This window comes from Salvelinus fontinalis, chromosome 18, assembly GCF_029448725.1.
Source record: "Salvelinus fontinalis isolate EN_2023a chromosome 18, ASM2944872v1, whole genome shotgun sequence".
NCBI lineage: Eukaryota > Metazoa > Chordata > Actinopteri > Salmoniformes > Salmonidae > Salvelinus > Salvelinus fontinalis.
In genome coordinates, this window is record NC_074682.1 from 49,161,168 (window position 1) to 49,305,346 (window position 144,179).

The following is a 144,179-nucleotide window of genomic DNA, read 5'->3' on the forward strand; positions in this document are numbered from 1 at the left end:
GGGCTCCATGTAGAACCCTTTCCCCAGAAGGTTCTACATAGAAACCAAAATAGTTATACCTGGAACTATGGAATGGGAGACTAAGGGTTGAATCCTTACTGCCACTTAGGTCAAAATTTAAGTTAGCCATGTATTGTTCTCAATGGGAGATTAAAACCTTGTTTCAACTGTAGGCCTTAATGCTCAAATCAGTTTTGTTTTTCAAATCCGTTTTGTAATACTGACAGTACAAACAGCAAGTTACAAGTGACCAAATCGGGTGTGTGTGTTTAGACAGCAGTCATTTGCTGACATGGCTATGCTAGTTGTCATAGTAACGACAGGTATGGTGCACAGGGGTGTAGGCTGATTGGTGGTAGTGCTCTTGCTTCTTATCACTCAGAAGTTATGTAGCATGCTAAGGTGACAACAACGCCTGTCAGGGATGTTTCCCAGTTGCTTTGAATGTTCAAAATTATAGTGTAAGAACACTTTTAAAGCCTCAAAGGATAAGATGATCCAACTTTCAAAACAAGTCATTTTTGGCTAGCCAAGGCAGGCAACTAGCTAGCTAGGTAGCTGTTCAGCTTTCTAGCACATTCACTCATTTGTTTGTTAACAATTAACAAGCTAGTCATGTTCCTGTAAAACTGTCAGCAGAGTAGCTAGCAAGCAACAAGATACTGTATGTCAAATATCAGTCTAAAAACAACTTGAGGGCAAATAAATCAGATTTGACTGTTCAGACACAAGTCACACGGCAAGGAATCAGATTTGTATGACCTAAAACCAGCTATGAAGATGGTTTGAAATATGGCTTGAAATGTTCGATTTCATGTGCTTTTTGGCTGTTCAGACCACAGGAAAAAGAACAGATTCGAATCAGATATGCAAAATTTTGGGGATTTGAGTCACATCCAACTGACAATATGAACAAGGCAAATCCTTAAAATGGAATTAGGATTCTCCCCTACGTTTGCACCGGTCACTGTTTTCCCATACAGTAAATGTACATTCCTAATCTTCTGTAAGTTATCTTTCTTTGAATCTGTATTCCATCTGTTCTATATGTGTTTTATTCAACATGGCCTTATTTAGTCCTTCCTTTCTAACCCTTCAATATGTATTGTTCTTCTTATCTGCTCAAGTTTACAACTGTTATTAAAAAGTGTGTCTTTATTCATACTGTTATGTTTGGTGTGTATTATATTCATACTGTTAAGTTAGGTGTGTATTTTATTCATACTGTTATGTTAGGTGTGTATTATATTCATACTGTTATGTTAAGAAGTGTGTATTTTATTCATACTGTTAAGTTAGGTGTGTATTTTATTCATACTGTTATGTTAGGTGTGTATTATATTCATACTGTTATGTTAAGAAGTGTGTATTTTATTCATACTGTTATGTTAGGTGTGTATTTTATTCATACTGTTATGTTAGGTGTGTATTATATTCATACTGTTATGTTAAGAAGTGTGTATTTTATTCATACTGTTAAGTTAGGTGTGTATTTTATTCATACTGTTATGTTAGGTGTGTATTATATTCATACTGTTATGTTAGGTGTGTATTTTATTCATACTGTTATGTTAGGTGTGTATTATATTCATACTGTTATGTTAAGAAGTGTGTATTTTATTCATACTGTTATGTTAGGTGTGTATTATATTCATACTGTTATGTTAAGAAGTGTGTATTTTATTCATACTGTTATGTTAGGTGTGTATTATATTCATACTGTTATGTTAAGAAGTGTGTCTTTATTCATACTGTTATGTTAGGCGTGTCTTTATTCATACTGTTATGTTAAGAAGTGTGTATTTTATTCATACTGTTATGTTAAGAAGTGTGTATTTTATTCATACTGTTATGTTAGGAAGTGTGTATTATATTCATACTGTTATGTTAAGAAGTGTGTATTTTATTCATACTGTTATGTTAAGAAGTGTGTATTATATTCATACTGTTATGTTAAGAAGTGTGTATTTTATTCATACTGTTATGTTAGGCGTGTCTTTATTCATACTGTTATGTTAAGAAGTGTGTATTTTATTCATACTGTTATGTTAGGTGTGTATTTTATTCATACTGTTATGTTAAGAAGTGTGTATTTTATTCATACTGTTATGTTAGGTGTGTATTTTATTCATACTGTTATGTTAGGTGTGTATTTTATTCATACTTGTTATGTTAAGAAGTGTGTATTTTATTCATACTGTTATGTTAAGAAGTGTGTATTTTATACATACTGTTATGTTAAGAAGTGTGTCTTTATTCATACTGTTATGTTAGGTGTGTATTTTATTCATACTGTTATGTTAAGAAGTGTGTATTTTTATTCATACTGTTATGTTAAGAAGTGTGTATTTTATTCATACTGTTATGTTAAGAAGTGTGTATTTTATTCATACTGTTATGTTAAGAAGTGTGTATTTTATTCATACTGTTATGTTAAGAAGTGTGTATTTTATTCATACTGTTATGTTAAGAAGTGTGTATTTTATTCATACTGTACTTTATTTTTTTACCGGTTGTTCTTCCCTTTATTCATGTTTTATTTCTGAAGATGTATTATAAACTGTGCAGCACTGCCCATTCTATGGAAAATGTTCAAATCTGGATTTAAATGTATAGACCGATTTAAAGGGTGGCTGAACCGATTTAGCCTTGGTTTTAATCCTCCTCACGAGGAAATGTGACTGAGAACCAGATGAGGTGCAACCATATGCTTCACTTGAGTCTTGTCCTTGAGCAAGGCACTTAACCAGAACTGCTTCTGTAAGTTGCTCTGGATAAGAGCTTCTGCTAAATGACTCAAATGTAAACAAAAATGGAGTAGGTTCATTTCAAAACCCAATTTTAGTCACGAGACAACTGCTTTAATCACGACTCAACTCTATTAATCACGAGGCAACTCTTTTAATCATCAGACAACTGTTTTCGGTACCTCTGTGGATGTGCCATTATGTTGCCAGGTATGAAACCGAATACATGTAGTCATAGAAACGAGAATAGTCAGAGAACAAAGACACATTTGATTTTATTCATCTTGTTGAGTTGTATGAATAAATGTATTGTTGTGAAAAATGCTGCTCCTAACAGGTGATCCCGACCGTTGGCTAGGACTCAAAACACACAACCCAAGCTGGCAGATCCAACTGATGTAGTACAAATGATTGACATTGTAAGTGTAGAATTTAAAGTACAGAAATGCTAGTTATGATTGTGGAGGATTAACCTGTTATGTAGAGGAAATGTAAGGGCCTTGATTAACTACACTCTACAGGTTATTGTGGAGTAATTGTGGAGCAACATCACAATATCTAAGGGCAACCTGCATTCTGAATGCCCAATACTGCCCTAAAGAAGGCAAAATACACTAACAAAAAGACTTCAGTCTTTTTCTGTCTAGACAGATAGCAATTTCTGATACTCCATGATATGTGCTGATCAACTGGTTTGTTCTTGTGTCACGAAACTTAATACCACATTAATCAGATAATATACCTGGTCATTACAACAGGTCAAAGATTTTTCACCAAATTCGTTGTTACTATGTTTTGCCTTTGTAGTGCAGCATAGGTTTCTAACATTATGATCTTACTTCACATGCATACAGTACACACACACACACACACACACACGATCCAAGCAAAGGTATGCACACAATGAGCCTAATCCTAAAAAGATTAAAAAACATTTTCAAAAGAGTTTGCTTTTTAATCCAGGACTAGGCTTAATCTGTGTCTGGAAAACCCGTCCATCGTAGTATCGTATCTCTACGGGACGGATGGAGTAAAAAGCACCTCGTAGTATCGTATCTCTACAAGACAGATGGAGTAAAAAGCACCTCGTAGTATCGTATCTCTATGGGACGGATGGAGTAAAAAGCACCTCGTAGTATCGTATCTCTATGGGACGGATGGAGTAAAAAGCACCTCGTAGTATCGTATCTCTACAAGACAGATGGAGTAAAAAGCACCTCGTAGTATCGTATCTCTACTGGACGGATGGAGTAAAAAGCACCTCGTAGTATCGTATCTCTACAAGACAGATGGAGTAAAAAGCACCTCGTAGTATCGTATCTCTACTGGACGGATGGAGTAAAAAGCACCTCGTAGTATCGTATCTCTACTGGACGGATGGAGTAAAAAGCACCTCGTAGTATCGTATCTCTACGGGACGGATGGAGTAAAAAGCACCTCGTAGTATCGTATCTCTACTGGACGGATGGAGTAAAAAGCACCTCGTAGTATCGTATCTCTACTGGACGGATGGAGTAAAAAGCACCTCGTAGTATCGTATCTCTACGGGACGGATGGAGTAAAAAGCACCTCGTAGTATCGTATCTCTACGGGACGGATGGAGTAAAAAGCACCTCGTAGTATCGTATCTCTACTGGACGGATGGAGTAAAAAGCACCTCGTAGTATCGTATCTCTACTGGACGGATGGAGTAAAAAGCACCTCGTAGTATCGTATCTCTATGGGACAGATGGAGTAAAAAGCACCTCGTAGTATCGTATCTCTACTGGACGGATGGAGTAAAAAGCACCTCGTAGTATCGTATCTCTACTGGACGGATGGAGTAAAAAGCACCTCGTAGTATCGTATCTCTATGGGACGGATGGAGTAAAAAGCACCTCGTAGTATCGTATCTCTACTGGACGGATGGAGTAAAAAGCACCTCGTAGTATCGTATCTCTACTGGACGGATGGAGTAAAAAGCACCTCGTAGTATCGTATCTCTATGGGACGGATGGAGTAAAAAGCACCTCGTAGTATCGTATCTCTACGGGACGGATGGAGTAAAAAGCACCTCGTAGTATCGTATCTCTACTGGACGGATGGAGTAAAAAGCACCTCGTAGTATCGTATCTCTACAAGACAGATGGAGTAAAAAGCACCTCGTAGTATCGTATCTCTACGGGACGGATGGAGTAAAAAGCACCTCGTAGTATCGTATCTCTACGGGACGGATGGAGTAAAAAGCACCTCGTAGTATCGTATCTCTACTGGACGGATGGAGTAAAAAGCACCTCGTAGTATCGTATCTCTACTGGACGGATGGAGTAAAAAGCACCTCGTAGTATCGTATCTCTACGGGACGGATGGAGTAAAAAGCACCTCGTAGTATCGTATCTCTACTGGACGGATGGAGTAAAAAGCACCTCGTAGTATCGTATCTCTACTGGACGGATGGAGTAAAAAGCACCTCGTAGTATCGTATCTCTACGGGACGGATGGAGTAAAAAGCACCTCGTAGTATCGTATCTCTACTGGACGGATGGAGTAAAAAGCACCTCGTAGTATCGTATCTCTACGGGACGGATGGAGTAAAAAGCACCTCGTAGTATCGTATCTCTACTGGACGGACGGAGTAAAAAGCACCTCGTAGTATCGTATCTCTACGGGACGGATGGAGTAAAAAGCACCTCGTAGTATCGTATCTCTACTGGACGGATGGAGTAAAAAGCACCTCGTAGTATCGTATCTCTACTGGACGGATGGAGTAAAAAGCACCTCGTAGTATCGTATCTCTACTGGACGGATGGAGTAAAAAGCACCTCGTAGTATCGTATCTCTACGGGACGGATGGAGTAAAAAGCACCTCGTAGTATCGTATCTCTACGGGACGGATGGAGTAAAAAGCACCTCGTAGTATCGTATCTCTACAAGACAGATGGAGTAAAAAGCACCTCGTAGTATCGTATCTCTACGGGACGGATGGAGTAAAAAGCACCTCGTAGTATCGTATCTCTACTGGACGGATGGAGTAAAAAGCACCTCGTAGTATCGTATCTCTACGGGACGGATGGAGTAAAAAGCACCTCGTAGTATCGTATCTCTATGGGACGGATGGAGTAAAAAGCACCTCGTAGTATCGTATCTCTACTGGACGGATGGAGTAAAAAGCACCTCGTAGTATCGTATCTCTATGGGACGGATGGAGTAAAAAGCACCTCGTAGTATCGTATCTCTACTGGACGGATGGAGTAAAAAGCACCTCGTAGTATCGTATCTCTACAAGACAGATGGAGTAAAAAGCACCTCGTAGTATCGTATCTCTATGGGACGGATGGAGTAAAAAGCACCTCGTAGTATCGTATCTCTACAAGACAGATGGAGTAAAAAGCACCTCGTAGTATCGTATCTCTACTGGACGGATGGAGTAAAAAGCACCTCGTAGTATCGTATCTCTACTGGACGGATGGAGTAAAAAGCACCTCGTAGTATCGTATCTCTATGGGACGGATGGAGTAAAAAGCACCTCGTAGTATCGTATCTCTATGGGACGGATGGAGTAAAAAGCACCTCGTAGTATCGTATCTCTACGGGACGGATGGAGTAAAAAGCACCTCGTAGTATCGTATCTCTACTGGACGGATGGAGTAAAAAGCACCTCGTAGTATCGTATCTCTATGGGACGGATGGAGTAAAAAGCACCTCGTAGTATCGTATCTCTACGGGACGGATGGAGTAAAAAGCACCTCGTAGTATCGTATCTCTACTGGACGGATGGAGTAAAAAGCACCTCGTAGTATCGTATCTCTACGGGACGGATGGAGTAAAAAGCACCTCGTAGTATCGTATCTCTACTGGACGGATGGAGTAAAAAGCACCTCGTAGTATCGTATCTCTACGGGACGGATGGAGTAAAAAGCACCTCGTAGTATCGTATCTCTACGGGACGGATGGAGTAAAAAGCACCTCGTAGTATCGTATCTCTACTGGACGGATGGAGTAAAAAGCACCTCGTAGTATCGTATCTCTACGGGACGGATGGAGTAAAAAGCACCTCGTAGTATCGTATCTCTACGGGACGGATGGAGTAAAAAGCACCTCGTAGTATCGTATCTCTACTGGACGGATGGAGTAAAAAGCACCTCGTAGTATCGTATCTCTACGGGACGGATGGAGTAAAAAGCACCTCGTAGTATCGTATCTCTACGGGACGGATGGAGTAAAAAGCACCTCGTAGTATCGTATCTCTACTGGACGGATGGAGTGAAAAGCACCTCGTAGTATCGTATCTCTACGGGACGGATGGAGTGAAAAGCATGTATAATGGAGAATCTCTATTGAACATGCTTCATCTTCTTAATCTGTGTCCGGGAAACCGGTCCTACAGGTTTGCGCTCAATCGATCTCCTCAAGCCTCTCTCCATATACCATATATTGGACTCAATAACCACACCGCCTCTCAGCATCAAGCACTTGACGATGATTGCAACAGAGAGACACTTACACTAATTTCACTGTCAAGTAGAGACAGGGGGTTTTGTCGAGCTCTTTCCCAACCATCTTCATTTCTATGCAAAGGGAGTTGCTTCTTTCTCTGTCTTGTCACCCGTGTCTGAGAAACCATTATTCATGAGGCTAAGATGAATCGTTTTTTTAGTCGAGAAGTCGACAAAATAGGAAGAAAGTGCTTTGCTCGACGCAAGCCAAAACCTCATGAAATTAAGTTGCTAAATGTGTTATCTTTTGCAGATATAGTGGACTTTAAAATACTTTATAGTGAATAGGTTTGAAGTAATACACTTAGAGAAAAAGCGTTTTATGCCCATGGGAGAACCCTTTTGTGTTCTTACCTGTACACCTAGAAATTCAAAACAGAGTCGAGTAAACTGACTGGCCATTAACTTTTATTAAAGTGAATATGTTGAATTTCTACATGGAAAAGATACTTCATTAACAACAAAAGCACAATGACAACACAATGACAACACATCCATCTGCACATGACTGATTATCTTATTATTCTCTTAAATAAAGTAAACTATGGAAAAATAGGGGGAAAAGTACAGTCCTATGATAACTATGTCTTGAGAAGGTGACACACAAAGAAATCTCATTGCAAAGTATCCTCCTTTATAGGCTTAATAGATACATACTTTCTTTAAACAGGTTAATTATCTGGGACAAACTCCTTTAATTAAAGACAGGCAACGTAACTCAAACCACTAGTAAACCTAACAATAGAAAGATTCCATTGCAAGGGGTCCCTTATGTAACAATAAGACAGCAGCAGGGTGCAACTACCCCCCCCCCCCCCCCCCCCCCCGACTAGAGTAGGAACCATTCAGCATTTGAAACACATCACATATTGGTTCCTATCTAAGGAAATAAATGATCTGTAGGTTACGCATTGAGAATGCAAAGCAACTCATTTCTGAGGCTCGGTCAAACGTTGGTCTGCATGCATTTTAAACGGCGAGCTCCAGTCGTTCTCTTCAAATTCTACTTAAGTGTAAGCAAGTTATAGCAAGTAGTCATTAAAAAGCATGTAGTGTATCACATTGCAGTAACTGTATGATGTCTCCATCGCTGTCAGGAAGGAAAATGCACTGACTAAACCAGACCCGTCTGATTCAAGCCACGTGATCGATTCTAACATGGTATCGGAGTGAGAGCTTCAACAGCGTCGCCATTGGCTTTTACAATGCAAAGAATCGCTTTCATGTCAATACATTTGGCTGCTTTTCCTCACCCCCTTTCTTTTAGAGAAACAGCGCATTATGGCAATGACCAGTATTAGTTAACGGTACATAAGAAATATGTTGCAGAACGATGCGGTAGTAACGCAGTGTTCTGTGTCCGCATAGAAACACTTGGATGCCTTTTGAATCTCTTGTCTTGGGGTTGTGTGTGTGTGGGGGGGGCGAGCGGGGGATATGGTGTTCTGTGGTCTGTTGCTAGTTGTTAGTCAGGATCCACCAGGATGCTAGGGGGAAAAGAGAGGAGTTCTATTTGAGTTGGGGATAAATGGGTAAATAACATGTCATTTCTAGCAAATCTGGGTTCAAATACTTTTGCTCGGCTTGATTGAGCTTGCCTGGCACAATGTAACCAATAGAATATTTGCAAATCCCTGGCTCTCCAGGCAGGCTAAAGCAAATTCTAAAAGTATTTGAAGGATTTTAAATAGTGTTTGAACCCAGGTCTGCTTTCTGGTACGTATCCATAGAAGGTAAGTTGTGTTCCCTTTAAGATGGCTTAAACTGCTATCTCAAAATCATAATTTTGTATTTTCATAAGCCACTGTAAATCGCTCAAAGACCAGTGTGAAATGATGTACTTGCCTCAATGCAACATTTTACATGTGTATGTATTTTTTTTTGGGGGGGGTGAGCTATAATGTGCAAAGCATACATTTTCAAGAAAACACAACTGACACTGTACTAACATTGAGTGGCTGCTGCCAACATACTGACTCAACTCTAGCCACTTTAATAATGGAAAAAATTATGTAATAAATGTATCACGAGCCACTTTAAACAATGCCACTTTATATAATGTTTACATACCCTACATTACTCATCTCATATGTATATACTGTACGCTATACCATCTACTGCATCTTGCCATCTTGATGTAATTAAATGTATCACGAGCCACTTTAAACAATGCCACTTTATATAATGTTTACATACCCTACATTACTCATCTCATATGTATATACTGTACTCTATACCATCTACTGCATCTTGCCTATGCTGTTCGGCCATCACGCATTCATATAATTTTATGTACATATTCGTATTAATTCCTTTACACTGGTGTGTATAAGGCAGATGTTGCGAAATTGTTAGGTTAGATTACTTGTTAGATATTACTGCATGGTCGGAACTAGAAGCACAAGCATTACGCTACACTCGCATTAACATCTGCTAACCATGTGTATGTGACAAATACAATTTGATTTGATTTGATTATAGGTAGGAATAGATTGTAACACACACCTGGGAGCAGCATGGTAGACACAAGCTTGGGATCCTCCAGCATATCAATGACACAGCGCTGGAAATTCTTACTGGCATCGGACTGCAGGTAGCTAGGGAGGACAGGAACACAGCAACAATCAATAGACCTGTGACATGACAGTAAGACATAATCACCATTATTATCAATGTCCAATAGCAGAAAGGCTTCGTTAGTAAACCACATTACACAATACAACTATATGTTTGGATTGATATTCCTAGTCTCTTTGCACTAAATATATGCACATGCATTTATGAGAATTAGAATGTAATAATACTGAATGTTAAGATATTGAACAAAAATGACTGTGTCACAGTCTGATCTACCCTGTACATATTGGTGTTTAAATCAACCCTGAGAAACAGGCTGGTGTGTTTAAATCAACCCTGAGAAACAGGTCGGTGTGTTTAAATCAACCCTGAGAAACAGGTCGGTGTGTTTAAATCAACCCTGAGAAACAGGTCGGTGTGTTTAAATCAACCCTGAGAAACAGGTCGGTGTGTATAAATCAACCCTGAGAAACAGGTCGGTGTGTATAAATCAACCCTGAGAAACAGGTCGGTGTGTTTAAATCAACCCTGAGAAACAGGTCGGTGTGTATAAATCAACCCTGAGAAACAGGTCGGTGTGTTTAAATCAACCCTGAGAAACAGGCCGGTGTGTTTAAATCAACCCTGAGAAACAGGCCGGTGTATTTAAATCAACCCTGAGAAACAGGCTGGTGTGTTTAAATCAACCCTGAGAAATAGGTTGCGTGTGTATCATGATATTAGAGATGGGCCATCTGCTCATCAGCGGAGGAAAGAAATGAGCCGCTTTCCAGCGTCACACACACACACATACACACACACACACACACACACACACACTACAGACCCACCTCATCCAGGAGATACGATCCTGCCAAAACTCATATATTATGAAGCACGACTTCCCTGGGAGCTTCTGGATAGACACACTGACAGAGAGAGAGAGCGAGAGAGAGGAGAGAGAGACAGAAAGAGACCGAGAGAGTTGAAATTAGCATCTGGTAGAGTTAGTCAATCAGGCCAAAGCAATAAGATCTAATTTGCATTAAATGAGCACAAATCCATCATGATGCATAACTGTGTCTATTTTTTTTTTATTATAAATGAACAGGAAAATCGATCAATTAATATTTCCTTTGAAAAAGTACATATAACTAATTCTTAGGAATCCCATAGTTGGGAAGCAAATAGAACAATCTCATTGATGACACATTTTCTATCATCTAGGAATAGGCTTTTCCTGCCAATGTGATTGGACCAGGAAGAACCAGGAAGAACTGGACTCCCGAATGGCACAGCAGTCTAAGGCACTGCATCTCAGTGCAAAAGGCGTCACTACAGTCCCTGGTTCGATTCCGGGCTGTATCACATCCGGCCGTGATTGGGAGTCCCATAGGGCGGCACACAATCGGCCCAGCATCGCCGGGGTAGGCCGTCATTGTGTGTAAGAATTTGTTCTTAACTGACTTGCCTAGTTAAATAAAGGATACATTTAATAAACTCTGGTCCTTAGTTTCATTTTTACAGGCCAGGTCAGGTGAATCACTCAGCGGCGAGTCGTGTGCCCTGCACTGCCCTGTGCCAAGCCACTGTGCTTTGGGATCTAAGCCAGGTAACTCTCTAGGACTTTGATTTCACTTACTGCAAGTTGTCGCTGTGGTTGGATGTGGCGTCTGCGTAACTCTTGAGTACCCTTTGGAACTCCTCAAGATCTTCCTCCGTTGCCAACATCTGCCTCTGCACCAGCAGGATGTTCTGTTGGCACGGACGCCACAAGGAAACACATCATTTACATACATTTGGTAGACACTCTTATTAAATCAAATTCAAATCAAATGTTATTTGTCACATGCGCCAAATACAAACAGGTTTAGACCTTACCGTGAAATGCTTACTTACAAGCCCTTAACCAACAAGACAGTTCAAGAAATAGAGTTATTGACAAAATAAACTAAAGTAATTTTTTAAATAAAAAGTAACACAATAAAATAACAATAATGAGGCTATATACAGGGGGGTACTGGTACCGAGTCAATGTGGGGGTACAGGTTAGTCGAGGTAATTTGTAGGGATAAAGTGACTATGTATAGATAATAAACAGCGAGTAGCAGCAGTGTAAAACCAACGGGGCGGGGGGGGGGGGGGGGTTTGGGACGACGACAATGTAAATAGTCCGGGTGGCCATTTGATTAATTGTTCAGCAGAATTATGGCTTGGGGGTATAAACTGTTAAGGAGCCTTTTGGACCTAGACTTGGCGCTCCAGGGCCTCTTGCCATGCGGTTTTCAGAGAGAACTGTCTATGACTAGGGTTGCTGGAATCTTTGACAATTTTTGGGCCTTCCTCTGACACTGCCTAGTATATAGGACCTGGATGGCAGGAAGCTTGGCCCAAGTGATGTACTGGGCTGTACGCACTACCCTCTGTGTAGCGCCTTACGGTCAGATGCCGAGCAGTTGCCATACCAGGCAGTGATGCAACCAGTCAGGATGCTTTCAATGGTGCAGCTGTAGAACGTTTTGAGGATCTGGGGGCACAGGCCAAATCTTTTCAGTCTCCTGAGGGGAAAAAGGCATTGTCGTGCTCTCTTCACGACTGTCTTGGTGTGTTTGGACCATGTTAGTTTGTTGGTGATGTGGACACCAAGGAACTTTAAACTCTCGATCAACTCCATTACAGCCCCGTCGATGTTAATGGGGGCCTGTTCGGCCCTCCTTTTCCTGTAGTCCACGATCATCAGCTTTTAGTTAGAAATAGCTTTAGAAACTACCTTAAATATCCTTCAAACTGCACGCAGAGACATAAAAATGGTACCCATGAGTTCATCTGACTCTGGGTATGTAGTAAAAAGGGCTAGGTTAGTTGACTCTGGGTATGTAGTAAAAAGGGCTAGGTTAGTTGACTCTGGGTATGTAGTAAAAAGGGCTAGGTTAGTTGACTCTGGGTATGTAGTAAAAAGGGCTAGGTTAGTTGACTCTGGGTATGTAGTAAAAAGGGCTAGGTTAGTTGACTCTGGGTATGTAGTAAAAAGGGCTAGGTTAGTTGACTCTGGGTATGTAGTAAAAAGGGCTAGGTTAGTTGACTCTGGGTATGTAGTAAAAAGGGCTAGGTTAGTTGACTCTGGGTATGTAGTAAAAAGGGCTAGGTTAGTTGACTCTGGGTATGTAGTAAAAAGGGCTAGGTTAGTTGACTCTGGGTATGTAGTAAAAAGGACTAGGTTAGTTGACTCTGGGTATGTAGTAAAAAGTGCTAGGTTAGTTGACTCTGGGTATATAGTAAATAGGGCTAGGATAATTGACTTTGTCAGTAGAAAGGGCTAAAATTGCCAAAATGTCGCACTATCCATGTAAGCCTTTTTTATACCCTACAGAGTACACAATGCAATAACTTCAATTAGTTATGTAAAATGGCAATGGTGCATATTTGCTTAGCAAACATAGGTGGATGTGTGCAGCCCTGCAATTTATTCATCGAAGCAAGTATGCAAGATTGCCATTTTGAGTAGCTAATTGCCTTCTTGCGTTGCGTACATATATAAGGTATACATTAGGCTTCAACATACAGTAGTACGTAAGAAAAACATATCAGTCATATCTTTCACAAAGCAGCTATCGGCTAAATCAGTGCTAGTAAGAAAAGATGACTGCAAGAAAGACAAGAACAGTAAGGTTTTTGAGGGACGACATCAAACACTCCTGAGCTCCTACAGCTGAGCTGTAGGCAACAGCTGGGCTCCTACAAAGACAGACGCAGGTTTGAGGAGCAGATGGGGGAGTGTTTTTTTGTGCCTGTGAGGGGAAGCTCAATGTGTGAATGATGAAATTGAAAGTCTGGAGGTTTTCTGAGCACAGTCACCCAGGGCGGATGCTATGTGAATTCATTTGGTTGCGCGTTGTGCGTTCCGTTGTGCGTTCTGCTTTGAAAATCAAAAACAAGATGGATCATGGAACAGTGAAACTGTAGCACTCATTGTAAAAAACGTGTCAACGTAAAATCCTGAGTTACCCTGACTTAAAAAAAACGTTTAACTTTTAAAGTGTACTTTCATTGGATAACTGTGCTGTTAAACTCCAATGACACCCTGTGGCCCAAGGTGCCCCTAAGGGTATTAATAAAGTTGTATTGAACTGAATCGAATTTAGAGTAACAACAATCATCACTCACAGATTTATATGTACTGGCCAGCATATCTTCTTTCAGGGGTTCCAATTTTGGACTCTGAAAAAAAACGTTAAAAACCTACTTAATAATGGGAAAAGCTCAAACTCATATTGACCGGGACTTGAATCAGACCCGAGTTCAAGAAGTGGGTGTTTTCTTTTCCTTTGTTGTGTATTTTACTCCTTTTTTTCTCCCCAATTTTGATCTTGTCCCATTGCTGCAACTCCCCAACATGCTCGGGAAGCGAAGGTTGAGTCATGCGTCCGACAAAACATGCACTTCTTAACACCTGCCTGTTTAACCCAGAAGCCGGTTCACCACTAGGAGTCGTAGGGCACGATGAGACAAGTAAAGCCCCTCCCACCAAACCCTTCCCTAACCTGGACAACGCTGGGCCAATTGTGCGCAGTTGCACGGCCGGTTGTGACACAGCCTGGAATCGAACCCAGGTCTGTAGTGACGCCTTAGACCGCTGCGCCACTTGGGAGGCCCGTGTGTTTTATTTTAAATACTTTAGCTCTGCTTGACTGAGCTTTCCTGATGGAATGGAACCAATGGAAAAGTCGCAAAAGTGTAAACCACACCCATGTGGCTCAATCAAACGCTCAAACTATCTGAAAGAAAACAAATACTACTTGAACCTAGGTCTGACTAGAATATAATTATCTCATGCACGGTATATAATATAATTATCCAAAACATTGTATCATTGACAAACATTCTGACTAGAGTTTATTTCAACCCCTGCCCGTACATTTAGAACCCTCTATTTCCATTCAATCATGAGAAAGCTTATATTGCTCTATCATATTAAATTAGAGTATGAAGTTGAACCTAAAGGCGATATAGCTCACTGCAAAGGGAATGAGAGGCTGTGAGGTGACGATTGATATTGCACTACAGTTCGTGCTGCAGGTTATGAATTGCTCTGATATTGCAGTACAGGTTCCTCTTGATTGACAAACGAGACAGTCATACAGATAGGCAGGCAGGCGAAAAAAAGGGCTTAGGGAGTAAAAGAATGACAGACAGACATAGAACAGGAGACACAGAGAGCATAGGGATTTAAAGTTGTGAGGGAGAGAGAAAGAGAGAACATATGTCATGAACCGATTGTAAGAATGAGCAGCACAGAGCATTAGAGCAAGAGGTATTCAGGTTGTCAGGATGAGATATCCCCAGGACAGTCCAGTACCTGCCACTCCAGCTTGTCCAATAGCAACTGGAGCCTGTTGATCTGGGAGCACCAGTGGTCATCAGTCTCCATGGTCACTCCTAAGAAACACACACACGTTTTCGTTACTTGACAGGATTTTCTGGGGAGTAAAAATATGTTCCCATTCAAAATCCTATTTTCCCAAACCCCTAACCATAACTCCTAACCCCAAACCTAAAATAGCATTTTTACTTTTCAATAACCACAACAATGTAATATAGCAGACATGTTTGTTTATATCAACTTACAATAGTAAGTGCAATTTGTTTTTGTATTGTTGACACTGGCGGGAATCAAACTCACAACCCTGGCGTTGCTACTTTTTCACTCCACGAGGAGTTGAGATGTAGCGGGGTGTTGCGTTCCCTCCTCCAAGAGGCGTACGTAACAGCCACACTCTTACCAACTGAGCCACACAGGATTGTGTGGATTAAGCATTGGTATTACCTGTAGTGAGAATGCCCGAGTAGGGGTCGGTGGGGGAAAGGCACATGTTCTTCTGAACCTTGCGGCCACATCGCCTGCTGTTCCTCTGCGCCAAGGGATGCTCCACCACCTTCACCTCTCTCCTGAAAACAGACAGAACCAGAAAAGGAAGAGGAATAAACATCAAAACGAATGGTGTAACTGTCAGAGAGGTGAGAAAGGGAGGGATGGCACTGGTCACAGGAGACGAAGAGAATGAGGAATAACATTCAGAGAAGAAGAGAATAGTGAAGAATGATGATGGTAGAAGGTAGGCAGTAGTCTGTAGACGGTAGCCAGTAGACGGTAGCAGTAGGTGTCAGGCAGTAGAGGTTCATCAGGTCAGTGGAGGAGAGGCAGCAGTAGATGGTAGCAGCAGCAGACGGTAGGCGGTAGCAGCAGTAGGCGATAGCAGCAGCAGTAGACGGTAGCAGCAATAGGCGATAGCAGCAGCAGTAGACGGAAGCAGCAGTAGGCGGTAGCAGCAGTAGGCGGTAGCAGCAGTAGGCGGTAGCAGCAGTAGACGGTAGCAGCAGTAGACGGTAACAGCAGTAGACGGTAGCAGCAGTAGACGGTTGCAGCAGAAGACGGTTGCAGCAGAAGACGGTTGCTGCAGTAGGCGGTAGTAGCAATAGACATAGCAGCAGTAGACGGTAGTAGCAGTAGGCGGTAGCAGCAGTAGACGGTAGCAGCAGTAGACGGTAGCAGCAGTAGGCGGTAGCAGCAGTAGACGGTAGCAGCAGTAGACGGTAGCAGCAGTAGACGGTAGCAGCAGTAGACGGTAGCAGCAGTAGACGGTAGCAGCAGTAGACGGTAGCAGCAGTAGACGGTAGCAGCAGTAGACGGTAGCAGCAGTAGACGGTAGCAGCAGTAGACGGTAGCAGCAGTAGACGGTAGCAGCAGTAGACGGTAGCAGCAGTAGACGGTAGCAGCAGTAGACGGTAGTAGCAATAGACATAGCAGCAGTAGGCGGTTGCAGCAGAAGACGGTAACAGCAGTAGACGGTAGCAGCAGAAGACGGTTGCTGCAGAAGACGGTTGCTGCAGTAGGCGGTAGCAGCAGTAGGCGGTAGCAGCAGTAGGCGGTAGCAGCAGTAGGCGGTAGCAGCAGTAGACGGTAGCAGCAGTAGACGGTAGCAGCAGAAGACGGTAGCAGCAGAAGACGGTAGCAGCAGAAGACGGTTGCAGCAGAAGACGGTAGCAGCAGTAGACGGTAGCAGCAGTAGACGGTAGCAGCAGTAGACGGTAGCAGCAGTAGGCGGTAGCAGCAGTAGACGGTAGCAGCAGTAGGCGGTAGCAGCAGTAGGCGGTAGCAGCAGTAGGCGGTAGCAGCAGTAGGCGGTAGCAGCAGTAGGCGGTAGCAGCAATAGACATAGCAGCAGTAGGCGGTAGCAGCAGTAGACGGTAGCAGCAGTAGACGGTAGCAGCAGTAGACGGTAGCAGCAGTAGACGGTAGCAGCAGTAGGCGGTAGCAGCAGCAGTAGACGGTAGCAGCAGTAGGCGGTAGCAGCAGTAGGCGGTAGCAGCAGTAGGCGGTAGCGGCAGTAGGTGGTAGTGGCAGTAGGTGGTAGTGGCAGTAGACAGTAGATGGTAGCAGCAGTAGGCGGTAGCAGCAGTAGGCGGTAGTGGCAGTAGACAGTAGATGGTAGCAGCAGTAGACAGTAGATGGTAGCAGCAGTAGACAGTAGAAGCAGTAGGCGGTAGCAGCAGTAGACAGTAGGCGGTAGCAGCAGTAGACAGTAGATGGTAGCAGCAGTAGGCGGTAGCAGCAGTAGACAGTAGATGGTAGCAGCAGTAGGCGATAGCAGCAGCAATAGGCGGTAGCAGCAGTAGACAGTAGATGGTAGCAGCAGTAGGCGGTAGCAGGAGTAGACAGTAGATGGTAGCAGCAGTAGGCAGTAGCAGCAGTAGACCGTAGATGGTAGCAGCAGTAGGCAGTAGCAGCAGTAGACAGTAGATGGTAGCAGCAGTAGGCAGTAGCAGCAGTAGCAGTAGACTGTAGCAGCAGTAGACAGTAGATGGTAGCAGCAGTAGACCGTAGCAGCAGTAGATGGTAGCAGCAGTAGACAGTAGATGGTAGCAGCAGTAGACAGTAGATGGTAGCAGCAGTAGGCAGTAGTAGCAGTAGGTGGTAGCAGCAGTAGGCAGTAGCAGCAGTAGGCGGTAGCAGCAGTAGGCGGTAGCAGCAGAAGACGGTTGCAGCAGAAGACGGTAGCAGCAGTAGGCGGTAGCAGCAGTAGGCGGTAGCAGCAGTAGGCGGTAGCAGTAGGCGGTAGCAGCAGCAGTAGGCGGTAGCAGCAGCAGTAGGCGGTAGCAGCAGTAGCCGGTTGCAGCAGTAGGCGGTAGCAGCAGCAGTAGGTGGTAGCAGCAGTAGGCAGTAGCAGCAGTAGACAGTAGATGGTAGCAGCAGTAGGCGGTAGCAGCAGTAGACAGTAGATGGTAGCAGCAGTAGGTGGTAGCAGCAGTAGGCGGTAGCAGCAGTAGACAGTAGATGGTAGCAGCAGTAGGCGGTAGCAGCAGTAGATGGTAGCAGCAGTAGGCGGTAGCAGCAGTAGATGGTAGCAGCAGTAGGTGCTAGCAGCAGTAGATGGTAGCAGCAGTAGGCGGTAGCAGCAGTAGGTGGTAGCAGCAGTAGACGGTAGCAGCAGTAGACAGTAGATGGTAGCAGCAGTAGATGGTAGCAGCAGTAGATGGTAGCAGCAGTAGGCGGTAGCAGCAGTAGATGGTAGCAGCAGTAGGCGGTAGCAGCAGTAGATGGTAGCAGCAGTAGGCGGTAGCAGCAGTAGGCGGTAGCAGCAGTAGACAGTAGATGGTAGCAGCAGTAGGCGGCAGCAGCAGTAGACAGTAGATGGTAGCAGCAGTAGGTGGTAGCAGCAGTAGACAGTAGATGGTAGCAGCAGTAGGCGATAGCAGCAGTAGGCGGTAGCAGCAGTAGACAGTAGATGGTAGCAGCAGTAGGCAGTAGCAGCAGAAGGCAGTAGATGATAGCAGCAGTAGGCAGTAGCAGCAGTAGACAGTAGATGGTAGCAGCAGTAGGCGATAGCAGCAGCAATAGGCGATAGCAGCAGTAGACAGTAGATGGTAGCAGCAGTAGGCGATAGCAGCAGTAGGCGGTAGCAGCAGTAGGCGGTAGCAGCAGTAGGCGGTAGCAGCAGTAGACAGTAGATGGTAGCAGCAGTAGGCAGTAGCAGCAGTAGGCAGTAGATGGTAGCAGCAGTAGGCAGTAGCAGCAGTAGACAGTAGATGGTAGCAGCAGTAGGCGGTAGCAGCAGCAATAGGCGATAGCAGCAGTAGACAGTAGATGGTAGCAGCAGTAGGCGGTAGCAGCAGTAGGCGATAGCAGCAGTAGACAGTAGATAGTAGCAGCAGTAGGCGGTAGCAGCAGTAGACCGTAGCAGCAGTAGGCGGAAGCAGCAGTAGACAGTAGATGGTAGCAGCAGTAGACGATAGCAGCAGTAGGCGGTAGCAGCAGTAGACCGTAGCAGCAGTTGGCGGTAGCAGCAGTAGACAGTAGATGGTAGCAGCAGTAGACGATAGCAGCAGTAGGCGGTAGCAGGAGTAGACAGTAGATGGTAGCAGCAGTAGGCGATAGCAGCAGCAGTAGGCGATAGCAGCAGTAGACAGTAGATGGTAGCAGCAGTAGGTGGTAGCAGTAGTAGACAGTAGATGGTAGCAGCAGTAGGCAGTAGCAGCAGTAGGCGGTAGCAGCAGTAGGCAGTAGCAGCAGTAGGTGGTAGCAGTAGATGGTAGCAGCAGTAGACAGTAGATGGTAGCAGCAGCAGGCGGAAGCAGCAGTAGACAGTAGAAGGTAGCATCAGTAGGCAGTAGTAGCAGTAGACGTAGCAGCAGTAGACGGTAGGCAGCAGCAGTACATTGGTCCAACCAAAACACAACAAAGAAGGGTGAAAGCGATTTTGGGGATAGTTCCAATTCCAAATGACAAGCCCAACATTGTAATTATCCCCCTGGGAAGTGTAGGACAGGGTGCTGACTGCTCAGGGCTGACCCTAACCATTCATAGATGAAGTGTGTGTGTTAATGTATGTGTGTAACAGAGTAAATTGTGTGTGCATGTGCATCTGAGTCTGTGGGTGTCTCTGTGTGTGCATTTGTGTGACAGAGTAGATGGATGGAGAAACATTGTTTTCTCCAGCAGGTTAAGACTCTGTGTGCCTGCCTGTCCTGCTGACAGAGCAGAGGGAGTGTATGACTAGGACACTTCTACTGCTGGGCCAGTTAGCAGCCCCAAAGGGCACTGCAGCACATAGAGTACTACCACAGACGAACAGAAAGGAGGACAAAAAGATGGTGCCATAGTATTTAGTAATGAGGTGGTGCCATATTATTTGGTAATGAGGTGGTGCCATAGTATTTAGTAATGAGGTGGTGCCATAGTATTTAGTAATGAGGTGGTGCCATAGTATTTAGTAATGAGGTGGTGCCATAGTATTTAGTAATGAGGTGGTGCCATAGTATTTAGTAATGAGGTGGCGCCATAGTATTTAGTAATGAGGTGGCGCCATAGTATTTAGTAATGAGGTGGCGCCATAGTATTTGGTAATGAGGTGGCGCCATAGTATTTGGTAATGAGGTGGTGCCATAGTATTTAGTAATGAGGTGGCGCCATAGTATTTAGTAATGAGGTGGCGCCATAGTATTTAGTAATGAGGTGGCGCCATAGTATTTGGTAATGAGGTGGCGCCATAGTATTTGGTAATGAGGTGGTGCCATAGTATTTAGTAATGAGGTGGCGCCATAGTATTTAGTAATGAGGTGGCGCCATAGTATTTAGTAATGAGGTGGCGCCATAGTATTTATTAATGAGGTGGCGCCATAGTATTTAGTAATGAGGTGGCGCCATAGTATTTATTAATGAGGTGGTGCCATAGGACTTAGTAATGAGGTGGCGCCATAGCATTTAGTAGTGAGGTGGCACCATAGTATTTAGTAATGAGGTGGTGCCATAGTGTTTAGTAATGAGGTAGTGCCATAGTATTTAGTAATGAGGTGGTGCCATAGTACTTAGTAATGAGGTGGCGCCATAGTATTTAGTAATGAGGTGGCGCCATAGTATTTAGTAATGAGGTGGTGCCATAGTATTTAGTAATGAGGTGGTGCCATAGTATTTAGTAATGAGGTGGTGCCATAGTATTTAGTAATGAGGTGGTGCCATAGTATTTAGTAATGAGGTGGTGCCATAGTATTTAGTAATGAGGTGGTGAGCCTTCACCATGCGCTGCCCCTCGCTAACAATACTGCTACAGAATTATTTAGTAGTGAGTTTGTGGCTGGAATGGTGTTGAGAGGTGAGGTAATTCCATTGTTTTTTAAATAGTGAGGTGCAGCTGGTGTGATGTTGATTCCTGAGGTGCTGTTGTGTATTTGAGACTGGGTATTCAGTAGTATGGTGCTGCCATAGTCTTTAGGTGTGTTGAGCACTAGTGACTCACGGAGCAGGGCTGCTTTGCTCCTCCACAGCCTCCATGGCACACTGCAGGGACATTTGAAGAGAGAGCAGCTGGCTGGAGGTCTCCCTCAGCATGAAGCGGGTCACAAACTGTCCCAGCACAGAGGAGCCCTGGTACTCCTAACGAGGGAGAGATGGGGGAGAGGAGATGGGGATAGAGGAGAGTAGGTGGGGTGGGAGAGAGGGGGTAGAAGAGTGGTATGGGAGTGGGCAGAGGATAGGGAGGGAAAGGTGGGGGAGAGAGGAGCAGGGGAGGGGAGACACAGGAGGTGAGTAAGAGAGAAAGGGAGCGAGAGGGAACAGGTTGGCAACCTTTATTCGGAAAACCCTAATTAATTCTAAGAGCTGTTATGCTCACGACAGCTACAGCATCAGGAGATAAGGGCGAAAGCTCATAACAGATGTTTTACTCCAATTCAATCGCTATGTTTCACAGCATGCATGATTCTTAGCCATTTTAAATATTGAACATGGAACGGTTTTCATAAAAAAAAAAAAAACATCTATTCCATCTTTAACTAGCGGGAGACTCGTCGTAACAAGACTGTAATTTAAGCCAACCTAGAGGAATGGTGCAGGATGGTTAATGGAGTAATTGTAGTGGAGCACCACAGTAGAATGTACAATGACAACCTGGTAGCGTCCTAAAAGGCACGTTATTCCCTACATAGTGCACTACTTTTGACCAGAGCCCTATGAGCCTTGGTCAAAAGTAGTGCCCTATATGGTGAATAGGGTGCAATTTAGGAGGCCTCCCTTGCTACTGTAGATTAATACCATGGGGGAATTCTAGTCTAGGGCCTTGGTGATGACATATATGACAGACTACAGCTGCTAACAATCGCTAGCGAAAACCTCTATGGGTTTCCTTCTGACAGTGAATAAGAAAGTGCATGAATGAATGGGGCTTTAATTGTGACAGGGTGCATAATTATGCAGTAAAAACCCTCTTTTTCTAACAGGGATAGCTGGATTTTCTCCTTCCTTCACTGATGTGCTTCACTGATCCCTGGGCTGGCTAATATACGTTTCCGTCACAGATAAGGAAATTAATAAAAAAGGTATCTTCTTGAGGTAGATTCGATAACACTTTCTTTTAATGTCTGATTATTAAAGTCTTATCTTTATTATTGTACAGTTGGTTAATCATTGAAATCTCACTCATAAAATTGTTTGTAGCCTAAATAAAACAGTTACTTACTAATGTAAAAAAAAATACATTGACAAATGACAATAATTTACAACAGCTTACAAATGGTGACCAAATTAATGAATTGTGGTTTGTAAGAAATGTATAGTCACACCTTGAAATAAAGTGTTACAATAGATTCAACCAAATGACTATGATCTTTAGATCCCAGACTCCAAGGCTCAGCCAACATGTTGATTTTTGTCATCGTCTTCACATTTTTATTTTTGGATAATATTAACCATTACGGATAATAAATAGGCAACTGAAAGAAAAGGCACCTTGTAGCGCATTGGAGTTTTTAATATGTCCTTTAAGAACCAAGGTAGGTCTACTTTGTTTCTCACCTATTCCTTTCTGTATAAAACATGTATGCAATAATTAACAATATAAAGCCAAAAACATATAGCTGGCATTCATATGAAGACATCACTGAAATGTAAGGCCAGTTACAGTGCCTTCAGAAAGTATTCACACCCCTTGATTTTTTCCCACATTTTGTTGTGTTACAGCCTGAATTTAAAATGGATTACATTTCGATTTGTTTGTAACTGGTCTACACACAATACCCCATAATGTCAAAGTGGAATTATGCTTTTTGATGTTTTTACATATTAGTTAAAAGTTAAAAACTGAAATGTCGAGTCAATAAGTATTCAACCCCTTTGTTATAACAAGCCTGTACACGTTCAGGAGTAATGTGCTTAACAGGTCACATAATAAGTTGCATGGACTCATGATTTTTGAATGACTACCTCATCTCTGTACCCCACACATCCAATTATCTGTAAGGTCCCTCAGTCGAGCAGTGATCCCTATAGCCGGTCTCATCATCGTCGGTTATCACCACCGTCGTGCGTCTGCAAACTTAGTGATGTTGTTGGAGTCGTGCGCGCCCACGTAGTCTTGGGTGAATAGGGAGTACAGGAAGGGACTAAGCGCGCACCCCTGAGGGGCCCCCGTGTTGAGGGTCAGTGTGGCATATGTGTTGTTGCCTACCCTCAAGCATTGTGGTGGCTTCATCATGTTATGGGTATGCTTGTTATCATTAAGGATCGGGGTCGTGTCGATGAGACAGTTGTAAATCATGCAGCGCGTTAAGTCAAGATCGCAGATTGTAGAGAAACAAAAAATGTCGGTACATATAAGTGTCTTAAATCGGCTGAAAGCTTAAATTCTTGTTAATATAACTCCAGTGTCCAATTTACACTAGCTATTACTGCGAAAAAATGCCATGCTATTGTTTGAGGAGAGCTCCTAACAAAACACTTTTTTTACCGCGATAGGTTTGATAAATTCACCTCTGAAGGTGAAATGTGTACTTACATTCTGAAATCTTGCTCTGATTTATCATCCAAAGGGTCCCAGAGATAACATGAAGTGTTGTTTTGTTTGATAAACAAATTTTTCATATCCTAAAAAGGTCCATATAGCATGCACAATTGATTTTGTATTTCCACTCGTTCAATTTGCAAAGAAAGGAATCTGTGAAAATCTCACCCTAAACGCTGCTTCAACGAGTCAAATCACATTCGTATGTATTCCTCAGAGATCCTAGAACATAACAAGACTTCGCTATATCATTAGGGGTGTAGTATATCCTATAGGACACCATATTTGGTCAGAGAGCGACGCCTTCATGGCACGCCGATGGCTTGAACGACTGTATCTTTGTCAAATAAGCACCAACCGGGGTCAAACAAAGCTAGCTAGATAGCCAATGAGCTGGGCTTTACGGAAGTATCCGAAACCATGTATATATCCTAAAATGTAGCTACTGACCTTGTACGACAGCATGCCTTTTCATTTTGGACAAAAATTACAAGGATATTCAGAGTTATGAAAACTGGTTGTTTTGCAAATGTTCAACTTATAATATGGCTACTAATACTTGGAAAGCTAAATCAAAGTCCAAGTATATAGATTTGACGATATTCTTGCAGAAAAATGTAATATGAATGCGAATGTCTCCTTCACGATTCGCTTCCCACTAAAAATCTTGTAGTTCACTCATACTTCAAGTTATCCATCTGAAACGTTGCACATACACTGCTACCTTGTGGACACTATCAGAATTACAACCAGAGTGATGGCTAGAACTGTGACCTTTCTCTTGCATTTCAAAGATGGTGGTAGAATTTTTTGTTTGTTTATTTCTTTGCGTTTTCTTCTACCATATCTATTGTGTTATATTCTCTAACATTCAATTCACATTTCCTCAAACTTCAAAGTGTTTCCTTTCAAATGGTACCAAGAATATGCATATATTTTTTTCAGGATGAAACAAGAAATGGAATTGAGCTAAGCACAGGCAAAATCCTAGATCAGTCTGCTTTCCACCAGACACTGTCACGTGTAGAGAGGAGTAGGCAGGAGCCAGTCGCAGGTTTAGAACTACTGATATTTATTAAAGCACTATACATTAAAGCGGGACGAAACCCAAAGTGCAAAATAATAAAGTCCTCAGGAAATACTAGGAGAGTGAAGGGCGTTTACCAGCAGCAGGTTCGGCAGAAGCTAGAAGGCAGGCGACACTGAACGCCTGAGCTGGACAGAAGGGGGAGCCAAAGCGAAGGCTACACTGGGAGATTAATTCACCTTTTAGCAGGAAAATAACCTAAAACACAAGGCCAAATCTACACTGGAGTTGCTTACCAAGAAGACAGAGAATGTTCCGGAGTAGCAGAGTTACAGTTTTGACTTAAATCGTCTTAAAAATCTATGGCAAGACCTGAAAATGGTTTCCTAGCAATGATCAACAACCAATTTGACAGAGCTTGAATAATTTAGGAAAGAATAATGAGCCAATGTTGCACAGTCCAGCTGTGGCAAGCTCTTAGAGACTTACTCTGAAAGACTCACAGCTGTAATTGCTGCCAAAGGTGATTCTAACATGTATTGGGGGTTGAATGCTTACAGTATCTAATCAAGATACTGTATTTTAGTGTTTTATTTACACTACCGTTCAAAGGTTTGGGTTCACTTAGAAATGTCCTTGTTTTTGAAAGAAAAGCACATTTGAGAAACAGACGCCTCACAAGTCCTCAACTGGCAGCTTCATTAAATAATACCCGCAGGACGTAGACGGCGGACGTAAAGGTAATGGCGGACTGAACGAAGTTATGTAGAGCACCTCAAGATAAAACATAATATTCGAAATATCTGCTAAATTAGACTAAAATATTAGCACTAAATAATCTGGTGGGTGATAACCTTCAATCTGGATAATAACACAAAACAAATCCTAAAACTAGAAACATTTATCGACAAATATTACGAAAACAAGCAACACCCAAACATGACGGAGAATAAAACAGGGGAACCGAATCAAAAACGAAAACGTGACTCCTCAACCAACACGGATGATCTAATATTCTCAACACCGGCAATGGTAAAGGTCGAAACCGATCTGTTAAAATCAATAAATGACAAACTGGGTATACTTGAATTAGTTAGTAAAGATATAAAAGACTTGAAGGCAAGCCTAGAGATGAGTGATGAAAAAGCTGCGACATTGGAGAAGGAAACACACGCGCTAAAAGGGACGGTCAATAAGATTGAAACCGAAATGAATGAATTTAAAAAGGAGAACAACGTTCTGAAAGAATGCTTACTGGACATACAAACTAGATCCATGAGAGAGAATTTGGTACTTACAGGTATCCAAGAGAAAGAAGGAGAGGTTCCTGAATCTGTAGTTAGAGAGTTCCTTTTTGCAGCGCTTCAGATTCCACGCGAAGTTATCGATAAGATCCAACTTGAACGTGTACACCGCCTCGGACAGAGAGGGCAGAGGTACGAACGCCCAATCGTTGCCAAATTTGCTTCATTTAAAGATAAAATAATGGTTAAAAGCCTGGGTAAAAGACTTGCTGGGACCAAAATTGGCATGAATGATCAGTTTCCGAAAGAAATTGCAGAACGGCGCAAAGTTCTGTATCCAATTTTCAAAGAAAATAGATTAAAAGCGAAACGTGTAGCTCTCGTCGTGGATAAACTATATATTGATAACCAGTTGTTCAGAGACACAAAGATTACTCCATGGTTATTTTAAAAATTACAAAGTTCTCATAGATGAGGAAAATAAACACAATTCAAGCCCGGTTACTGATTGTAACAATACAATACAAAATATAGCTTTTCTATAAATCTTCACATATAACTAATTGAACACAAGCACTATTTCTACATAGTGAAGATAAAAACTAAGTAAACAGAAGGCACAGTATGTGTGGATGGTGTGGTGTGTGTTTATTTTTATTTGTTATGTTTGGAAAGTTGAGTGAGTGAGTAATGAAATAGTTGCATATCCCAGAGCCAGTGTATTGCTGTGGGCCGGGTATGAGAGGGCTTTCAATGTTGTTCAAATGATGGATATACTTTTATAATGAATTATACGTCTTATTTATTTATTGTCCTATCATGGGGTACTACATTTTTTAAATAAATTATATCTAATTATTTATTATCCTATTTTAATGGTACGGTCCATGGCCCTATACCCTAGACACCCACATGAATGGCCCAGATACTAAGGAGAAGTCCCTAACTGTTTTATGTGCATGCTGTAAACGGTCTGTATGCAGCCAAAATGAGGACAGGGACCATGAGCAGCACTGCCCCCTCAAGATTCTGAGCCTGCTTGGCAGGGTTGGTCCTGCAAAGCCAAAGCCCCCTAAAGGGAGAGCATAATAAACAAGGAAATTCTCAAAGCTGCTAATGAGAACCTTGACGACCTTGTACCTAGCCGGTGGGGATTCCGGTGGGGTGCCCCCACCCAGGCAGTGGCAGTGCTGGCAACACTAGCTGCAGTAACCCATGGGGAGGGGGTCACACTCGGACATTCAGAGAGGGGGTATATTATTGTGGCCCTGGTGGCACGAAACCAATCAGACTGCATGGAGATGCTTGGGAACATGGTCAAAATGGATGACCGTATTGTGGGTGTTTCAGGAAGAAGGTGTACATTTGACCTCCATCATCTAGGATGTGACAGTGGTAAATAAATCTCTACATTTATGCTCATTTTTTGCGCGGTCTTGCAGGCCTTCTCATGCAGCTGCAACTGCAAGTACATTTGTAAATCATGACCCATCTTGAGTTGGGCTCTGGGATGGTGCAATTGTTGAGAGGGTGAGCTTATGGTTGTGTGGGGGTAAGGGCTGAATGTGTGTGGGTGTATGTGTGTATCCCACAACTGTTGCGAAGGAAGAAGTAAAAGATGTTAGGGACTATAGAGGATGATTCACAGCAATATGTAATAAAAATCGAGGTGAGGGCGATGGAAATGCATTTGGCAATGGATCTGCTTCGGTTTGGTGGATGGTGCTGTGTGCACTTTTCGAAGGATGGATCCCAGTCGGTCCGGGGCTGTGCGATGCGGGGGGTCGGGGGTGGTCTGCCGGGCATTGGGATGACAACCCAACTCGAGATGGGGGCTTTTGGCGGGTGGAATAGTGGGGACCAATTGGAGGTTTGCTTAGTGGAGATGCAAATGTCATGGTACAACTATATAGACACTCAATCATTATGTTACTTTTTAATAGGACGTTTACAAACATATATTTTGATAAAAATAATTGAAAGGTGTGTCTCATTATGGTAAGTGGTGAAATAAGTATAGCCAGTTACAATTGTAATGGCTTAGCAGATAATAAGAAAAGACGATCAGTATTTACCTGGCTAAAAGAGAAGGATTATAATATCTACTGTTTACAGGAAACCCATTCGACAGTTTTAGATGAAGTTTTGTGGAAAAAGAACTGGGGGGGGCAAAATATATTTCTCCCATGGGCAAAGAAATTCAAAAGGGGTGATGGTTTTAATTAATAATAACTTTGATCCAAATGTGCAACTTGTCCAAACAGATCCTCAAGGTAGATGGATTATTTTAAATATGTTATTGGACAATAAACATATATGGCTTATTAACCTATACGGTCCGAATAATGATGATCCAAGCTTCTTTGACAATATATATAAGAATGTATCAACTCTACAAGCAACACTAGACTCTATTATTATAGTGGGAGATTTTAATACGCTCTTAAATACCTCTATGGACCGGAAAGGAAATCACACTACAAACTATCACCCTCAGGCACTTAAGGAAATCAGGAATGTCATGGATATATTGGAATTAGTGGATATATGGAGACTTAAATACCCTGACCTAGTGAGATATACATGGCGGAGGCTTAATCAAGCTAGTCGCCTTGACTACTTTCTTATATCATTCTCTCTGGCACCAAAAGTTAAAAAGTGTTTGATAGGGGACAGAATGCGGTCGGACCATCACATAATTGGCATATATATTACTCTTACAGAATTTCCACGTGGGCGAGGATATTGGAAATTTAATCAAAGCCTACTAGATGATAAATTGTTTAGAACTAGGACAGAAGAATTTATACCTGACTTTTTTAGACATAACATAGGTACAGCAGATCCCCATATTGTATGGGACACTTTTAAGTGTGCCTTTAGAGGCCATGCAATTCAGTACTCATCTATAAAACAAAAGCAATTTCGATCAAAAGAGTCCATATTAACAAAGGAAATTGAAGGACTAACAGTACAGTTAGATAACAATAAAAACGGTACCATAGAGGCACAGAATAAGTTAGAGGAAAAACAAAAAGAAATGGAGGAACTTATTCAAGAAAGATCCAGTGTAATATATTACAAAAATAAAGCGAACTGGATGGAATATGGGGAAAAATGCACCAAATTCTTTTTCAATCTTCAATATAGAAATGCTACCAAAAAAAAACGTATTAAAACTTGTTACAAATGATGGAGTCACGCATGATTCACCAAATGATATTTTGAAAGAGGAAGTAAAGTACTTTAAGAATATATTTTCATTTCAGGCTCCTCCATCTTCACTAACTGAAACTAATTGTATGGATTTTTTCCCTAATAATAATGTAAAATTAAGATCTGTACAGAAAGACTCATGTGAAGGCCTAATTACAGAGGAGGAACTACTTGATGCAATTGGGGCCTTTAAGGATGGGAAAACTCCAGGACTGGATGGCATACCAGTGGAAGTATACAAACATTTTTTTGATATACTCAAAGGACCATTATTAGCTTGTTTTAACCACTCCTATATAAATGATAGATTATCAGACACGCAACAAGAAGGTGTGATATCATTATTACTGAAACAGGACCCAAGTGGTATATATAAAGATCCAGTCCATTTAAAAAATTGGAGACCTCTTACACTTCAGTGTTGTGATGCAAAAATCCTAGCAAAATGCTTGGCGCATAGAATAAAAAAGGTTTTGTCAGATATTATTCATCCTAATCAGACAGGTTTTTTACATGGACGATACATTGGAGATAATATAAGGCAAGTACTGGAAACAATGGAACACTATGAAATATCGGGGACACCAGGCCTGGTTTTCATAGCTGATTTTGAAAAGGCTTTTGATAAAGTACGACTGGAGTTTATATATAAATGCCTAGAATATTTCAATTTTGGGGAATCTCTTATAAAATGGGTAAAAATTATGTATAGTAACCCTAGGTGTAAAATAGTAAATAATGGCTACATCTCAGAAAGTTTTAAACTATCTAGAGGAGTAAAACAAGGTTGTCCACTATCGGCATATCTATTTATTATTGCCATCGAAATGTTAGCTGTTAAAACTAGATCAAACATTAATATTAAGGGATTAGAAATCCAGGGCCTAAAAACTAAGGTGTCATTGTACGCTGATGATTCATGTTTTCTTTTAAAACCACAACTAGAAACTCTCCACGGCCTCTTAGAGGATCTAGATACATTTGCTATCCTCTCTGGATTAAAACCAAATTATGATAAATGTACCATATTACGTATTGGATCACTAAAAAAAATACACATTTTACATTGCCATGTAGTTTACCAATTAAATGGTCTGACGGTGATGTGGACATACTCGGTATACAAATCCCAAAAGAAAGAAATGATCTCACTCCAATACATTTTTATAGAAAGTTAGCAAAAATAGATAAGATCTTGCTACCATGGAAAGGAAAATACCTGTCTATTTGTGGGAAAATCACCCTGATTAACTCTTTAATCATATCACAGTTTACCTATTTGCTTATGGTTTTGCCTACACCTAGTGACCTGCTTTTTAAATTATATGAACAAAAAATATTCAATTTTATTTGGAACGGCAAGCCAGATAAAATTAAAAGGGCCTATTTATATAACGAATTTGAATTCGGAGGGCAGAAATTATTAAATATTAAAGCATTAGACCTCTCACTAAAGGCATCAGTCATACAAAAGTTATACTTAAATCCAAACTGGTTCTCTAGTAGATTGGTACGAATGTCTCATCCTATGTTCAAGAAGGGCCTTTTTCCCTTTATTCAGATTACACCTGCTCACTTTCGGTTGCTTGAAAAGGAAATAATTTCCAAAATATCTTTATTTTTTAAACAAGCCTTAGAAAGTTGGTTGCAATTTCAGTTTAATCCACCTGAAAGGACGGAACAAATAGTACAACAAATCTTGTGGTTAAATTCAAATATAGTAATTGATAAAAAACTGTATTTATCGAAGAAATGTTTAAAAAAGGTATAATTTTTGTGAATGATATCATAAATAGGACTGGTGGTGTAATGTCACACATGCAGCTAACACAGACATATGGAAATGTCTGCTCTACCCAAAATTACAACCAATTAATTGCGGCATTACCACAAAAATGGAAGAGGCAGGTGGAAGGGGATAAAAGTAAGGAACTTGTATGTCGGCCTTATATTAAAGAACATAAATGGTTAAAGAAAAGTGTGATAAATAAAAACATATACCAATTTCATTTAAGGACCAAAAAACTTACAGCTGTGCCATATAAATTGCAAAATAGTTGGGAAGAGATTTTCGATGTACCCATTCCATGGCACATGGTTTATGAATTGATACGCAAAACAACGCCGGATTCAAAACTTCGAATTTTTCAATTTAAATTATTGTACAAAATTCTTGCAACTAATAGAATGTTATATATATGGGGGATACAATCTTCCCAGCTCTGTAGATTCTGCTGTGAGGAGGCAGAGTCATTAGACCATTTATTTTGGTATTGTCCGCATGTAGCTCGTTTTTGGTCACAGGTCCAGGAATGGTTGAAGAATTGCAACATTTGCGTAGAACTAACGCTACAGATAGCAATACTGGGGGATTTGAAAAGCCATAGTCAATCAATCAATAATATAATAATTATTTTAGCAAAAATGTTTATTTTTAATTTACAATCCGTGGAAGCTATGAGAATAGGAAGATTCAAATCTTTTGTGAAGCATCACAGCACAGTTGAAAAATATATGGCAAATAAAAATCCGAAATGGATGATGTTGGAAGATAGATGGGAAAGGTTGAGTGGAGCTGAAGGGTGGGACTAATAACAAGATAAACAATGTAGGGCATACGGGATCTGTGAAATGTGTATAGGTGCGGAGCTATTGTGAAATAGCACAGTTACAAGTGGAAATCAAACTGGATGGACAACAGAAATAGAGGAAGGACTAAGAACAAACAAGAGAGAACTATTATAAAGTAGACTGTGTCTGTAAAATGTGTATAAGATGTATAAATTGAAGATAAAAACAGAAATGTTTATCAGTTTACTCCAATTGGGGGATCGGTGGTAGGGTTTGCGGGGAATAATAATAAAGGTATACTCTTTAAAAAAAGTATGTATGTCTATGTAGGTATGTGTATGTATATATGTGTATATGTATGCATACGTGAATGGATATATATATTTACCCCAAAAAATATGGGGGATTGGAAATGATGCAGACAATTACATTGGAAGCAACATTCTTTCCGCAATATTAAGCTGATCCACCCCCCCAAAAAAAAAAAAATAATAATAATAATAATAATAAAAAATAAAAATAAAAATAATAATAATAATAATAATAATAATAATAATAATACCCGCAAAACACCAGTCTCAACGTCAACAGTGAAGAGGCGTCTCCGGGATGCTGACCTTCTAGGCAGAGTTCTTCTGTCCAGTGTCTGTGGTCTTTTACCTATCTTAATCTTTTATTTTTATTGTCCAGTCTGAGATATGGCTTTTTCTTCCCGGAGACGCCTCTTCACTGTTTTGCGGGTACTTTTTAATGAAGCTGCCATTGAGGACTTGTGAGGCGTCTGTTTCTCAAACTAGACACTCTAATGTACTTGTCCTCTTGCTCAGTTGTGCACTGGGGCCTCCCACTCCTCTTTATATTCTGGTTAGAGCCAGTTTGCGCTGTTCTGTGAAGGGAGTAGTACACAGCATTGTACGAGGTCTTCAGTTTCTTGGCAGTTTCTCACATGGAATAGACTTCATTTCTCAGAGCAAGAATAGACTGACGAGTTTTAGAAGAAAGTTCTTTGTTCCATTTTGAGCCTGTAATCGAACCCACAAATGCTGATGCTCCAGATACTCAAGTTTTATTGATTCTTTAATCAGAACAGCTTTCAGCTGTGCTAACATAATTGCAAAATGGTTTTCTGATGATCAATTAGCCTTTTAAAATTATTAACTTGGATTAGCTAACACAACGTGCCATTGGAACATAGGAGTGATGGTTGCTGATAATGGGCCTCCTCTGTATGCCTATGTAGATATTCCATAAAAAAATCTTCAGTTTCCAGCTACAATAGTAATTTACAACATTAACAATGTCTACACTGTATTTCTGATCAACTTGATGTTATTTTAACCTGTCTCGCCCAGGCGTTCCGCTAGCGGAACTCCTCCCACATTCCACTGAAAAGGCAGAGCGCGTTATTCCAAAAATATTTTTTGGAAATATTTAACTTTCACACATTAACAAGTCCAATACAGCAAATGAAAGATAAACATCTTGTGAATCCAGTCAACATGTCCGATTTTTTAAATGTTTTACAGCGAAAACAGCACGTATATTTGTTAGCTCACCACCAAATACAAAGAAGGACATACATTTTTCACAGCACAGGTAGCATGCACAAAGCCAACCTAACTAACCAAGAACCAACCAAACTAACCAGAAACAACTTCATCAGATGACAGTCTTATAACATGTTACACAATAAATCTATGTTTTGTTCGAAAAATGTGCATATTTGAGGTATAAATCAGTTTTACATTGCAGCTACAGTCACAAATAGCACCGAAGCAGCCAGAGTAAATATAGAGACCAACGTGGAATACCTAAATACTCATCATAAAACATTTCTGAAAAATGCATCGTGTACAGAAATGAAAGACAAGCATCTTGTGAATCCAGCCAATATTTCAGATTTTTTAAGTGTTTTACAGCGAAAACACAATATAGCATTATATTAGTTTACTACAATAGCCTACACACAACCGCATTCATTCAAGGCACGTTAGCGATAGCAATAGGCACGTTAGCGTTAGCGAATAAACCAGCAAAAGATAACAATTTTCACTAACCTTCATAAACCTTCCTCAGATGACAGTCCTATAACATCAGGTTATACATACACTTATGTTTTGTTCGAAAATGTGCATATTTAGAGCTGAAATCAGTGGTTATCCATTATGCTAACGTAGCTTCTATTTCCCAGAATGTGCGGATATTTCTATTAGACTCACCTATTCTGACCAAATAGCAATTCATAAACATTACAAAAAAATACATGTTGTATAGGAAATGATAGTAACACTAGTTCTTAATGCAATCGCAGTGTCAGAATTCTAAAAATATCTTCATTACGACATAAGGCTTATGTTATAGCAAGAGAGTGGCCAAAACCGGGGCGCAAAACTACTAGTATACAGTTCGACAGATATATGAAATAGCATCATAAAATGTTTCTTACTTTTGCTGATCTTCCATCAGAATGTTGGACAAGGGGTCCTTTGTCCAGAACAGTCGTTGTTTGGATTTAGAACATCGTTTTTCCCTCTTCAATTAGCCAGCACACTGGCCAAGTGGCTCGAAGCTCTCCTTTCTGAACAAAGGCACAGAACGCAACACGCCTAACGTCCCGAATAAATTTCAAAAATCTAATAAAACTATATTGAAAAAACATACTTTACGATGATATGGTCACATGTATCAAATAAAATCAAAGCCGGAGATAGTAATCGGCTATAACGACAGCTATTCCGATGGCAAATCCAGAACCAACTTCGCGCCTTCCTGAAAACATAAAATGGGGGACACGTCATTCCAAGAGGACGTATTCCATCTCAGACCAAGATAATCACTCCATTTCTTCTCTCACTGCATCTTGACACCCTGGGGAAGGTGTATGACGTGCATGTATACTCATACGTGTCATGCCCATTTATAGGCAGGCTCTTGAACAGAGCATAATTTTCAGACTTTCCACTTCCTGGTCAGAAAGTGTGCTGCCAAATGAGTTCTGTTGTACTCACAGACAAAATTCAAACGGTTTTAGAAACTAGAAAGGGTTTTCTATCCAATAGTAATAATAATATGCATATTGTACGAGCAAGAATAGAGTACGAGGCCGTTTAAATTGGGCAGGTTTTTTCCCCAAAGTGTAAATAGCGCCCTCTATCCTCATCAGGTTTTAATGGACAAAACAATTGCTTTTCTTTCAGAAACAAGGGCATTTCTAAGTGACCCCAAACTTTTGAACGGTAGTGTATATTTCAACAACCGTTAGACTTTTTCTTCCAGTTCGACATTTTGTGTAGATCGTTGACAAAAAAAACATTTTAATCCCACTTTGTAACATAACAAAATGTGAAAAAAGTCAAGGGGTGTGTCACGTTCCTGACCTTATTTCCTTTGTTCTGTATTGTTTAGTTGGTCAGGACGTGAGCTGGGTGGGCATTCTATGTTATGTGTTTCTATGTTGGGTTCATTGTCAACTAGCCTGATATGGTTCTCAATCAGGGGCAGGTGTTTTACGTTTCCTCTGATTGAGAACCATATTAAGGTAGGCTGTTCTCACTGTTTGTTTGTGGGTGATTGTTGCTGTGTATGTGTTTGTGTTTGTTCGCCACACGGTACTGTTTCGTTTCGTTCGTTTGTTCCTTCCTGTTCGTGCGTTCATTTTTATATGTTCTCAAGTTCAGGTCTGTTCACGTCGTTTATTGTTTTTCCGTCTTCGTTTACATAATAAATAAGTATGTATTCAAACCACGCTGCACATTGGTCCGATCCTTGCTCCTCCTCAGACGAGGAGGAAGACGAGCGTTACAGGGTGTGAATACTTTCTGAAGGCACTGTATAACCTCTGGTGTATCATGAAGGAAACCTGACCGAAACACTGACAATGTGCAGTGGTAAAATTGTGTGTGGGGGAGATATACCCTGAACAAAAATATAAACGCGCGCCACCCGGGAGGCCCGCGTTTATATTTTTGTTCAGGGTATATCTCCCCCACACACGATTTTACCACTGCACATTGTCAGTGTTTCGGTCAGGTTTCCTTCATGATACACCAGAGGTTATACAGTGCCTTCATAAAGTTGTGCCAGCTGTGCCACCAGACACTCTGGGTTCGCGCCCAGGCTCTGTCGCAGCCGGCCGCGACCGGGAGGTCCGTGGGGCGACGCACAATTGGCCTAGCGTCGTCCGGGTTAGGGAGGGTTTGGCCGGTAGGGATATCCTTGTCTCATCGTGCACTAGCGACTCCTGTGGCTGGCCGGGCGCAGCGCGCTAACCAGGTCGCCAGGTGCACGGTGTTTCCTCCGACACATTGGTGCGGCTGGCTTCCGGGTTGGATGCGAGCTGTGTTAAGAAGCAGTGCGGTTGTGTTGTGTTTGGGAGGACGCATGGCTTTCGACCTTCGTCTCTCCCGAGCCCGTACGGGAGTTGTAGCGATGAGACAAGATAGTAACTACTAACAATTGGATACCACGAAATTGGGGAGAAAAAAGGGATTAAAATTTTTACAAATATATATATATATTTGTAAAAATTTTAATCCCTTTTTTCTCCCCAATTTCGTGGTATCCAATTGTTAGTAGTTACTATCTTGTCTCATCGCTACAACTCCCGTACGGGCTCGGGAGAGACGAAGGTCGAAAGCCATGCGTCCTCCCAAACACAACACAACCGCACTGCTTCTTAACACAGCTCGCATCCAACCCGGAAGCCATATATATACATTGTTGGTCCCATGTTTCATGAGCTGAAAAAAAAAGATCCAACAAATGTTCCATATCCACAAAAAGCTTATTTCTCTCAAATTTTGTGCACAAATTTGTTTCCATCCCTGTTAGTGAGCATTTCTCCTTTGCCAAGAAAATCTATCTACCTGACAGGTGTGGCATATCAAGAAGCTAATTAAACAGCATGATCATTACACAGGTGCACTTTGTGCTGGGGTCAATAAACAGCCACTCCAAAATGTGCAGTTTTTTTCACATCACAATGCCACAGATGTCTCAAGTTGAGGGAGAGTGCAATTGGCATGCTGACTGCAGGAATGTCTACCAGAGCTGTTGCCAAAGAATTGAACGTTCATTTCTCTACCATAAGCCACCCCCAACATCGTTTTAGAGAATTTGGCAGTATGTCCAACCGGCCTCACAAACGCAGACCACGTGTAACCATACCAGCCCAGGACCTCCACATCCACCGTATTCACCTGCGGGATTGTCTCAGACCAGCCACCTGGACAGCTGATGAAACTGTGGGTTTGCACAACTGAAAAATGCCTGCAAAAACTGTCAGAAACCGTCTCAGGGAAGCTCCTCTACGTGCTCGGCGTAATCACCAGGGTCTTGACCTGAATGCAGTTCGGCGTCGTAACCGACTTCAGTGGGCAAATGCTCACCTTAGAGGGCCACTGGCATGCTGGAGAAGTGTGCTCTTCATGGATGAATCCCAGTTTCAACTGTACCGGGCAGATGGCAGACAGCCCGTATGGCGTCATGAACAGAGTGCCCCATGGTTACAGTAGGGTTATGGTATAGGCAGGCATAAGCTACGGACACAATTGCATTTTATCGATTTGAATGCACAGAGATACCGTGACAAGATCCCGAGACCCATTGTCGTGCCATTCATCCACCGCTATCACCTCATGTTTCAGCATCATAATGCACGGCCCCATGTCTCAAGGATCTGTACACAATTCCTGAAAGCTGAAAATGTACCAGTTCTTCTATGGCCTGCATACTCACCAGACATGTCACCCATTGAGCCTGTTTGTGACGATCTGGATCGACGTGTACGACAGCGTGTTCCAGTTCCCGCCAATATCCAGCAACTCCGCATAGCCATTGAAGAGGAGCGGGACAACATTCCACAGGCCACAATCAACAGCCAGATCAACTCTATGCAAAGGAGGGCTGTCATGCTGCATGAGGCAAATGGTGGTCATACCAGATACTGACTGATTTTCTGATCCACACCCCTACCTTTTTTAAAAGATACCTGTGACCAACAGATGTATATATATATATATCTGTTTTCCCAGTCACGTGAAATCCATAGATTAGTGTCTAATGAATTTAGTTCAATTGACTGATTTCCTTATGAACTGTAACTTAGTAAAATCTTGGAAATTGTTGCATGTTGCGTTTATATTTGTATTCAGTGTAAATACATTTGCTACAATGGGTGACTTAGGAATCCCATCAAGCACTTGGCCATACAATTCCTTTTACATCTTCCCTCTTTAGCCACAATGGGAAGGGCTGACTGTGCACTGCAAAACTCTACAGTTAGCTAGCCAGCTTCCCAATGTTCCTGTATGGGCTCCGGGAAGCTCGATAAAACATCTCAGCTATAAAAAAGCATAATATAGACCATAATATGATGCTAATGAATGCAGATATGCTTGGCTGGACTATTCCTACACCAATATTGTTGCTTGACTCATCGTTTTTATGAGGCACACTAGATTGCCTCCATCTGTGCAGAGGAGTCGTTTCGTCTCAAAGTCATGAATCAGCTGAATGGAGGGAAACTAGCCCCTCGTCCATGGACTGTGGAGTATTTACTGTTAATACAAAACATAGGTAGGGTATATTTTGTAGCCTAAATCGTAAGGTACAGTATATAGACAGGTGTGTGCCTTTCCAAATCTTGTCCAATCAATTGAATTTACCACAGGTGGACTCCAACCAAATTGTAGGAACATCTCAAGGATGATCAATGTAAACAGGATGCACCTGAGCTCAATTTCGAGTCCCATAACAAAGGGTCTGAATACTTATATAAATAAGGTATTTCAGTTTTTTTTAAATGAATTTGCAAAGATGTACGAGGAAAATGTTTTATTTAATACATTGTAGAATAAGGCTGTAACGTAACAAAATGCGGAAGAAGGGAAGGGGTCTGAATACTTTCCGAATGCACTGTACATTCTACATAAGGTATATTCTGTAGCCTATATCGTAAGGTATATTCTACATAAGGTATATTCAGCAGGCTTTATCTATACCCTATAGAATATATTCTATAGCTCCCAATCCATGGACTGTGTAGCATTTACAGTTCATAATACAAAACATACAGTGCCTAGTGAAAGTCTACACACCCTTTGCACAGTTTTCATATTTTGCTGCCTTAAAATTAAATTAAAAAAATTGATTAAATAAATGTTTTTCCTTATTGATCTACACAAGCTACTCCACACTTCCAAAGTAAAAGCCAAATTATAGAACATCTATGATAAATAAAAAACAAAGATATCTTAATTGCGTATGTCTTCACACCCAAGAGTTAATACTTGGTGGTGGTACCTTCGGAAGCCATTACAGTTGTCAATCATTTTGAATAAGATTCTACCAAATTTGCACAAATTTTAGGGCAACATATATCCATTGTTTTTGTCAAAATTGCTCAAGATCAGTACATTTGGTTGGGAATCATTGATGGACAGCAATATTCAAACCTTGTCACTGATTTTCACGCAGATTTAAGTCGGGTCTGAGACTATTCAGGAACACTCAACACCTCTTGGTAAGCCATTCTGATGTGTCTTTGGCATTACAATGTGTGTATTGTCCCTCTGAAAAATAAAAAACTATCCCAGCGTCAGGTATTCAGAAGACTGAGGTAGGATTCTCTCTCACTTTTATCTGGGCTCTGCTCCTTTCATATTTATTTTGAACCTGACAAAGTCCCCAGTCCCTGCCGGTGACAAGCATACCGATAACGTGATGCTGCCACCACAGTACTTGAAAAGATACGGTGTAGACTTTCACTAAGCACTGTAGGTATAGAGTATATTCTGTGGCACACAGTCACCAAGCTGTGAACTCTTGCTTTCACCTATGTAATCCTGTTACATCAGTGACTACTTCAAGGTGCAGAGGAAAGAAGGGTATATTTTCAAAGTATTATTGAATTCACTTATCTATTTGACAGTAACCCTTGAGCATGGATGGGTATGATGCCTCAAAATAGTTCACACAAAGGCTTACCTCTTTAGTTTTGTCCATGGCCTTCAAGATGGCGACGTTTAGGGTTTCCAGAGCAGAGAGGACATGCATATACTCCCCCAAGTGTTGAGCAAAGTAATCTGAAATAAGCAAACATTTGTTTATTTAACATAGACTCACCAGTTTCTTATACTGTACAGTAAGGTATAAACATAAAATTCAGTTGGATATCTAATGTGCATGATATCGCAAGAGCTTTCCCTGATAATGACATCTTTGCTCTTTCTCTGAAAAATGTATTGACTGATCAAAGAACCAAATAGAATGGTACATTCTGAAACACAAGAGCAGACATTGATTGGATAAACTGTTATAACCTCTTATAAAGTCGGAAAGTAAATAATCAAACGAGCAAAAGGACAATATAGGAATAAAGTGGTGTCATATTACACAGTCTCCGACGCCTGCCTCAAGTGGCAGGGGCTACAGTCCATTACGGATTACAAAAGAATGACCTAACTTTGATCTGCCCAACGATGCCGCTCTACCACACAAACTCAATGCATTTTATGCATGCATTGACAACAACAGCATGCTGGGTGTGAGTGCCGTCACCGACCCAGATGATTTGGTGATCTCGCCCTTCGAGGCCGAGATGAAAAAGATCTTTAAATCAGGCAAGGCCGCAGGGCCGTTCTCAGAGGACATATAGAACAAATGCGCAGGCGTATTCACAGTCATTTTCAACCTCTCCTTGTCTCAGTCTGTAATCCCTACATGTTTTAAGATGACCACCATCATTCCTGTTCAAGAACTCTTAAGGCTTCATGCCACAATGACTATCGCCCTGTAGCCCTCACATGTTATCATGAAGTGCTTTGAGAGGCTGGTTATGGCACACATCAACTCCATCATCCCAGACACCCTAGACCCACTTCAATTTGCATACCTCCCCAACAGATCCATAGATGACGCAATCTCAATTGCGCTCCACACTGCCCTCACCTACCTAGATAAGAGGAATACCTATGTGAGAATGCTGTTCATGGACTACAGCTTAGCGTTCAAGACCATTGTCCCTTCCAAGCTCGTCACCAAGCATAGGACTCTGGGTCTGAACACCTCCCTCTGCAACTGGATCCTGGACTTCCTGACGGGCCGATCCCAGGTGGTGAGTGTAGATAAAATCATCTCCGGCACGCCGACCCTTAATTAACACAGGGGCTCCTCAGGGGTGTGTGCTTCAACCTCTCCCTCAACGTCAGCAAGATCAAAGAGCTGATTGTGCACTATAGGAAACGAAGGAGCAAGCACGCCCCAATCCACATCGACGGGGCTGCAGTGGAGCAGGTAGACAGCTTCAAGTTTTTCGGTGTCCAAATCACTAAAGACTTAAAATTGTCTAAATACGCACACACAGTCATGAAGAAGACCTCTTCCCCCTCAGGAGGTTGAAAAAGTTTGGCATGGGCCCTCAAATCTTTAAAAGGTTCTACAGCTGCACCTTTGAGAGCATATTGACTGGCTGCATCACTGCCTGGTACGGCGATAGCACAGTCTTTGATCGCATGGCGCTAGAGTGTGGTGGGGACAGCCCAGTACATTACTGGGGCCGAGGTCCCTGCCATCCAGGACATCTATATCAGGTGGTGTGGTAGGAAGGCCCGGAAAACCGTTAAAGACTCCAACCACCCATGTCAGACTATTCCCTCTGCTTCCGCACGGCAAGTGGTACCGGTGCATCAAGTCTGGCACCAACAGGCTCTTGAACAGCTTCTATCCCCAAGCAATAACACTGATAAAGAGCTAACAAAATAGCTACACGGACTACCTGAATCAATCTTGTATCCTCATTGACCTTTTTATTTTTGTCTCTATGCACACTCACAGGTCCCTACACACTCACACTCCATCATTTACTCAATCACACATAACATGCACATACATTTATACTGACTCTACAAACACCCACTCACATACAAGCTTAGTGTATGTGTTTATCTTATATCCTGATGCCTAGTCCCCTTATTCAATACATATCTACCTCCATCACTCCAGTATCCCTGTTACCTTACCCCTATACATATCTACCTCCATCACTCCAGTATCCCTGTTACCTTACCCCTATACATATCTACCTCCATCACTCCAGTATCCCTGTTACCTTACCCATATACATATCTACCTCCATCACTCCAGTATCCCTGTTACCTTACCCCTATACATATCTACCTCCATCACTCCAGTATCCCTGCACATTGTAAATATAGTATTGGAACTGTCCCTGTATATAGTATGCTTACTTACTTATTGTGTCCTTCATACCTCTTCTCATTTCTCGTGTTTTTTTTCTAGTAATACATTGTTATTGATTATTGCATTGTTGGGATTTGAATTTGCAATGTATATGTGTGTATGTGACATCCGGCCGTTATTGGGAGTACCATAGGGCGGTGCACAAATGGCCCAGTGTCGTCTGGGTTTGGCCGGAGGAGGCCATCATTGTAAATAAGAATTTGTTCTTAACTGACTTGCCTAGTGAAATACAAATATGTGTTGACATCCTTTCACATGGTTTGTTTTTGGACAGAAGCTGTAGAGATTGGTAAGAAATGGCACTTCTGTAGCCAAATATCTTATTCGTACAATTCGTTTTTAAGCATTAAATGACCTGGTATTATGGTGCACTGATCAGTCATGCAGTTTATTTTTTGCATTTTTGCCCAAAGTCGACCTTTAAGCCAAAACGCTTAATGAAGTGTGTCAGTGTGCCAACTGTAGTCACACTTGACCATGGTAATGTCAACTGTAGTCATACTTGACCATGGTAATGTCAACTGTAGTCACACTTGACCATGGTAATGTCAACTGTAGTCACACTTGACCATGGTAATGTCAACTGTAGTCACACTTGACCATGGTAATGTCAACTGTAGTCACACTTGACCATGGTAATGTCAACTGTAGTCATACTTTACCATGGTAATGTCAACTGTAGTCATACTTTACCATGGTAATGCAACTGTAGTTATACGTGACCATGGTAATGTCAACTGTACTCATACTTGACCATGGTAATGCCAACTGTAGTCATACTTGACCATGGTAATGTCAAATGAATCAGGGCATTTTAACTTTCACCAATCAAAGAGTGCCCTGGATTTCCTTCACCTATGAAGCAGACATTGACCGATGTCCACTGGACTCACTCCAAGATGACGCAGCGAAGGCACTTACAGTGATGAGAGATAGTTAACTTCCCCCTGACGTCAAGCTGCTGCACTGACTGACGCTTTTGCCATTCAATAAATTATGCAGCAGATTTATTCTCGGAAGTGAGTGTTTACATGTCTTTGTACTATTCATTGACTTTCCAGACCATCTGCCACTCACCTCCAAAAGCTGGAGACCTAGATGGCTGTCATGTTACAGTTTATACCCAGACTGATAATAACAGATGATGATCGGCGATGATGAATATGGGAATGGTGATGTGATGACGATAACGAGGAAGATTATGCTAATGTTTTGACAGCCTATCACAACAATAAGATACTGACATAGCATGGTTGAGCACAAAAGCTCCACAGGTGAGACCAATGCTTAACTGGAAGCACGTTGGGGAGATTGCAGGGTTAATGTGAAGAAAGGATAGGCCACATTAACACAGACAGTAGCCCCAACACTCACCTGAAAGCTTGTCGGTGTCTAGGTTGCTACAATGTAGCAGAAAAGAAAAAGAGGGGAAAGAAAAGAGAGTTAATTGAATCATTTAAGTCATGGAAGCACGTCGGGTGCCATAAACCCCATGTACTGTAAAACTTTCAGGAATTAATAAGCTCAATAAAAGTTAGATCAAATGTGCCAATTACAATGCTTTCTTCCTAATCATCTTGGAAAAACAGAATCCTTGTTCATCATAGGAATACAATTAATTCACCTCACACTTTTTCACTCATAGTGTCTGATTGAAGCCTACAGGCTTTGATTAAAGGAATGTGAACCCCTCTCTGGAAATGCAATTTCCATGTTAATTGCAGCCAACATCGTTGAACAATATTTGAACTATTCAAGACAGAATTCTCTAGGCTGAAATGGATGGCTGGGCAGAAACGACCGCCTAAAAGACAACCACTTAACATGCTGTCATTAAGTATTAGCTTAATATATGCACCTATAAAAGCATCTTCCCTGCTGGCATTTGCTAGCCTTTTATTGGCTCGGCTTGGACGGCCAAATGAAGAGCAAAAGTAAACCTGGTTAATGACTTGTGTAATTGGAATGTGCAACCTGCATTGCACCTATTTCCTTCCGCTGTAATTTATCATGGTTGATGCTAAAATCTGCCCTTTTGAAAGCTGCAATGCCCTTTGTCACTTCAAGGGGAATTAGCTTGTAGCTGCTAATGTGTTTTCACTAGAAGAGTAACACTGATCTTCACTGTGGCGGGAAGATGTCCTTGGTATTCCAGCTGTGTGTTCATTAACATAAGCATTAACATAATCCCAAAATTGAACAGAATGTTCAGAAGTGTTCATTACTTTGAGAGAAGTCTGGGAGAATCCTGGCCTGCGGCGTTTGCGGGGAGTGCTCTGTGTGTGTTTCTCTATTTGTTCATCTAAGCTGCAGGGACTTTGACGGACAAGCTAATCTCCATAAAAAGGGCTTGCTTGGACTTTAAATGTTATAAAGGGAAATTGTTCACGTTGGGGGAGCAAGTTGTTAAGTGCTCAATGAATCTACATTTCCATTCTGCCAAAGGCAATCAAGTCAACAGGCTTAAACAATGGAACGTTAAACTTTTGCCACTTCAGGAGAGAAAGGCTTTAAAAGGGGCAGTTCAGGATTTATAACTTGATATTAGATGGTTCCTCACCCTAAAACTACTCTGTAGGCCAGGAGAAACTGTAATTGATGGTTCAGTTGTCTTTAAAAAACTTCCGCTAACTTTAGCCACCACAAGTTAACAATCAATAGAAGTGAATGGAATAACGTTTCTACTGGCCCATAGACTTCTTTCAGGGTGAGGGGACATTTAACATCAAGTTGTAAAATCCTGTACTTCCCCTTAACTAGCTTTAGCTACTTATGTATCGATTATTGTAACACATTTGAATTTGTATACTACAACATATAGCAACAACAACTGTCTCTGTTGTTGTAGCGGTATGACGCTGATGCTCAACAGTCTTTAATATGTTGTCATTACCAAGTGAGGGATTTCTTTGAATGCAAAAAAAGGATTGTAAGTGCCGTGTGAAGTAGAACACAGCATAAAAAAATCTGATGTGGTCTATGCATGGTAAATGACACAATATCATATTGGTTCTGATTATCCACCATCAACTCTGTTGTTGCTTAGTTCTGCAAAACACTTGGTCGAGCATACAAGGAGTCTGCATGTTCAGGAATTGTAAATGTACCTGTGCTATGTGTTCCTTTAATCTAATCAATGTTACAAACCATGTTACAAACCATGTTACAAACCATGTTACAAACCATGCATGTTGCAGAGAGGGAACATACTTATTCTGCCTTCCATCTATGGAGTAGAAGAGCTCCTGCAGCTCCTCAGTGGTGAGAATCCCGTCGGCAAAATAAGCATTGAACTCATCAAACGACAGTTTTCCGTCATCTGAAAAGACAAACAAGACCACAGTTTACTGTGCATCCTTGACTGAGACACATGGCCAAAGGAAATCAAACCAGGGTTCAAATAGTATTTGCTGTCTTTCAAATACTTTGACTGATTAAATGGGCCTGCCTTGAGAGCCAGATGGTTTGGGTTCCCATTGGTTCCATACATGCAAGCTCAATCAAGAGCAGCTTAATAAAGTATTTGATATAAAACAAATACTATTTCAACCCAGGTCTGGAAGAAATACAACTGGCCTACATCATAGCTTCAATTGCTTTGTCCCAAATGGCACCCAGTCATATGGGCACTGGTAAAAAGTAGTGCACTATAGAGAGAATAGGGTGCCATTTGGGACGCATCCAATGACTTTGCTGAATACAACCACAAGTGGCAGTTGTTGATGTTTGTTACGTTTCGTACTAAGCAGTAGCAGGAGGCACAGGAAGAGCTTAGTGCCCTTAGCTGCCTTAGTGCCCTTAGCTGCCTTAGTGCCCTTAGCTGCCTTAGTGCCCTTAGCTGCCTTAGTGCCCTTAGCTGCCTTAGTGCCCTTAGCTGCCTTAGTGCCCTTAGCTGCCTTAGTGCCCTTAGCTGCCTTAGTGCCCTTAGCTGCCTTAGTGCCCTTAGCTGCCTTAGTGCCCTTAGCTGCCTTAGTGCCCTTAGCTGCCTTAGTGCCCTTAGCTGCCTTAGTGCCCTTAGCTGCCTTAGTGCCCTTAGCTGCCTTAGTGCCCTTAGCTGCCTTAGTGCCCTTAGCTGCCTTAGTGCCCTTAGCTGCCTTAGTGCCCTTAGCTGCCTTAGTGCCCTTAGCTGCCTTAGTGCCCTTAGCTGCCTTAGTGCCCTTAGCTGCCTTAGTGCCCTTAGCTGCCTTAGTGCCCTTAGCTGCCTTAGTGCCCTTAGCTGCCTTAGTGCCCTTAGCTGCCTTAGTGCCCTTAGCTGCCTTAGTGCCCTTAGCTGCCTTAGTGCCCTTAGCTGCCTTAGTGCCCTTAGCTGCCTTAGTGCCCTTAGCTGCCTTAGTGCCCTTAGCTGCATTAGTGCCCTTAGCTGTCTTAGTGCCCTTAGCTGCATTAGTGCCCTTAGCTGCCTTAGTGCCCTTAGCTGCCTTAGTGCCCTTAGCTGCCTTAGTGCCCTTAGCTGCCTTAGTGCCCTTAGCTGTCTGATTTGTGACAAACATGTTCCTGGTGTCAATCTGTCGCTTGGCAGGAGAACTAGACAGACAAATGTTGGAGCCATCAGCCGGTTAGCCAGACCTGGCGTGCTAAAGGACAGAAGGAAGTCATCAGCAGATTTATAACACTTTGGTAATGTACCAAATGGCACCCGGTTCCCTATATAGTCCACTACGTTTGACCAGGGCCTATAATGCTCTGGTCAAAAGTAGTGCACTATATAGGAAATAGGGTGCCATTTGTGACTCAAAATTTGAAAGGGCAAACCATACCCAAACCATAGAAGTCAGAATCATTCTATGTCTATGATCCAAACAATCAAAAAGAACTCAGTCAGAGCTGCTTTCCAGCAAACTGCCCAAATAATTAGGCCAATCTGGCCAAATTGCACACGACAAGGTAACAATGAATATAATTCAATATGCCAGAAGTTCCAGCCAGTTCATTCGCCTCATTTCAAGGGCAAATTTGAGGACCATCTGTTTGGCCGGGCTCCGTCTCAGACCTCATCATGGCTGTTCTGAATTTGTAATGCGCTGGCTGGGAGGACGATGCAAGGCCTTTACTGCGACCTCCTTTCACCTGAAATAGCTAACTACGACCCAACCAAATGGCTAATATACTTATACAAGCTGCATCAAACAGATCCAAAGTCATCGCTTACAACTTCGTTGTGGTAATAGAAAGAGGGACATTTTTACATAATGAAAAGGTTCTTTGTTCAACGCGGTCCTATCTGATGCAGTCAGTGGCTTTGTGCAGATCAGCAGTAAGAAGAACAGGCAAAGGGTTATAATACGAAGTAGATACGCAGGAAATATGGTACAACATTGTGATGCTTGATCTAGAAAACAATGGGAGGCTGTCTGCACTCTTTAATAGTTATTTTTCTTCTCAAAATGTCAATCACAGGTGGCTAGGTTTCAAAAACAGGATCAAATAAGAGGAAACACACTTAATCTAGCACATGTTGTTCCAGTACATGTTGTTCCACTATATATTGTTCCAGTTCCAGTACATGTTGTTCCGGTTCCAGCACATGTTGTTCCAGTACATGTTGTTCCACTATATATTGTTCCAGTTCCAGCACATGTTGTTCCACTATATGTTGTTCCAGTTCCAGTACATGTTGTTCCGGTTCCAGTACATGTTGTTCCGGTTCCAGTACATGTTGTTCCACTATATGTTGTTCCACTATATGTTGTTCCAGTTCCAGTACATGTTGTTCCAGTACATGTTGTTCCAGTACATGTTGTTCTATGAGATGTTATTCTAGGAGATGTTATTCTAGGAGATGTTGTTCTAGTACATGTTGTTCTAGGAGATGTTGTTCTAGTACATGTTGTTCTAGGAGATGTTGTTCTAGGAGATGTTGTTCTAGTACATGTTGTTCTAGTACATGTTGTTCTAGGAGATGTTGTTCTAGGAGATGTTGTTCTAGGAGATGTTGTTCTAGGAGATGTTGTTCTAGGAGATGTTGTTCTAGGAGATGTTGTTCCAGTACATGTTGTTCTATGAGATGTTGTTCTATGAGATGTTGTTCTAGTACATGTTATTCTAGGAGATGTTGTTCTAGTACATGTTGTTCTATGAGATGTTGTTCTAGTACATGTTGTTCTAGTACATGTTGTTCTAGGAGATGTTGTTCTAGTACATGTTGTTCTAGTACATGTTGTTCTAGGAGATGTTGTTCTAGTACATGTTGTTCTAGTACATGTTGTTCTAGGAGATGTTGTTCTAGTACATGTTGTTCTAGTACATGTTGTTCTAGGAGACGTTGTTCTAGTACATGTTGTTCCAGTACATGTTATTCTAGGAGATGTTATTCTAGGAGATGTTATTCTCGTACATGTTGTTCCAGTTCCAGTACGTTGTTCCAGTACATGTTGTTCTAGGAGATGTTGTTCTAGGAGATGTTGTTCTAGGAGATGTTGTTCTAGGAGATGTTGTTCTAGGAGATGTTATTCTAGGAGATGTTATTCTAGGAGATGTTGTTCCAGTACATGTTATTCTAGGAGATGTTGTTCTAGTACATGTTGTTCTATTACATGTTATTCTAGGATATGTTATTCTAGGACATGTTGTTCTAGAAGATGTTGTTCTAGTACATGTTGTTCTAGGAGATGTTGTTCTAGGAGATGTTGTTCTAGGAGATGTTATTCTAGGAGATGTTATTCTAGGAGATGTTATTCTAGGAGATGTTATTCTAGTACATGTTATTCTAGGAGATGTTGTTCTAGGAGATGTTGTTCTAGTACATGTTAGTCTAGGATATGTTATTCTAGGAGATGATGTTCTAGGAGATGTTATTCTAGTACATGTTGTTCTTGTACAAGTTGTTCTAGGAGATGTTATTCTAGTACATGTTGTTCTTGTACATGTTATTCTAGGAGATGTTGTTCTAGGAGATGTTGTTCTAGTACATGTTAGTCTAGGATATGTTATTCTAGGAGATGATGTTCTAGTACATGTTGTTCTATTACATGTTATTCTAGGAGATGTTATTCTAGTACATGTTGTTCTATTACATGTTATTCTAGGAGATGTTATTCTAGTACATGTTGTTCTTGTACAAGTTATTCTAGGAGATGTTATTCTAGTACATGTTGTTCTTGTACAAGTTGTTCTAGGAGAGCTTGTTCTAGTACATGTTGTTCTAGGAGAGCTTGTTCTCGTACATGTTGTTGTAGATAATATAGATGTGCCTTCATCATCTGACTCTGACCTTCTTTCACTTCGATGAGGGGATTGGAGACCTCCCAGGTTTCGCTGTCAAGCCACCAGATTTGATGCCTTGCTTTTTGGCAGCCTAATGGTGACTACTGGGAGCTTGTTCACTTCTCTGACAGTTCTGAGTTAAAATGGCTTACTAAAATGTGTTGCTCTTCTAGGTCGTTCCAGGACGACCTAGAGGAGCATATTATTGCCATGACTACGGCTTATTTCATCCATTATTACTGATGTATCAGAATGAAGGAAAAGCGATTGAGTCGCCTGTTGTGGGATGAAAGTCCTCAATAGGAATGTACCTTACTTGACAGAAGACAGCAATCCCTTGTGACTGGATCTGTAGATCATTGCCTTAGCTTTCACTGTATTCTATGCAGTTCATACTCTCTTACTCTGACTTGGCACCATTTAAACTTTCATTATATTTAATTACATCAGTGATACAGGAACAAACACAAGGCCTTTGGAACATTGTGTAACACTCATTGTAAGATGATAATATTACACCTGTCATGGCTTGATTGTGCTTAAATTAACAGTGCCCTGCTTGTCAATTTATGAAACCTACAGTATACATGATGACCTGACCACGGTTAGGAAAACCTCCTGGCCCTAAATATGGTTAGGAAAGAATCCTGGTCCTACATGAGCTATGATTTAACTGTCCTGTCATTTTAGCCTCCAGCTAATCAGGGAGTGACTCAAGCTCCATCTTAGTCAGAACGATGCCTATCAAGCCTGGCCACTCTCCTCCTCTCGCTACTTTCCAACGGCCATACATTCACCCTCCCTCCAATCTGCCCTGTCAGATTACATCAACAGATGCCCACAAAGCGTGCCCAACAACAGTACCAGTAAGCCTCGCTGAAAGTCTGTCAACTGAGGAAAGAGACGAAGAAAGAGGGGGATAAGAGAGAGAGGGAGCGAAAGGGAGAGAAAAGGTGAATGGAGAGAGAGAGAGAAAGTAGGAAGGGGAGAGAGCGAGAGAGAGAAGGGGAGAGAGACAGAGACAGAGATCGAGTTGAGGTTAGCATCTGGTGGACTGGTAAATCTGGCCAAAGAAATAAGATGTCATTTTGCAGAGCAGGCACATGTGGCATAGCAGAGAATTAGCTTTCGAATAATATTGTCCTGACTCATTCCTCCCACCATTCAATTTACTCGTCAATTTACTCATGTCTCATTATATTACATAATTGCTATGTTCGGAGATGTGAGGGAAAGTCTTCATAAGGACTTCCAGAGTGACATGTTGTTGTAATTTTATTGATGAAAAGACAACCAATTGAATAGGCGGATGACCGCTATTAGTTGACACAGCTGATTGTGTTATGTAATAAAACCTATGGGAGACATACAGTCAACGCTTCGGGTGTGAAGTTTCCCCTACGTACTGATCTAGGAGCAGCTTCCCCACCCCAATCCTAAAATGTTAAAACTGACACCTGATCAGCATCTAGGTGTAACTTCAGCATACTCCTACAGACAACAGTCTTCAAGGCCAAGCAGGGAGTGCCACTGTTGCAGAGTCCATAAGACATTCATCCTCTGACAGTGAGAAATAATGATACATTTCGACGACACTCACTTGAACAGACAAATCTCCACCCTGCACAGCCAGAAGAGAACTTGCCACTCCTCGAGCCTGGTTCCTTTCTAGGTTTCTTCCTAGGTTCCTGCCTTCTAGGGAGTATTTCCTAGCCACTATGCTTCTGCATCTGCATTGCTTTCTCTTTCGGGTTTTAGGCTGGGTTTCTGTATAGCACTTTGTGACAACTGCTGATGTGAAAAGGACGTTATAAAATAAATGTCATTAATTGATTGAATATTCGGCATTCTGAGTGAAATGTAAGTGTTACGAGCAAATTATTGAAGCAGTGGTCTAAATGTGCACTCAAACATACTAACAAATCAAAATATATTTTATATTTGAGATTCTTCAAAGTAGCCACCCTTTGCCTTGATGACAGCTTTGCACTCTTAGCATTCTCTCAACCAGCTTCATGAGGTAGTCACCTGGAATGCATTTCAATTAACAGGTGTACCTTGTTAAAAGTTAAATAGTGGAATTTATTTCCTTCTTAATGCATTTGAGCCAATCCGTTGTGTTGTGACAAAGTAGTGTCACGCCCTGACCATAGAGAGCCTTTTTATTCTCTATTTTGGTTAGGTCGGGGTGTGACTAAAGTGGGTAATCTAGGTTGTTTTATTTCTATGTTGGCCTGGTATGGTTCCCAATCAGAGGCAGCTGTTTAGTGTTGTCTCTGATTGGGGATCATATTTAGGCAGCCATTTCCCCACTGGTTTTTGTGGGATCTTGTTTATGTGTAGATGCCTGTGAGCACTCCATAGCTTCATGTATCGTTTGCTTTTTTTATTGTTTTGTGCGGTTCACGAATAAAAAGATGTGGAACCCATGTCACGCTGCGCCTTGGTCCGAATGTTATTTCGACGATCGTGACAGGTAGGGGTGGTATACAGAAGATAGCCCTATTTGGTAAAAGACCAAGTCCATATTATGGCAAGAACAGCTCAAATAAGCAAAGGGAAGCGACAGTCCATTATTACTTTAAGACATGAAGGCCAGTCAATATGGAAAATTTCAAGAACTTGTGCAGTTGCAAAAACTATCAAGCACTATAATGAAACTGGCTCTCATGAGGACCGCCACAGGAAAGGAAGACCCAGAGTTACCTCTGCTGCAGAGGATAAGTTCAATAGAGTTCCCAGCCTCAGAAATTGCAGCCCAAATAAATGCTCACATAGTTCAAGTAACAGACACATCTCAACATCAACTGTTCAGAGAAGACTGCGTAAGTTAGGCCTTCATGGTCAAATTGCTGCAAAGAAACCAGTACAAAAGGGCACCAATAAGAAGAAGAGATGTGCAAGGGCCAAGAAACACGAGCAATGGACATTAGACTGGTGGAAATCGGTCTTTTGGTCTGATGAGTCCAAATGTGAGATTTTTGGTTCCAACCGCAGTGTATTTGTGAGACACAGAGTAGGTGAGCTGATGATCTCCACATGTGTGGTTTCCACCATGAAACATGGAAGAGGAGGTGTGATGGTGTTGGGGTGCTTTGCTGGAGATACTGTCAGTGATTTATTTAGAATTCAAGGCACACTTAACCAGCATGGCTACCACAGCATTCTGCAGTGATACGCCATCCCATCTGGTTTGCACTTAGTCCCTCTATCATTTGTTTTTCAACCTCCAGGCTGTGTAAGGGCTATTTGACCAATAAGGAGAGTGATGGAGTGCTGCATCACATGGCCTGGCCTCCACAATCACCCGAACTCAACCCAATTGAGATGGTTTGGGATGAGTTGGACCACAGAGTGAAGGACATGTATCCAACAAGTGCTCAGCATATGTGGGAACTCCTTCAAGACAGTTGGAAAAGCTGGTTGAGAGAATGACAAAAGTGTGCAACGCTGTCATCAAGGTAAAGGGTGGCTACTTTGAAGAATCTCAAATATAAAATATATTTTGATTTGTTTAACACTTTTTTGGTTACTACATGATTCCATGTGTTATTTCATAGTTTTGATGTTTTCACTAGTATTCTATAATGCAGAAAATAGTCAAAATAAAGCAAGACTCTTGAATGAGTATGTGTGTCCAAACTTTTGACTGGTACTGTATGTACCAATCCCAGATTGCCCCTTTAACCAATATTCATTGCCCATTTACTACAGTTAATACGGCAGCATCAATATATTCAATAGCATCCCAGACCAAACTATCAAGTTTCAAAACATATTGAAGAAGAAGGTTCGACGGGAGGGACCTTGAACCTTCTTTTCCAATATGTATGAACTTTCCAATTTGTAAATCGCTGTGGATAAGAGCGTCTGCTAAATGACTTAAATGTATGTAATGTTAAATGGCTGAGAAGGAGGTTAGGAGATAGGATGGGAGGAATCGTGGATAGACAAATTGAGATAGAGCCCAGAAGTTTTTTCCCTGATCATGTGACCTGGCCAGGAAACACTCCTGTGTTATGAATGGACTATCTATGATTGGACTAGCTTTGATTGGATTACCAGTAATTGTTCACCAATCAGTATTTCATGGAGAGAAGTTGGCTCTACATATGAAATCAAAACCTTTATTCAAATGACATCATGAGAATAGACTTCCATTCCAATTGATTGGTTTCTGTACAGACTCAACTGAACGTCTGACAGTAAGCTACTGTAGCCTACATTGTTTCCAAGAAACATTTTCTGCAGTCAAAGCAATATTCCTCCTCCTTGCCAAGGTTTTAATGGGGCAAAGAAAGTGGGACGCACTGAAGTGTGAAGAGAGAAAAGCCTCACTTGACTCGCATGAAGGAAACAAGTGAGCCTCATTTGGCTCTTTGATTGAACAAAACATAATAACAACTGCATATTCCCCCATAAATGGTATCCTGTGTGAGGACGATATTTTAGAAATGGAATAGGGTGAAAGAAAACGCCACATTCACATGAGACAAAATGAATCATCGCTTGACAAGTAGAGTTGTTGTATACTCACCATTCTTGTCAGCACGGCGGAAAATCTGAAATAAAAAGGGAAACATTTTAGGTAGAGCTTTTAACAAAGCGTCACAATAGGCTTTCTCTAAAAGCTATTTCAAATCAGGGTAATTCATCAAAAGACAGTTCCCAGGAGCTGTGGTCATCTTTTATGCCCATAGAGCATTTAGGCACACTATTAGGCACACTATTCCAATCCTTTTTGAATGAGGTACTATAACAAGGAAACAAGCATACAGAGAAATGTGTACATCCACTTGTCTAGGCATTTAGTCATACTCATAGGATTACCCTGTGAACAAATCAAAACTAACTCAATCCATTACATTTGGCAAGCAATTGCTCATCCTTAAAATCAGATTTCTCCATCACTTGGGATAAGTGAAGACTAATGGCCTTAGACATCAGGGGCTGTGTCCACAAAGCGCCTCAGAGTAGACAATTGATCATAAGTGCTGAGAGTAGAGACATTCTACTCCTATGGGTAGAAATAAAAGCTATGCATGACATAGCTTTTATAGTCACACCTTGTCGACAGGCATAATAGTCACACCTTGTCGACAGAGCTCTCGTGAGCTGTCCTAACCAGTTAAGAGTTAACAGCAAGTGACTTGATCATTTTTTTTAAAGTCAGTGGTTCCTGCGCCACTGTTGCAGGAGAGGTTTCCTGAAATGCAGGACATTTAAAATGTGTAGTGTATTTGAGGTTTAAAAAGGCTTCTGAAGTTTGTAATTTCCGACTTGTGTCAAATGTGTCAACCCCTACAAAAATGTCCATGAACTATAATCCACATAATAATTCACATTTCCTGTTGCTTCAGGATTAAAATCCTGCTGTAGCAAACTGGCTCAAATTAAGATCCGACATCTGTACATGCAACGGTTTCTCTTGCGCTTTTGACAATGATTTCACATGAGGCCTGATTTCACATGATATGCCCAAATAGCCATGCTTATAACCACTGGGCTACTAAATAATCACATATTTTTCTTTTAATTACTTAATTAACCCATATCATGCTACTTCAAGTTATTTCTTTGGAGCCAAATATGACTTTGTAAAAAAAAAGCCTAAATTGGGTATGCCTATAAAAATTTGTCAATTGAAGGCTTTTAGATGTTCATGTTAACTTTAATTGTTTTCGATGAAAATGATAGACCTTTCAAACATTTAATGCAACATTATCAGCAAGTGACTTGATGCTTGCTGTGCCAAAGCGATTTAGAGTTCTTAAACGGGAGTGTGTTGATATAATGATAATATTATCAAAGAATATCCACTTTTTACAACCATCAGAATTGGTTAAAAAATATATAGATATATTCATGCCAACATATTAGGCATAATAATATAAATTTGGCAAAGTGATCATGTCAGGTGAAAATTAGGCAATAATTAATAGTAGGCAAAGTGATCATATCAGGTGAAAATTTGATCAAACATTTTACCATTGTGTTACACTCGTTGCTGGAATGAGTGGACCAAGGTGCAGCGTGGTAGGCGTACATCTTACTTTATTAAATGAACACCGAAAAAACAACAAATACAAACGAGTATGATCCCCAATCAGAGACAACGATAGACAGCTGCCTCTGATTGGGAACCATACCCGGCCAACAAAGAAATAGAAAACATAGATTGCCCACCCTAGTCACACCCTGACCTAGCCAAATATAGAATTAAAAGGATCTCTAAGGTCAGGGCGTGACAGTACCCCCCCCCCCCCCCTCAAAGGTGCGGACTCTGGCCGCAAACCTGAACCTATAGGGGAGGGTCCGGGTGGGCATCTACCCTCGGTGGCAGCTCCGGTGCGTGACGCAGACCCCGCTCCGCCAACTTTGGTGGCACCTCTGGTGCGGGAATCTTCGCTGGAAGCTCCGGACCGTGGATCGTTGCCGGGGACTCCGGACCGTAGATCGACGCAGAGGGCTCCGGACTGGGAACCGTCGCTGGAGGCTCCGGACTGGGAACCGTCGCTGGAGGCTCCGGACTGGGAACCGTCGCTGGAGGCTCCGGACTGGGAACCTCCAGCGACACAGTGCGTATCACCGCAAAACATGGTGCCTGCCCGGTCACACGCTCCCCGCGGTGAGTACGGGGAGTTGCCTCTGGTTCAAACCATGGCTCCGCCAACCACCCCATGTGCTCCCCGCCCCCCAAAAAATAGGGGGCTGCCTCTCGGGCTTCCGTCGTGGTCGCGAGTGTGTAACCCGCATCTACCATCCGTTCTATTAGCCAACATGCAATCACTGAAAAATAAACTGGATGAGATCCGTTCGAGACTATCCTACCAACGGGACATTAAAAACTGTAATATCTTATGTTTCACAGTGTCGTGGCAGTTGGCAGGGTTTTCCGTGCATCGGCAGGACAGAACAGCTACGTGCGGTAAGATGAGGGGTGGTGGTGTTTGTCAATAACAGCTGGTGCGCGATCTCTAATATTAAACAAGTCTCAAGGTAATGCTCGCCTGAGGTAGAGTACCTCATGATAAGCTGTAGACCACACTATCTACCAAGAGGGTTTTCATCTATATTTTTCATAGCCGTCTATTTACCACCACAAACCGATGCTGGCACTAAGACTGCACTCAATGAGCTGTATAAGGCCATAAGCAAACAAGAAAATGCTCATTCAGAAGCGGCACTGTAATGCAGGCAAACTTAAATCAGTTTTACCTAATTTACACCAGCATCTCACATGTGCAACCAGAGGAAAACACTTTAGACCACCTTTACTCCACACACAGAGACGCATACAAAGCTCTCCCTCACACTCCCTTGGGCAAATCTGACCATAATTCTAGTTACAAGCAAAAACAAAAAACAGGAAGTACCAGTGACTCGCTCAATACGGAAGTGGTCAGATGACGTGGGTGCTAAACTACAGGACTGTTTTGCTAGCACAGCCGGGAACATGTTCTTGGATTCATCCAATGGCCTAGAGGAGTATACCACCTCAGTCAACGGCTTCATCAATAAGTACATCGACGATGTCGTTCCCTCAGTGACCATACGTACATATCCAATCCAGAAGCCATGGATTACAGGAAACATTCTCACCGAGCTAAAGACTAGAGCTGCCCCCCCCCCCCCCCCCCCCCCCCCCCCCCTTTGTTTTTACACTGTTACTACTCGCTGTTAATTATCTTATCACTTTACCCCTACCTACATGTACAAATTACCTCGACTAACCTGTACCCCCACACATTGACTCGGTACCGGTACTCCCTGTATATTGCCTCGTTATTGTGTTACTTTTTAATTTAATTTTTTACTTTTAGTTTATTTAGAAAATATTTTCTTAACTCTATTTTCTTAAACCTGCATTGTTGGTTAAAACCTCTTAAGGATCAGACGCCTTTTTTTCAATTTTCACCTAAAATGCATATTCTTGATACCATTTGAAAGGAAACACTTTGAAGTTTGTGGAAATGTGAAATTAAATGTAGGAAAACACATTAGATCTGGTAAAAGATAATACAAAGAAAAAAATATGTTTTTTTGTATTTTTTTGTTCCATCATCTTTGAAATGCAAGAGAAAGGCCATTATCTGACTTAGGACTAGGTGTAATTTATATTATGGCCACTAGATGGCAGCAGTGTACGTTAAAAATGTTAGACTGATCCAATGAACATTTCTGTTCAAAATGTTGTATCAAGTAATGCTGCCCAAATATGACTAATTGGTCTATATATACATTTTCAAGTACATAACTGTGCACTCTCCTCAAACAATAGCATGGTATGTTTTCACTGTAGTAGCTACTGTAAATTGGACAGTGCAGTTAGATTAACAAGAATTTAAGCTTTCTGCCCACAGAAGATTTGTCTATGTCCTGGGAAAATGTTCTTGTTACTTACAACTATAAACTATCAAAATAAAGAAGTCGCACACTCCATGTATAAACTCCCAGCATTTTAATGGGTATTTACCAACGTTTCGGCATCACTGTTCATTCCTTAGTTAAAACATCATGCTAATCAGATTAGCGCACATTTGCTCAACGATCCCGAGGGTGGGACACCGATCTGTGGAGATCTTTATTATTAAGGGCTTGTAAGTAAGCATTTCCTGTTAAGGTCTACACCGGTTGTATTCGGCGCATCTGAAAAATGAAATTTGGTTTGATCAGATTTGACTGGCCGATAAGTCATGCTCTTGTGTTTACTATGATCGAAATACATTCCCATGATCCTTTTTGCTTGTCTGAATGAAAGATGACACAAGGAATTGGGATCTGAAGACATATTTTTTACACTTCAATGAAAACTTGATAGTGAAAGGAACACGTGTATATTGCCGTCAGCTGAAATGCTCTTTCCTGTCTACTACCTCAGGATTGAAAGAAAATGTATGAAAGAAGCCTATTAAATATAACTGGCCCCACACATTCTACTATCTGTCTAAACATGATCTACTTGGCATTTGCTCCTAGACAGCTCTGAGATTGTCTAAGTTGCACGGCCCCGTATTTTACTCCAGTGTTCTGAGAGGATAATGCATCATTTACAATGTGCAGATAAAGGTCATCCTTGCTTCCCGGAGCGTCTCTGTTTCAGATGGCACGTCAGCAGGTGTTAACCAATAAGAACCGTGTCCTTTTGACACGGTTTTCTATAAGGAGAAGGATTGGGAGAAGGACACTGGCCTCAGGTTAGGAGAAGGAGACTGGCCTCAGGTTAGGAGGAGGAGACTGGCATCAGGTCAGACCTCAGGTTGTAAGAGTCTATATAGTTGCCCAAGTAACTGAGGATAATCACCTTCACTGTCTCATATTGTTTTTCAGTGGAAGGAAACACACACCTCCCATATTCTATGCACAGTCAATGAAGAAGAGAGCAACCTTCAGATGAGAAATCTTTTGAAGCGTAATCCTTCTCCATCTACTTCTGCTTAATTTAAGCAGTTGAGATCTGAGGGCGTATCCTACTGTGTTCTGATTGGAGTTTAGACCGTGATTATGTCTGGCCTGCAGCATTGTGTTCAGATTGGAGGTTAGACCGTGATTATCTCTGGCCTACAGCGTTGTGTTCTGATTGGAGGTTAGACCGTGATTATCTCTGGCCTGCAGCGTTGTGTTCTGATTGGAGTTTAGACCGTGATTATGTCTGGCCTGCAGCGTTGTGTTCTGATTGGAGTTTAGACCGTGATTATCTCTGGCCTGCAGCATTGTGTTCAGATAACAAACAAGAATTTCATTATGCACAGTTTCGCACTCCCATGAATTCAAATTGCTATCATAGACTGTGACTTTTGTATGTTGCCAAGGGAAAAATACAGTATATGCCAGCATATCTTGAAACTATTTAGCTTGTTACTGTAATACTTCATATTGTAGCTCGCTCACCCACTTATAAACCTTGGCTTCGTTACAGGCTAACATTTTCTAATGCCATATAAGATGACACATTTCCAAGGGCAAAATATCTCAGAACGATTTAGACTTGTAATATATTCATATCAGCTCACCCACGTATCAACCTAATTAATTAGCCAAACATTCTCTCACCCTGTTTGGGTTGTTAATCTCTCGAGGGTGATAGAAAATCTATTTCCCATTCATTAAGTTCATCAGTATGTATTGTCAGGTAGGACTCAGGAGTGCATGCATCTCGATAAATCTATCTTCTGAGCTGCAATTTAAACAAGGAGATGATGGCAAAGGTAATAGATTTTTATCTATCTGCATGCATTATTCTCCCTGAGGTTAGTGCATTGCCGCTGTCACATAAATAAGATATGATCCACGATGAACCGATCCCAAGTCACTGTGATGAAACAAACAAAGAAACTAACAAGGAATCCAATAAAAACTAGACGTTAGAAACCTCAGAACGTCAGTGTGTTACAGTATATCAATGAGATATCCACAAATGAACAGATGCTGACTCACTGTAATGATCCTGAAACAAACAAACAAATAAAACCAACCAACCAACAATGCAGTACAACCGACACAATAGAAAACACGAGCTTCAGTGTGTTAGTACTCAAGGTTACTCTACAAGCCGATGTAAACAGAAGTCTTTCAAGGGTGCTTTTCCATAATTGCTTCAAATCTCTGATTGTGTCAAGCTCTGCCTGAAACAGCTTTTCATGCATGCCTACAGTAGGTACAAAGGGATTGTCATAGGTGTTGACACTCAATGGAAGCAGTGATCCTTCAACAAACAACATATATTCGGAAAGTATTCAGACCCCTTCCCTTTTTCCACATTTCGTTACGTTACAGCCTTATTCTAAAATTGATTAAATAAAAATGTCCGTCATCAATCTACTCACAATAGCCCATAATGGCAAAGCGAAAAACTGTTTTTTATAAATTTCTACGAATTTATAATTAAAAAAAAACTGAAATACAGTTGAAGTGGGAAGTTTACATACACTAAGGTTGGAGTCACTAAAACTCGTTTTTCAACCACCCCACAAATTTCTTGTTAACAAACTATAGTTTTGGCAAGTAATTTTTCCAACAAATTGTTTACAGACAGATTATTTCACTGTATCACAATTCCAGTAGGTCAGAAGTTTACAAACACTAAGTTGACTGTGTCTTTAAACAGCTTGGAAAATTCCAGAAAAGTATGTCATGGCTTTAGAAGCTTCCGACAGGCTAATTTACATAATTTGAGTTAATTGGAGGTGTACCTGTGGATGTATTACAATGCCTACCTTCAAACTCAGACTCTTGCTTGACATCATGGGAAAATCAAAGGAAATCAGCCAAGACCTCAGAATTTGTTTTAGACCTCCACAAGTCTGGTTCATCCTTGGGAGCAATTTCGAAACGCCTAAAGGTACCACGTTCATCTGTACAAACGATAGTACGCAAGTATAAACACCATGGGACCACGCTGCCGTCATACCGCTCAGGAAGGAGACGCGTTCTGTCTCATAGAGATGAATGTAATTTGGTGCGAAAAGTGCAAATCAATCCCAGAACAACAGCAAAGGACCTTGTGAAGATTCTGGAGGAAACAGGTACAAAAGTATCTATATCCACAGTAAAATGAGTCCTATATCGACATAACCTGAAAGGCCGCTCAGCAAGGAAGAAGTCACTGCTCCAAAACCGCCATAAAAAAGCCAGACTACGGTTTGCAACTGCACATGGGGACAAAGATCGTACTTTTTGGACAAATGTCCTCTAGTCTGATGAAACAAACAAAGAACTGTTTGGCCATATTGACCATTGTTATGTTTGGAGGAAAAAGGGCGAGGCTTGCAAGTCGAAGAACACCATCCCAACCGTGAAGCACGGGGGGTGGCAGCATCATGTTGTGGGGGTGCTTTGCTACAGGAGCTACAGCTATCATGAGGCAGGAAAATGATGTGGATATATTGAAGCAACAACTCAAGACATCAGTCAGGAAGTTAAAGCTTGGTCGCAAATGGGTCTTCCAAATGGACAATGACCCCAAGCATACTTCCAAAGTTGTGGCAAAATGGCTTAAGGACAACAAAGTCAAATTATTGGAGTGGCCATCACAAAGCCCTGACCTTAATCCCATAGAACTGAAAAAGCGTGTGCGAGCAAAGAGGCCTACAAACTTGACTCAGTTACACCTGCTCTGTCAGGAGGAATGGGCCAAAATTCACCCAACTTATTGTGGGAAGCTTGTGGAAGGCTACCTGAAACGTTTGACCGAAGTTAAACAATTTAAAGGAATGCTACCAAATACTGATTGTATGTAAACTTCTGACCCACTGGGAATGTGATGAAAGAAATAAAAGCTGAAATAAATCATTCTCGCAACTATTATTCTGACATTTCACATTCTTAAAATAAAATGGTGATCCTAACTGACCCAAAGCACAGAATTTTTCCTGGGATTAAATGTCAGGAATTGTGAAAAACTGAGTTAAAATGTATTTGGCTAAGGTGTATGTAAACTTCCAACTTTAACTGTACTTTATTTACATACGTATTCAGACCCTTTGCTGTGAGACTCGAAATTGAGCTCAGATGCATTCTGTTTCCATTGATCATCCTTGAGATGTTTCTACAACTTGATCAGAGTCTACCTGTGGTAAATTCAATTGATTGGGCATGATTTGGAAAGAACACAGTGGCCTCCATAAGTCTTAAATGGAATAAGTTTGGAACCACCAAGACTCTTCCTAGAGCTGGCCGCCCAGCCAAACTGAGCAATCGGGGAATGGCCTTGGCCAGGGAGGTGACCAAGAACCTGATGGTCACTCTGACAGAGCTCCTGAGTTCCTCTGTGGAGATGTGAGAACCTTCCAGAAGGACAACCATCTGTGCAGCACTCCACCAATCAGGCCTTTATTGTAGAGTGGCTAGATGGAAGCAACTCCTCAGTAAAAGGCACATGACAGCCTGCTTGGAGTTTTACAAAAGGCACCTAAAGGACTCTCAGAGCATGAGAAACAATATTCTCTGGTCTGATGAAACCAAGATTGAACTCTTTGGCCAGAATGCCAAGCATCACATCTGGAAGAAACCTGGCACCATCCCTACGGTGAAGCATGGTGGTTGCAGCATCATGCTGTGGGGATGTTTTTCAGCAGCATGGGCTGGGAGACTAGTCAGGATCGAGGGAAAGATGAAAGGAGCAAAATGCAGAGATCCTTGATGAAAACCTCCTCCAGAGTGCTCAGGACCTCAGACTGGGGTGAAGGTTCACCTTCCAACAGGACAACGATCCTAAGCACACAACCAAGACAACGCAGGAGTGGCTTCGTGACAAGTCTCTGAATGTCCTTGAGTGGCCCAGCGAGAGCCCGGACTTGAACCCGATCGAACATCTCTGGAGAGACCTGAACCTTTCTGTGCAGCGACGCTCCCCATCCAACCTGACAGAGCTTGATAGGATCTGCAGAGAAGAATGGAAGAAACTCCCCAAATACAGGTGTACCAAGCTTGTAGCCTCATTCCCAAGAAGATTTGAGGCTGTAATCGCTGCCAAATGTGCTTCAACAAAGTACTGAGTAAAAGGGTCTGAATACTTAAGTAAATGTGATATTTCAGTTTTTATTTTTAATACATTTGCAAAAATTTATAAAATCATGTTTTTGCTTTGTCATTATGAGGTATTGTCTGTAGATTGGTGGGGGAAAAAACGATTTAATCAATTTTAGGATAAATCTGTAACATTACAAAATGTGGAAAAAGTCAAGGGGTCTGAATACTTTCCGAATGTTGTGTGTAAAACCTAAAAGATACTACACACACTGAGAATTTATTGTGATTCAATGTTACAATCATATCGCTCACTATGTCTGCTGTAGAGTCAAGAGAGAGCCATGAGAAAACAAGTTTTAATCAGTCATGGGAATAAGAGCTAAAAACATGTTGGCTCACCATTTAAAAAGCAGATGGAGAACAAGCTATAGATGGACAAATACTGGAGTTTTGGTGCAGGTACAGCCGACTAGTACAAAAATAATATTGCAATATTGTCAAAAATAATATCCTGATATGTACCTGTCGATTTTTTCCCCCTCATCACTAATGACAACCAACCTGGGTGTGATGGGTAGGGACTAGAGAAATGGGTTAGCTTGCAGGTCTCTGTAGCAACGCACTGTACACATTGGTAGTGATGGGTGGGTTGACTCATAACCCTCATTCCCCGCGGTTATATCCGCAGGGCGGGTGGGTTTAGGGTTATGAAATATTATGTGGATGAAGGGTGGGTGGGTGGAGGGTGGGTTGATTGATTGATCCATGGAGGCAAAAAGGACAATGTCAGAGATTAATTCAATAAGAGAAAAGCTGCAAAATGGAGAGTTAAAGTGTAGGTAGGGACAGAAAAGTAGCCTAAGGTTTGGGAAGGTTTTGGTGAAGTGGTAAAAGAGGATGATAGCTTTGTTGTGTTACGATTGTGAGGTGATATACAAATTCGACAGTCACAAGAAGAGGAGTTCAAATAGGCCTATGGCACGTCAGGGAACTGTAGCCTACTGTTCAGATGGGTTAAATGGAAACTGAAATCTGGACACCGAATGTAGTCCTATAACTTCTCATATAGCCTTAATATGAACTCCTGCAGAATTAAGCAGTTACTGCAGTGATATGATACACCAAATGTAGGCAACATTTTGACACAGGAACAGGAGTGGAGAAATATGATTTATTTATTCCAGCATCTTGAGAGAATGTGAATGTGCAGTTAGATACCGTCTGTAGAGATGATTTTATCAGCAACATAAAAGCTGATAGTATTTTAACCACATAAAATATACATCCAAGCCAAACTGAAATCTTAGAAACATGTTGGGTCGTTTTCACAGCTTTCTATTTCCTTACCACCGGGTCAAACTGATGTCATTTGGACATTTTCACAGTTTGTTGTTTTAATTAGTGCATTTTATCCCCGGTTCCTAAAGAAGCATATTTGATTGAAGCATTCGTTCTATCAATTGATGCCATTATTCTGTTGAACAAGGGTTTATTTAGTCTTCTGGGTCAGGACCGAGTTTGGGAAATGCTGTTCTAGGGCAACATATATTGACAGAAGAGAAGCTGCAAGTATATAATTATAGACAAGTTGACTAACAAATAGCTTACCAAAATGTTGGAAATTACAGTATAAGCAGAAACACATCTAAATCAGGCAACAACAAAAAATCCTGCACCCCCTGTCGAAAAATTGTCTGACTGTGGCCTTCAGCTTATTTTCTATATTAGCGGGTTGGGGTCGGGTGCGGGCCTCATATTTTCCCTTTATCACATATAGTCGGGGTTGCGGGTGGGTTATTAGCAAATGCAGGCGGATGCGGGTGAACAAACAGCTGACCCGCGCACCACTAGTATCTCTGCAGCAAAGTACTGTACTGTACACACTGGCCTCAAGTCTTTTCTGTCCTACCACAGTGTGTGTGTGTGTGTGTGTGTGTGTGTGTGTGTGTGTGTGTGTGTGTGTGTGTGTGTGTGTGTGTGTGTGTGTGTGTGTGTGTGTGTGTGTGTTGGGAGGGGGGGGGGGGGGGGTCCCCACAGCAGTCTCAAAATCACTCCAGCTGAGAAGGCTTAATTTATCATGCAGAGGCAGCAGCTGTACCTCTCCCTATATCCCTCAAACACACACACAGTCTCTCTCTCTCTCACACACACACGCACGCACACATACACAGTTCAATTATTCCCAATAGTTGTTATGCATGCTTACAATATTGCTCTGTATTGTGTATGTGAAATGGGCAACTATAAATATTTAGCTACCTTCTTTCTAAATATAGATGCTTGTAGCCTAAATGAATATACACCATTCATAGCTAAATAAATAATTTCAATTTCTTGATAGGTCCGCGCACTGCTATCAGAAACAATCAGCGCGAAGACGTGATTACTTAAGACTTGATTACTTACATCTTTGAAAATTGGAAGTCCATTAACGTGGCTACGCAGTGGCTGCTGCTGAGCGCGAAGATGCTTCTGTTTTGCCGACTGAAGGCACATGGTGATCATCTCCGTGCACGCCAACATCTCTGAATATTTTGGAAGATGTTGTACAGCTGACTTGTACACACCTGCTTCTTTTAATAGCTCTGAAAATGTCGTTTTTTTGAGGGGTGTTCAAAAGTGTCGCCCTGTGCTGTCAAACCGAAGCAACCGTGCTCCAACAGTGATGTCGCTCTGCAACTTTCTGCTGTAGGTAACCCACCTTCTCGAGAGCTGATTGGTCAGTGTCTTCGTTGAGCATCCCTCCGAGGCAAGAGAAGGAATAAATACCAAGTGGCGCATTAACATTATTTTACAAGATAAATCTTATAAAATAGTAGAATCAGGCGATATCAAACAAAAGTAGAGAATACAATTGATAAACCTACAATGCAGATGTTGGATGGGAATACAATTAGGACTACTTCTACATATAGGTTACATTTATTGAAATATGAATTGCATATTTCACCTCAAAACACAGATTCTCTTGAAAATAAAGAAAATGCATGTACATTTATTTCACTTATTTCACTTCGCCTTATAAAGGTGTATCAGCAATGTACTGTGCCTGACATTGCCATCTGCTGGTGATGATAGACTACGCCCACAGAACAATGAGCCAGATATTTCACCGGACGTAAAAATGTAAGCATCCGGTTGACATTTATACTCACTACCAAATTTGGTGATGAGAGGAAGCACGATGGCCGACAGTATGAGAAGATGGAGCGAAAAGGATTTTGGTCAACATTATGCAAATTTTCTCATTGATTAATTATTTGTGTTACCTTTATTTAACTAGGCAAATCAGTTATGAAAAAATTCTTATATACAATGACAGCCTACTGGGGAACAGTGGGTTAACTGCCTTGTTCAGGGGCAGAAGGACAGATTCTTACCTTGTTAGCTCAAGGATTTGATCCAGCAGCCTTTCGGTTCCTGGCCCAACACTCTAACCACTAGGCCCTGCCAACTAAACGTTTGATCTCAATACAGTTTTCTGTTACCCCAAAACTAAAATCTGTTACAAAGTGGAGAAAGTTTTGGAGATGTTACACTTTGCCAAAGTAAAAAAAAAAAATTGCATTGTTTAGGAGTGCAAGGGCGAACTTAGTTATTCCACACGCGCACTTCACAGAGTAGGCGTTCCCTAACGGGAAATATGCAAATATATGCTAGAACGCGCCAATAGGATCTAATTTGTTCCCATTGGAAACGACAGGCTATCTTTGGTTAGTTATAAAACATCTTTGCTATACCCTTAAAAAAATATTTCAGTTTTGAAACAGCAGTAAAGGTGCAGTAACTGGTCTTTTGGATGCAGTTATTGCAGAATAACTGCAGTGCACTGCAGTTGAAGTGCAGTCATACTGCACTGTAACTGCAGTTATACTGCAAAATTACGGCAGTAAAAAAACATTATTTTGGACGCAGTAATTGCAGGACCCTGACTGCAATCTTTTTTGTGAGGGTAGCTAATAATACTGCAGCAAATTTGGGGGTAGCCCCGGTATTATTCAAACCCAGGTCCGGCAACTCTCAAGCTAACACCTTAACCTTTTAAACCAAAAGGTCCTGACCTCATGATGAGGTCCATATGTTTTGGGTTAAGGTTGCTACATTACTCGGGCTCCTGAGTGGAGCAGCGGTCTAAGGCACTGCATCTCAGTGTATCGCATCCGGCCGTGATTGGGAGTCCTATAGGGCGGCACACAATTGGCCCAGCGTCGCCTAGGTTTGGCCGGGGTAGGCCGTCATTGTAAATAAGAATTTGTTCTTAACTGACTTGCTTAGTTAAATAAAGGTTACATTAAAAACATTACCGCCTTCCTTTGGCAGAACATGTCCCCACTCTTCTCTATACCAAATCCTTCTCGTGAACAAGCCTCTCTAATGATGTCAGAGGCACCATCCTGCTTCTGACACTAATGTAGTGAATTCAGGGGGTAGCACCAACCGGGACTCAAACCCAGGTCAAGTAACTGTCAAGCCAACACCTTAACTGCTACACCAAGAGGTCTGAACCTCTTGACAAGGTCACTAGGTGTTAGGTTAAAGGTCGCTACAAAACAATGGGGAGATAAAAGAGAGAAAAAATGGTTTAATATAGATAGCAATCAAACTTTAATAAACTAACACTGATGATCAAGCTCAACACGGCCTACATTTTTAGTACAATTGATCACCAAACAATTATCTTCAAGACAGCCCTTAAAATGATTGCTCTCACACAAATACACTTGCACAGCAAACACCTCACATACTCTGCACTGGACTTTTGGTGACAAAAGCTCTTTTATACATGTTCACCACCAGTCCCAGGGGAAACACTGACTGAAACTATGGTCTGTGCCCTCACACTCACACACTTTTGAAAATCTCCCACATGTTGTTTCAATGTATCAAAATATTTTGGGGTATTTATATTTTGGGAGGGAATCTCAAATTTCTTGAAATGATTGGTGCCCGAGAGCATCAACCTTGATGTATTATGGGTAAATTGTGACTGACTGATCGACAAAAATATTGAATAGTTATTTAGGGTGTAGATCATTCAGTCCCAACTCTCCTTTAAAGTCTGCTGCAATGTCGAACGCGCCCCTTACATAAGATGCAATAGAGCAGGCCAGCTTGTACTCCTAAAACCCTGAAATAAATTACCATAGGGTTTTGGAATTAACGGCGAAAATAATGTCTGAGGTGAACACAGGCTTAGGAGATCTTAAACGTTTTGTTCTATGAGATAATAGCAGTTAACATTACCTTTATGAATTATGAAGGCTTTATCGTTTGTTTTTATTATTACAAAAACATCTTACAAATTCTGAAAGTGTAGTTAGCTGATGAAGATAATCTCATAGAACAAAACGTATAAAATCTCATAAACCTGTGTTTACCACATACGTTATTTTCGGCGTTTATCTAAAAACTACAAAAACGCCATTAATTTTACTAATAGGCATTGTCCAAAGAACCATGGCGGAGTAAGTGCCTACAAAAAGACGCCATTACTATTTCTGTCTATATACTTGGCCGACTACTTCAAAGATATTTATGACTAACCCAAGACAGTTAACCTGTGTCGTTTACAGTGGAAGCAAATGAAGCATAGTGGGGAAAACAGGCAAGAGCCAAGCACAAGCTAGCGAGATTCCATTGGCGCGTTGAATTAGGTATTTGCATATTTCAGAAGGGGAACGCCTTATCTGTGAAGTGCGCATGTGCAGAAACTCAATTCGACGTTGCACTTCTAACAACGCAATTGTTTCAAACTTTGGCAAAGTGTCATGTCTATAAAACGTAGTGCACTGTGCATTGAGATCAGATGTTTCATGGATGATAAAATTAGCAGAATATCGGCCCAGTTTCACCTAGTTCCATCTTCAGTTTACCAGTACTCGCGACTGGACTTCCTTTCAGTACCATATTTGGTGATGAGAAAATGTTCTAAACGGAACTCTCCGTTTTATAGCCACCGTGACGTCTATGGGTTACCCCTTCTGTCTGTGATATGTTTCTAGACGCCGCCTAACGTTAGTCACATGACACGGTCAGGAAGAAGTTCAGACGGAGTAATACTTGTCGTACAGCTTTTTAGTTTTTCTGAGACCTTGTTTACCATCCATATTCCTTGGTGGGCGTAAGAAGGACATTTACAGAAACATTTGCTGCCCTCTGATATGGGTAGGATGTAATCCAATCGTTTTATATGGATGAATTGTCCATTTTCAAACATATCCGTAGATAGTTAGATAGGGTAGCTAACGTTAGCTAGCTCACCTTCGTAAAATCGATTTTCAAAGCGAGCAAACCTGTGCAAACCTTCACAACACACCCTACTGACCAAGTAGTTAATTATTAAGATAGTTATGCACACCAAGAGTGTAGTTAACTACTGATTGTTTTATGTTGTGAAGCTAACAGCTAGATAGCTACCAGAGTTGTTATAGCTAGCTGCTATGTGGATTTAGCTAGGTTGCTAGCTTGTTTGGCCTGCTTTCAGCGTCCTGGGATTGTTATTGAAATGTTATCTGTCAATTTTCTCTTGCAATTTCCCATTTATGTCGCTCCCTTTCCATGTAGAAGTAATTTATAAATTGTGTTAGCTACCTTTATGATTTTTGAAAGTATTGAAAGAATAGCTAACTACGTACAGGGCAGCTAGGTAGCTAAAATAGCTATCTACGTTAAGTAGTAAAGTAACATTAGCTAGCTAGCAAACTACAACCATATTAGACCTTGCACAAAAACTTGGATTTGCTAGCAAGCTAAATTAGCTACCTATTCCCTAAAACAAACAATAACTCGCAAATTTACTAGTCAGTATTTGAGTTTATAAAAGCCATAGCTAGCTAGTTTATGTAATGTCAGATGTACTGTTTGCAGTTATGGAATTTGTGGTAGTTTCTGAGTTTGACTTAATTGACTGTGGTTGTGGGGAAGTTAAGAAATCAAGGGAAGAGTCATTGCCTTGAATCAAGCAATTAAGCAGGTTAATAGCTAGTAAATAAATGAGGTGAGGCGACAATGCAGTAATAACCAACAAGTAATCTAACCTAAAAATTCCGTTATTGCAATATCCGATATATTTGTCCTTGTTTTCCTACATTATTTTCAATTCGCGATCACTGCATTGATGATTAGCAGATATAGGATTTTTTTTAGACTGCTCCAACCTGCTTTAGGGCAATTCCATTGTAACAGATGCAGACTCAGATTTTTTACTTTAAAATGTATGCCAAACAAAAACGAATGATTGCAAAGTTAAACAAACCATACAACTCTATGCACCAGTATAATTATGTTATACTGTACCTGTACACAGCCAATGTGTAAATGGCACACTCAACTACCTCATCCCCATATTGTTACTTATCCTCTTGCTCTGTTGCACCCCAGTATCTCTACTTGCACATCATCTGCACGTCTATCACTCCAGTGTTAAAGGCAAAATAATTACAATTTAGCATTATGGCCTATTTATTGCCTTACCTCCCTACTCTTCTACATTTGCCCACACTGTACATAGATTTTTCTATTGTGTTATTGACTGTACATTTGTTTGTTACTCTGTGTTTTGTCGCACTGCTTTGCTTTATCTTGGCCAAGTCGCAGTTGTAAATGAGAACTTGTTCTCAACTGGCCTGCCTGGTTGAATAAAGGCAAAATAAAATAAAAACATGTTTTTTTTACTTTGCAATGATTGTTTTTTGTTTCAGTGTTGTGGACAGTACCCATGCTATATTATTAGACATTAATTAACTTGTTGACACAGTTAGCAGATTGCAAGTTTACACTGGTTTTACATGGTTACGCTGTGCAGAGGACCAAATTGGCCAACCCTCGATGACAAGGCTACTTTAGGCTAAATCTGACAATTGCCTTGGAAAGTCGCATGCATTTTCATTTCTTATTATGTAAAAGACAGGTTTCCTGAACCTAAATTAAATCTACTTGCTTGAATTATCTTGGCTCTGCTTTGGACACAACCCTGCTTAGTGAGTAGACAGAGGAGATGTTAGTAATCTAGCTAAAATACTTGAATAGCTTTTAGACTGCTCAACAACATTAGGCTACCTACATATGCCCATGCTTACATAATCTAGGCTATAATGTCATCTATAATCCCAAATTGCATAGTTTTTTTTTTTTTACAGGGACCCATAGTCTGTAACTCAGTCACCTATGTGCCCCTAGACCTAACCGCTAACCATTGACACCAACCAGGGTCTAAAACTATCGCTGACTCGTGATGTATCAGTTTACGTAATCTGGTAATCCAGGAGGGATTACATTTTTCCTGTCCTGATTTAGCGGTTACCTCCACATGGCTTCTCAACCAGTTTCCCAGCTCTATTGTAGAACAACAAGGCAGTTCAATAGCCATATTTGTATGCCAAGGCTACTCTCTGTACAGCAAAATGCTCAATGTCATTTTACTGCCTTGTTTTGCTTAAGTCTCCATGGGTTTGTTATAGTGTTGTAGGCATAAGTGCAGGAGTATATTTAAACATTCCATTGGGTACAGTAGGGTGTAAACCAGGAAACTTGTACCATAGATAAACCCTTATGTAAACCAGGACACCTGTACTATTGCCATGTTTCTTGTCTCTTAATGTTTACATGTGATATCTCGTTTGCTTTCTTTGCAGTTCATGTCGTAGCCAAAGCATACTGCAGTGTTAATGGCTGAACTATGAAGGCACAACTTCAAGTCACCGGTAAGTTTTGACCTTTTGTTACAGCTAAACCCCAGTAGCTAGCATTCCATCATTTTTTTGTAGTTGTACGTTGGCTAAAAGTAACATTTTATGTTTTTTCTTAATTATGTAAATACTGTTTGTAAATAGAATGGAAGTAATACAACTTTTTTCCTCTGTAATATATTTGTCATTATGTGGCGGAGCTCAGGAAGAAGCTGTCATCATGGCTTCAGATAATCGGGATTCTACTAATAATCCTAAATTAAATAATAAGCCACTGACACCCGAAGCTGTAGAATGAGCTTTTTAATGGGATTGGCAGGTGCTTGTTCTCTATAGGCCTAGCTGATGGTACAGACTGTGAATTTATCAAGTATTTATAGAGTATAAAATGGAATAGAATAACTTTATTTTCCCATTTTTTCAGTGGTTGAAATATATATCAATAACAAACATAGTAGGAAAAACAGTAAACCAACTAGGCTAAAGAATCGTTCTAAACAGAGATAGTGCTTAGGCTACAGTGGTGGGTCAATTAGCCATTGTGAACATGGATCTCACATTTCCGTTCTGTGGTTTATTTCTATGGCTAACTTCTGTGACTGATAACAGTGTTTACTAGAATCTCTTACCATGACATGATTTGTGTATTTTATGTCCTTTATGGCATGCAGTTCTGTCGGCCAAACTGAAGGAGAACAAAAAGAACTGGTTTGGCCCCAGTCCGTACGTGGAGGTGGCTGTGGACAACCAGTCGAAGAAGACGGAGAAGTGCAACAACACCCACACCCCCAAATGGAAGCAGTCACTCACAGTGTAAGTAGCTACGGTAATACCTATTTTCATTTCAAATCAAATGTTATTTGTCACTTGCGCCTAATACAACAGGTGTAGACTTGACCGTGAAATGCTTAATTATGAGCCCTTTCCCAACAATGTAGTAAAAAAAGATTAGCTAACACAATCGAAGTAGTAACATAATAAAATAACAATAATGAGGCTATATACAAGGAGTACCAGTACCGAGTCACTGTGCAGGGGTACGAGGTAGTTGAGGTGATTGAGGTAATATGTACATGTAGGTAGGGATAAAGTGACAAGGCAATGGGATAGATAATAAACAGTCGAAGCAGCGTATGTGAAAAGTTGTGTGTGGCGTCAATATGCATGCATGTCTTTGTGTGTGTGTTGGAGTGTCAGTGCGTGGGTAGGGTCCAGTGAGTGAGTGTGTGTGTGTATAGAACCAGTGCAAGAATGTCAATGCAAAATAATATATACATATAACACAATTTCAGAGGTCAATGCACATAGTCCGGGTAGCCATTTTGATGAACTGTTCAGCAGTTTTAAAGCTTGGGGATAGAAGCTGTTCAGGAGCTTTTTGGTCCCAACTTGGCGCTCCGGGACTGCTTGCCGTGCAGTAGCAGAGAGAACATACTATGACTTGGCTGGAGTTTTTGACCATTTTTAAGGCCTTCCTCTGACACCGCCGTCCTCTGACAAATTTATATTTGCATGTATATTTATTTTGCATATAGGCCTATAGTGCATTTCTCACTCATAGTCTTGGACTAAAACGCATGCTCAGAGATTCTCCATGGAAAGTGCTTCTTAGTCCGTAGGTGTAATCCGTATCTGGGAAACTGGCCCACGGTGATCTTGTTATTGTTCATGTGGTTAACTCATTCCTTTATAATAGTGTAATTGTTTAGGCCTGTCACAAAGAATTGCATGTCGTCTCCTTGTCTGTTGTATAGCCTACTAAGTACAGTAGTGAAACCGTAAACTGATGTTTTCCACCCTCTACACAGAATTGTCACACCTTTCAGTAAGCTCATTTTCCGGGTATGGAGTCATCAGACGCTGAAGGCCGACTTCCTATTGGGCGTGGCCACATTGGACATCAGTGAAACCCTCAAGTCCAATGATATGAAACGTGAGTTCATTCTCTTCTCCTGATGAGGCACGGAGCAGGTAGTATTAAATGTGATTATATGAAATCTAACTTTTGACTTTTTAATACCGGAGAAATTGTATAACAAGATATACAAGAACTTTGCAGTAAGTGGTTGTCATATTTACAAATAGTCCTCTGAAATATAACTGATGCGTGCCACTGCACTGTAGGGAGATGAGGAGCAAGCGATGGCTCTCATTCACGCCACTTCTTGCTATACACTACATGACCAAAAGTATGTGGACACTTGCATCCTATGACGGTGCCACTTTGAAAGTCACTGAGGTCTACAGTGAGGCCATTCTACTGCCAATGTTTGTCTATGCAGATTGCATGACTGTGTGCTCGATTGTATTCACCTGTCAGCAATGGGTGTGGCTGAAATAGCTGAATCCACTAATTTGATGGGATGTCCACATACTTTTGTGTATATATATAGTGTATGTTGTACTGTAACTCTAATCTTAAAGGGATAGTGCAATTTTGTTATTTCAATTTGAAGGAAGTTGTAGAAAAATAGCAGTGGCGATTTAGCAGTGTCTGCTAAATGAAATAAAAAATTACGTATTTACCTGGTTTGTTTGATATTAATAGAAAGACATTTCTGTTGTGTTTAATCTGTGTTTCTGTAAAGAGATGCTTTCTAATCTATCTTCCTGCAGTTAGTCTGCTAGAGATGGTGATTAAAACCTAAACGCTGGCATTCCATATACAAGATGTGGTGTGTGTGTGTGGGACTTGCGATAGAGAGTCTGGAAGAGTTTAGAACAATGCCTCATTGTCTCTTCTTCCTGGCATCTGGGAAATTACGCCGGGTTGGGGGTGAAACACCATTCTGTGTAGATAACCAAGGTGGCTTATGGGAGATTGAACTAGTCTGACTAAGCATTTTTAGGTCCTATATAATGTCCGTTTTTTTTTCATTTTCAGTTAGGTTGCTTAGCTTTTGGGCTGACTGGTTTCATTATTGCAATAATTAATCGATATTGTTTAAAGATGATTGTTTGAAGAAATGACAGTCTCTCTCACTTGAATAGAATATTCCACCACAAGTGTCCCGCACACAGAATTTTCTCCCAATTATCACCTTTAAGATAAGATACAGGTAGATAAGATATACTTTATTAATCCATACTAGATAGAAATGTGTCTTCTGATTTTTTGCCAATCCCTCCGATATAAATATATATAAACTGGGTGGTTTGAACCATGATGCTGATTGACTGACAGCTATGGTATACCCAGGGTATGACAAAACCATTTTTGTTTTTCCTGCTCTAATTATGTTGGTAACCAGTTTATAATAGCAATAAGGCACCTCAGGGGTTTGTGGTATATGACCAATATGCCACGGCTAAGGGCTGTGTATAGGCACTCTGCTTTGCGTCGTGCTTAAGAACAGCCCTTAGCCATGGTATGTTGGCCATATTCCACACCCCCTCGGGTCTTATTGCTTAATATATATATATAACACACACTAGGTTGTAGAGGCTGGAGCAGAGGGTAGCCGCAGTACAGCGCCCAGTGAGCAGTTTATTGACAACGTCTCGATCTTCACCAGGTCCTCAACCTGTTTTTTTTTTTGCAGTACTTCCTTAGCCCAGCACCTACGTTTCTTTAAGGATGTGCGTGTGATCAAACTTTTCTATAGTTAAGAACTCCTCTCACCTAGGTCTTAATTGGACACACATTCAAAATAACTAACAACAACCAGTACACTCTGCCCTCCATGGAAGAGTTTAACACTCCTGCTCTAATCCACTACTTCATGTCTGGTATTCTTTGTGAGACAGCTCTTGCCTCAGCTGGTATTAGAGGCGGCTCTCGCCTCAGCTGGTATTAGAGGTGGCTCTCGCCTCAGCTGGTATTAAAGGCGGCTCTCACCACAGCTGGTATTAGAGGCGGCTCTCGCCTCAGCTGGTATTAGAGGCGGCTCTCGCCTCAGCTGGTATTAAAGGCGGCTCTCGTCACAGCTGGTATTAAAGGCGGCTCTCGCCACAGCTGGTATTAGAGGCGGCTCTCGCCACAGCTGGTATTAGAGGCGGCTCTCGCCACAGCTGGTATTAGAGGCGGCTCTCGCCACAGCTGGTATTAGAGGCGGCTCTCGCCGCAGCTGGTATTAGAGGCGGCTCTCGCCACAGCTGGTATTAGGGGCGTCTCTCGCCACAGCTGGTATTAGGGGCGTCTCTCGCCACAGCTGGTATTAGGGGCGTCTCTCGCCACAGCTGGTATTAGGGGCGGCTCTCGCCACAGCTGATATTAGGGGCGGCTCTCGCCACAGCTGATATTAGAGGCGGCTCTCGCCACAGCTGGTATTAGAGGCGGCTCTTGATTTTTAACTCAAGCATGTGAATGGGCTTTCTTTGCCAATAGAAGGAGTACTTTCAGTCATGGTCGACGTGCTGCCCATGTGACCCTCAAAGATATATTCATGAATTCCTGCACTACAATCGGGTCAAAGACACACCGAAGTGCACCTCCTATTTAGGTGACCAATTATGCTAATGATTAAATAATAATATACACTGAGTGTACAAAACATTAGGAACACCTGCTATTTCGATTAACGACTGACCAGGTGAAAGCTATGATCCCTTATTGGTGTCACTTGTTAAATCCACTTCAATCAGTGAGGTTAAAGAAGGATTTTTAAGCCTTGAGACTATTGAGAAATGGATTGTGTGCCATTCAGAGGGTGAATGGGCAAGACAAAAGATTGAAGTGCCTTTGAACGGGGTAAGGTAATAGGTGCCAGGCGCACCAGTTTGTCACACTCAACCATTTCCCGTGTTTATCAAGAATGGCCCACCACCCAAAGGGCATGCAGCTAACTGGGAAGCATTGGAGTCAACATGGGCCAGCATCCCTGTAGAACGCTTTTGACACCTTGTAGAGTCCATGCCTCGACGAATTGAGGCTGTTCTGAGGGCAAAAGGGGGTGCAACTCAATATTAGGAAGGTGTTGCTAATGTTCGCTATACTCGGTGTATATGGTCAATACATGCATATCATGCACACGTTCTATTTCTGATATTAGATGGGATACATCAAGGCTAGAATTCAAGCTGATCCATCCATGTTTACACTCTTTGTTTATAAACTAGCATCTACGCGTGTGTCTGTCTTTCTGTGTGTCTGTGCGCCTGTCTGTTGACATGTCTGTCAGTCTCTGAGGTGGTGCAGATCCTACAGCTGTGTTCAGACCAGGACAACACAGACGTGGTGGGGGACCTGTCCATCTGTCTGGACGGCGTGCAGGTGGACCCAGAGACCTTTGCCTCTGCAGAGAGAGACCATGGTGAGGATTAGGGATGGGCAGTTGAAAGTGTCGGTGTTTGAGGCAAAAATGTGTGTTGTATACTATTGGTTGTTCCAATTACAGTTTTTTTCTGATGCAACTGAAAAGGACATTGTACATCATTTTAATACTGCACTTGACGTACTCCACAAGCAATAAGCACATTTTTTTGTTGTACATTTGCTTATAAATATAACCTGCTAAATAGTTGCATTTGAACATTTTGAGTACAAACCTTTGAGTACTCAAGTAGTCGCGCCGATCCCAATTGAGGATGATGTGATTAATACGTTTCACTGGATGAATTGTATTCTGTTTGGGTTTGAATGCTTGATGTTGGTTTACTGTTTCAGCAGCTACTGCTCCCAACAGGGACGTGAGACAGAACGAAGATGGAGGCAACAGGTATCATGTTTTAATAAGACTATATTGTATGTCTTCTGTAAGTTCTCTGAGTGAATACTTGTGACTTTTTTTGGGGGGGGGGGGTGTACTGATTAGGGTGAGTCAGCAAAATACTTTTCTAATATTACTCAGTCACGCTAGCATATCTTCTGTCCATTGTGAATACTAGAGATGGGCACCGATATGTCAAGTCTAAATCGATGTTAGTTGTATTTTTCCCTATATTGATATGTCGTTTTACAAAAAACACTGCAACTGTCTTGGCACGGGGGTGGACATTTTTTATTTTTCATGATAACTCTTGACAGTATGTAAATACTTATATTGTGTTATTTATATTTATTTTTTTATCCCCTTTTTCTCCCCAATTTCGTGGTATCCAATTGTTAGTAGTTACTGTCTTGTCTCATCGCTACAACTCCCGTACGGGCTCGGGAAAGACGAAGGTCGAAAGTGTCACGAACCGGCTCAAAGCCCGTAACAAAAGGGAGACAACGTAGAGAAAAGGAGTAACAAAATATATATTTATTAACTAAAGTAACTAAGTATAATATACAATGGTGTGTGTAATCAGTAGTGTAAGTGAGTGTGTTGCATGCATGAATGTGATAATGCAGGGTGTTGAAAGATGCTAAAACAAACAACCAAAAAACCACCAAGAAACACAAACAAATCTATCAAGGTGTCTGCCTGGAGAGAGTCTCCTCCATGAATGGGGAAATGGTCCATTTATCCTATGACAGTGGGCCCAGGTGTTTCCCATGTAGCTGACGACCCTCCCAACTCCTCCCACCGACATCCTAATAAGGAAACAAGAACAAAGAGAGAATACGGCAGACAGAGTGGGAGGGTCGTCACAAAAGCCATGCGTCCTCCGAAACACAACCCAACCAAGCCGCTCTGCTTCTTAACACAGCGCGCATCCAACCCGGAAGCCAGCCGCACCAATGTGTCGGAGGAAACACTGTACACCTAGTGACCTGGTCAGCGCGCACTGCGCCCGGCCCGCCACAGGAGTCACTAGTGCGCGATGAGACAAGGATATCCCTCCCGGCCAAACCCTCCCTAACCCGGACGACGCTAGGCCAATTGTGTGTCGCCAAATGGACCTCCCGGTCGCGGCCGGCTGCGACAGAGCCTGGGCTCGAACCCAGAGTCACCCGGGAGGCCTTGTTCATAAATGTTTTTTGATTAGATGTAATAGTAATGATGATGGTAGCAGTAGTAGTAGCAGTAGTATATAAAACGTTTTGACCACCAAAAAGTAGGAGGCACTACCTACAGCCAAAACGGCAAAGAAAAAGTCTTTGACTGTGTGCTGCATGCAATTTCTTTTGACTTTTGGTGATGTCATACCCGCCAGGTCCAGCAGAGACACGTCCCCTTCCAGTGACTCTACAGAGGACTGGGTGATCATCCCCAACGGCCACGCGATAGACTGCACGGGGTCTCCCGCCCCATCCCCAGGGGGCTCGAAGTCCACACGCCCCCCCAGACCTGCTCGTCCTCCTCCACCCACCCCTCGCAGACCAGCCGCCTCCCCAGGTGGGTACCACGCTAAGAAATGCCATAGAAAGGCCCTAGACACACTCTAGCAATTCCATAATAATACAATACAAAATACCACAACAATACCATAGAAATACTATAGAAATAGTAATACAATAGATAACCATAGAGGTCTCTGACAGAACTATTGAAAGAAATTCCTTTCATTAGTTGATGTGCTAATGCCAGGTCCATCTATTGCCTTCTCATGTAAGGAAACGTTCATGTTTTCATTCCACTCACTATTCAAGCCATTTTGTGGAATTTAATGAAGTGCAGTCCAGATATGCTATTCAACACATATATGCAGTCTAAAGCATTAGCCTTATTTAGCGGCTTCTCATTAGCATCTCCTACTAGCGACCACAGCTAACCTCTCCTTCGTCTATACCGTCTCCTACTAGCAACCGCAGCTAACTATTCTCCTCTGTCTCGTCGAACCTCCTCCAGCAGCTCCACCCCAAGACCATAGCTAACCTTTTCTCCTCCAGCGTCCTCCAGCAGCTCCACCCCAAGACCATAGCTAACCTTTTCTCCTCCAGCGTCCTCCAGCAGCTCCACCCCAAGACCATAGCTAACCATTTCTCCTCCAGCAGCTCCACCCCAAGACCATAGCTAACCTTTTCTCCTCCAGCGTCCTCTAGCAGCTCCACTCCCAGCGACGTGAGCGAGCCCCCGGCTTCAGACGGCTCCTCCTCAGACCCCCCTCAGGAGAACGGCGCAGATCCCCCACCCCCACAGGCAGCCAGCACCAGCGGACCGGAAGCCATTGGGGCACCCGCAGCCGGCGGGCACCCCCAACTCGGCCCTGTCAGCAACGGCCCACTGTCACCGGGGTGAGGGGATTTGCGTAGGCTCCTAACCAGATGTGTATCATGAGCAAGTAAAAAAGAACGCTCCCAATCAATCCGACAGCCCTGACCAGCCTGTCCATCGAAAATGTGCGCATGTGCTCGTCTTCATATCCAATTGTATTTGTGACATGCGCCGAATACAACAAGTGTAGACTTTACTGTGAAATGCTTACTTACGAGCCCTTTCCCAACAATGCAGTTAAGAAGTAAAAAAATTAACAATTAGATCAAAATAAACTAGTAACACAATAAAATAACAATAATGAAGCTTTATACAGGCTACATACAAGGAGTACTGAGTCAGTGTACTGGGGTGTGAGGTAGTTGGGGTGATTGAAGGGGGGGGAGAAGGCAAACTCCACCGAACTAGTTTCAATGTATGGAATCACTTGTATTTTTATTTTATGTACAGGATGGTAAAACAGGATGTAAACAAACTTAAACAACTAAAACCTGATATAAAATATGTAGAAAATATACTGACGCATTATATTTTTAAGTAAGATCTATGAGAATTAACAATCACCAAAATAAAAACTAGACAGTCAGGGATAATCTGAAATTCAAACAATGTAATGGGTATGTTCTTTTAATGTTTTAATCACTCAGATAGCATTAGACATGGCAAAATGTGTAGAATTGCAGGAGATTAGCTTTGAAACTGCAACTTTTCTCTCAGCCCCATGACAAATGCTTAGAAAATGAGGGAATTAGCTTTAAAACTGTAACATTTTGTCTCTGTGGCCAAGAGGGCCTCTACAACCGCGCCATTGGCCACGCCCACCACTATGCCCATTACCACGCTCCATCCCCGCTACCTTTGCCACCGCTGCTGAATAAAATCCTAGGGTAAACACTGAGGTTGACAGGAGTTCGATGCTACACCTCTTTGTAGAGTTAAGTTTAACTCTGTTGGTTATGAATAGCTGTTGACACTTCAATTTGATATTTCAAACCACCTCTCGACCGCTAATAGATGAGACTTGACAATTTATCACTCATTTTGCAGTGAGTAGAAAAAATGTTCTTAGTCTAGGCACTGTTAGTTTAGTTGGCATTGTTTTTAGTCCTTACTCTATTTCTGATGTCCATCCAGTTTGATTTCTATTTGTAACTGTGCTATTTCACAAAAGTTCTGAACCTATATACATTTTACAGACCCCGTGTGTTTTACATTGGTTATCTTGTTATTAGTCCCACCCTTCAGCTCCATTCAACCCCTCCCATCTATCTCTCAACATCATCCATTTTGGATTTCTATTTGCCATATATTTTTCAACTGTACAGTGATGCTTCATAAACATTAATTTAGCTGTTAAGACTACAGTTGTGCAAACCTGGTGCCCTTAAAATGTAGTTTCTGACTGTTCTGTGTTCTGTCTGAAGCTGGGAGCAGAGGGTGGACCAGAATGGCCGCATGTATTACGTGGATCACATTGAAAAGAGGACGTCGTGGAACCGACCCGATTCTCTCCCCTCTGGGTAACAAAAAATTTACAAACAAATCATTTATTAATCAAATCCGTAGTTCGTAATTCATATACTATATGTTTGGCTTTCATATGGCAGTAGTGTATCTCTAATTCTACTCTTTAAAAATGTACCAATGTATTTTGGAATATGTTAACTAATACGTATGTTACGCTGTATTATAGTTTCACATGGTACAATGTACAATTATTTGTGTTAAATTGGTTTCAATAAGAGCACCTGCACAAAGTTGACGTCACTATAGTTTGATATCACAAGAAACCCTGCACGGTGCCTGTTCTCTCGGACCGAGTGATAAGTGACATCAAACTTTATCCGTGCCATTTTTGTGTACATCCTACTGAAGACCGAAGGCCCTGGATTTCTTTACACTACACGCTGCCTCCGCCAGAGGAATATCGGCCCTGTTGAAATAGTGCAGAAATGCCTCCTGCTGTTTCCTCGAAAGAAGTGTAGATATATATGTGATTGGATAGGTGTAAGCAAAGTTACCCCCCTATTACTTTCACCAATCTCACCAGTTCAGATAATTTTTTTGTGTTGTGAGAAATTATTCCTTTTTAAAGTATTCACGCAGGGCCGTCATCAATCATCATGGGGAATTAGAACCTTCCCTCTTCTGTCCCATGTAGGTGGGAGCGACGAGTGGACCCAATGGGCAGGGTGTACTTTGTGGACCACATCAGCCGGACCACCACGTGGCAGCGCCCTACGCAGGAGTCGGTGCGTAACTTTGAGGAGTGGCAGCACCAGCGCAGCCAGCTGCAGGGGGCCATGCAGCAGTTCAACCAAAGGTTCATATTTGGGGTAAGACATGGGCTACATCTCAATTCTCTCCCCTTCCTCCCAAAGTGCACTAGTCTAATCCCTAATTGACCCCTAGACTCTATGCACTTGTGGAGATGTGAGATGATTTGACAGGTATAAGCAACATGGTGAAACCACCTGGCCTTAGAAACCCCTGGCCTTAGAAACCCCTGGCCTTAGAAACCCCTGGCCTTAGAAACCCCTGGCCTTAGAACCACCTGGCCTTAGAACCCCCTGGCCTTAGAACCACCTGGCCTTAGAACCACCTGGCCTTAGAAACCCCTGGCCTTAGAAACCCCTGGCCTTAGAAACCCCTGGCCTTAGAACCACCTGGCCTTAGAACCCCCTGGCCTTAGAACCACCTGGCCTTAGAACCACCAGGCCTAACAGAGTGGCAAATTGGAACTATTACCAAATTGCTTACACTTGTTCCATCATCTCAGATCTCCACAAGTGCATAGGAGGGAGTATGGTCTAGGGGTGGAGGGCGTAGGGTCTAGGGGTGCAGGGCGTAGGATCTAGGGATGGAGTGCGTAGGGTCTAGATTTTTGGGAGTGTGCCACTGATTTGAAAAGTAATGACTGGTATAAGAAATATTGTGCATACTCCCTCTAGCCCATGCCTCCTTGGGCTCTGTTGGAATACTTAAAATAAGTAGTCCAATGGAAATGAATCCTCCCTTGAAGGAATCACAGTTCTGAACTGGTTGGGTTGGTGGAAGTTCTAGCATGGTGACCTTGCTTTCAGCTATCTAATCACTTATTAATCAGTGATTAGCTACCTTATAAGACCACTGTATATCATTGTAAAGAAGCATTATTCAACACACGTAAGCGCTGGTCATTTGACCTCCTTGTTTCTACATTGTAGCTCCAGGATCAGCAAATAGCCGCAGCAAACAAAGAGTTTGACCCGCTTGGGCCGCTGCCACACGGCTGGGGTAAGTAGCACGATCCACCACGAAGCGTTTTCCACTGTCAATACGCTCCGAAAGTGGAGACGTCACAATGTAAACATTTGTAGAAACGTCTTGCCAGTTTGAGACAGTCATGTTTGCTAACACAGGGCAGTGTGATTAGCTAACTAATGTCGTGTCTTTGGCATCATTAAAGTGAAGACTGTTATTTTATCAAATCAATTCTCTGTAATTATTATTACGTGATTAAACTAATCATGTAAATGTAATTAACTAGGAAGACGGGGCACCAAGGAAAATATTCAGATTACAAAGTTATAATTTTCCTAATAACTCTTCAGATATTTTAATATCTAATCAATTAGTCTTCTAATTAATGAATTATTCTTTACCTCACATTAGTCTCATTCCAAACGTCGTAAATGGTTGGTTATCTGCACGAACCCAGCCTTCACTATGAATCATCCATACACCAATTTTCTTAATCATTTATTTACTAACTACATAATCACAGAAATGCATAAACACACAAACAGTAGATATGGTTATAAGGAAATGATAGGGGAGGTTCCCTAGTGGGCTAAGCCAATATGACAGCTTGGTGGACAAAGGGAAGTGGGTGTGGACTGAGAAGGGCGGGAAAGACAAAAAGGAGTCACTACACAGTTGATAATTATATTAATTGAAATGCTAATCCTTTGCACATGAACGCTCACTCATTCGGGAATAATTTAAATCGATATATATTTACGCTCAGTGTGTCGTCGTGATCTCTGTTCGAATGGTCCGTCTTTCTGTTGGAAAGTTCATCCGAGCGTCTCTGCTTCCCTGAAGTCTTTCGTGGTTAGAATGGATACTTCAGAGTACCATTCAGAAATGTTCTTATAGGATAGATGTTTCGGCGGATGTCGGTCTTCGCATCCCAGGTTGACATTTCTAGCTGCAGACTAGTAATTAGTATCTAAGATTTGCTCTTATTCTGTCGGGATCGATAGTCTCAGAGTTGAACCATTTCCCACCGTGTATCCAATGCTCCACGTGGTTTGGTTAGGAATTCAACAACCATTACAACCTTGGCTTAAACTGAGGTTTTTGTGGTCTGAACTCATCCTGTGCCCCCTCGGTGTCTATCGAGGTGCACGTGGTCTGAAGAGGATTTTTTCTTGAGGGGTTTTTATTCGTAACAGTAGAAAAGGGCTGTCCCATGAGCCAGATCATGTCTGTGCTCATGGAGGCGGGCCAATGACTTAGTTCATTTTTAAGGGAATACAATTCTCTCACATTAACGGTTTAACATCACATTACACCATTTCACAAATAGTTTCATCTTTACTCATTCGTTTTATGCAATAATTAGACACAAACCTCATAACGGAGGCACCTGTATAAACAGAGTTATGGTAATGTGGCGGTATTGTCTTTCATGAGATCACAACACGAAACAAAACGGACCGGGTCGTAGCTGGCTTCTCCACCAACCGTTTACACATTCTCCAAAACAAGGATATTGTTCAGTTCTTAAGTTCTGTGAGGTAGAAGAAGTTCCTTTGTTCTACTGTGAAACTCCCTCCCTCTATACTGCAAGGCCAGGAGGAGAGAGTCTCCTCCAGGAATTTGCAACCTGAGATAACAGAACCTGGGTGTAGGGGAGAGAGAGAGGGGGATTACACAATCTATACCCAGAAAGGGCCACGTCATGACACAGCTACTGTATATGTCATTTATTTTCCCCCACAGTTAGCCAGGTTAGTTAGCTTCTAGCTACAATGACTTCCAGTTAGTTAGCAACTGCTCCTACACTTTTTGGCTTTACTGTAACACTGGTGTCACATGTACAAAAATGCTGAGGTGTCTCCAGAGGTGGATTTACTAGAAAACCAACCTAACGTAGCAGGCGTAAAATCAACTCCTGAAACTAGATCTCCTACATACTGGTCTGTGCCTTTGACCGCTGCGCCACTCAGGAGGCTCTTAATCCACTTTGTAAATGTATAACTGTAATGGAATCTTTGTGTGGTACGATGCAGGATTCTAAGTCTCGTTCTTGCTGTTCGTTTTGATGTCTACTGCAGAGAAGCGAACAGACACCAACGGCAGGGTATATTTTGTTCACCACACATCGCGGATGACCCAGTGGGAGGACCCACGGACGCAAGGGTCAGTTTCACTTCCAAACAAACAACCCAAATACTGACTGTAAAGAACGGCTCTTGTATGACTGTCGGTGCCCTGTAAATAAGTTTGTGTGTGTTGGTATAGGCTGCTTAATGACAAGCCTCTACCTGAAGGCTGGGAGATGAGGTTCACTGTGGACGGCATCCCCTACTTTGTAGACCACAACAGGAGAGCCACCACCTACATCGACCCTCGCACGGGCAAATCCTCCCTGTGAGTCGTGTGCACTCACTCACTGACTCCCAGTGACCCTTTGGTTGCTGGCCCTCCAGCCCACTACTCACTCACTATCTCACTTACACGCTAACTCACTCTTGCACGTACGCTTACAGTCCAAAGGATCTTTTTTTTTTTAAGATCCCAGGTACACAGTTACACACACAATTGTGCCATCCACTCACCCACCTAATTGTATCACTCAAAAGATGTTGAATTATATTTACTCCAGTGAGACCCATCGGATAAGCACATAAACAAATGTCAGTGTCAACAAGCTCATGTATTTCATGTTTGCTTCACAGTGAGAACGGGCCTCAGATCACCTACGTCAGGGACTTCAAAGCCAAAGTGCAGTACTTCAGGTTCTGGTGTCAGGTACGTACCCTACACACCCTGTACCCTCGCTTTGTAGTGTACACTATGTCCTGAGAACCACCTCTGCCTTTTGAAAATGGAGTCTTATATGTCCTAATTCCCCTGAAGTATACACTTCCAAGTGCATTCTTTCCGCATTTAAAAGGAGGATTGAGGTATGCAGTGGCGATTTTAGCGTGTACATTTTGGTCGGGCAAACGCAAAAAAAGAAAATTGTTTTGATGCATGCCAGCAAAGCTACTACACAACACTAAACAATACGTTAATTGCACTATAACAGTGACAAACAGTGCCCACAAACTGTTCGGGCCTACATAAAGCTGTCACAACAGCAGAGCTTTCTTTTCAGCACCATGGAGTGAATCCTTACCACTGCTACACCTGGTTATCAGCGGAGCCTTGTCTGGCAGCAAAACAGTTCATTCAGCCTCGTTTACTGTCTTTTTAAAGAACAGCTAATATGGCTGACTTGCTTAAACAAATGTGGTTTCTACTGACAATTGAGCTATACAAACTATGGCATAAGGGAACGATGAGCGGATAAGAGGCATTCCGTAATTTCGATTAAGACATTAATGAGCGAGCTAAGACGGGCGTAGTCAATATAACTATGTGTTCAGCACTTTTAAAATGTACAGCGACAGAATGCAGGACATGGGTTGCTCTTACAGTATTTTCCCAGTACATCAAGTCTGTACTTGATGTACAGGGTCTGCGATGCATCGACATCACCAGACGCTGGGTATCTTCCCTGGTGATGCTCTGCCAGGCCTGTACTGCAGCCATCTTCAGTTCCTGCTTGTTTCGGGGACTTATTGCCTTCAGTCTCCTCTTCAGCATGTAAAATGCATGTTCAATTGGATTCAGATCTGGTGATTGACTCGGCCAGTCAAGGATTTTCCACTTTTTGGCCATCAAAAACCCCTATGTTTAGGGTCATTGTCTTGTTGCATGATGAAGTGCCGTCTAATGAGTTTGGCGGCGTTTGGTTTTATCTGAGCAGATAAAATATTTCTGTACACTTCAGAATTCATTGTTCTACTTCTGTCTGCAGTCACATCATCGATGAAGACAAGTGAGCCTGTTCCACTGGCAGCCATACCGTCCCAAGTCATAACACCCCCTCCACCATGTTTCACGGATGAGGTGGTATGCCTTGGATTATGGGCATGTCTTTTTTTTCTCCACACTTTCCTCTTTCCATCACTCTGGTACATGTTCATCTTTGTCTCATCTGTCCACAATACTTTTTTCCAGAACTCTTGGGGCTCTTTTAGGTGCTTTCTCAGTCTACCGGGTCTTTTGACATAATTGAGTTCACCGGTTGTTTTCTTCTTGTTAATGATTAACCAAACTGTTGACTTGGGCATGCCCAGGGTTTTTGTCTTGTTAATGATGAACCAAACTGTTGACTTGGGCATGCCCAGGGTTTTTGTAATGTTCCTGATTGATTGATTTTCATTTCTGAGCCTTATGATGGCCAGCTTCATTTGCATCGACACTGCTGTCTTCCTCATGTTGTCACACCCCAACAACAACCTCCAAAGGCAATAGCAAAGTCTAAAATCAATACTATTCATCAACAGCTCTCCTGCATTCACTAACGACACACATCTGTGAAGCCAATTCAACAAATACTTGTAGTACCTTAAAATTGGGGGACCATGTACAAAAGGTGCTGACATTTCTAAACGGTTCATCCGATATGTATGAAAATAACCTCAAATTAAAGCTGACAGTCTGCACTTCACCCTCATTGTCATTATATCCTTTCAAACTCAAAGTGCTAGAGTGCAGAACCAAAATAACAAAAAATGGTCGCTGTCCAATGAATTATGGTGCCCACTGTATGTCCCTTGCATAGTACTTCATTTATGCAGCAGCATACAAGACATTTTTGGACTCACCTTTTGATGTGCTCACTTAAACAGAAAGGTGGCTCGGCGGCCCATTTGTGGGCAAATTTTGTCATAAAAGTCTGGCATTCTCTGGATTTATGGTGGGAACGGGGGGGGGGGGAACCACACAGCCACTCCATTGAATAGCAGGCTAGTGGTTGCTTTACAGTGTTTGCAGTTAGCCACTGATTCCTTCCAAACGACTCATTGTTGAATTTGCAATTTCCAACTTGTTGTGTAATCTCTATGTCCAATGGCCGATGAGCACCGATACGTTTTATCTATCAGTTATCTTAGTTATTTCTCTTGATATGACAAGGATTAAAAGGGATTTGCCAGTAGATTGTTGACTTGATTCATGATGATGACTGCTAGCTAAAATGTTGACATGATCAGTCCAATCAAAGCTACTGTACATATAACGTGATTTGACGTCACTTTATCTGTGGCCAATGACCTTGAGCCTTCTTGGAAGGGCACTTGTAAATTAACTCTATGGCAGGACCAAAGGGCTTACATTTTAGATGTCTACCCAAACTAAGGACTTAAATTTGGCGATGACGTAGTGTCCTGTCCCCATGAGTGACAGAACACTGAGCCAATCACAGCGCAATTCTCCTATTTTCTGCTGGCTCGCCCCACCACCACAGGAAGCACTGAGCGAGGCTGAAACATCTGCATTTTGGAGCTGCCTCACTCAAGAAAACAAGAAAGAGACCATGTGTGTATTTGGCTTTATTAACTTAATGATATATATTTTTTTTTACATTGTTTGCAAACTGATATGTGACATGTATTAATGCCAAAATAACATGCAAAACAGGCAAGCCCCCCCCCCCAAAACAATATTTTTATACACTACCGGTCCAAAGTTTTAGAACACCTACTCATTCAAGGGTTTTTCTTTATTTTTACTATTTTCTACATTGTAGAATAATAGCGAAGACATCAAAACTATGAAATAACACATATGGAATCATGTAGTAACCAAAAAAGTATTAAACAAATCAAAATATATTTAACATTTGAGATTCTTCAAATAGCCATCCTTTACCTTAATGACAGCTTTTCACACTCTTGGCATATGTGATTATCCCACCTAGCTATCTTAAGATGAATGTACTAACTGTAAGTGTCTCTGGGTAAGAGCGTCTGCTAAATGACTAACATGTCAATGTAAACAGTTGAGCTCAATCAAGCACAGCTAACGTGCTTGACTTTTCAAATAGTACTTGAACCCAGGTATGGCTTCTTTCAGTCGTCATTTCCTTTTAAGGAAAGGACAAAGACAAGTGAACATGTCCACACTTAAGGACACTTCGTGATTCCCACTCAGGTCCAATTTTCACTTAGTCATTCATTGATGTCAATGGGAAACTAAGTGAAAATTTGACTTAATTGGAATTTAGGATTCCCCATTTTGGGCAAAAGGGAAAACCCCCAGTTAATCCTGTTGTTCCTGGGGCCATAACGTGAGTCTTTGTCTTCCAGCAACTGTCAATGCCACAGCACATCAAGATCACCGTCACCCGCAAAACCCTCTTTGAGGATTCATTCCAGCAAGTGAGTGTATAAAAAATAAAATAAAATAGATTTTTATATATATATATATATATATATTTATAAATATATATATATATATATATATATATTTATACATTGGCACACCACTAAATTTGCGCTCTTTGTAGTCCTGTGAATAAATACAAAAATAACACTAATTGAAAAGTTGTCAGTGTTCCAGGAATAGTTTGTCATTTCTTTTGAGAAACCTTGAGTACTCTATTTTTGCACCAGTGATACAGAAAGGTGGATGAATACAGGGGCTGTGTTCAAAAATAGTCAATTCAATAGTTTCCAATTCTCTCTCTTTGTCCATCAAAGATAATGAGCTTTCATCCACAAGATCTCAGACGGAGGCTGTGGATAATTTTCCCCGGAGAGGAAGGCTTGGACTACGGAGGAGTGGCAAGGTAAATTACCTATTTTGATAGGTTAAGTATGAGCTCATATTAGGAATCATTGTAAGTGTGTGTGTCAGTCTTTTCAACTTATTTTTTTAAACATTGTGTGTGTGTTGTCAGGGAGTGGTTCTTCCTGCTGTCTCATGAGGTGCTCAACCCCATGTACTGCCTGTTTGAGTACGCTGGGAAGGATAACTACTGTCTCCAGATCAACCCTGCCTCTTACATCAACCCCGACCACCTCAAGTACTTCAAGTTCATCGGACGCTTCATCGCCATGGTACCTACCTCAATGCTATCTATGGGGTGAATCCTAACCTCCACCTTTAGTCTAATTGTCACTAAGTCATGCACTGATGTCAATGGGAGACTAAGTGAAATTGACTTCAGTGGGAATTCGGATGCGGCCCTTCACTAGCCTGGGCCTTGTTCATAAGGGCTAGCAACATAACATGTTGTAAAATGAAAATGAGCCTCCCTGTTTCAGTTTGTTCAGCGCCGACTGAACACGGCCCTGAAAAAAAGCCTCTGTAGTTCCTGATCACAGCCCTGGTTCATGATGCCACTCTGTAGTTCCTGATCACAGCCCTGGTTCATGATGCCACTCTGTAGTTCCTGATCACAGCCCTGGTTCATGATGCCACTCTGTAGTTCCTGATCACAGCCCTGGTTCATGATGCCACTCTGTAGTTCGTGATCACAGCCCTGGTTCATGATGCCACTCTGTAGTTCCTGATCACAGCCCTGGTTCATGATGCCACTCTGTAGTTCCTGATCACAGCCCTGGTTCATGATGCCACTCTGTAGTTCGTGATCACAGCCCTGGTTCATGATGCCACTCTGTAGTTCCTGATCACAGCCCTGGTTCATGATGCCACTCTGTAGTTCCTGATCACAGCCCTGGTTCATGATGCCACTCTGTAGTTCCTGATCACAGCCCTGGTTCATGATGCCACTGTAGTTCCTGATCACAGCCCTGGTTCATGATGCCACTCTGTAGTTCCTGATCACAGCCCTGGTTCATGATGCCACTCTGTAGTTCCTGATCACAGCCCTGGTTCATGATGCCACTCTGTAGTTCCTGATCACAGCCCTGGTTCATGATGCCACTCTGTAGTTCCTGATCACAGCCCTGGTTCATGATGCCACTCTGTAGTTCCTGATCACAGCCCTGGTTCATGATGCCACTCTGTAGTTCCTGATCACAGCCCTGGTTCTTGATGTTTCTCTACAGTCCTTGTTCCACGGGAAGTTCATTGATACGGGATTCTCCCTGCCCTTCTACAAGCGCATCCTGAACAAGCCCCTGGCCCTAAAGGACCTAGAATCCATTGACACGGAATTCTACAACTCCCTCATCTGGATCAAGTGAGTCTGGGAATGGGAAGTAGGAACGGGAATGTGGAGAGCTTTCCCTTATAATGGTGGTTTAGTGGTGGTTAGGATATGATGATGGTCAGGGTTATAATGATGTTGAATATGATGTTGAGGATCCTAGTGATTAGGGTGATGATTATAACTATGAGGAAATTATGATGATGAAGAGGAGAAGAAAATGATGATGATAGTAACTGATAAGCAAGGTGAGGGGCTGGTGATGATGACATCTACCCTCTTGTGGTTGCTCCCAGGGATAACAACCTGGAGGAGTGTGGTCTGGAGATGTTCTTCTCTGTGGACAAGGAGATCCTGGGGGAGGTTACTACTCACGAGCTGAAGCCGGACGGAGGCAACGTACTGGTCACTGAGGAGAACAAAGAGGAATACATCAGGTAGGATTGAAAACCAACTAGAAATCAGTGGGTACATACACTGCTCAAAAAAATAAAGGGAACACTTAAACAACACAATGTAACTCCAAGTCAATCACACTTCTGTGAAATCAAACTGTCCACTTAGGAAGCAACACTGATTGACAATAAATTGCACATGCTGTTGTGCAAATGGAATAGACAAAAGGTGGAAATTATAGGCAATTAGCAAAACACCCCCAAAAAAGGAGTGATTCTGCAGGTGGTGACCACAGACCACTTCTCAGTTCCTATGCTTCCTGGCTGATGTTTTGGTCACTTTTGAATGCTGGCGGTGCTCTCACTCTAGTGGTAGCATGAGACGGAGTCTACAACCCACACAAGTGGCTCAGGTAGTGCAGTTCATCCAGGATGGCACATCAATGCGAGCTGTGGCAAAAAGATTTGCTGTGTCTATCAGCGTAGTGTCCAGAGCATGGAGGCGCTACCGGGAGACAGGCCAGTACATCAGGAGACGTGGAGGAGGCCGTAGGAGGGCAACAACCCAGCAGCAGGACCGCTACCTCCGCCTTTGTGCAAGGAGGTGCACTGCCAGAGCCCTGCAAAATGACCTCCAGCAGGCCACAAATGTGCATGTGTCTGCTCAAACGGTCAGAAACAGACTCCATGAGGGTGGTATGAGGGCCCGACGTCCACAGGTGGGGGTTGTGCTTACAGCCCAACACCGTGCAGGACGTTTGGCATTTGCCAGAGAACACCAAGATTGGCAAATTCGCCACTGGCGCCCTGTGCTCTTCACAGATGAAAGCAGATTCACACTGAGCACATGTGACAGACGTGACAGAGTCTGGAGACGCCGTGGAGAACGTTCTGCTGCCTGCAACATTCTCCAGCATGACCGGTTTGGCGATGGGTCAGTCATGGTGTGGGGTGGCATTTCTTTGTGGGGCCGCACAGCCCTCCATGTGCTCGCCAGAGGTAGCCTGACTGCCAATAGGTACGGAGATGAGATCCTCAGACCCCTTGTGAGACCATATGCTGACACATGCACATTTGTGGCCTGCTAGAGGTCATTTTGCAGGGCTCTGGCAGTGCACCTCCTTGCACAAAGGCGGAGGAAGCGGTCCTGCTGCTGGGTTGTTGCCCTCCTACGGCCTCCTCCACGTCTCCTGATGTACTGGCCTGTCTCCTGGTAGCGCCTCCATGCTCTGGACACTACGCTGACAGACACAGCAAACCTTTTTGCCACAGCTCGCATTGATGTGCCATCCTGGATGAACTGCACTACCTGAGCCACTTGTGTGGGTTGTAGACTCCGTCTCATGCTACCACTAGAGTGAGAGCACCGCCAGCATTCAAAAGTGATCAAAACATCAGCCAGGAAGCATAGGAACTGAGAAGTGGTCTGTGGTCACCACCTGCAGAATCACTCCTTTTTTGGGGGTGTCTTGCTAATTGCCTATAATTTCCACCTTTTGTCTATTCCATTTGCACAACAGCATGTGCAATTTATTGTCAATCAGTGTTGCTTCCTAAGTGGACAGTTTGATTTCACAGAAGTGTGATTGACTTGGAGTTACATTGTGTTGTTTAAGTGTTCCCTTTATTTTTTTGAGCAGTGTATTTCTTGCCCAACAGAAGAAAGCATATTATCTGACACATTCTGTGTTGTGTGTGCTTCCTCCAGGCTGGTGGCAGAGTGGAGGTTGTCCAGAGGTGTGGAGGAGCAGACCCAGGCCTTCTTCGAGGGCTTCAACGAGGTCCTCCCCCAGCAGTACCTGCAGTACTTTGACGCTAAGGAACTGGAGGTACACCATGGGTTTATTCATACTCAGATCAAATGAGTTACTGTAATGAAGAAATGAGATGTGAAAACCACTCACACAACTTCATGCTTACTCAATCTGTTTTATCTCAATGTATGGTGGCTAAACAGAAAATGGCATGGACCAACCTTCAGTATTTTCCCGTCAAATGTCTTCACTGAAGTATTGCGTGCTAGATTGTTTATGCTCAGGGTTTATTTGGAAACCGGTATTGGTCAATCACCACAGTATACCGGGTTAAAAAGCGTGTTAAAGATTCTCCCAGACTTCACTGGTCAGTCTTCCCTATTGAGAGTGGTGTAACATAATATCTGTTCCCCCCACTAGGTGATGCTGTGTGGCATGCAGGAGATAGACCTGGTGGACTGGCAGAGGCACACCATCTACAGACACTATGCTCGCAGCAGCAAGCAGATCCTCTGGTTCTGGCAGGTCAGCAGGCCTCTACTGTTTCATTCATCAATTATGGTGTATCGTGAAGGGGTGTTTACTGTTTGGCGTATTTTGACTAGTAAATGTTCTGATGTGAAAATGTTTCTTACAGTTTGTGAAGGAGATGGACAACGAGAAACGCATGAGGCTGCTCCAGTTTGTCACTGGCACCTGTCGGCTCCCCATGGGTGGCTTCGCTGACCTCATGGGTACGTAAGAGAACCGTTTCTGCTATCCATATATACGATATATGTTTTTTTTTATATTAAACTAACAACTAACCTACACCTAAAGGGATTGTTTATGGATAACTAGCAAGTAATCCATGGAAGTCGAGGATGCAAATGTTTTGGGGACTTTTATTCTGAAAGATATAGACATTGAAAGAGATCGATGGACCAGCTCTAGTCACAGAAATGGAGGATTTTGGTATTTGTGAGGAGAGTTTGTCATTTTGTGTTTTCAGGGAGTAATGGACCACAGAAGTTCTGCATCGAGAAGGTGGGCAAAGAAAACTGGCTTCCAAGAAGTCACACTTGGTAAGTTCATTAGTGGAGTTGCTCTCCAGTCGTTTCTAAACGCTCACTGTCTGAACATCAACATACAATTCCTGTCATATCTGAGGGCTTAGGCCAGTTCACCTCTCAATGTCAACTCAGTCTGCATTAAACGTGACCCTGCCACACAATACTTTGTCATTTTCAATTAAGCCATTAATAACCTTTCCTCTTGGTCTTTGATTTTGTTATCAAATATAAATGTTATGCCACTTAAGACACCTTTATTCAAAGCAACTCTGTACAGTGAGAACATCATTTTTTAGGTGTTAATCGTGCCATTCTCTTACCAACTGAGCCAACCAGGACCTAATTCCATTTATGTGTCTATCTACAATGTAATGGTTTTATTTTGTATTCTTTGTGTTTGTAATCCCAGTTTTAATCGACTGGACCTTCCCCCCTACAAGAGCTACGAGCAACTGAAGGAGAAGCTGATGTTTGCCATCGAGGAAACTGAGGGCTTCGGACAGGAGTAGTAACACACGGCAGCCAAAATGGCCACCATGAGGAGCCATTCTCCACGCACTTTGATCTGTCTAGTTTTCAGGCAGCTGCACTTTTTTTCCCCAGGTCCTGGCTCTCTTGAGATGGGCAGACACTAACCGACGCATCCCTTTCTGCCAGTCCGGAGCCACGTTACAGACCCCCAAAGCCATTACACCTGAGGTGGAATCACTGTCTCCATGGTGACGACCCTTCATACTGAATGATTCAACTTTCACCCCCTGACCTGTGTAACCCTGTTGACGCTTGCCTTATTCTGCCTAATCAGACCACGTGTCCGGGAAGAGAGAGAGGAAGTTCCCTCCCCATGTCACGTCTGCCTGTCACCTCTTCACCACAGTAGTTAATAATCACTGCAATGTCAGCTGTTTCATTTCTTCCCCTTCGTCTCCCTGAGCACAGACTGTTGAATGAATGCTAGGATTGTGTGCTGCCGACTCTTCCAAAAAGTCCCCTTGTCCATTTGTGACATTTAGAGTGTTTTACTTGATTTAACATGTTGCTTTCCGGATGAAATATTGAATCTTAAGGCATTTACTTTGCTGGTACACCACGGTTGTGGTGGTAAGGTTTTTGTGAATGTTATGATGAAAAGCTTTATTTTTGGCGTGCAATAGTTTTACAGTCAGATGTTTATGCCCTTTATATAGATAGACCAGACATTCATTAATTACCTCAATCCAAAGTTTTTGTTTACGTATTGATTTCAACCCTGAATATTGAGAATGCTTTTTATTTTATTTTTTTTTAGCCTGAAATTGTTGTAGCAAAACAGGGTCGTAATTCATTTGTCACCTAATGGAAGAACATCTTTTTTTAAATGTTTACTTTGATGTTTGTGTGCCTTCTGATCATGACCCTGGTTTGTTGTGTGATCTGACCCCTTCGTTTTCTAACCAACCGTCATTAGGACCGTACTTGTCTACAATAATAGCATTGTTTTAATTTGTAAGGCAAACTGAATGAGTTACTAATGACGTGGGAGTGTCAGCAGTGTGTCAAAAGTTAAAGATAAGGAAACAGATTTAGGAATTAGGTACAGTAATTAAGAAATAAGACAACTGCTTGTGAAAATCACTCCCACTGAAAGGTAACCTTTTTTGTCGTATAGAGAATTATCATCAAGTCCAAGATCAAATGATAAAGGACCAGTTTAAATCATATCTGCGCTAGTTGACGCCTGCATAGCAGTTGTTTTGGTGGTGTCTGAGGTGGAACCGTGTTGGAGCTGTCAAATCCACAAGCGGATGAATGTGTTTTACCTGAAGCAGACATTGCCATTGGATGCACTGAGTCATATTAACAGAAATCCCATGCAGCCGTGTTACAATTCAGAACATATAAATTATGTTATTATTTTGTTAATTGATTTTCAATTTCAGCATCATTATTTCTATATAGCCTAGACTTTCTTGTTCTGAACTTCTAACGCAGGTGGAACGGGTGTGGCTTAGAAACAATGTTAAAGAGCAGCTGCTCAATGATTTGACGTCAGAATGGGCAAAAGGAGTTACCTCAGCGACTTTGAGAGTGATATGATCCTCGGTGCCGGTTGGGCTTTTCACGCACAACAGTGTCTAGAGTTTACATAGAATTGTGCGATACAGAACATTAAGTCAGCGGCAGTCCTGTGGGCGAAACGGCTCGTTAATAAGAGGCCGAAGGAGAATGGCAAGAATTGTGCAAGCTAACAGGCAAATAACGGCATCTCGGAACACGCAACTTGTCGGTCCTTGTCACAGATGGGCTATTGCAGCAGACAACTGCACCGGGTTCCACTCCTATCAGCTAAAAACAAGAAGACGCGATTACCAACACTGGGCAATTGAGGAGTGGAAAAACAGTGGCTGGTCCGATGAATCCCGGTTCCTTTTCCGTCATACGGATGGCATTCAGGATTTGGAATAAGCAGCATGAGTCCATGGCCCCATCCTGCCTGGTGTCAACGGTACAGGCTGGTGGCGTAATGGTGTGGGGAATGTTTTTCAGGCACAAGTTAGGTCCCTTGATACCAATTGAGCAACGTTTGAACATTTCAGACACCTTGTAGGATCAATTCCCCGGATAATTCAGGTTGTTCTGGAGGCAAAGAGGGGTCCAACCTGGTACTAGATGGGTGTACCTAATAAACTGTACACTGAGTGTTTATATGTATGTCCCAGGCCCATAGCCCTAATAAATATATATATATATATATATATATATATATATAAATATAATGTGGATGAGAAGAATTTAAGTTAACATATAGTAGTTAACATGTAATTAACGTAACAGCAATGCGGCCCTAGTTTTATAGGGTTCAGTTTTGTCATTCTAGATTTTTTTTTGTTAAAAGTTTGTGTTGCTAAATATTGCATCACCTGTCCCAAATGATTATTCTATCAACGGCTGCAGTGAGCGTAGCAAAACGACTGAATCAAGAGTCAAATCTGAACCATGTCTATGCAACAACAACAAAAAAGGTTGTGATCATTAGGCACCAAGTGGACTGAAACCGGGGGACAACCTGCAATTGTCCCATAAGAAACGCTCATTCTCATTACACATTGCAAAATGTTCCATAACTTTCTCCTTCGTGTGACCTGATGAACATCACCATGTTGATTGGCATTGAATGAGATCTACCACTTCTGACCTTTTGTGAACTCTGCTTCTCAGGCATTTCTTCAACATGCCTCTCGGTAGCATTTCTTCGCAAGAACAGTGGCAGTATAATCAAGTTTGATTAAATATATCTTTCTTTCAAGAAATGTTTAGCTCACATATGTGTATTTGCAGTCAAATCAAGCATCCAAGTGACATACATAATATCCTTATCGTGCTTCACTGGTATTTGAATTCATTTGACACCAACTTACATGCATATGGAAAGTATTCAGACCCCTTCCCTTTTTCCACATTTTGTAACGTTACAGCCTTATTCTAAAATGTATTAAATAAAACATATTCCTCATCAATCTACACACAATACCACATAATGACAAAGCAAAAACTTTATTTTTTTTAGCAAATGTATACAAATAATTATAAACTGATACCTTATTTACATCAGTATTCAGACACTTTACTATGACTCGGAATTGAGCTTGGCTGTATCCTGTTTCCATTGATCATCTTTGAGATGTTTCTACAACTTGAGTCCACCTGTGGTATAATTCAATTGATTGGACATGATTTGGAAAGAGACACATGTCTATATAACATCCCACAGTTGACAGTGGATATCAGAGGAAAAACTAAGCCGTGATGTCCAAGGAATTGTCTGTAGAGCGCCGAGACAGGATTGTGCCTTGACACATATTTGGGGAAGGGTACCAAAAAATTTCTGCAGCATTGAAGTTCCTCAAGAACAAAGTGGCCTCCATCATTCTTAAATGGCGGAAGTTTGGAACCACCAAGACTCTTCCTAGAGCTGGCCGCCCATCCAAACTGAGCAATCGTGGGAGAAGGGTGACCAAGAACCTGATGGTCACTGACAGAGCTCCAGAGTTCTTCTGTGGAGATAGGAGAACCTTCCAGAAGGACAGCCATCTCTGCAGCACTCCACCAATCAGGCATTTATGGTAGAGTGGCCAGATGGAAGCAACTCTTCAGTAAAAGGCACATGACAGCCCGCTTGTAGTTTGCCAAAAGGCACCTAAAGGACTCTGACCATGAGAAACAAGATTCTCTGGTCTGATGAAACTAAGATTAAACTCTTTGGCCTGAATGTGGAGGGAACCTGGCACCCCCCTAAGGGGACGCATGGTGGTGGCAGCATCATGCTGTGGGGATGTTTTTCAGCGGCAGGGACTGGGAGACTAGTCAGGATTGGGGGAAAGATGAACGCAGCAAAGTACAGAGAGATCCTTGATGGAAACCTACTCCAGAGTGCACAGGACCTCAGAATGGGGTCCAAGACAACGCAGGAGTGGCTTGGGCACAAGTCTCTAAATGGCCTAAACAGAGCCTGGGCTTGAACCCGATCGAACATCTCTGGAGAGACCTTAAAATAGTTGTGCAGCGAAGCACTCCATCCAACCTGACAGAGCTTGAGAGGATCTGCAGAGAAGAATGGGAGAAACTCCCCAAATACAGGTGTGCCAAGCGTGCAGCGTCATACCCAATAAGATTTGAGGCTGTAATCTCTGCCAAAGGCGCTTCAACAAAGTACTGAGTAAAAGGTCTGAATACTTATGTAAATTATATTTCAGGGGGTGGGGGGTACATTTCTAAAATGTCTAAAACCAGTTTTTGCTTTGTCATTATGGGGTATGGTGTGTAGATTGATGAAGGGGGAGACAACAATTTAATCAATTTTAGATGAAGGCTGTAACTTAACAAAATGTGGAAAAAGTCACGGGGTCTGAATACTTTCCGAATGCACTGTCTATGACACAAATAGTGTTAACCCCAGCCTAGTGGCTGTCTTAGCTGTGAGTGTCTGAGTTTAGTAGTTTGAAAATGTTTTGAATCAGGGAGAGACTCCTTGAACTTCCATTAAGAAACACATTTTTCCTTACAAAAAAAAACATTTTCAAAACGTTGTGTGCCGTGGCTGTCGCCTCTGATACCACTTTATAACTGGGTGTATAGTCAGGGCGATTCTACATCCCATTGCTTCACTGCATCCTCAAGACTTCTTCTTGACCACACACTCATTCTGGCTCACCACCTCATAGTGCACTGCCATGAAGAGATTGCTGTTATTAACAAATAACAAGTGATAGCGCCTTACTCGGCTTATTAACCACTTTAAATAATTGTTATTTTTTGAAGTATTGCCATGTTCCCAGATCATAAAGGAATAAAATGTACAGGAATGTGTTGGTGTTAACTAATCATGTTGATAGTATTTTTCATTGTAAAACCTCTCTAACATTTTAATAAATGTGAGTTAATGGTTGGATACTAGTTATTTTTTCTTATGTGAAGATGAAGGATTTTTATAATGTAAAAAAAAAAAAAGTCTAAATAATACTGGAACTTCAGTCTTTTGCGTGATATTTTTTTTTTTACATTTAAGTCCCGCAAAACCTAAATTCAGACGCTATCAAATATCTGACTCTGAATTTAATTTAGTAACTGTCTGGTGAAAATCTCACTTAAAAGTTCATATTCTGTTAACTCATACCCAAATAATGTTGTTGACTCTTCCTATACTCGTATTTGTGGCCAAAACACAAATTAGAGAAATAACAATAAAAAAACTCAAACTTGTATCTCAAACAGTGCAAAACAACTATTTCCTCTTAGAGGATGATGTCATCCTGAGGAGGATAGGCTGGCCAATCAGCGGTCTACTCCCTTGAATGAGTTAGCTTGCTACCTCACCTGTCTTTTCACTACTCAGGTCTGGATTTTTTTATACATTTGTACATCTGCTGTGGTTAGTTTGAAAGTTGGAGACCTGAGGAACCAGCTGCAGGGGGAATGGCGCAGAAAAAGAAACTGAAGAGCGGGAACATGGAATATCTGTACTGAGTATAGAACTACAGTATGTCTCCCTATAGACCTGGGGCTCTCAGAGGTGATCATGGGAAATGGAGTATGAGGGAGTTGAGTATGAGGAAGAAACAGTGTCTGAAGCATGGAAAGGAAACAATCAGGGAAATGGAAATCCACAAGGATTATTTGGTGATTGGAGTGCGATTCAAGCAAAAAATCTGTTTGAGGTATCAGGGTGGGTGGAGAGTAAGCTAGGAAAAGTGCAGGCAAGGTAGTGAGAATTGGATTCATAATGGTAGGATGTACATCTAAACTCAACAAAAAAAGAAACGTCCTTCCTGTCAACTAAGTTTATTTTCAGCAAACTTAACATGTGTAAATATTTGTATGAACATAAGATTCAACAAACCGAACCAGTTCCACAGACATGTGACTAACAGAAATGTAATAATGTGTCTCTGAACAAAGGGTGGGTCAAAATCAAAAGTAACAGTCAGTATCTGGTGTGGCCACCAGCTGGATTAAGTACTGCAGTGCATCTCCTCATGGACTGCACCAGATTTGCCAGTTCTTGCTGTGAGATGTTACTCTGCTCTTCCACCAAGGCACCTGCAAGTTTTCTGACATTTCTGGGGGGAATGGCCCTAGCTCTCACCCTCCGACCCAACAGTTCCCAGACGTGCTCAATAGGATTGAGATCCGGGCTCTTCGCTGGCCATGGCAGAACACTGACATTCCTGTCTTGCAGGAAATCATGCACAAAACGAGCAGTATGGCTGGTGGTATTGTCATGCTGGAGGGTCATATCAGGATGAGCCTGCAGGAAGGGTACCACATGAGGGAGGAGGATGTTTTCCCTGTAACGCAGAGCGTTGAGATTGCCTGCAATGACAACAAGCTCAGTCCGATGATGCTGTGACACACCACCCCAGACCATGACGGACCCTCCACCTCCAAATCGATCCCGCTCCAGAGTACAGGCCTCAGTGTAACGCTCATTACTTCGACGATAAACGCAAATCTGACCATCACCCCTGGTGAGACAAAACCGCGATTCGTCAGTGAAGAGCACTTTTTGCCAGTCCTGTCTGGTCCAGCAATGGTGGGTTTGTGCCCATAGGCGACGTTGTTGCCGGTGATGTCTGGTGAGGACCTGCCTTACAACTCTCTCAGCCTATTGCGGACAGTCTGAGCACTGATGGAGGGATTATGCGTTCCTGGTTTAACTCGGGGAGTTGTTGTTGCCAACCTGTACCTGTCCCGCAGGTGTGATGTTCGGATGTACCGATCCTGTGCAGTTGTTGTTACATGTGGTCTGCCACTGCGAGGACGATCAGCTGTCCGTCCTGTCTCCCTGTAGCGCTGTCTTAGGCGTCTCACAGTACGGACATTGCAATTTATTTCCCTGGCCACATCTGCAGTCCTCATGCCTCCTTGCAGCATGCCTAAGGCACGTTCAAGCAGATGAGCAGGGACCCTGGGCATCTTTCTTTTGGTGTTTTTCAGAGTCAGTAGAAGGGCCTCTTTAGTGTCCTAAGTTTTCATAACTCTGACCTTAACCTCTCTAGGGTATGTGGGACGGTAGCGTCTCACCTCGTCAACAGCCAGTAAAACTACAGGGCGCCAAATTCAAAACAACAGAAATCCCATAAATAAAATTCCTCAAAAATACAGTGGGGCAAAAAATTATTTAGTCAGCCACCAATTGTGCAAGTTCTCCCACTTAAAAAGATGAGAGGCCTGTAATTTTCATCATAGGTACACTTCAACTATGACAGACAAAATTAGGGAAAAAAATCCAGAAAATCACATTGTAGGATTTTTAATGAATTTATTTGCAAATTATGGTGGAAAATAAGTATTTGGTCAATAACAAAAGTTTCTCGATACTTTGTTATTTACCCTTTGTTGGCAATGACAGAGGTCAAACGTTTTCTGTAAGTCTTCACAAGGTTTTCACACACTGTTGCTGGTATTTTGGCCCATTCCTCCATGCAGATCTCCTCTAGAGCAGTGATGTTTTGGGGCTGTTGCTGGGCAACACGGACTTTCAACTCCCTCCAAAGATTTTCTATGGGGTTGAGATCTGGAGACTGACTAGGCCACTCCAGGACCTTGAAATGCTTCTTACGAAGCCACTCCTTCGTTGCCCGGGCGGTGTGTTTGGGATCATTGTCATGCTGAAAGACCCAGTCACGTTTCATCTTCAATGCCCTTGCTGATGGAAGGAGGTTTCCACTCAAAATCTCACAATACATGGCCCCATTCATTCTTTCCTTTACACGGATCAGTCGTTCTGGTCCCTTTGCAGAAAAACAGCCCCAAAGCATGATGTTTCCAACCCCATGCTTCACAGTAGGTATGGTGTTCTTTGGATGCAACTCAGCATTCTTTGTCCTCCAAACACAACGAGTTGAGTTTTTACCAAAAAGTTATATTTTGGTTTCATCTGACCATATGACATTCTCCCAATCTTCTTCTGGATCATCCAAATGCTCTCTAGCAAATTTCAGACTGGCCTGGACATGTACTGGCTTAAGCAGGGGGACACATGGCACTGCAGGATTTGAGTCCCTGGCGGCGTAGTGTGTTACTGATGGTAGGCTTTGTTACTTTGGTCCCAGCTCTCTGCAGGTCATTCACTAGGTCCCCCCGTGTGGTTCTGGGATTTTTTTCTTGGGATCCCCAGATCGAGAGCCCCAGATCGAGGGAGATTATCAGTGGTCTTGTATGTCTTCCATTTCCTAATAATTGCTCCCACAGTTGATTTCTTCAAACCAAGCTGCTTACCTATTGCAGATTCAGTCTTCCCAGCCTGGTGCAGGTCTACAATTTTGTTTCTGGTGTCCTTTGACAGCTCTTTGGTCTTGGCCATAGTGGAGTTTGGAGTGTGACTGTTTGAGGTTGTGGACAGGTGTCTTTTATACTGATAACAAGTTCAAACAGGTGCCATTAATACAGGTAACGAGTGGAGGACAGAGGAGCCTCTTAAAGAAGAAGTTACAGGTCTGTGAGAGCCAGAAATCTTGCTTGTTTGTAGGTGACCAAATACTTATTTTCCACCATAATTTGCAAATAAATTCATTAAAAATCCTACAATGTGATTTTCTGGATTTTTTTTCTCATTTTGTCTGTCATAGTTGAAGTGTACCTATGAGGAAAATTACAGGCCTCTCTCATCTTCTTAAGTGGGAGAACTTGCACAATTGGTGGCTGACCAAATACTTTTTTGCCCCACTGTACATGTATTTTACACCATTTTAAAGATACACTTGTTGTAAATCCAGCCACAGTGTCCGATTTCAAATAGGCTTTACAACGAAAGCAAACCAAACGATTATATCAGGTGAGTGCCTATTCACAGAAAAACACAGCCATTTTCCCACCCAAAGAGAGGAGTCACAAAAAGTAGAAATATAGATCAAATTAATCACTAACCTTTGATGATCGTCATCAGATGACACTCATAGGACTTCATGTTACACAATACATGTATGTTTTGTTCGGTAAAGTTCATATTTATATCCCAAAATCTGAGTTTACATTGGCGCGTTATGTTCAGTAGTTCCAAAACATCCAGTGATTTTGCAGAGAGCCACATCAATTTACAGAAATAGTCATCATAAATGTTGATGAAAATACAAGTGTTATACATGGAATTGTAGATCCACTTCTCCTTAATGCAACCGCTGTGTCAGATTTCAAAAACACTTTACGGAAAAAGCAAACCATGCAATAATCTGAGTACGGCGCTCAGACGACAAATCAACCCAAAGAGATATCCGCCATGTTGGAGTCAACAGAAGTCAGAAATAGCATTATAAATATTCACTTACCTTTGATGATCTTCATTAGAATGCACTCCCAGGAATCCCAGTTCCACAATAAATGTTTGTTTTGTTTGATAATGTTAATAATTTATGTCCAAATTTCACCTTGTTGTTCGCGCGTTCAGTACACAATCTAAACTCACGACGCGCGTGCAAGCCCAGCAGAAAGTACGGACGAAAAGTCCAAAAAGTTCCGTTACAGTCCGTAGGAACATGTCAAACGATGTATAGAATCAATCTTTAGGATGCTTTTAACATAAATCTTCAATAATATTCCAACCGGATAATTCCTTTGTCTTCAGAAATGCGATGGAACGCAGCTAACTCTCACATGAACGCGCATGGTCAGCTCGTGGCACTCTGGGAGAGACCTTACTCAATCTTCTCTCATTCACCCCCACTTCACAGTAGAAGCATCAAACAAGGTTCTAAAGACTGTTGACATCTAGTGGAAGCCTTAGGAAGTGCAACATGACCCCATTTCCACTGTACCTTGGATAAGCAAAGAGTTGAAAACCTACAAACCTCAGATTTACCACTTACTGGTTGGATTTTCTCTCAGGTTTTTGCCTGACATATGAGTTCTGTTATACTCACAGACATCATTCAAACAGTTTTAGAAACTTCAGAGTTTTCTATCCAAATCTACTAATAATATGCATATCCTAGGATTTGGGCCTGAGTAGCAGGCAGTTTACTCTGGGCACGCTTTTCATCCGGACGTGAAAATACTGCCCCCTACCCCAAAGAGTTAATTGCCTACCATCTGTAAGCTGTTAGTGTCTTAACGACCGTTCAACAGGTGTATGTTCATTAATTGTTTATGGTTCATTGAGCAAGCATGGGAAACAGTGTTTAAACCCTTTACAATGAAGATCTATTATTTGGATTTTTACGAGTTATCTTTGAAAGACAAGGTCCTGAAAAAGGGACATTTCAGTTTTTGCTGAGTTTATATCCCAGAGGGATTGTGCTTGGGTCGACTGCGGGGAATGAGAGTTAATGTGTTTTAGTCTACGGAGCAGAGCTCCTCTCAAGGCGGTGATAACCATGCCTCTAAGTGTCGAGGATTAGCAACTAAAGAAGGTTCTTGGCGTGTGTGAAGGCCGACGATTAACCAGAAATCGAGGCGGCTGGAGGGAGGAAAGTCTGGCCGTGATGCTGTGCTTTGAGTTGGAGGTTCTTCCTGATAGGGTGATGTTAGGATATGAGTTATTCGGTTAGAGCATTTGTGCCTAATGTTTTTCAGAGTTTCCGCTGCCAGAAGGTATGGGCATGGTCAGTGTCTAGGAAGGTTCAGCTGAGAAGTGGTAGGGGTGGAGGTTTCCATTTAGTGGAGACATGTCTGAAGTAGGAGCCCTGACAGTGTCGTACCTGTGAAGATAGTCATTAAGCCAAGAATACAGAATGACTGGTTAAAGTGAAACAGATAGAGGTAGCTAAAGTCAGAGTAGGACAGGGTGTTACATATGCAGAGGCAGTGAGAAGGGTAGAGAGGGAGGGAATGCTTCCTCCGTCACTGTGATAAAAGGGCCAATGAAAAAAGTGAATGTTGCTGTGCGTTGACAAATCCAGGTTTTTGTCCTTCATGGCATTGGTCGTGAATTGTGCTGCGCAAGTAGAAAGCAGGTCGGAGAGAATTGCCATTATTGTGAAAGCGGCAGGATGTTTTCTGGATGCTCAAGACATAACTGCAGAGGATCTACAGAAGATGTTGGGAGAAGGAGTGCCGCCCTCCCAGGCCTGTGGGCCAAGAAGGGATTAATTTACCTGAACTCTGTAGCATGGATAGTTGGCTAGGGGTGGGTAGTGTAGTATATGTAGTTTGGGATGTTTCTTTTTTATTTATGCAACAAACAAAAAATATCATTTGAAGTCGAAAAACACAGTTGTATTGGATGCCAACTGCCATTAAACCCAAATGGAGAAGAAGTAATTATGTTATTGGAGTACGCTCACACCATTCCACCACAGAAAAGCTGATCTTAAAACATACTTAACTACCCTTTTTTGGAAGGAAAACAATTTCTCATATTGTAAATGGGTCATATTTCATTGAAATCTGGCAACACTGGACAGTGTAACTTGGTGGCTGTCCTCAGGCTTAAATAGGAACCTTCATGCAGATTCCTTGTCCCGTGACGGAAAATATTTGCGCGGCACTAAAACGCTTGGATTTGTGTCACATTCAGTCAAGACACCCAAAATGGCAGGTCCAGATTTAGTCAAAACTGTGGTGTACATGATTAATAATTTATTACAGCAAGAAAAGTATAAAGCTGCACTTGCAGTTGTTAAAGGATTCCGAAATGGTGCTGTGTGAGTTGTTTACTTAACTACTTACTTTCTAGCTAGCTAACTTACTTTGCTTATTTCTAGCTAGCTAGCTTGACCACTTAGCTAGAATCTGTTATCTACGTTAGCTATTATTTTACAGCTTGCTATCCAACGTACAGTAGCTAGCTGCCCTTTGAGCTAGTTAGCCAAGGTTGGCCAGCAAGCAAATTGAAATAACTAGCTATGTAGCTAATGATGATGGTCAAGCAAAGTCAGCTAGATGGACCTAGCGTTGTTGTTAGTTAACTAAAGTTAGTAACTATCTATCAAACCCTGAAACACTTGACATTAGTTAGCCTAACTGTAGCTTGCTAACTCAGTGGTTTGACCTTCCTCAAGATTCATACAGTTTGGCTGACCTGCCATATCACACACGTGTAAATCAGTTGACACTGACCTTGAACCTGATATTTCTAATTTACAGTTATGGGGCAAAAATCCGGGCACCCCATGCTCTTGTCATGACGTTTCTTTTCAGAAGTGGAAGGTAAGAATACATTTAAGCACTCTCCAAAATCCCTTAGCTAGTGCTAAAATAAATAAAATCTGCATCAAAAATTGATAATGGTCTATTAACAATGAACAATTTTATATGCTCCCCACCACCCTTTTTCATATGCTCCCCCCCATAAACCTTTTTCATATGCTCCCCCCCACCACCCTTTTTCTTATGCTCCCCCCACCACCCTTTTTCATATGCTCAGCCTGAAAGATAAGCTGCGAGCCATTGTGAAGGCCACGTACCAACACTCGCGCAACCTCGCCTACTTTGTGTTCACGTACAAAGGACTGCAGGCCTTACAGGAGAGGATCCAGGGGAAGAGTCTACAGTCTCAGTCCTTCTTTGCCGCCTGCCTTGGTGGCTGGTTGGTGTTTGGGGAAAACAACAACATCAATAGCCAGGTAATCCAGAACTAAAACATGGCATAAACTGCTCTATGATGATCTAGGGGAAGAGTTATGAGAGATAAAACTAGCACAAGTGCCAGAACCTCATCGGTAGCCCTATTCCCCCCCCCCCCCCCCCCCTTCTCCCTGATGTCTCAGGTAAGTCTATGGGCCAAATGTCCACTCCTGAAATTCAAAACGTGCAGGTGAATTGTGAACTGTCCAAATAACCAGTGACACAAAACCAGCACACTGGAACAGTTGTTCCTCGGTAAGAGATTAATAGCCAGATAATTTGACAATACTTATGTCATGAGGGCTGCGCTCAACCTGGGTTACTAGTGCCAATACATGACCAATAAAACATCTGGATCTGTCACCTTGTTGCACTATGTCAAGTCTTCAAAGTGGTTACGAGAGAAAAGAGTGGTCGAATGGAAGCTGCCCAAGACTGTTCTTATGTAGGCTAGCCAATATTCTACCTTACTGTATTTCTAATGAAATGTACTTCCTTGTTGTCTTGTCTAATGAAAGGATCTTCCTTGTCACGTCTCTAGATCAACATGTACCTGCTGTCTAGGATCCTGTTTGCCTTGTCTCGCCTGGCCGTGGAGAAAGGCATTGTACCACAGCCCAAGCGGGACCCCTTCCCCCTGTTTGCTACCCTGGTGTGGGGCATCGTGCTGTGGCTGTTCGAGTACCACCCCCACACCCTGCAGCCTTCACTGCAGTCCTCCATGAACTACCTCTACCACGACAGCAACGTGTGGCACGATATCTCAGACTTCCTTGTCTACAACAAGCCAAGGACTGTCGCTCCCAAGTGAGCTAAAGCTAAAATAAGCATCTCAATAGACTAAAGTGTCTTCCTCGTCTCCTTTCCTTCATCTGGTCTGAAAGACCTGGACAGGGTGGAAAGCAAATTCCCATTATGACTTTAGACTGTTGGGATGCAGGCCTGGGCCCGTATTTGAAGTGTCTCAGAGTAGGAGGGCTGATCTAGGATCAGTTTTGCCTTTTAGAAAAGAATGAATGAGATGATACATACATACAGTACCAGTCAAAAGTTTGGACACACCTACTCATTCAATGGTCTTTATTTTTACTATTTTCTACATTGTAAAATAATAGTGAAGACATCAAAACGATGAAATAACATATGGAATCATGTAGTAACCAAAACAGATATTTTGGTTTGCCTTGATGACAGCTCTGTACACTCTTGGCATTCTCTCAACAGCTTCACCTGGAATGCTTTTCCAACAGTCTTTGAAGGAGTTCCCACATATACTGAGCACTTGTTGGCTGCTTTTCCTTCACTCTGCGGTCCAACTCATCCCAAACCATCTCAATTGGGTTGAGGTCGGGTGATTGTGGAGGCCAGGTTATCTGATGCAGCACTCCATCACTCTCCTTCTTGGTCAAATAGCCCTGTCACAGCCTGGAGGTGTGTTGGGTCATTGTGCTGTAAGCGAAAACCAGATGGGATGGCAGAATGCTGCAGTAGCCATGCTGGTTAAGTGTGCCTTAAATTCTAAATAATTCACAGACCGTGTCACCAGCAAAGCACCATCACATCTCCTCCTCCATGCTTCACGGTGGGAACCACACATGCGGAGATCATCAGCTCACCTACTCTGTGTCTCACAAATACACTGCGGTTGGAACCAAAAATCTCAAATTTGGACTCAGACCAAAGGACAGATTTCCACTAGTCTAATGTCCATTGCTCGTGTTTCTTGGCCCAAGCACGTCTATTCTTCTTATTGGTGTCCTTTAGTAGTGGATTCTTTGCAGCAATTCAACCATGAAGGCCTGATTCACGCAGTCTCCTCTGAACAGTTGATGTTGATGTGTCTGTTACTTGAACTCTGTGAAGCATTGGCTGCAATTGGCTGCAGTTTCTGAGGTGCAGTTAACTCTAATGAACTTATCCTCTGCAGCAGAGGTAACTCTGGGTCTTCCTTTCCTGTGGTGGTCCTCATAAGAGCCAGTTTCATCATAGCGCATGATGGTTTTTGCGATCACTTAAAGAAACGTTCAATGTTCTTGACATTTTCCGGATTGGCGGACCTTCGTGTCTTAAAGTAGTAATGGACTGTCGTTTCTCTTTGCTTATTTGAGCTGTTCTTGCCATAATATGTACTTGTTCTTTTACCAAATAGGGCTATTTTCTGTTTACCACCCCTACCTTGTCACAACACAACTGATTGGCTCAAATGCATTAAGAAGGAAAGAAATTCCACAAATTCACAAGGCACACCTGTTAATTGAAATTTATTCCAGGTGACTACTTCATGAAACTGATTGAGAGAATGCCAAGTGTGTGCCAAGCTGTCATTAAGGCAAAGGGTGGCTACTTTGAAGAATTTAAAATATAAAATATCTAGATTTTGGTTACTACATGATTCCATATGTGTTCTTTCATAGTTTTGATGTCTTCACTATTATTCTACAATGTAGAAAATAGTAAATATATAGAAAAACCCTTGAATGATTAGGTGTGTCCAAACTTTTGACTGGTACTGTATATCGCCAAGATCAGCACTATTTGTAAATACGGGTCCTGGTTCTCTGCCATGTTAAATCAAGAGCTAGTGATTATAAACCTTTAAAGAAATGAAATATTTTTTAATAAATGTTGGCTTTCAGTAAGAACTATGTGCTCCTAGATCTAGTGTAAGTGAAATAAATAATATCTGAAAAGGTGTGAAGCGCATTTGCTCTCCCTGTCAATCTAGAATTGTATCAGTTTTTATATGCTACTGTAGTTTAAAACAGGGTTTCACAAGCTCGGTCCTGGGGGCATGTTTTGGTTTTTGCCCGGGCACTACACAGCTGATTCAAGTAATCAAAGCGTGACTATGAGTTGGTTATTTGAATCAGCTGTGTAAACCAAAATGTGGCCCCCAGGAACAGGTTTGGGAACCCCTGCTTAAGACTATGCACTACCTACAGTCTTTTTTCCCAATGCACTCACCGCACTTGATTCATAGAATAACATATTTTCCAGTAATTACTAGATTCTTTGTAATGTTTATTTTTTTTCTTTCATAAGATGATAGCGTGATACAAAATGTACTTAAAAGTGAATTGCCTTTCTTAGCCATACTTTCATTTAACAATGCTTTTTCATTTATTGAGGACACATTCACTGTGCTATTCATGGTAAAGTATGTGTCCTTTTCAGATCACACTTTACAATGTTTTTTTTGTTTGTTGTAATTGGTGTAAAAACAAGAATAGTCTGACCTATTCTTACTTTCTCAATCTTTTTTTATGTCTAGCATTGAGCCTTTGGGCTGTTTGTTACTCAATTCATGTTCCACCTGTGGAGTGTGAGTGAACATGATACAAGCCCAATTCTGTTTCTCCCTCCCTCATGGAGTATGCATGCATTCAGTCCCCCTCAAGGATTTCAAACCAAACCATTGGATTGAGGGAGCCTCAATCATATTCCTTTCACCAACCCATTCCTCACTAAATTCTTCTGCTTAGAATTGGAATTGGCCTACAGATTACATTGTTATCTAATTATACAGGCACTTCAAATGCAACACAATAAATGCTGCTTTTATGATTTCTGTAGTATATTATTATTTTCTTCATACATTTGCGTGGAATGAAACGTGGTTCTATTTGTCAAACAAAGAAGCCACATGGTGGTGCCAAGTAATTCACAATTTCATGTGAAACAGACAACCCATACACCTTGCACCTACACTCAAGATGTAGATCATTTTCAGAAGGAATTACTTAAAAAAAAAAAATAATAATAATCAAAAATAACTAACTGAAAGCCACACTCCCAATATGCCACAAATATGACTGCATTGAGGCACATGTCACTGTGCTTCTATGGCTATATGCACCATGCCACTGCGTATTTAATTAACATCGCAAACAAGACCTTTGTAACAGTCAACACACTTACAGCGCATTCGGAAAATATTCAGACATCTTCCCATTTTCCACATTTTGTTCCGTTACATCCTTATTCTAAATTGGATTAAACCAAAAAAATCTCATCAATCTAAACACAATACCCCATAATGACAAAGCGAAAACAGGTTCTTAGACATTTTAGAAAATGTATACAAATAATAACAGAAAAAATACCTTATTTACATAAGTATTCAGAACCTTTGCTATGAGACTCGAAACTGAGTTCAGGTGCATCCTGTTTCTATTGGTCATCCTTGAGATGTTTCTACAACTTGATTGGAGTGCACCTGTGGTCAATTCAATTGATTGGACATGATTTGGAAATGCACACACCTGTCTATATAATGTCCCACAGTTGACAGTGCATGTTATTGCCTGGTCTGAAATAATAATAATAAAGTTGGTCACAAAAATTCATTATCAAAGATATTAAAGCACATTTGATTGCTATGATAGATATTGCAGAAACAAATGTTATTGTGTGGGGTTCCCATAGTTTAATCCAATAAAAGTACTTTCTATAGTGTCATTTAATGTGCCTCTTTCAGTTTTCAGTTATATTACTTTATTTACTCAATATCTTACAGGCCTATCATTCAAACATATCATTCAAACAAACACTTCTTACTCATTATGTTTATACAAATACACACCCTTCAATCAATCATTCACTGGTGTGTCATCCCTATACATTCCATTCATTCATCGCTATTGCCACCCGTGCCATTATATACCGTCGCAGTACAATTCTAGGTCATTGTACATACCATTTGTAGGTCATATGGCAGGATTTCACAAACTAGGGGTCGCGACGATGGCGCCGGAGGAAAGGGCTGCCATCTTATCGGCTCTTGACCGCCCATGCTATTTTGTTTGATTTTTCGTGTTGTTCGTAACTTGTTTTGTACATAATGTTGCTGCTACCATCTCTTATGACTGAAAAGAGCTTCTGAACATCAGAACTGCGATTGCTCACATCAAACAGGACAAAGAGTTCTTCTTTAATGAGTCGGACGGGAGGGACATACTACTACAGACACCCGACCAGGCCCAGATCCCCGTGATTCGCTGGAGAAGGCAACTGAGGTTTCTTGGAAAAAGATCGAGTGGCTAATCTGCCCTTGCCTTTCATCCTGCTAGCTAATGTTCAATCGCTGGAAAATAAATGGGACGAGCTGAAAGCACGTATATCCTACCAACGGGACATTAAAAACTGTAATATCTTATGTTTCACCGAGTCGTGGCTGAATGACGACATTAAGAACATACAGCTGATGGGTTATACACAAAATCGTCAGGACAGAACAGCAGTCTCTGGTAAGACACACTGCCCTTTCACACCTGGATAAAAGGATCACCTATGTGAGAATTCTATTCATTGATTACAGCTCAGCGTTCAACAGCATAGTGCTCTCAAAGCTCATCACTTAGCTAAGGACCCTGGGACTAAACCCCTCCCTCTGCAACTGGATCCTGCACTTCCTGACGGGCCGCCCCCAGGTGGTAAGGGTAGGTAACAACACTTCCGCGACACTGATCCTCAACACGGGGGCCCCTCGGGGGTGCGTGCTGAGCCCTCTCTTGCACTCCCTATTCACTCATGACTGCATGGCCAGGCACGATTCCAACACCATCATTAAGTTTGCTGATGACATAACAGTAGTAGGACTGATCACCGACAACGACAAGACAGCCTATAGGGAGGAGGTCAGAGACCTGAACGTGTGGTGCCAGGACAACAACCTCTCCCTCAACGTGATCAAGACAAAGGAGATGATTGTGGACTCCAGGAAAAAGAGGACCGAGCACGCCCCCATTCTCATCGACGGTGCTGTAGTGGAGAAGGTTGAGAGCTTCAAGTCCCTTGGTGTCCACAACATCAACAAACTAACATGATCCAAACACACCAAGACAGTCGTGAAGAAGGCACGACAAAACCTATTCCCCCTCATGAGACTGAAAGGATTTGGCATGAGTCCTCAGATCCTCAAAAGGTTTTACAGCTGCACCATCGAGAGCATCCTGACGGTTTGCATCACTGCCCGGTATGGCAACTGCTCGGCCTCTGACTGCAAGGCACTACAGAGGGTAGTGCGTATGGCCCAGTACATAACCGGGGCCAAGCTTCCTGCCATCCAGGACCTCTATACCAGGCGGTGTCAAAGGAAGGCCCTCAAATTGTCAAAGACTCCAGCTACTGCACGGCAAGCGGTACCGGAGCGCTAGGTCCAAGAGCCTCCTATATAGCTTCTACCCCCAAGCCATAGGACTCCTGAACAGCTAATCAAATGGCTACCCAGACTATTTGCATTGCCCCCCTCCCTCCCCCTCTTGAACGCTGCTGCTACTCTCTGTTATCATCTATGCATAGTCACTTTAATAACTCTACCTACATGTACATATTACCTCAATTACATCAACACTGGTGCCCCCGCACATTGACATTGACTCTGTACTGGTACCCCCTGTATATAGCCTAGCTATTGTTGTTTACTGCTGCTCTTTAATTATTTGTCATTCTTATCTCTTATTTTTTGGGTGGGGCATTTTCTTAAAACTACATTGTTGGTTAAGGGCTTGTAAGTAAGCATTTCACTGTAAGGTCTACCTACACCTGTTGTATTCGACACGTGACAAATACAATTTGATTTGATTCGATTTGGGTCATCTGATTTGAAAATGGGTTTGCGAGAGAAACGGAAATAAAATAAATAAAATCGCGCTTAGTTCATAGAATGTCAGTATCATCTGGTAGAATGGGGGGAAAAGTAAATTACCAATGATGATGTTCTTTTCTACCTAGAAGATCATGCAAAATGATTGCCTGATGATTTTCTGAACTTCCCAATACCATTCTGATGCATTTCAATCACTTCAAACCACTTCTTTCTGATTGAAATACTGTCAAACGTACTGTCAGAGTCAAAGTCAGACTGATTTGTAGTAGACCGTCATACCCCAAATTTAAAAAACAAAATATTGACCGTTGATTGCATCACTTTTATTCATCACTTCTTTTAATTTGTTATTAATGGCAGTACCGTCTCTATCTCCTTTTCAGAAAGCTCCATCACAGAGTCCCCCCCACAGTTTGAATCTATAGCTAGGCTTTTTGACTTCGTAACGGAACTAGCGAGCCTAACTTTACCCCAGCTGGTGAAGGTAGGCAACAACACCTGATCCTCAACATTACGCTGATCCCCAACATTACGCTGATCCCCAACACGGGTGCTCCACTGGCGTGTGTCGTCACTCACCTCCCGTGCTCCCTGTTCACCCATGACTGCATGGCCACGCACGTCTCCAACTTAATCCTCAAGTTTGCTGACGATGCAACAGAGGTAGGCCTGATTACCAACAATGACGAGACCGCCTACATAGAGGAGGTGAATGCCTTGGCAGAGTGCTGCCAGGAAAATAACCTCTCCCTCAACGTCAACAAAACGAAGGAGCTGATTGTGGACTGACGGAGCCAGCAGTGAGAGCACGGCCCATCCATGTCGACGGGCCGCAGTGGAGAGGGTCAAAAGCTTAATTTTCCTCGGTATTCACATCACTGAGGACCTAAAATGGTCCCTTAACACCAACAGTGGGGTGAAGAAAGGCTTTTTTCAACCACTCCACACATTTCTTGTTAACCATCTATAGTTTTGGCAAGTCGGTTAGGACATTTACTTTGTGCATGACACAAGTCATTTTTCTAACAATTGTTTACAAACAAGAAGACAGAAGTTTACATACATTAAGTTGGCTGTGCCTTTAAACAGCTTGGAAAATTCCAGAAAATGATATCATGGCTTTAGAAGCTTCTGATAGGCTAATTGACATAATTTGAGTCAATTGGAGGTGTACCTGTGGATGTGGCCTACTTTCAAGGCCTACCTTCAAGCTCAGTGCCTCTTTGCTTGACATGGGAAAATCAAAAGAAATCAGCCAAGACCTCAGAAAAGAAATGTAGACCTCCACATGTCTGGTTCATCCTTGGGAGCGATTTCCAAACGCCTGAAGGTACCACGTTCAATAGTACGCAAGTATTAACACCATGGGACCACGCAGCCCTCATACCGCTTAGGAAGGAGACACATTCTGTCTCCTAGAGATGAACGTACTTTGGTGCGAAAAGTGTAAATCAATCCCAGAACAACAGCAAAGGACCTTGTGAAGATTCTGGAGGAAACGGATACAAAATAATCTATATCCACAGTAAAACGAGTCCTATATCAACATAACCTGAAAGGCCGCTCATCTAGGAAGAAGCCACTGCTCCAAAACCGCCGTAAAAAAAGCCAGACTATTGTTTTCAACTCCAAATGGGGACAAAGATCGTACTTTTTGGAGAAATGTCCTCTGGTCTGATGAAACAAAAATAGAACTGTTTGGCCATAATGACCGTAGTTATGTTTGGAGGAAAAAGGGGGAGGCTTGCAACCCGAAGAACACCATCCCAACCGTGAACGGGGGTGGCAGCATCATGTTGTGGGGGTGCATTGCTGCAGGAGGGACTGGTGCACTTCATAAAATAGATGGCATCATGCGCAGGAAAAGTATGTGGATATATTGAAGCAACATCTCAAGACATCAGTCAGGAAGTTAAAGCTTCCAGACAACAAGTCAAGGTATTGGAGTGGCCATCACAAAGCCCTGACCTCAATCCTACTGAAAATGTGTGGGCAGAACTGAAAAAGCGTGTGTGAGCAAGGAGGCCTACAAACCTGACTCAGTTACACCAGCTTTGTCAGGAGGAATGGGCCAACATTCACCCAACTTATTGTGGGAAGCTTGTGGAAGGCAACCTGAAACATTTGACACAAGTTAAACAATTTAAAGGCAATGCTACCAAATACTAATTGAGTGTATGTAAACTTCTGACCCACTGGGAATGTGATGAAAGAAATAAAATCTGAAAGAAATAATTCTCTCTACTATTATTCTGACATTTGACATTCTTAAAATAAAGTGGTAATCCTAACTGACCTAAAACAGGTAATTTTTACTAGGATTAAGTGTCAGGAATTGTGAAAAACGGAGTTTAAATGTATTTGGCAAAGGTGCTTGTAAACTTCCAACTTCAACTGTAGCTACCAGTGCTGTTTCAATCTTAAAATAGTCTTAAAATCTAATATAAAGCCTTTTAATTACCTCAATGTCCTCAATTAAAACCCATCTACCATTTCCTTGGATCAACCTCAGGTATAGGCCTACACACCTCTAGATAGGGTTGAACTATTGAACTATTGGCCATTTGAACTATACGGTAGGCCCACTGTATTCACTCCTATGTTCCCTAGTCAAACCAGTCTGAACATTCTAGTCATGACAATGGGGTGGAACTATAGGCCTTGTGTGAAGAGGTCTTGAATGCAGACACTTGTATTTATCTATTTAACCAGCCAAGTAAATTCACGACGGTGGGTCATCACATTTTATAACATCACATTTCCAGTTCTTCTGGAAACTACTGTGTCATTTTGGTTGAGACCAGGTACCTTAAGGTGGTCTCCAGGTCTTGGTTGGCTCGTTCCAACTGAACGTTAGTTTGGGGATGGAATCCGGATGACAGACTGGCCGACGACCCAATAAGGGTGCAGAACACCTTCCAGAACTGAGACAAGAACTCCGATCTGAGACCATGTCTACCGGGAGTCCATGGATCCGGAAGACATACTGCACTATAAGTCTCCTTGGCAGAAGGTAGTTTGGGGAGTGGGATGAAATGGATGGCCTTGGAGAACCGATCGACTACCGTCAGAATGACAGTGTTGCCATCAGACGGAGGAAGCCCAGTGACAAAGTCCAGAGATATATGAGACCAGGGACGATGAGGAACCGGTAGTGGCTGAAGGAGGCCAGAAGGAGCTTGCCGTGGAGTCTTGTTCTGAGCATACTATGCATGCGGCGACGAAGGCAGAGACGTCAGGGACCATTGTGGGCCACCAGAAACGTTGTCGGAGGAAGGCTAGTGTACAAGCGGACCCTGGCTGACAGGTTAGCCTGGAGGAATGAGCCCATTCCAGGACCCGGGACCGGACTGGATTAGGGACTAACAGCCGGTTAGCCGGGTCCCCTTCAGGTCCATGTTGGGAGCGTTGTGTCTCGCGGGCCAGGTTCTCAATACCCCAATCCACAGTGACAGCAAGGCATGGGGTAGGGAGAATGGATTCAGAGGTTGAAGGTGTGGCAGAGGAACTGTATAGGCGGGAGAGGGCGTCAGGCTTCACATTCTTTGACCCTGGGCGGTAGGAGATGGTGAAGTTAAATCTGGTAAACAGGAGGGCCTACAGGGCCTGCCCGGAGTTGAGGCACTTGGCTGTACGGAGATATTCAGTCCAGACCAGGAATGGCTGTTCTGCTCTCTCCAGCCAGTGTCTCCACTCCACCAACGCCATCTTCACCACCAGGAGTTCTCAGTTGCCAACATCGTAGTTCCTTTCAGTAGGATTGAGACGATGCGACCGGAAGGCACAGAGATGAAGCTTCTGGTCCTGGGTAGATCACTGGGGCAGGATGGCCCTACTCCAACATCCGAAGCATCCACTTCCACCACAAATTGATGCGAGGGGTCCGGATGGATGAGGATGGGTGCTGTTGTGAACCGATGCTTCAGGTCCACAAAGGCTTTGTCGACAGCTGGAGACCATTTGATCGGTACCTTGGGAGAGGTTAGTGCCGAGAGGGGGGCCGTCAGGGTGCTGTAGTCCCGAATGAAACGGCGGTAGAAGTTTGCAAACCCAAGAAACCGCTGCAACTGCACCCTGGACGTTGGTTGAGGCCAATCCACCACTGCTTTCACCTTTCCAGGACCCATCTGAACATTGCCCTCAGCAATGACATATCCCAGAAAGCTGATTGTAGAGCGGTGAAACTCACACTTTTTGGCTTTCACGAAGAGTTGGTTCTCCAGGAGGCGCTGAAGGACCTGTCTGACATGGAGTACATGTTCTTGGGCAGATCGGGGGAAAAAACAGGATGTCGTCAAGGTACACAAACACAAACCGGTTTAGCATGTCCCGAAGCACGTCATTGACCAAAGCCTGGAAGACAGTTGGTGAGTACAAATGGCATGACCTGGTACACATAATGTCCACTGGCTGTGTTGAAGGCTGTCTTCCACTCATCCCCCTCTCGTATCCGAACCAGGTGGTAGGCATTTCAAAGGTCCAACTTGGAAAATATGGTGGACCCCTGGAGAGGTTCAAACGCCGAGGAGCGGTAGGGGGTAACGATTTTTGACAGTAATGTCATTAAGTCCCCAATAGTCAATGCACGGACGCAGGGTCTTGTCCTTCTCCACAAAGAAAAACCCTTCGCAGGCAGGAGATGCAGATGGACGGACGGCCCCAGTGGCCAGAGACTCCTTTATGTACTCCTCCATAGCTTTGGTCTCCGGTCCAGACAGAGAATACAATCAACCCCAAGTTAGTGTAGTGCCTGTGAGAAGATCAATGGCACAATCATAAGGACGGTGCATGGGAAGGGAAGTAGCACGTGCCTTACTGAACACTTCCAGGAAGTCATGGTATTCTGTGGGGATAGCAGAGACTTCCACAGTCTTGCTAACATCCAGAGGAAGACGACTTGAGGAAGGCTGTGCTGCTTGAAGGCAGTGAGGATAGCAAAATGGGCTCCAACCCAGGATGGAGCTTGTGGTCCAGTCAATCATCGGATTGTGTTTTTGAAGCCAAGAAAATCCCAAAACAACCAGAACATGGGTAGATGCAACGAGGAGGAAGTGTATTGTCTCACTGTGGTTACCAGAAACCCGTAATTGAACTGGCACAGTACTATGGGTGACTTCCCCTATAGAGCGGCCGTCCAGTGCCCTAGCATCCATGGGAACAGAGAGAGGCTTAGTGGGAATACCAAGCTCCGAAGCTATTGTGGCATCCATAAGACATTCATCAGCCCCAGAGTCAATGAGCACTCGGAGAAACTTAGATTGGTCTCCCCACAGCTCAAGAGCAAAAAGGGGTGTGCGGGTGATGGGAATTAGGAACCTCCCAGTCTGACTCACCATAGCACTGGTACCCACTAGAGACAAGGGTTTCCTAATAGGTCAGGTAGCTATAAAATGTCCTGCCCCTCCACAGTACAGACAACAGTTATTATTCATCCTTCGTGAGCGTTCCCCAACTGATAACCTGGTTCTTCCCAACTGCATAGGCTTAGGAGTATCCAACTCACACGTCATAGATTCCCTAGAGTGCTCGGGTGGCTTCGAATCCGCTCGGAAGAGCTGCCTTTGGAAACTTCTGGATTCCCTTGGAGGTGAATGAACGCACCATAGCGGGTGCACGAATGGGCCCGAGACCTGACCTCCTCTCACTATTGCGTTCCCTTAGGCGTCCATCAATTTTAATGTTAAGGGCGATAACGGAGTAGAGATCCTTTGGCAATTCCCGAGCAGCTAGCTCATCCTTTACCTCAGATAATCCGTGCAAAAAAGTATCAAAAAGAGACTCCGGATTCCAGGCACACTCGGCGGCCAATGTGCGAAAATGAACCGCGTAGTCTGCCACACTACAGGAGTGTCAAGCAGTTTACTGGCCGCCTTTCTCCTGGAAACCGGAGACTCAAATACCTTTCTCACTTCTGCCATGAATTCCTCCAGATGACCACAAATGGCAGATTGTTTCTCCCAAACTGCCATAGCCCAGGAGAGCGCCCTTCCCGACATTAGTGTAATAATATCTGCTATCTTTGATCTGTCTGATGGAAACGAAGAAGGCTGTAGCTCAAAAATAAGCGTGCACTGAGAAAGAAAACCCTGGCAGGTACCAGGATTCCCCGAATATCGCTCCAGAGGTGGTAAGTGGGGTTCTCTGGGAGCCAGGATAGGCTGTACAAACTCACCACAGACAGGGGAAAACTTACTGGGTGATTGGGGTTTTTCAGAGGTGGAAGGTAGCCTCTGAGCTAACTCCCTGATTTGCTCCATAATAGCCTTTAACCCATGATCGTGGTGTTCTGTCAAGGACCTGAGCCCTTCCAAAAGGCCCTGTAGCAACTCCTGATGTCTCCCTATGGTGGCTCCCTGCAGGGAGAAAGTTTGGCGGAACTGGTCCAAGTCTGCTGGGTCTGTCATGGCCAGTTTGTACTATCAGGGCACAAGGCGAGACCCAGATGCAGACACAGGAGGCAGATGGTTGGAGTCTTACAATGTTTAATAATCCAGAGTGGCAGACAGGCTCGTGGTCAAGGGAGGCAGAAAGGTCAGGCAGGCAGGTACAGAGTCCAGAGACAGGCAAGGGTCAAAACTGGGAGGACTAGAAAAAGGAGAATAGCAAAAGGAGTACGGGAAAAACACACTGGTTGACTTGACTAAACATACAAGACGAATTGGCACAGAGAGACAGGAAACACAGAGATAAACACTGAGATAAACACTGGGGAAAATAAGCGACAACTGGAGGGGGTAGAGACAATCACAGGAACAGGTGAAACAGATCAGGGCGTGACACCTTCAATGAGATGGTCATATGCCAATGCTCTCGTGTACTTGGTACACGAATACATCTAGACTCACAGTGCCATGCAAAGATATTTAATGATAAATATGCCTATGCCCCAGCATCTAATAACACCTGGGTTGATGATGACTTTTGTGAAAGGTCATGGCACCGCTACAGTCTTCTAAATGGTTCCAATTACTCTAAGCCACGCCCCATCCCTCCACACGTGTTCCCACTCCCTAATCACCTCTCCTCTACCCTTTTTACTGCTGTTTCCCAGTGGTGGAAAAAGTACCCAATTGTTATACTTGAGAAAAAGCAAAAATACCTTAGTAGAAATTGACTCAAGTGAAAGTTACCCAGGAAAATACTACTTGAGTAAACGTTGTAAAGTATTTGGTTTAAATGTAATTGCTAAAATATACTTAAGTATCAAAAGTATCAAAATATGAATCATTTCAAATTCCTTATGTTAAGCAAACCAGACGGCATAATTTTCTTGTTTAATTCAAATTTACAGGAAGCCAGTGGAATGCTCCAACACTCAGACATCATTTACAAACGAAGCGTGTGTTTAGTGAGTCTGCCAGATCAGAGTCAGTAGGGATGACCAGGGATGTTCTCTTGATAAGTCTGTGACCATTTTCTTGTCCTGCGAAGCATTACAAATGTAATCAGTACTTTTGGGTGTTAGGGAAAATGTATTGAGTAAAAAGTACATAATTTTATTTAGTAATGTAGTGAAGTAAAAGTTTTCAAAATTTGAAATAGTAAAGTAAAGATAACTAAAAAACGACTTAAGTAGTACTGCCAAGTTTTCTACACCACTGCTGTTTCCCATATAAGCAGCATGCTCCTTCCTACACACTAGTAATGGTTCATGCTTAGTGATGCCCTTTTTCCTTCATGGTATGCGAAAGTGAAGTATTTTATTTTGTTGGAGAGATAAGTAAATACTGTGTGTATATTATACTGCCTTTAAATTGCCCTTTGTTATCTCTTTCTATATCCATGTCCTCAGTTTGATAATGTTTTTCCTGGCAGTTTCCTTAGTTTATAGATATAATACCAGTCTAACATTTGGACACACCTACTCATTCCAGAGTTTTTCTTTATTTTTACTAGTTTCTACATTGTAGAATAGTGAAGTCATCAAAACTGTGAAATAACACATATGGAATCGTTACTAGTCCAACGCTCTAACCACTAGGCTAAGCTACCGCCCTGAAATGTGCTGATATTTATTGTATGTATAGTTGTATATTTTTCTAAGCTTGGGTCCCAGGAAAAACACAGAATTTCTCATGTGGGTCCCAGGCTGAAAAAGTTTAAGCACCCCTGACATAAATAAATGTGGGACACACAAAAAAAGGAAGTGTAGAACAACATCCTGCACTGCTATAATAACTTTCAAATTATGGTTCCGAAGTTTGCCCCCCCAAAAAGTATTTTCCTATGAATGAAGTCGCACTATTTTCTTGGTCATTTTCTACGAATTAAATCGCACAAAAATATGTGTCTTTTCACACGAATTAAGCCACATAAAATGCACAAAAACGCACGAAATCTGCTGAAATACTTTCTGTACATATTTTCACGAATTGAGTGTGAGATTGTGTTGCAACATAACATCGCATTTCACCAAATCTCCATTTCGCAGGTTTCTCTTATTGAATTAAACACCAATATTATTACTTTTGCCTCAGTGGATCGACTTCTGCTCGTTCCCAAAAGCATTTGGCATGTAGGCTATTTGGCACGGATACAGTTTTAAACCCTAAAGTTTACATGATGACCAAACCATGGTACGCGTGTTGATTTTGTCTATGCCCACCAAGTTCTATTTTAGCGCCAATTGTAGTTATATGTTACACTACGGCGCTATGCAGACGAGTGTTGATGTGGGTGAGTAGTTTGGATGAAATGATTGAGAACACATATGTGTACATTTCTTTTGCAATGATCGTGCACGCAACCCGGGCGGTCAGGTTAGCATATTAGGTTTACACACTAATGCCATATTATGGCGGATATTGCCTAAAAATAATGTAAGAAACACCTCGTTGTAGCCTATACATATACATTGCACATGAATGATATATGTATGTTTTTTTAAATGTACATTTTTATCTTTATTCAACCCGTTCTCAACCCACCCGCACAATATTTCATGACCCTACATCCAGTCAACCTGGAATATCTACAATAGTAGCAGAGCGAAGTTCGTTTAAGCCTATTTCTCAAGAAGAATGCACGGAATAAAGCAGTTACAGGGAAAGGAAAGTAGGCGTGTAGTCCTCGTCACCTTCTCTCCGGAAAACGAAACTTATTCAAGTATATTTGTATATCATCAGCACAGATTGTTCAGTACGCGGACTACGCAGACACTGATATGACAGCTTAATGAGTCGGTAAACCGGTAAGATCATGCTTGTTGGAGTGACTATCTGATAACTTCCCATGTAAAAAGTGAATGTACATATTTGTATGTTATTTTTTTGTCAATAACATTGGACGTGAGTGGGCAACAATGTATGTAAAAAATGCTGTTATAACGGGTGTGGCCGGGAGCAGCAGTATTATTAACATCGTTAACCAGATCTTGGGATAAATCTTAACATTGGTAATGCTCCAACCTTTCACAAAACATATTGTTTTATTGCACTAGTAGTTTGGTCACACCCTTGTTGTTGACAGTATGGAAGGAGACAATAGTTATTTTTTAATAGTAGCCATAGCCCCTAGGCTAGCCTAGTTGACAGTTGTGCGTCGTGCGCGCCATCGCGCTCTTGATGAAGGCATTTTCATTAAATAGTAACCTCAAAACACCAGTCTTAACATCAACAGTGAAGAGGCGACTCCGGGATGCTGGCCTTCTAGGCAGAGTACCTCTGTCCAGTGTCTGTTCTTTTGCCCATCCTAATATTTTATTTTTATTGGCCAGTCTGAGATATGGCTTTTTCTTTGCAACTCTGCCTAGAAGGCCAGCATCCCGGAGTCACCTCTTCACTGTTGACTTGAGACTGGTGTTTTGCGGGTACTATTTAATGAAGGTGCCAGTTGAGGACTTGTGAGGCGTCTGTTTCTCAAACTAGACACTCTAATGTACTTGTCCTCTTGCTCAGTTGTGCACCGGGGCCTCCCACTCCTCTTTCTATTCTGGTTAGAGCCAGTTTGCGCTGTTCTGTGAAGGGAGTAGTACACAGCGTTGTACGAGATCTTCAGTTTCTTGGCAGTTTCTCACATGGAATAGCCTTAATTTCTCAGAACAATAATAGACTGACGAGTTTCAGAAAAAAGTTATTTGTTTCTAGCCATTTTGAGCCTGTAATCAAACCCACAAATGCTGATGCTCCAGATACTCAGCTAGTCTAAAGAAGTCCAGTTTTATTGCTCTTTAATCAGTACAACAGTTTTCAGCTGTGCTAACATAATTGTAAAAGTGTTTTCTAATGATCAATTAGCTTTTTAAAATGATAAACTTGGATTAGCTAACACAACGTGCCATTGGAACACAGGAGTGATGGTGGATGATAATGGGCCTCTGTATGCCTATGTAGATATTCCATTACAAATCTGCCGTTTCCAGCTACAATATTCAATTACAACATTAACAGTGACTACAATGTATGTCTTATCGATTTCATGTTATTTTAATGGAAAATAAAGTGTTTTTCTTTCAAAAACAAGTACATTTCTAAGTGACCCCAAACTTTTGAATGCTAGTGTATGTTCACATTACCAGTAAAACATAATCAAAAACTATTTATTTCACTTACTTGCTGTGCTGTTTCGTTGTTCATTTGTTCAGTCTCAACCAGGATTTCATCATACATGTCAAGCAATGAAGTTTCAGCTTTGTCTGTCCGTGGCCTCTCTTCCTCGGTGCACACTGTCACTGTGTCCGTTTCCATCTTGTCCAGCGGTGTCTGTAACATTTCACATAAACCCTGTTTCTTCTCGAAATCCTCGTCAACCCACTGTGCTGTCAGACTCATTCATAATGCTCATGCGGCTGACATTGCTGGTCCAAATGTCAGTCGTGAAGCTAATACCAGTGACGCCCATAGCAAGTAGCTCAACAATACTGTGTAACTCCGGTAGGGCAACATCTGAAAAATAGCGCCCCCCCCCAAAAAAATCTTGTTGGGGGAAAAGGGAAACCTAGTCATTTGCACAACTGAATGCATTCGACCGAAATGTTTCTTCCGCATTTAACCCAACCCCTTTGAGTCAGAGAGGTGTGGGGGGCTGCCTTAATCGATGTCTACATCATCAGCGGTGTTGTTGGGGGTTAACTGCCTTGTTCAAGGGCAGAACGGCAGATTTTTCTATCTTGCCAGCTGATGAATTCGAACCAGGGACCTTTTGGTTACTGGCCAAAAACTCTTAACCTATAGGCTACCTGCTGCCCCTTATATGATAATGGTTTGTCATAGTGATCATGTTTATTATTTCAAACAGATAGGGATCATCATGAAGCAGTGCCCTGCTTGTGGTCACATGCTGGCAGGATCTTTTAAATTCTGCTGTGAGTGTGGATTTAAGTTACCTGTCCAATCCCAAGTTTGCACCTCAGGTAATATATGATTTATTTATTATTTATTTTGAAATATTAATAATCATGAATCAATATCTATTCTTTGTCATTTGTTTGACCATCTATACATTATTTATGTATTCATAATCATAATATTTTGATGTTATTCAGTATACTTAACCATTCAAGATGAGCAACTTCACCCCACTTTTCCAAGTAGGCTAATTACAGCACAAATGTTTTATTACATCGGAAATACAAAGTTCACTTAATCTTTATAAACTGCAATTGTATCCTAGTAAAAGCCAACTGCATATCCTGCAGGTCTACAGCACGCATGTATATAGGGCCAGTGATATGCATGCTTAGGACCATGGCCATATTACTCAGCGGGCACAAAGGGCACATGCCCAGGGACCCTACATCCAGGGGCCCCCACTGATTTTGTTATAATGTTTGAGTCACTCAGATAACATAAGAACACGGCATAAGCCATGGAAACATGTGTAGAATTACAGGAAATAAACTACAAAAGTTTCTCTCTACCGCCAAGAGGGGACCCTCTAAAGTGATCTTTCCTAGGGCCCCAGATTTGATTAGTCCGGCCCTGCCTAGGACCAGGAGTTTTAACTGATTATGTGACCTGATCAAGAAAAACCCTCGCACTATGCATAATATATGGAATTGTCCAATAGGAAATAAATCCAAACTATTAAATGCAAGATAGCTTGAATGTTCGTATCATGTAGTTCACCCAAGTAACATGTCTTCAATGTCAGATAAGACCACTGCAGAGCATCAAACCTCTGCGGTCAGTGAAGCAGAGCCCCAGCATGAGAATGAGCCACAGACATTGTCGGCGAACAAAACTGACACACCTCTAAAACACTCCAGTGAAGAACCAGGGGGCAAAGTCAAGAAAAAGGTGCCTCTATCACAATTGTATATGTTGAAAATGTAATACATGTTTCATTACAAAAAAGAAAAATGTGGCAAATATCCAGTAGAGTATAGAATGTATATGCAGTAGAGTATAGAGTGTATATTCAGTAGAGTATAGAGTGTATATGCAGTAGAGTATAGAGTGTGTATGCAGTAGAGTTTAGAGTACACATTCAGTAGATTATAGAGTGTATCTGCAGTAGAGTATAGAGTGTATGTGTAGTATAGTATAGGGTGTATATGCAGTAGCGTATAGAGGGTATATCCAGTAGAGTATAGAGTGTATATTCAGTAGAGTATAGAGTGTATATTCAGTAGGGAAATAGTGTATATGCAGTAAAGTATAGAGTGTATATTCAGTAGAGTATAGAGTGTATATTCAGTAGAGTATAGAGGGTATATTCAGTAGGGTATAAAGTGTATATTCAGTAGAGTATAGAGTGTATATTCAGTAGCGTATATAGAGTATATGCAGTAGAGTATAGAGTGTGTATGCAGTAGAGTATAGAGTGTATATTCAGAAGAGTATAAAGTGTATATTCAGAAGAGTATAGAGTCTATATTCAGTAGGGTATATAGTGTATATGCAGTAGAGTATAGAGTGTGTATGCAGTAGAGTATAGAGTGTATATTCAGTAGGGTATAAAGTGTATATTCAGAAGAGTATAGAGTGTATATTCAGTAGGGTATATAGTGTATATTCAGTAGAGTATAGAGTGTATATTCAGTAGAGTATAGAGTGTATATGCAGTAGAGTATAGAGTGTATATTTAGTAGAGTATAGAGTATACATTCAGTAGATTATAGAGTGTATCTGCAGTAGAGTATAGAGTGTATGTGCAGTATAGTATAGGGTGTATATGCAGTAGAGTAGAGTGTATATACTGGAGAGTATAGATAGTGTAGAGTATTGAGTATAGAGTGTTTATGCAGTAGAGTATAGAGTGTATATGCAGTAGAGTATAGAGTGTATATCCAGTAGAGTATAGGGTGTGTATTCAGTAGAGTATAGAGTGTATATTCAGTTGAGTATTGAGTATAGAGTGTATTTCCAGTAGAGTATAGATCGTCGAGTGTATATCCAGTAGAGTATAGAGTGTATGTTCAGTAGATTATAGAGCAGGGGTGTCAAACTCATTTCGCATCGTGGGCCACATACGGCCTAGGGAGATGTCAAGTGGGCCGGACCATTAAAATTATACCATACTCTGCTATAAATAACCAAAATATCATGTCTTTCCTTTGTTTTGGTGTAAAGAAGCACAAGAACATTAGGAAAATATTGAAATTTAATGAACTATCCTTTTACAAAACATTTCATGAAACACCTCATATTTCCTTAGACAAATGTGCAATTTACTTTTATCATTCACAAATATGCATTGCAACTGATCCCACTGATTGTACAAAGGCACAAAACTTTAATTGGTACTGAAAAATATAGTAATGCACTTTAAGATTAAATGAGACTTTTAAAGAAAGGAATTTTTAAACCACTTACACATACGCATATAAAATCTAAATGTAATCCCTGCGTACACCTTACAAACTAAGGAGAGTGATTTTAAATGTGTAATGAAGAAAGTGTTCGCCTGTCCTGTAAATCTGTAAACTTCATACATGAAACATACATACACATACAATACATACTGAAAATTTATGGAGTTGTATGAACAGTAGAATTCCATCACACAACTTTTGTTTTGAAGCTGCTGACTAACATTAAAGTGCACATTTTTTAAATCACCACAGTAAGGATTCATCTTCACAGAGCTGTATTCTTTCAATGCAAACAGTATCTAAGGCAGCATTTTAAAGGTGTTAGTGTCACGCCCTGGCCTTAGTATTCTTTGTTTTCTTTATTATTTTAGTTAGGTCAGGGTGTGACATGGAGAATGTTTATGTTTTGTTAGTTTTGGGTGTTTATATGGTAAAGGGGTTATGGGGTGTAGTATATGGGTTTGTGTTGAGTGTAGATGTCTAGCGTTGTCTATGTATGTTTAGTTGTCTAGGAGAGTCTATGGTTACCTGAATGAGTTCCCAATTAGAGACAGCTGATTTCGGTTGTCTCTGATTGGGAGCCTTATTTAGGGTAGCCATAGGCTCTCATTGGTTGTGAGTAATTGTCTATGTAAGAACGTTTGTAGCCAGTGTGTGTAAGTGCACAACGTTTGTAGCTTCACGGTCGTTTTGTTATTTTGTTGTTTTGTTAAAGTGTTTTTGTGTCGTGTTCATCTTCGTGTTAAAATAAAAGAAGATGGCATATTTTCCAACTGCTGCATTTTGGTCCGTTAATCCGCCACACGATCGTGACAGAATTACCCACCATAGGACCAAGCGGCATGGAAGGCGGCAACAGGACCTACCTACACAGGATTTCTGGAGATGGGAGGACGAATTGGAAGGAAAGGGACCTTGGGCTCAACCTGGAGAATATCGCCTCCCTCGTGAAGAGCTGGAGGCAGCGAAAGCCGAGAGGAGGCGATATGAGGAGGCAGCAAGGCTGGAGACCCGTGAGTAATACCCAAAAATTTCTTGGGGAGGGGCTCATGGGGAATGTGGCGAGTCCAGATGGGAGAACTGCGTCAACTTCCCGTGCTTCCTCTAAGAGGGAACCTGAGCCAGTCGGGCTGAGATTGGAGGGGAGCAATGGGAATGATGCAGAGACGGTTAAGGATTTATTGGGGAGGTTGGAAGAGAGTGAAATGAGGGAGCTGCTGTGTTGGTGCGTGAGGCACAAGATCCACCCGACAGAGCGTGTGCGGGATGTGAGGTTACCTGAGTCAGCTCTACATGCTCGTCCTGATGTGCGTGCTAACCGTCTGGAAAGGACAGTCCCACGAACCAGGCCTCCTGTACGCCTCCCTAGTCCTGCACCTCCTATATTAGCCCTATGTACTAACTCTCCTGTGACGGTCCCCAGCCCAGTACAACCAGTGCCTCCTCCACGCACTAGCCTTATGGTGCGTGTCTCCAGCCCTTTACCACCAGTGCCTAAATTACGCACCAAGCCTCCTGTGTATACCCAGAGTCCTGTGCGTCCTGTTGCTGCTCTCCGCATTAGCCCTGAGATGCGTGTCCCCAGTCCGGTACCACCAGTTCCGGCCCCACGCACTAGGCCTAATGTGCGTCCCCAGGGTCCAGTATGCCCTGTTCCTGCTCCCCGCACTAGCCCTGAGATGCGTGTCCCCAGCCCGGTACCACCAGTTCCGGCACCACGCACTAGGCCTAATGTGCGCTCCCAGGGTCCAGTATGCCCTGTTCCTTCTCCCCGCACTAGCCCTGAGATGCGTGTCCCCAGCCCGGTGCCACCAGTCCCGGCACCACGCACCAGGCCTACAGTGCGCCTCAGCCGGCAGGAGTCTGCCGTCTGCACGGCGATGACTGAACTGCCCGTCTCCCCAGCGCCATCTGAGCCATCCGTCTCCCCAGCGCCATCTGAGCCATCCGTCTCCCCAGCGCCATCTGAGCCATCCGTCTCCCCAGCGCCATCTGAGCCATCCGTCTGCCATGAGCCTGCAAAGCCGCCCGTCTGCCATGAGCCTGCAAAGCCGCCCGTCTGCCATGAGCCTACTGAGCCGTCCGCCAGACAGGAGCCGCTAGAGCCGCCAGCCAGACAGGAGCCGCTAGAGCCGTCCGTCAGACAGGATCTGCCAGAGCCGCCAACCAGACAGGATCTGCCAGAGCCGCCAACCAGACAGGATCTGCCAGAGCCGCCAACCAGACAGGATCTGCCAGAGCCGCCAACCAGACAGGATCTGCCAGAGCCGCCAACCAGACAGGATCTGCCAGAGCCGCCAACCAGACAGGATCTGCCAGAGCCGCCAACCAGACAGGATCTGCCAGAGCCGCCAACCAGACAGGATCTGCCAGATCCGTCAGCCAGCCATGAGCAGCCAGATCCGTCAGCCAGCCATGAGCAGCCAGATCCGTCAGCCAGCCATGAGCAGCCAGATCCGTCAGCTAGCCATGAGCAGCCAGATCCGTCAGCTAGCCATGAGCAGCCAGATCCGTCAGCTAGCCATGAGCAGCCAGATCCGTCAGCTAGCCATGAGCAGCCAGATCCGTCAGCTAGCCATGAGCAGCCAGATCCGTCAGCTAGCCATGAGCAGCCAGATCCGTCAGCTAGCCATGAGCAGCCAGATCCGTCAGCTAGCCATGAGCAGCCAGATCCGTCAGCCAGCCATGGGCCATCCCTCAGTCCGGAGCTGCAGTCCCTCAGTCCGGAGCTGCAGTCCCTCAGTCCGGAGCTGCCATTCTTCAGTCCGGAGCTGCCACTTACCCTGGTGCTGCCCCTTACCCTGGTGCTGCCCCTTACCCTGGTGCTGCCCCTTACCCTGGTGCTGCCCCTGACCCTGGTACTGCCCCTTACCCTGGTACTGCCTCTTACCCTGGTACTGGCCCTTAGTCCGGAGCTGTCCCTTAATGCAATGGGATTAATGTGGAGAGGGGTCATTTTGAAGAAGCTAAGGAGGTGGTTGGGGACTGTGGTGAAGTGGGGACCACGACCAGAGCCGGAGCCGCCACCGTGGAGGGAAGCCCACCCAGACCCTCCCCTAGACTGTGTATGGTGCGCCCGGAGTTCGCGCCTCAAGGGGGGGGTTATGTCACGCCCTGGCCTTAGTATTCTTTGTTTTCTTTATTATTTTAGTTAGGTCAGGGTGTGACATGGGGAATGTTTATGTTTTGTTAGTTTTGGGTGTTTATATGGTAAAGGGGTTATGGGGTGTAGTATATGGGTTTGTGTTGAGTGTAGATGTCTAGCGTTGTCTATGTATGTTTAGTTGTCTAGGAGAGTCTATGGTTACCTGAATGAGTTCCCAATTAGAGACAGCTGATTTCGGTTGTCTCTGATTGGGAGCCTTATTTAGGGTAGCCATAGGCTCTCATTGGTTGTGAGTAATTGTCTATGTAAGAACGTTTGTAGCCAGTGTGTGTAAGTGCACAACGTTTGTAGCTTCACGGTCGTTTTGTTATTTTGTTGTTTTGTTAAAGTGTTTTTGTGTCGTGTTCATCTTCGTGTTAAAATAAAAGAAGATGGCATATTTTCCAACTGCTGCATTTTGGTCCGTTAATCCGCCACACGATCGTGACAGTTAGTCTAGTCTGGACTTGTATTTGTTCCTGAAACTTGGCATCTTTTGGCCTGTACAAGTGCATCAACACCAGGTGTCATGTCCTGACTAGCTGTCACTTTCAGAATGTCATTTAAGTGCTTGTTTGTGAGCCTTGAACGCATTTTTGTTTTATTGATATTCATCACTGAGAAAATTTGTTCACAAAGGTAGGTTGTCCCAAACATGCACAAAATTTTAGCAGCCAGGGCTGTTAATTTGGGGTACCCTGGTAGTAGATACTGATAAAATCTGTCCAGACCTACAGAGGCAAATTTGCCCTTCAAATCTGCATCACACTGCAAATCAATTATCTCTAGCTGAATTTCGACCGGCAGACCAGAAGCTTTAACTGTGAAAGGTGAGCGAAAAACTGAAAATTCTGTCTCAAGTTCACCAAATACCTAAAAACGTTTCTCAAACTCCCGCAGTAGTCCTGCAATTTTGTCTTTGTACCGTTTCATGTCCGCATCAGGTCTGGTCACACACACATCTCTCCGACAGGGGAAATGAGCAGGGTTGCCATTTGCCAGTTGCATCTCCCACAAAGTCAGCTTCAACTTAAATGCATGTATGTTGTCAGAAAACTGTGTGACAACTTTTTTGCGGCCTTGCAACATTTTGTTCAGATTGTTCAAGTGTTCAGTAATATCAACCAAGAATGCAAGGTCCCGTAGCCATTCCTGAGATTGTAATTCCAACACCGGTTTTCCTTTTTTCTCCATGAACTGTCCGATTTCCTCTCGTAGATCAAAGAAATGCCTCAGCACAGCGCCTCGGCTTAACCATCTCACTTCAGTGTGGTATGGCAGGCTGTGGGTAATGTTGCTGTCGCTGAGAAGTTTGTCAAACTGACGATGGTTCAGACCTCTGGACCGGATGAAATTTACAGTGCGAACAACCACCTCCATGACGTGGTCCATTTTCAGCGACTTGCAACACAATGCCTCCTGGTGCAAAATACAGTGAAATGTCCAGAAACGATCTCCTCCATTAAGGGCTTGTACTTTGTCTTTGAACTTTGTCGCGACACCTGCTTTCTTTCCGACCATGGATGGCGCGCCGTCTGTAGCCAGGCTGACAGCGCGGGACCAGTCCACTCCAACTCTGTCCAATGCAGCAACGAAAATGTCCTCGGCTGTTGTGGTGTCCATCATTGGCACCAACTCAAGAAACTCTTCAGTAACAGTCAATGTCTCATCAACTCCTCGAATAAATATGGCCAGTTGGGCCACGTCTGTGATGTCAGTGCTCTCGTCAATTGCCACGGAAAATGCAATAAATGACTTGACTCTCTGTTTCAATTGACTGTCTAAATCTGCCGATAGTTCCGAAATCCTCTCTGCTATAGTATTCCTCGTCAGGCTAATATTGGCAAAAGCTTGTCGCTTCTCGGGACATACAAGTTCAGCCGCCTTCATCATGCATCGTTTAACAAAGTCACCGTCGGAATACGGCTTCGATGCTAATGCTATTTCGCTAGCAATTAGGTAGCTGGCTTTTACCGCTGCTTCACTGACTTCTCGGCTCTGGATGAAAGTTGACTGCTGTTTCCTCAGACCCGCCAGCAATTCGTTAATCTTATCTCTTCTCAGTTGTCCTTGCAAGCCGTCATATTTTTCGCTGTGATGAGTCTCGTAGTGGCGTCGAATATTATATTCCTTCAATACCGAAACTTGTTGCAAACACACCAAGCACGAAGGTTTTTCGTGCATCTCTGTAAATAAATAGGACGTGGTCCATTTTTCTTTGAAAATTCTACACTCCTTATCTACTTTTCTCCGTTTGGATAACGACATTTTGGCTAATGAGGGTGTAGCGGAGAGGTAGAGACCAAGGTATTAACAACGTCGTAACAAGCAGCAGATGGCGCATTGATACCGTCTGCTGTTTTCAGTCTGTCTCAGTGATGCGGCTTGTCTTCTACTCTGATGGAAAGAGTGCGCCCCTTAGCGGATAATCCATGAATTGCAGCGAATTAAAAATATTAATTCCATGTCTTTTATGCATTTTTTCCACTTTCAAATTATCCTGCGGGCCTGATCGAACCTCCTTGGGGGCCGGTTGCGGGCCGTATGTTTGACACCCCTGTTATAGAGTGTATATCCAGTAGAGTATAGAGTGTATATTCAATTGAGTATAGAGTGTATATGCAGTAGAGTATAGATCATCAAGTGTATATCCAGTAGAGTATAGAGTGTATGTTCAGTAGAGTATACATTATAGAGTGTATACGCAGTCAAGTATAGAGTGTATATGCAGTAGATTACAGTGTATATTCAGTTGAGTATTGAGTATAGAGTGTATATGCAGTAGAGTGTATATATAGTAGAGTATAGCATGTGTATGCAGTAGAGTAGAGTGTTAATGAAGTAGAGTATAGATTGTCGAGTGTATATCCAGTAGAGTATAGGGTGTATATTCAGTAGAGTATACAGTATAGAGTGTGTATGCAGTGGATTATATAGTGTGTAGGCAGTAGAATATAGAGTGTATAGGCAGTAGTGTGTAGAGTATAGAGTGTATGTGCGGTCGAGTATAGAGTGTATATGCAGTAGATTGTAGAGTATATATCCAGCAGAGTATAGAGTATACAATGTATATGCAGTAGAGTATAGAGTGTATATGCAGTAGAGTATACAGTATAGAGTGTATGTGCAGTCGAGTATAGAGTGTATATGCAGTAGAGTAGAGTGTATATGTAGTAGAGTATATAGTGTATATGCAGTAGAGTATAGAGTGTATATGCAGTCGAGTATAGAGTGTATATGCAGTCGAGTATAGAGTGTATATGCAGTAGAGTAGAGTGTATATGCAGTAGAGTACAGATTGTAGACTGTGTATCCGGTAGAGTATATGGTGTATGTTCAGTAGAATATTGAGTATAGCGTGTATATGCAGTGGAGTATACAGTATAGAGTGTACTGTATATGCATTCGAGTATAGAGTTTATATGCAGTAGAGTATATAGTGTATATGCAGTCGAGTATAGAGTGTATATGCAGTAGATTGGAGTGTATATGCAGTCGAGTAGAGTGTATATGCAGTAGATTGGAGTGTATATGCAGTCGAGTAGAGTGTATATGCAGTAGATTGGAGTGTATATGCAGTCGAGTAGAGTGTATATGCAGTAGAGTATAGATTGTAGAGTGTATATCCAGTATAGTATATGGTGTATATTCAGTAGAATATCGAGTATAGTGTGTATATGCAGTGGAGTATAGAGTGTATTTTCAGTAGATTATAGAGTATATATGCAGTAGGGTATAGATTGTAGAGTGTATATTCAGTAGAGTATAGACTGTATATTCAGTAGAGTATTCAGTATATAGTGTATATGCAGTAGAGTATAGATTGTAGAGTGTATATCCAGTACAGTATAGAGTATAGAATGTATATGCAGTAGTGTGGAGTGTATATGCACAGATTTTTCTTTGTTTTGTTTGCCTTAGTTACATTTAAGTACTGATCTGTGTTATATTTGAAAATATAATTATATAACACTTTTGTTTGTACATAGAGTGAAGACTCTGAGCTGACCACAGACACACATCAGAAAGAGGAGTCGTCTGGGAGTGAGAGCTATGCAGCGGTGGATGTTCCCCCTACAGGAACTCCATCTAAGACCACTGCTACTCCTGCTGCCACTCCAACCGTACCCTCCAAACTTCCACCCTCTCCTGTCCCATCCCCGTGCCAGACAACCATAGAAGACCAACCCGGAGGTCCATCAAAGTTAAATGAAAGTGAACCGCTGAACGAGTCAAACACAAGCCAAACCCAACCTAGTTCAGTAAAACAAGACTTGCCTGAGAAGACTGCCTCATCCACACATAAGACAACAGATCAGAACACAGGACCTGCAGCAGTCCCAACTCAACCAGGAAGACAGCTGTCGTATATAGAAGCTCTGATGGGAAAACCCACAGAGACAAGAACAGTAAAGAGTAAGCAGAGGTAATCAATATCTCTCTATTCTATTATGATTTATCACCAATTTGTAAGTCGCTCTGGATAAGAGCGTCTGCTAAATGACTTAAATGTAAATGTATATATATTTATATATTGAACTGTATCTTTTGAAACACGTTTGTACTTTTATCAATAAGCGTGGAGAATCAAGACAAGAGGCTTTCAAGCCAACACAAGGAACCAGAGAAGCAGAGTGATTATGGTGGTGGTGGTGCTTCTAAGTCATCTCCTGCTGATTCCCCACCTGCAAAGGAAGATAGTCCACCAAACCACAGCAATGACGAAGACTTCCAGCACGTGGAATCAAAAGAAAACAAGGACAAGCAAAAAAAAACAACCCAAATGTAAGTTTATATATTTAATTGGTCCTTTCAATTAAACCATGTTACATGTCAAATCAAATTAAACTATTCAATGCACATTTTACATAGACGTCACAACAGACTTCATGGGAAATGTAAGGAACAAGTAATGCCTAAACTATTACAGTTGTTGGGGGAATTCATATTATAACACAATGTAATTATGAAAGTAGGTTGTTTTAGATGTTTTGAAGTTCAGAGTATTTTGACATTTGGGAACCTCCTGCTTTCCAGGAGCCCTGAAGGGAGCAAGGAAGCAGGAGTCATGAATGAACAACAGACATCCAGTAACCAGAGTGACAAGTGTACCAAGGATGAAGCAAACTCACAGCTGTGTGTTGACCCACCCCAAGTATCAACTGATGACCCAACAGATAAGTCAAACACAAGCCAGGAAGCAACAAAGAAGGAAAACACGGGAAAGCAGTCACAGCCTCCCCAATTGTAAGTGTCTGTTATAGATTGAATGTGTCTAATACAGGGCTACTGACTGTGACCATACAGCCGTATTTGGCCACCCTTTGACTTGACTGATTTGGTCAAACGGTAAGGTGATTTATCCTCATGACTCCTGTAATGAAAGTGTCTGTTCTGTGCCTGTTTTACACTGTTTAATGATCGAGATAAATCTTATGGCTTTGAGATAAATACAGAGCTAGTATCAGTGACGAAGAGGCTGGTAGTCGGAAATCAATTACATGTATTGAATTAGAAAATTAATGAATTTGCCCAAGTTGATATAATAAGACATGAACCGAATGCATCAGTAATGATTATTTTCTGTAACTTTCTAACGAGGCAACAACACGGGACTGCCCCTGTCTCATGTGTGTGTGCTGTAGCCGTTAGGGATGCTAATGATATTTGTCTCCTGGTAGATTGAGAAAGGCTGTCCCAACAACTAGTAGCTAAACGCCTACCTGGCAGAATTATATCATGATTATTTAAAAAAATCCACTGGGTATTTGTTTTGCAAACTCTACCATCACATGTGCACTACAAAAACACAGCTAAACAACAGCCTCTTGCTAGGTGTGCACTGGAATTAAAGGGTAACTACTGTACACATTCTGGGGCGAAAGTACGGCGGTACGGTTTAGTACAAAATAAATAGTGGGGCTATGCAGTACCGGTAAAACATGAGGCTATCACAATAAATTATAGTAAAATGTTAAGATAACTGTAGACTTTACACCATTATTTATCATTGCCGCATGATTGAGGCATGAATAATGTGTGAATGGTCTTGAAAACGGTTGGTATAGCCTAGGCTCCAAAATGCGATGTCATTTGATGAGAACGTTGACACTTTGCTAAGGCAGAGATGATTGGCTGACATTGAGACGTTTGCGGACAGCAGTGGACACATCCATTCTGGTCTAATGACAATTGGCAAATGTCTTTACACTTTTTGGTGTTTTGTATAAAAGATGTCTCTTTTCATTCACCACTGTTTGGAGGCTAACAAATGTTGTGGATTGGATGAACGTGCGTGGGCAGCCTAGTAAGCCTTTGAAATAATTTTTTGACAATCAGATGAAAACATATTAACTGGTTGTGTTTATGCCACAATAAAAGGTAATACATTTTAAAAGGATAAATGAAAAATATTTACGACTAGGCCCACACGCAAGTGCGTGCACACACACTTTAGGAGGTCCCGTATTGGGAAGAAATTAAATCTACTTTCACCCCCGACTACACTCCAAAATCGAAATATCTTACATTTTTCCAATACCTCAAATTGTCTCCTGATGTGGTATAAGCATGGTTGTTTTTCTAACAAAAAAGTGTGATTTCTAGAGTGAACACCTGAAATAACTGAAAAATCCAAACCTGGTACAACAAAACCCCCCCAAAATTTTTGGGGTGAAAAACTAAATGGAATTTGGCAACTAAAAAAATAACCTAGATTTGATAGAGTTCCCACTTTGGCAGGTGGTGAATTAGCAGCAATCGAATTAGGCCAATATGTCATATTAGTGCACATAAAGATGAAGGCAAATCTCTATTGAACCCCCCCCAAATATTTTTTTTGTCCTATTTTATAACAATAATAGCCTAATTGTCAACCCAATATTCATGACAATCACTGGATTAGGTTGCATATCAAAATATGTTAATCATGCATTCTTGCTTGGACGTGTTAGATGTAACAACGTATTTATTGAATACCATCTCAGTAGTTTATTACACTTCTTATTAATCATTGTGAATTACTTTATAAGATGACACATTTTTCTATTGTGTGACACCACAATAAAAGTTTTTGTGTGCCACCAAATCATGGTCTATTGCTACCAACTGAAAAAGAAGTGCCACTAGGGGAAAACATTAGTCTGGAGCCCAGCTAATGTTTTAAACTGTCACACTTACATCTTCACCAAACATTAGTCTGGAGCCCAGCTAATGTTTTAAACTGTCACACTTACATCTTCACCAAACATTAGTCTGGAGCCCAGCTAATATTTTAAACTGTCACAGGTACATCGTCACCGAACATTAGGCGGGAGCCCAGCTAATATTTTAAACTGTCACAGGTACATCTTCACCAAACATTAGCCTGGAGCCCAGCTAATATTTTAAACTGTCACAGGTACATCTTCACCAAACATTAGTCTGGAGCCCAGCTAAAATTTTAAACTGTCACAGGTACATCTTCACCAAACATTAGTTCAAACTACCCGTCATTCTTTAAACAAGTCTGTGTCATGGAACCCTTGATATTTACTGATACTGTTTTTTGTCTTTTTTTCTCCTTACAGCCCAAACAAAGTGCATCATGGTCCTGGTAAGGATAACCTTACCATTTATTTTCACGCTGTTGTATCCAAGCGTTTCAAGTTGGACCCATCCAAAGACATAGTTTCTTTGAGATCTGGAAGTCTTTTTGAGACCTGGGATACAGATGGTTTGAAAATGGAAATCACACGGTAAGGTTTCATTTTTCTCTCCCTTTGTTGGCACCAATGTATTTAATGTCTAATAATTGATGTGACTTTTCAATTCACTGCCTTTTCATATCATTAACTCTGATTAGTGCGTCTTAAGCAAGTCATTTTATTATGTGTTTCTCCATCTTGTTTTTGGAGTGATAGTGTGAAACAGTTGTCCGACAATAAACGTTGTGATTTCTTATGAGCCGGTAACGTCATTTCGAAAATGTTGCGTATTTTTCATCATCCACTTTAAAGGAATTTAGGAGAGAATGGATTTCTTGTTGAAGGACGAATGGTGACCTCTAAAAAGAATGTTGGTGACTCCATACCTTACAAGTATGTTGTCTACAAGAGAAAAGACGACTCATATGAGTATAAATATGAGCACATCTACCTAAAGGATGCAAAGCAAGATGTCAACAGGTGCCTACTGGTCAAAGAGGATCTTTTGACACTTGACGGTAATGTTCGACTATTATATAACTAACAAGACCACACACACACACACACACACACACACACACACACACACACACACACTATGCTAATCAGGGTGCCTTTTCCACTTCTATGTGGAATGTATATGAAATGACATTGAAGCCATAAATATTATACTGAAAAAACATTTTTTCTCATAGGGGAGTGGCACCAATATGATGATATCATACACACAGAACCTGACCAAAGTTGGATATCACGCTTCACAAGCAGGTTTGCGTGGAGGAATGACTGCAAAGAAAAGGTAGTGGCGGGCAGACAGCTGGCTGGAAAGGTGATGCTGGGAAACATTTTTAATCTCCTTCAAACATGGAGTGACGTGAACATTAGGAACTTCTTTACTCAACTCCAGCAGTTCTTCACCAATTACAAATCCCCCTTCCTCCATGTGGATGGTCCAAAGAAATGGGATCTGCCGTATGGAGAAGAACAGGTAGATTTGCTTTCCTATTTTGAGGAACTGTCATTAAGTAGCTTTTATGAACTAAATTGATATATAACTTGTGTTCATAAATGCTTTTATATTTATTGTTAACCGCATATTATGAAGACACACAAATAGAAATTTGTGTTACCTTGCCGTTGTTTCAGCTATTCTGTCAGCCATATTGTTATTTACATGTTGATGACCCAATCGCAAAATACTTAGTTGTTATCGTATGAATGTAAATGTAAGGAGTCTTTATTGTACATTCCTTTTTTCAGGTGAAAACCCTTTTGAAAGAGTTCATGCAGCAAGCTATAGATGGTGAGAACCAAAAGGGGAATGAGAAGCGTGAGGATTTCTTCTCTGATCCTCTGAAACTAGGAGTTATTATCCTGGTTGTCCACATCAATTACAGTTTAGATGTCAGTGGACATATTTCTAAACTGTGTGAGTTGCTCTGCCTGCCTAAAAAGCCAAGAGAAGTTTTCCTTCCATACTGGACAGATTTCAAACAAGGGCTACCAGGTGACATCAGGTGGGAAATCATTTTCTTTCCTCAGCCACCGAAAGTAAATACCTTGCTAATGTTTCTAATCTAATGAACAAAATGTCAATATCTTGAACTGAAGATGGATGTTGTCTACTTCCTCCTTCAGGGTTTCAGAGGCAATTGAGACTCTATTCAACTTTGCAAGAAAACATGGAGTTGAGAAGTGGATCTTGGTTATCCCCCTACTGCATCTGCTTAGAGGGGACAGCAAGCCTTTTGAGGCTGTTCCTCTGACCATGAATACAAAATTTGATATCTGGGCGGGGCTGAAAGGGATCAAAACTCCAGAAGGCTGCACAGACTCGATGATTGGAACACAGGGATTGAGGTAATTGGGAAGGCTTCACTTAAGATTCAATTGGAATGAATGGACAATAAAATGGTTACGTCTGAACCAATTACAACAACAGGTTGAAAAAAAGTCATACTAGTACTAGTAGTAGATATTAAAATCAAATCCTATAAGTATACCTAGAATCATACCTTTCACATTGCAGTCCAGATCTCAATTATAGGTCTACTTTATTCTGTGCACTTAACAAACCATTCTAATATTTATCCTATTACACTGTATTTGTTTTGTCCATGCTGCTGTTTTAAATCTCTGAGTTTTGCCTTCTTGAAAATTAGGGATTCCATCCAAATCATGGAAAAGCACAAACACCTTGTGGCGATGGACTGTCTCGTTACTCGCTCTTGGATGACTCTGTTGGGGCTGGATAACTTGTTAAACTATGCATCAATCATCCCTCTTGATGTCTTGGACACTCTTCAACACCTCCAGTTTAGTCTGACTTCCGGGGAGAACTATAAACATGAGGTACATATGTCCCTTCCTTTTGAAAAGTGAAAAAGTGTTTTGTATTTCTTTGTTGTGCATTAGTTTTATGTCATACTCAACAGTATGAGTTCATGTGACTGCACTAAAAAGCTATGCTAAAAATGGACATTTGATTTATTAGATCCTACATCTTACAACATGCTATTATGAACTTACTGTGTGTGTGTGTGTGTCTGTGTGTGTCTGTGTGTGTGTGTCTGTGTGTGTGTGTCTGTGTCTGTGTCTGTGTCTGTGTCTGTGTCTGTGTCTGTGTCTATATACAGTAGAAGTTGGAAGTTTACATACACTTAGGTTGGAGTCATTAACACTCATTTTTCAACCACTCCACAAATGTCTTGTTAACAAACTATAGTTTTGGTAAGTCGGTTAGGACATCTACTTTGTGCATGACACAAGTCATTTTTCCAACAATTGTTTACAGACAGATTATGTCACTTATAATTCACTGTATCACAATTCCAGTGGGTCAGAAGTTTACATCCACTAAGTTGACTGTGCCTTTAAACAGCTTGGAAAATTCCAGAAAATGATGTCATGGCTTTAGAAGCTTCTGATAGGCAAATTTACATCATTTGAGTTAATTGGAGGTGTACCTGTGGATGTATTTCAAGGCCTACCTTCAAACCCAGTGCCTCTTTGCTTGACATGGGAATATCAAAAGAAATCAGCCAAGACCTCAGAAAAACAATTGTAGACCTCCACATGTCTGGTTAATCCTTGGGAGCAATTTCCAAACGCCTGGAGGTACAACGTTCATCTGTACAAACAATAGTACGCAGGTCTAAACACCATGGGAACACGCAGTTGTCATACCGCTCAGGAAGGAGACGCGTTCTGTCTCCTAGAGATGAACGTACTTTGGTGCGAAAGTGCAAATCAATTCCAGAACAACAGCAAAGAACCTTGTGAAGATGCTGGAAGAAATAGGTACAAAAGTATCTATATCCACAGTAAAATGAGTCCTACATCGACATAACCTGAAAGGCCGCTCAACAAGGAAGAAGCCACTGCTCCAAAACCACCATAAAAAAGCGAGACTACAGTTTGCGACTGCACATGGGAACAACGATCGTACTTTTTGGACAAATGTCCTATGGTCTGATGAAACAAAAATAGAACTGTTTGGCCATAATGACCAGGAAAAAGGGGGAGGCTTGCAAGCTGAAGAACACCATCCCAACCGTGAAGCACGGAGGTGGCTGCATTATGTTGTGGGGATGCTTTGCTGCAGGAGAGACTGGTGCACTTCACAAAATAGATGGCGTCATGAGGTAGGAAAATTATGTGCACCCATGAAGCAACATCTCAAGACATCAGTCAGGAAGTTAAAGCTTGGTCGCAAATGGGTCTTTCAAATGGACAATGACCCCAAGCATACTTCCAAAGTTGTGGCAAAATGGCTTAAGGACAACAAGTCAAGGTATTGGAGTGTCCGTCACAAAGCCCTGACCTCAATCCTATATACAATTTGTGGGCAGAACTGAAAAAGTGTGTGCGAGCAAGGAGGCCTACAAACCTGACTGTGTTACACCAGCTCTGTCAGGAGGAATGGGCCAAGATTCACCCAACTTATTGTGGAAGGCTACCTGAAACGTTTGACCCAAGTTAAACAATTTAAAGGCAATGCTACCAAATACTAATTGAGTGTATGTAAACTTCTGACCCACTGGGAATGTGATGAAAGAAATAAAAGCTGAAATAAATCATTCTCTCTACTATTATTCATTCTCTATACTATTATCACCACAATGAAGTGGTGATCCTAACTGACCTAAGACAGGGAATTCTTTCTTCGACTAAATGTCAGGAATTGTGAAAAACTGAGTTTAAATGTATTTGGCTAAGGCGTATGTAAACTTCCGACTTCAACTGTACATGCATAAATACATACTAACATACAGTACCAGTCGAAAGTTTGGACACGCTTACTCATTCCAGGGTTTCTTTATTTTTTATTATTTTCTACATTGTAGAAGACATCAAGAAGACATCAAAACTATGAAATAACACATATGGAATCATGTAGTAACCCAAAAATTGTTAAACAAATCAAAATCTATTTTATATTTAAGATTCTTTAAAGTAGCCACCCTTTGCCTTGACAGCTTTGAACACTACTAGCTTCATGAGGTAGTCACCTGGAAATAATTAATTTTAATTAACAGATGTGCCTTGTTAAAAGTTAATTTGTGGAATTTCTTTCCTTTGTAATGCGTTTGAGCCAATCAGTTGTGTTGTAACAAGGTAGGGGTGGTAAAAGACCAAGTCCATATTATGGAAATAACAACTCAAATTAGCAAAGAGAAACAACAGTCCATCATTACTTTAAGACATGAAGGTCAGTCAATCCGGAAAATGTTAAGAACTTTTAAAGTTTCTTCAAGTGCAGTCGCAAAAACCATCAAGCGCTATGATGAAACTGGCTCTCATGAGCACCGCCACAGGAAAGGAAGACCCAGAGTTATTTAGAGTTACCAACCTCAGAAATCGGGAGTTAACTGCACGTCAGATTGCAGCTGAAATAAATGCTTCACAGAGTTCAAGTAACAGACACATCTCAACGTCAACTGTTCAGAGGAGACTGCATGAATCAGGCCTTCATGATCGAATTGCTGCAAAGAAACCACTACTAAAGGACAGCAATAAGAAGAAGAGACTTGTTTGGGCCAAGAAACACGAGCAGTGGACATTAGACCGGTAGAAATCTGTCCGTTGGTCTGATGAGTCCAAATTTGAGATTTTTGGTCCCAACCGCAGTGTCTTTGTGAGATGCAGAGTAGGTGATCTCCGCATGTGTGGTTCCCACCGTGAAGCAGGGAGGAGAGGGTGTGATGGAGTGGGGGTGCTTTGCTGGTGAAACTATCGGTGATTTCTGCAGTGATACGTCATACCATCTGGTTTGGGCTATTTGACCAAGAAGGAGAGTGGTGGAGTGCTGCATCAGATGACCTGGCCTCCACAATCACCTGACCTCAGCCCAAATGAAATAGTTTGGGATGAGTTGGACTGCAGAGTGAAGGAAAATCAGCCAACAAGTGCTCAGCATATGTGGGATCTCTTTCAAGACTTTTGAAAACGCATTCCAGGTGAAGCTAGTTGAGAGAATGCCAAGCGTGTGCAAAGCTGTCATCAAGGCAAAGGTTGGCTACTTTGAAGAATCTCAAATATAATATATTTAGATTTTTTTGGTTACTACATGATTCCACATGTGTTATTTCATAGTTTTGATCGATTCACTATTATTTTACAATGTAGAAAATAGTACAAATAAAGAAACTCTTGAGTAGGTGTATCCATACTTTTGACTGGTACTGTACACTTTTTCCACATTTTGTTACTTTTCAGCCTTATTCTAAAAAGTGTTAAATAAAAACAATTCCTCAGCAATCTACACACAATACCCCATAAATACAAAGTGAAAATAGATTTTTAGAAATGTTTGCAAATTTATTAAAAATAAAGACAGAAATACCTTATTTACATAAGTATTCAGACCCTGCTATGATACTCAAAGTTGAGCTCAGGTGCATCCTGTTTACAATTTTCATCCTTGAGATGTTTATACAACTTGATTGGACAACTTGATTGGAGTCCACCTGTGGTAAATTCAATTGATTGGACATGATTTGGAAAGGCACACACCTGTCTATATAAGGTCCGGTCCCACAGTTTACAGTGCATGTCAGAGCAAAAACCAAGCCATGAGGCACAGATCTGGGGAAGGGTACCAAATAATGTCTGCAGCATTGAAGGTCCCCAAGAACATCGTTCTTAAATGGAAGAAGTTTGGAACCACAAAGACTCTTCATAGAGCTGGCCTCCTGGCCAAACTGAGCAATTGGGGGAGAAGGGC

General features: G+C 42.1%; 4 protein-coding genes across 6 annotated transcripts in view; 3 read left to right on the forward strand and 1 right to left on the reverse strand.

Moving 5' to 3' along the window:
- Window positions 1-8,035: 8,035 nt before the first annotated feature.
- necab3 (N-terminal EF-hand calcium binding protein 3) lies at window positions 8,036-65,327 on the reverse strand. 2 transcript variants are annotated; one of them, XM_055869725.1, is made up of 13 exons: window positions 65,005-65,325; window positions 53,666-53,690; window positions 45,136-45,244; window positions 43,300-43,325; window positions 39,652-39,749; window positions 21,070-21,206; window positions 15,603-15,724; window positions 15,135-15,214; window positions 13,943-13,996; window positions 11,421-11,533; window positions 10,630-10,707; window positions 9,728-9,819; window positions 8,036-8,709 (listed from the first exon to the last, which is right to left on the reverse strand). In XM_055869725.1, the coding sequence occupies exons 1-13, from the start codon at window positions 65,119-65,121 to the stop codon at window positions 8,681-8,683; spliced, it is 1,080 nt and encodes a 359-aa protein (XP_055725700.1). In that variant the 5' UTR covers window positions 65,122-65,325; the 3' UTR covers window positions 8,036-8,680. The 2 variants fall into 2 exon arrangements, with proteins under 2 accessions (XP_055725700.1, XP_055725701.1); XM_055869726.1 differs by lacking the exon at window positions 13,943-13,996 and having other exon boundaries at window positions 65,005-65,327.
- Window positions 65,328-68,600: 3,273 nt separating this feature from the next.
- On the forward strand, window positions 68,601-99,150 carry LOC129815692 (E3 ubiquitin-protein ligase Itchy-like). Of its 2 annotated transcripts, none has more exons than XM_055869728.1 (24): window positions 68,601-68,763; window positions 71,232-71,300; window positions 71,957-72,098; window positions 73,094-73,218; window positions 76,406-76,537; window positions 76,891-76,942; window positions 78,306-78,487; window positions 79,125-79,326; window positions 80,731-80,826; window positions 81,468-81,642; window positions 82,513-82,582; window positions 84,631-84,715; window positions 84,818-84,946; window positions 85,255-85,327; window positions 88,717-88,788; window positions 89,110-89,198; window positions 89,310-89,469; window positions 90,424-90,557; window positions 90,821-90,961; window positions 92,628-92,748; window positions 93,094-93,198; window positions 93,311-93,407; window positions 93,665-93,737; window positions 94,135-99,150. In XM_055869728.1, exons 2-24 carry the CDS (start codon window positions 71,276-71,278, stop codon window positions 94,232-94,234), a joined length of 2,580 nt encoding a protein of 859 aa, XP_055725703.1. In that variant the 5' UTR covers window positions 68,601-68,763; window positions 71,232-71,275; the 3' UTR covers window positions 94,235-99,150. The 2 variants fall into 2 exon arrangements, with proteins under 2 accessions (XP_055725703.1, XP_055725704.1); XM_055869729.1 differs by having other exon boundaries at window positions 76,894-76,942.
- Window positions 99,151-105,679: 6,529 nt separating this feature from the next.
- Window positions 105,680-110,327, forward strand: pxmp4 (peroxisomal membrane protein 4). Its single transcript, XM_055869730.1, has 4 exons — window positions 105,680-105,841; window positions 106,284-106,346; window positions 106,564-106,762; window positions 107,305-110,327. The coding sequence occupies exons 1-4, from the start codon at window positions 105,729-105,731 to the stop codon at window positions 107,572-107,574; spliced, it is 645 nt and encodes a 214-aa protein (XP_055725705.1). The 5' UTR covers window positions 105,680-105,728; the 3' UTR covers window positions 107,575-110,327.
- A 12,136-nt stretch (window positions 110,328-122,463) lies between these two features.
- LOC129815694 (E3 ubiquitin-protein ligase rnf213-alpha-like) overlaps window positions 122,464-144,179 on the forward strand; it is a 64,479-nt gene continuing 42,763 nt past the window's right edge. Inside the window, exons 1-12 of the mRNA XM_055869731.1 lie at window positions 122,464-122,560; window positions 124,606-124,720; window positions 125,461-125,606; window positions 134,258-134,694; window positions 134,847-135,053; window positions 135,306-135,515; window positions 137,837-138,004; window positions 138,266-138,471; window positions 138,649-138,941; window positions 139,214-139,470; window positions 139,592-139,813; window positions 140,116-140,305. Of these exons, the coding sequence (XP_055725706.1) occupies window positions 124,618-124,720; window positions 125,461-125,606; window positions 134,258-134,694; window positions 134,847-135,053; window positions 135,306-135,515; window positions 137,837-138,004; window positions 138,266-138,471; window positions 138,649-138,941; window positions 139,214-139,470; window positions 139,592-139,813; window positions 140,116-140,305 (2,439 nt within the window). The 5' untranslated portion in view covers window positions 122,464-122,560; window positions 124,606-124,617. The remainder of the gene's footprint in view (window positions 122,561-124,605; window positions 124,721-125,460; window positions 125,607-134,257; window positions 134,695-134,846; window positions 135,054-135,305; window positions 135,516-137,836; window positions 138,005-138,265; window positions 138,472-138,648; window positions 138,942-139,213; window positions 139,471-139,591; window positions 139,814-140,115; window positions 140,306-144,179) is intronic.

Coding starts and splice junctions, on each gene's coding strand:
- pxmp4 (XM_055869730.1), top strand. CDS start 105,729: ATGGCAGGTCCAGATTTAGTCAAAACTGTGGTGTACATGATTAATAAT. Junction 106,347..106,563: donor TTTCTTTTCAGAAGTGGAAG/GTAAGAATACAT, acceptor TCATATGCTCAG/CCTGAAAGATAAGCTGCGAG. Junction 106,763..107,304: donor ACAACAACATCAATAGCCAG/GTAATCCAGAAC, acceptor TCACGTCTCTAG/ATCAACATGTACCTGCTGTC.
- necab3 (XM_055869725.1), bottom strand. CDS start 65,121: ATGTTGGCGTGCACGGAGATGATCACCATGTGCCTTCAGTCGGCAAAA. Junction 39,750..43,299: donor AGACACCGACAAGCTTTCAG/GTGAGTGTTGGG, acceptor TGCTTATTTCAG/ATTACTTTGCTCAACACTTG. Junction 9,820..10,629: donor GATCGTATCTCCTGGATGAG/GTGGGTCTGTAG, acceptor TGTCCTCCCTAG/CTACCTGCAGTCCGATGCCA.
- LOC129815692 (XM_055869728.1), top strand. CDS start 71,276: ATGAAGGCACAACTTCAAGTCACCG. Junction 82,583..84,630: donor GCCGCTGCCACACGGCTGGG/GTAAGTAGCACG, acceptor TGTCTACTGCAG/AGAAGCGAACAGACACCAAC. Junction 92,749..93,093: donor TTGACGCTAAGGAACTGGAG/GTACACCATGGG, acceptor TCCCCCCACTAG/GTGATGCTGTGTGGCATGCA.